Source organism: Diabrotica undecimpunctata, chromosome 1 (assembly GCF_040954645.1).
Source record: "Diabrotica undecimpunctata isolate CICGRU chromosome 1, icDiaUnde3, whole genome shotgun sequence".
Lineage (NCBI taxonomy): Eukaryota > Metazoa > Arthropoda > Insecta > Coleoptera > Chrysomelidae > Diabrotica > Diabrotica undecimpunctata.
Genome location: NC_092803.1, coordinates 45061471 through 45205649, shown reverse-complemented (window position 1 = coordinate 45205649; position 144179 = coordinate 45061471). Strand labels below are relative to the sequence as shown.

The 144179-nt window shown below is 34.0% G+C and overlaps 1 protein-coding gene across 1 annotated transcript; it reads left to right on the top strand.

Annotated features, from left to right (window-relative positions):
- The first annotated feature begins 54693 nt into the window (after positions 1 to 54693).
- On the top strand, positions 54694 to 113916 carry LOC140442527 (fat-like cadherin-related tumor suppressor homolog). Its single transcript, XM_072533596.1, has 2 exons — positions 54694 to 54937; positions 110440 to 113916. Exon 2 carries the CDS (start codon positions 110461 to 110463, stop codon positions 113914 to 113916), a length of 3456 nt encoding a protein of 1151 aa, XP_072389697.1. The 5' UTR covers positions 54694 to 54937; positions 110440 to 110460.
- Positions 113917 to 144179: the final 30263 nt, after the last annotated feature.

The window sequence follows — 144179 nt, the reverse complement described above, 5'->3', positions numbered from 1 at the left end:
ATATTCTGTAATTAATATACTGTGAATAACACGTATCATTCAGTTTTAAGTTATTTCTACGTGAAGAAGCCACAGTGTGAAACCACATTAAGCTACATGTTATGTATGTCATGAATATGGTGGAAACTTTTCAAATATATAATTTGAATTTATTTTATATAAAAATTATTGATCAATAAATTTTAAGAACATAATTTGAAATTGAATTATTTAATTAAAGATTTTAAAATTATACTAGACTGCAGATTTCTGTCAAATATACCAGGTTTTTTGTCCGTTTAGTGTAAAATTTGTCGTTTTAAGAACGCCTCGACAAGATATCTTTTATGCGATGCTTTTACTGTCCCTTTAAGAGGCCGATTAAAACAAATCAAAACAGCTAAGCAACAATTTGCGCCACACAACGGGATGGAGACAAAATAAAGGGTTGGAGAATTAGAAACTCCGGCAGTAATTTGAATAAATTCCATTCCTCTTGTCGGCTTTCCACGAAAACTTCTCAATATTCCATAATTCGAGTTTACCAAAATCTACGCACCATAATTAATCCCTAATGAGATTAATTAGTTCGGGGTTAGAGTTGAAATCGATGTAATTTGGGAGTAAGTGGGTAACTCAGGGGATCGCCTCAGGGCGAATTATCCACCATACGAATATCGTAAGCTTTTCGATTAAGTGGTTCGGTGTGTTGCTACAACAAATTTGTTACTTAATTTGAAGATATTTTTGTTTGGGGCTTACTCCTCTCATTACCTCTAGTGATCTTAATTCATAACCTATTTTCACAAGAAGCATTCAGCCAGGGGCGTCCATTATTGGAGGTAAATAAATTTAGACAAATCTTTGTAATATTCACCTAAGATTTCTCAAAAAAGTTTATTTCACGAAAAGTAAAGTATTACTATGGAATATCCGGTAAACCTGTGTAGTATATTAAATAAAGTCAATACTTTGTTAACAAATTGTAACTATTATAATTGTTATTATCGAGCCTAGTGCCACCGTTAAACAATACATAATAACTGTCGTAGGTCAGTCAGAATGACATTACTGAATTATTTATTTTATTATCCTATCTGGAGATGGACTAGTTCTGCACTCGCCAGATCGTAGCAGCAATATTAGTCTAGTTTTTGTAAACATAGGTTAGTTTGTGTTATTTGTATCTCAAAATCTTTTTCCTGTTTGAGAATTCAAATAATTATGTTAAGTCGTGAGAAGTATATGGTGACACTGTCACAACAATGTAAGTATTAGTGATATTAGTATAATTTTAATAGTTCCTGTTTGTACAATTAAATAGTCTAATTTCATTAACTTATGTTTTAGGTTATGTAGGTTACTTTTATAGTTACATTTTAGCAAATAGTAATTGTTGTTATTGGCCTTTACCTTAGGATTTTATTATAAATAATGTAGAGGAGAAGCCTATTATATGCTCTAGAGTAAGGAATTATAAAATTGATGACTGCACTAATGATGTTGACGATAAGGATGAAGAAACGTCGACAAGTAGTAGTAGACAACAATCACGCAGGTCTATGTCTTATTTCTATTATCTTTGTACTTCTGAAAAGAAGGAAAGAGTTTGTAAAATGTTTTTCCTGAATGCATTGTGTTTGTCACATCAAATGGTAAAAACTGCATTTTTCAAAAGAGATAAAATACTGAATATAGTTGGCGAAGATCAAAGAGGAAAAAAGTCTGTGCTACAAAATTATCTGACAAAATAAAACAGTCAGTGATGGATCATATCAATATGTTTCCGAGGGTAGAAAGCCATTATTGCCGAGAAGATACACAGAGGCAATATTTAGATTCAAATCTAAATATTACAAAAATGTATGATTTAAATAAAGAAGATTGTATGAATAAAAATATTTAACAATTAGCGAAGTTGTCAATGTCTTTATTCAACACAAATTTTAACCTTCAATTCATCAAACAAAAAAAAGGGTTTGTGTGACCTATGCGAAATATATAAAAACAACAATGAAGAAGATAGAAATGAAAGATTTAATTGAAGACCATTTAAAAAACGACATGCTTGTAACAAAAGAAAAATCAAAGAAGAGATGTGAAAATGATGATACCTATTTTGCAGAAGTTTTTGATATACAACAAGTACTTCAAACGCCCCATCTAGATGTATCTCAGTTGTATTATCGTAGAAAGCTTTCTGTTTGCAATCTGAGTATTTATGATCTTCATAAAAAAAGGTTATTGCTACATGCGGGATGGGACAAAAGGACCGAGACGATCCAATGAAGTAGCTTCCTGTGTTAAAAAATTAATAGAAGAAAAGGCTCTGAAAGGAAAACAAAAAATGTGGTTTTTTTCTGACGACTGTGGGGGAAAAATCTCAACAGAAATGCTGTCGTAATGTGATTTGGTTGCTAAACATAACATTAAAATTTCCCACTTTTTCTTGGAAAAGGAACATACTCAAAACGAAAGACGCTATATAGTATACATAGTAATGTTGAGAGGGCTTCAAAAAATGGTGCTATATACGTGCCAAGTCACACGTATATAATAAATAAAATAATAATAAAAAAATATATAAAAAAAATAAGAAAAAATAAATAAAAAAAATAAAATAATAATTAAAAAACAATACGGACCTATATTAAAAAAAATAATAATATTATTAAAAAAAAATACAGTTACATTATAAGGATAATCATTAATATTATATTGAGTATTATGTACAATAATATGTGTTGTTCATTAAATATAAGATAATATAAGATACTCATTATGTGAAAATTAATACTTACCTGAAGCATTTTCCTAATACCTTTACACATTTGTTCTGGCTAATTGACTTAGTTCCAGTGCCATAAAACAAAACACACACACACACACACACACACACACACACACACACACACACACACACACACACACACACACACACACACACACACACACACACACACACACACACACACACACACACACACACACACACACACACACACACACACACACACACACACACACACACACACACACACACACACACACACACACACACACACACACACACACACACACACACACACACACACACACACACACACACACACACACACACACACACACACACACACACACACACACACACACACACACACACACACACACACACACACACACACACACACACACACACACACACACACACACACACACACACACACACACACACACACACACACACACACACACACACACACACACACACACACACACACACACACACACACACACACACACACACACACACACACACACACACACACACACACACACACACACACACACACACACACACACACACACACACACACACACACACACACACACACACACACACACACACACACACACACACACACACACACACACACACACACACACACACACACACACACACACACACACACACACACACACACACACACACACACACACACACACACACACACACACACACACACACACACACACACACACACACACACACACACACACACACACACACACACACACACACACACACACACACACACACACACACACACACACACACACACACACACACACACACACACACACACACACACACACACACACACACACACACACACACACACACACACACACACACACACACACACACACACACACACACACACACACACACACACACACACACACACACACACACACACACACACACACACACACACACACACACACACACACACACACACACACACACACACACACACACACACACACACACACACACACACACACACACACACACACACACACACACACACACACACACACACACACACACACACACACACACACACACACACACACACACACACACACACACACACACACACACACACACACACACACACACACACACACACTATGAAAATGATTGGTCACTCCGACCGTGTACCATGACTTCTATTTCAATTTAAGGGAACTTAATTTAAGAAATCACTGTTTTTATAATATATTTTGTAATCAGTGACATGTTAATAAAATATTTGTATTTTTATGAACAGTAGTAATTTATTTAATCATTTCTTCATTTGGCTTTACTTAAATAGCAACTGCGTTTTTTTGTAAAAATGAAGAATATTGTTAGTGTAGAACTAGCATAAGTCCAGATAAGCTACTTCTGCACTAATAATTCTGATGCAGCACTAGTCTATGTCCACCTATTTTTTTATTAAACTAATCAAACAAAAAAAAACTAGTTTTATAGTAATGCAAAAGTTTCCAAATGAATTGAAAAGTATACACAAAGTAAACATTGGAAAATAAAAACCAAACTTCTGAAAAACTTCAAATTGCTCGCCTGAAAGGTTGTGATTTGGGACATAGACTAGTTCTGTTCTAAAGCAGCGTATACACCACATCATACATTAAGTTTACTTGGTTTACATGCATGAAGTATATTATTTTAAAAATTTAATGAGTGACCGTAAATGGCAATTTATTGGAACCCCTGACGCATGCGATGGGCAAAATGATTAGTAATATAATAAATATTTTTAATTGTTAATAAATATAAGAACAAAATTGAATAAAATTGCATAACTTTTGTTATCCCACCCATATGGGTAGCTGCGCTACATAATATTACGACCACCATCACTTTTATAGGAGACCGTACATTCGTAGCAATGTCTGTAATATATTAAAATATGTTTATTATGTAAAATTAGCAAGCATTTCGTTAAAAGACAAGTCGTTTGCTCTTTTGTTGAATTTTTGCAAAAACTGTTGATATACATGTAACACTTTTGCATAATTTTAACTATGTACTAACGATCAACAACACACTACTGAATGAAAAAATACTATAAATAGTTTTATTGAACTCTTCTCGAGTGATGGGACATAATAAATATTTTTCAATTTCATCATGCTCATTAGGGTTCGTTAATTACGAAAGATAACAAAAATAAAAACATTATTTATGGGAGATTTTAACAATGTTATTGTCGACAGAGTCGGCATTGCGAGTAGATATATCAAGATGTCTTCTTCCTTTTTTGTCGTTATATACATTATTGAGAAAATTCTGGGACCATTTGGTCAGAAATCATCATGCATTCTGTAGCCTTAATTTTATTTTTGATGTTACTATGCCCTGATCTAACCGGTACGCTGCTCAGATTTTCTCGAAGTCTTTAATATCCCATTCTCGCCTCCCCTTTTAACTATGTTAAAAGGAGGGAGGTCAAGTATGGCTCCCATTTGTGTGATCCTCATAGCTCCTATGATTGCAAGGCAAGCAAGTCTTTGCACCTTGCGAAGTCTCCTCTCTCTTAGTTACTAGCCCTATGTGTTGATTCCAAATAAGCTTCGAGTTTAATATTATCCCAAGATACTTTATGTCACTTAGATTTAGATGTGTACCATTTAGGTATAGAGAACCCAACGTCTCTAAATTTCCCTATCTGGTAAATTTCATGATTTTCTAGTAGTCAGAGCCTGTTGCATTATATCTCTGACTATGCCATTAAATAAGTCCTGGGCATGATTCCTGTCGTTATTGAGTCCAGCTATTAGTCCATCTAAGACCCCCCCCCCCCGCCGCGGACAGACTTTGGTCACTTGTGCTGACACTATACCTTTCAGTATCGTTGCGTATATTGCATGGTTCCTCAGCATGCAGTCTATCCATCTGCAGCTTGTTTTCTCTATTTTTAGACTAATAGCTCTTATGATTGCTTTGTAGGAAATATTGTCGAATACTTCCTCTATATCAAGAAATGCATTCAACATAGCCCCTTGGTTTTCCAGTATGAACTCCACCATTTGTACGAGATATCGGGTGTCTAGCACTGGCCGAGTTCTAGTAGCTGCTTACGAGCGAATGGATGAAACGAATACTTCTAGGGCGCTGGTGCCTGCCTTTCGTAACGCGATAAATAAGATGTAATGAGAGGTATTGAGCCGTCGTTTGAAGTGTCAAGTTTGCAGCAACGAACGTAGGGCGCGATCCGTCTTACGTCGTTACGTAATGCACAGTAACATAGCCGTCGTTTAAGGTGTCGGTAGTCGGTATGGGGGCTACTAGAAGTGATACGAGTCCATTCGTCGCACTTGTTACCGGGCTGAGCTCTTAGTATCCGAGACGAGCTAACGTGGGACCACTCTACTTTTATTCTACAGGACCTCTGTGGAAGTCCGTCGGCTCATATATGTCTAGCCCCAAGCTGCTTGATGGACATGCCCGCATTTGAGATCAGTGGCAGATGAGTAGTCTCGTCAGCGATTACCTGACAAACGTACGAGATCGGGACGTTATACCTATCTGCGTTTACTTGTTTGTTTTCAAAGTGAAACGGGCAAGTGTTTGTGTTTGTGTAGTACCACAGGACTAAAAAGAAGAAAACTAGAGTATTTGGGTCACATAACCAGAGGAGAAAAATATGAGCTGCTGAGAATTATTATGCAAGGAAGGATCCAAGGAAGAAGAAGCATAGGAAGAAGACGCATCTCCTGGCTGAGGAACCTTAGAGAATGGTTTAACTGTAGTTCACTACAACTTTTCAGAGCAGCAGCCAACAAAGTGACCATAGCCGTTATGATATCCAACCTCCGATAGGAGATGGAACTTTAAGAAGAAGAAGACAGGACTATGGGGAGGGTGGTGCCACACGCTATGGCTAGGGTGCCACTCTCATATGGAGACGGATTCGCAGGGACACTGGTTCTGTCAGAAAAGGATAGACTTCCTTCTGAACGTTGGCCACAGTATGCGCCTTGCTCTACCCTAATTGGGACTTTCTGAGTCGTCAGCATTCAGGGTTCTCCAGGATTTATCCCTACGTGGGGGGGCTAATCTTCGTCAAAATCCATTCACGTTAACACGGATTCCTTAATACCGTATAGGGTCTGGATTTTCTTGGGTTTTCCAGGTTTCGAAACCCAACAGAAATAAAAACCAATATATAAAACGATCCGACTGGATACAAACGTAACACAAACGTTATTAAAAGCAATAGAAATTAGAGTACTTTGAATAACAAACAAAATATTAAGGAGAAGACGAAATAAATATATTTTTTTTGTTAGTAGCGTTCTTATGAAAATTTCTTCTTAAAAATATCCATATACCTACGCAATTATATTGAAAATTCGGCTTGAAGGTATCAAAAGAATAGCTGAGAAGAGGAACATAACGTGTATTATTATTAATATGCAATTGCTTAGTAGATAAATACCTCCACCAACAATACAATACTAACGTCAGTATATCAGGTACTGACTTCCACAAATTTCCGGCCTTCCTGTCCCCAAATCCGGCTCTGCATAATCGCCAACTCATTGCATATTATGCAGGTATTAGTACGTACATAATCCCACCTGTAGCGTCTCATTCGGGAAGACGTAATTGCACTGACGACTGATTTGAGGATACTTATTTTATTGCTGTCTAGGCAATTTAGTTGTTACTACAGTAGACTAACGAGATATATTCAAGGAAAACTTGAAAGGAATTAAACGAATAATCAAGAGAATGTCTGTCAAGATTGATATTGCTCTAAATTCAAGGTACAAGAAATAATTAGACTAAACTGTCTGTTTCGTTAGTTTTCTCTTTTATTAAATCTCTTTTGAAATCATCGATAAATACGACATTATAAAATGAACGTCCTTTATTGGGCATTTCGGCTTTAAGACGTTTTGATACAATTTTGTTACTAAATAAATTGTTTAAGGGAGGGGGTAAAATTTTTCGAAAGATAGCTCGGTCCTAGAAGACAGGCATATCCGCCTTCCAGCGTCGGTTATGCAGGTTTTCCGTTGCGTAGATATCATGATACCCGAAATCCTACTGTCTATCAGAGACTTACCTCCTACAGGTTAGAGTAGTTGATTGACGGGTGGAGCGGAAGGTATTTTCTTTATGAGAGGTCTCCAACTCGAAGGTAACCGTATGACGTTATCTTTTTATTGAGACAATTTGGCCTTTTTTGTCCCAATAAAAGAGATGACGGCATACGGTTACCTTCGACTTGGAGACCTTTCATAAAGAAAATACCTTCCGCTCCACTCGCCAATCAAAATCCTACTATGAGAAATGTTCGCGCCAAGCCATGCGCCATCCCCCGCACCAATCCACACGCTGGCCCCCACGCCAGCCTCCAGTCAAGCCACATCACCATCGGTGGTATAAATGACCCGGCCTCTATTCCCAGCACCAGTAATTCTTTGATCAGTGTAGTAGTGTCTGGAAGCTCGGAAGACTGAGACCTCGGAAGCCCTGAAGAAAACATCGAAGAGTGAAGCATGTTTAAAATTTCTTTAAATTATTCCCCTTAGAAAATTACTTTCACGCCACCTATGTCTGTATATTTTGCTAGGAACCTTAAAAATAACCCAAAAGCCACGAGCGATTTGTCATACCTTTTTTAAAAACGAAGTAGTTCGCCAAATGTTCCCTGCTTTTTTATCTTTCATTTGTTAAATAGAAACCCTTACTCTTAACAAAGAAATTAGTTTCTACTGTCGAGTACCCGGCTTACCTTCTAAGAAAAACGGAGATGTTCGTTTTCGATGAAATAATCTTTCCTGTCGAGACAAAGTGGTTAGGTTACAAATACGACCACACTAGCCTTGTCATTAAAGTATCACTACCGCGTGGCACTCTTATCTATCTTCACATGGCTAATACTCCCACTCTTTTTTTATCCTTAGCTTTTCTAAGATCAGAATTCGCGCTCATTTCCGAGTTGGTTCCTGCGGCAAGCGGTTTGTCTTCATTAAACGGCGGTAAGTGTATTTTCAATTCACCATTATACATATATCTTCATACAGTGCTTCCTATAATAACTATTTTCTCTTTTGTCAAACAGACGTCTTCCAATTCGAGGACACGAAGTCACTTCTGCCCACATCAATTTGAGAGATTTCAGATTGAAGCCGCCGTGGTTCGTTACCATACCTGAATCATCCACGCCTCTTGAGCGGTCCAAATGTACCTGTTGCGGGGGCAACGCGTCAAGTGCCTTTATTATTGAGACCGTTCTATGAAAGACGTCATTACCTATGCCTACTTGTTGCCGACTAAGTACAATACAGATTATTCAATTCAGAAAATAAGTTACTTCTATTATATGATTTCAACGAAATAAATATATTTTAAACAGTTTATTTGTGTTTTATTTAAATATTACACTAATTTTAATGCTTACAAGTTTCCTAAAAATTTTCTTAAATAATTCCGATAATAAAAAAAAGTAAGCAAGGCAATAACATGACATGGTCTTAAGCGGTCACCCATCCAAAACTTGAGCCCGGTCGACACTGCTTGACTCCTGTTTTCGAGCTGGTGTAAATAAGTGTGGTATTGCCTTAAAATTCATATTAAAATGAATTATTTTGGCAGATTATATCTGCAAATAATATTAAGATTGCCTTTTAATCGTTTTTCATCATATTTTAATTTCTATTATCCTATTTCCGAAGAAGACAAATTCAAAGACACAAAAATTATAAAATATATTTTTTTCACACTTTATTTGCACTGATACATACGTAACTTCAAAGATTTAGCAACTAACTTTATACTGCCGCGCCGGTGAGCGCATAGGTACTTCATACTGCCATTTTTATAAAAATTCACTCTCAACATTTTGCCCAATTGCACCTAAAGAAGTATAACTTCAAAAACATGAACTAACATTTAATTCTACACAAAAAAGGTACCTAATCTTCTTTCACATAAAAAAGTACACCGTTTTCGAAATAAACGTATTTTGTTAATGATGCATGTCTCTATTTAATTTTTTTGCAAAACAAGTATGCTTTTGAACTTAATGGCAACGCCAAGACGTAACTACGAATTTATTTATTATTAGTTGTCAAAGTGCAGTGCAAGTCATTATTTGTCAAAGTGCTATTAAGTTTTTTATAAACCACTTAAGATAAAGGTAAAATGCCACATCATAGTGAATTTTCTAATGTAAAAATGTGCGATATGATCTGTTTTTATGCCCAGGAAATGTTTTGTTCTCGTAAATATACTCAACGCTATCATTGATTATAAACCCCACCCTAGATAGCTCACCTCGTGGTAACCGAAAGACGTATCAACAACTAGATGGCGCCATTCGAAAACCGTATCGAGATTTCTCATTCTCTCTCAAAAAAAGGATTTTAAATAAAATGGCCTCTGTAACGCATAAGTGTGTTTACGCGAGTTACAGTACAATGACCGCTACCATCCAGTAAGTTCCACCACGTGGATTCCAACACGAGGCTACCGCTTGAACATTCTGGACTAAATTGCGACGTATTGAACAGCAAGATCAGCAATTAATAAATTATAAAAACACCATGTAAAAATCAATATTTTTCAGTCTGATTTAAATTATTATTGTTGTTACTAAAATCTTTGTAAGTCGAAATAAAAGTTTTAATTGTGAAGTTCAGTTTTTAAAAAAGTGTTTTTCCCAAGAACATTCATAATTGGCGCAGAGTCAGTACGGAAGTGGAAGAGTCTTTATAGATCCTCGTCACTTTTAAGTGTTTGTCCACTGTTCCAAGAACCAGCCCCAGGGAAACCGTCTGCAGAGTTCACCCGAGGGAATTAGAGAATTAGAATTTGGAAGAAGCCTTCAGGAGCAAAGGAATGCACATCGGCATCGTCTTTATCCTGTAAGCGATTTTATTATTACTTAGAATTAAGAAGATTAGATTTTGAAAGAATTTTTAATAAATCAGACTCCTCTGAGTCCTTAGATTGAATCAGAGCTAAATTAGAAGATAAATAAAACAAAGATTTGAATAGATTAACATAAAGATTAAAGTAATTTAAAAATATCTCCTCTAAGTCCTTAGATTGACTTTAGAGTTAGATTTAGACAAAATTGAATAGCTTAATAAATACTATATATTAATAAACATACAGATTAATAGATAGAAAATAAGTAGATTAAGATTGATATATTTATATATTGATTATTGAAAATTACTATACCGATTTGACTATTGACTATATATTATATTGAAAATTTTTAAAATATGGCAGTTCCACAATTTGACGTTAAAAATTTATGCATTCTTCCAAATTTTGACGGAAATCCAAATGAATTACATGAATTTATTAAAGTTTCTACAATACTTCTAAACCATTATTATGACAGACTTAATGCAGCTAATATACAAAACAAATTTTTGCTTCATGGTATTATCAGTAAATTAACAGGTAGAGCCAAGGAAGTTATATCTGTATATGGATGCGAAAGTTGGGACGAAATAAAAAACGCATTAATTCAAAATTTTGGAGACCAGAGAGACGAAAATTCGCTTACAAGGGATCTAGTAAATTTAAGACAAGGCTCAACAGAATCTATTATGCATTTTTACGAAAAAATCATGGGACTTTTAAGCTGTATTAATAACTACCTAGAATTACATACGATAAATGCCGATATTAAAAGGAGCAAACAAGAATTTTTCCGTCAACAAGCTCTTACAACATTCCTAGCAGGCCTACGAGAACCAATGGGCTCTGTTATCAGAGCAATGAGACCAGGAAGTTTAGCCACGGCAATACAGTACGTACAGGAAGAAAATAATGTTCGATATCTTCAAAAAAATCAAATAAGTCAACCTTCAACATCAGGAAGAAGTGAAAATTATCAAGAACGCCGACCTCAGAGACAGCAGATGCCTGTACAAATCCAGAAACCATTGTACCAACAGACAAATTTTGTACCTCCACGATGGCAGCAACCAATGAGACAATTCTATCCGCAGAATCAGTTTCAGCAACCACATCGGCAACAAAACTTCGATCAATTTAGACAAAATTCAAACCCTCCAGCATTCAGGACCCAGAACCAGTCAAATGTATGGGCACCCAAACCCGGACAGTCAAAGCAGTCTAGACCAACACCTATGAGTGGAATATCAGAAACCACAACCAGAGGCCGTCAAAATTTTACACCAAATTACCGGGCGCAGCCAAAATTCACCGTAGAAGAACTTTACAATATACAATGCCACGGAGATGAGCAAGAAGAGAATGCCAACTACAATGATTACTACGAACCTGAATACGACAATTTTCTACAAGATACATACGAAAATCAACCAACCGAATACGAAGAAAACGTAAATTTTCGAGAGGACCCACCAGAAGCAATCGGAACGTAATTGAACTTCATTCATTTCCCGACAAGAAGGAGCTACCCTACATCGAAATCTCTAAGCCTTCTTTACGACTTTTAATCGATACAGGATCCACAAAGTCATTTCTTAACCCAGAAATAGCTTCTTCATATTTTCCAAGTTACATAAAACACGAACCCTTTGTCGTCACATCAATTTTTCAAAACTATTCCCAAAAATATTGTGCCGAAATTCCTTCATTTTCAGAATTTAATTCTGACAGCAAAATGAAATTCTATCTCTTTAAGTTTCACAAAACTTTCGATGGTCTTATTGACCTCGACAATCTAAAACTCTTCGAAGCCCAATTAAACTTCCCTAAATCGCTTCTAGTTACAAAAGATTCTACAATCCCCATTAAATACTACGAAACAAATAAAACACAATTTTATTCCATTCATTTGGAAGCAAATTCTATTAGCCAAGTGAAAATTCCTGTCAAAGAAGAAAAAGGAACCATCATTATTCCTACCCAAAAAGTACAAGGCGTCGTAATACGAGAAGCCCTTACTAACGCCGAGAACCACCTCGCCTGGACCGAAATTGCCAACTTCACGTCAGAACCCATTCATTTTTCTCTTATGGAACCACTCGAAAGCAATAAAATAGACATTCAAGATTTCCATATATATTCCATGGAAACAACCTCCGGACTAGACTACAGACAAGATATCGACGACTTAATTAAAACCGAACATCTTAACGAAGAAGAAGAGGAACAAGTTCGCCACCTATGTCGAAAATTCTCCGATATATTTCACCAACCAGACACTCCTCTCAGCTTTACTAACGAAGTTAAACACCACATCAGAACCAAGGATGAAGAGCCTGTATATACGAAATCATACCGGTATCCGTATGTGCACAAGGAAGAAGTAAAGAAACAAATCTCTTCAATGTTAGAGCAAGGGATCATTCGACCAAGTCAATCGCCATGGTCCTCGCCTATTTGGGTCGTGGCAAAGAAACCAGATTCATCCGGTAAAATAAAGTGGAGAATAGTAGTAGATTATAGAAAGGTCAACGAGAAGACAATTGACGACCGATACAGAATTCCTCACATTAGCGATATTTTGGACAAATTGGGAAGATGTCAATATTTTACGACCCTCGACTTAGCAAGCGGATTTCACCAAATCGAGATGGCTGAAGAAGACATTCCCAAAACAGCATTTAATGTGGAAAATGGACACTATGAATATTTAAGAATGCCATTTGGACTTAAGAACGCTCCGTCCACGTTTCAACGTATGATGGACAACGTATTGAAGGGACTTCAAGGAGAAATATGCCTCGTCTATATGGACGACGTAATAGTATATTCAACATCACTACAGGAACACATAGTAAATCTCACAAAAGTATTTCAACGACTAAGAGAAGCCCGACTAAAAATCCAAGTCGACAAATGCGAATTCTTAAAAAAACAAGTTAATTTTCTAGGACACGTAGTCACACAAGAAGGCATAAAACCGAATCCAGCGAAAATTGAAGCTATAGAAAAATACCCAATACCGAAAACAGCAAAAGAAATAAGAGGATTTCTTGGACTACTGGGATATTACAGAAAGTTTATTCGAGACTTCGCAAAAATCACGAAACCTCTAACAAGATGCCTGAAAAAAGATGCAAAAATCGAACATACACCCGAATTCGTAGAATGCTTTGAAACATGCAGGAAATTATTAATGAACGAGCCGTTATTGCAATATCCAGATTTTTCCAAACCGTTTAACCTCACAACAGATGCCAGTAACTTCGCTATCGGTGCAGTACTTTCCCAAGGACCAGTTGGCAGTGATAAACCAATTGCCTTTGCTTCCAGGACACTAAATGAAACCGAAACCAAGTACTCCACAATAGAAAAGGAAATGTTAGCAATGGTGTGGGCAACTAAGTATTTTCGACCTTACCTATTTGGAAGAAAATTTAAAATACTTTCAGACCACCGTCCTTTGCAATATCTATTCTCCCTAAAGGAACCCAACTCCAAACTAGTACGTTGGAGATTAAAATTAGAAGAATTTGACTACGAAGTAATTTACAAAAAAGGCAAAGCTAATACAAATGCGGACGCACTCTCTCGAATCGAAATACACACAAAGGAAACTAAGGACATCGATTCACAAATTAAGGAAGTCTTTGATGATTTAGTAGACATGGAAGACGATGGATGGTCAACGACTAATAATCCAGATGCAGATCGAATAATCGACGAGATTGTAGAAGAAAAAGCAACAGAATTAATTCCAGAAAACATCCCAGAAGATACTGTTGAAAACGAAGATCAAAACATGGACGAAGACGGAAATGAAACAATACATACAGCAGTAGAAAACCCAATTCTTGGTATACCTATTTCGGAAAAACCACTCAACTTCTACAATAACCAAATTATAGTCAAAATCGTCAACTACAATCCACGACCTCCAGCAATTATACAAACCTTTCCGAATAAAAGACGTTATCATATCCAGCTGTCGAAAGATCAGTTAAAAGCTGATACCATAAAAATTTTTAAGGAACACCTCAACCCGAAAAAGAAATATGCAATTTTATTTGAAGCAGAAGAAGAAATTTTTGCAGAAATTTGCGAAATTATCAGGAAAACTTTTAAAAACAACGCATATGACTTAGTAAAGTGCAATCTTTTATTAGAAGATGTTAACCTAGAAGAACAACAAAAAGAGATTATAAAAAACTATCATGAAGGAAAAACGAACCATAGAGGAATAGCTGAAACAGAAAGTCAAATAAGGAAACGATATTACTGGCCTAATATGAAGAAGGACATAGAAGATATCATAAACTTTTGCGATATATGTCAAGAAAATAAATACGACAGACTTCCTCCCAAACCAAAATTTATGGTTACACCAACTCCCACTAAACCACTGGAAATAGTTCACATTGATTTATTCCAGGCTGATGGACAGAAGTTTCTAACCATAATAGACGCATTTTCGAAGTATGGGCAAGCCTACCCAATAAATGGAGGAAATGCAATCAATGTACTCAACGCCCTATTGATTTTTATAACACATCATGGACTCCCAACAATGATAGTAGCCGATAATGGTACGGAATTTAAAAATGGAGTGATACAAGAATTTGTAGACTCTCATAAAATCTCAATCCACTATACAACACCAGAGAATCCGCAATCCAACGGGATGATTGAGAGATTTCATTCTACGTTAATCGAACATCTTCGAATCCTAAGGAACACCAAAGCAAAGCTCTCGATTAAAGAACAAATGCTATACGCTATAATTGGGTACAATAATTCCATACATTCAGCAACGAAGTTAAGACCCATCGACATATTAAACGGACATATCGACGCAAAAGATCCCTTTGACGTTGACATACAGAAAGTAATACTGAACAATTATATCCAAAATCATAGAGAGATAACAAAGGAATTATACAAGGAAGTAAACCAGCAAATACAAGAGAATAAAAATAAAGTCATTGAAAATAGAAATAAATCGAGACAAGACCCTATTACGTATAAACCAAGTACAAAAATCTACACACGGAAAACAGTTACCAGAAATAAATTACTTCCGCGATATTCCGCAAAACATATAAAAAGAAATAACGAAGTGACTGTAAAAACATCAAAAACTACAGTTCACAAGAAAAACATAAAACACCAACCTAAATCAAAAACTAATTCTGAACCTTCCCCACAGGATCACCCTGGCGACGGGAGAGGAAGTGAAGATCAAGGACCTGAAAGACAACCCAGGAATAATTCCCCTCAACCTGGGACAAGCAAAGATTCATACTAGTACACACGATTTTATACACCTTTTCAAACTACTACCAATAAAGGAAGAATTAGACAGAATTGAAACCCAGTACGTTGCAGTGACCACAGCAATTCAAAATGGACTTAGCCATCCGTATTTTAGCAGTTTACAAAATTTCGACCAAGCTCTTAGATATCAATTAAAATCAGCTCAAGAAAAATTCTCAACAATTTACCCCTATAGCAGAACAGAAAGAGGGTTAATTAATGGAATAGGAAGCATTATCAAAGCAATTTCTGGAAATCTAGATCAAGATGACGCAGAAAAATACAACAATGCTATAGAAACCTTACAGACGAATCAGGAAAATCTTATAAATCATCTTAATCGTCACATTAGCTTGAACAAGAAGATTATAAAAGAGTTCAACGAAACTATCACATTACTAACACATAACCAAGAAATAATAGCAGAAGAAGTAAATAATATCAGCACGAATCTCAATACATTCATTTTTGACTTCAATCATTATTTGCAAGCAAGGAATGTTCTGGACCAATTAAATTTGACCCTTCAAATTATACTTCAGTTACTTAATGACTTAGAAGAAGCCATTACCTTTTCTCGTGTAAACACTCTCCATAACAGTGTGATCAAGAAAGACGAAATAAAATGGATCATCAATAAAATGCTGGAACACCACAAGGCAGACCAACTTGTGTACATCGAAGAAGAGGACATCCTAAAGTACTACGACATCATCAAAGTAGATGCCTATTATTCAAACCGTACTATTATATTTATCCTTCATTTTCCTGTCCTACACCCTGATTCCTTTACTTATTATCATTTATTTCCTATACCTACCGCAAATTCTACTACAATCATTCCTCCGGAACCATATCTCCTCATAAACGAAAAATCCTTTCAATATTTGGAAGAACCATGTGCCCGAATCGACACAAGATATCTTTGCCAAGAGGAAACAATACTAGAAGCAACGAAAACTGATGATTGTATCAAACAAATCCTGCAGTTGAGCACCCAAGAAGCTTCTTGCCAATACACCCCCGTCCAAACTCGAGATGTCATCATTCAAAGATTATCAGACGCCCACTATATAGGAATATTCCCCGAATCAACCAAAATTACAACTCGATGTTCTACAACAAAAATTTTGGGCCTAAAAGGAACTTATCTCATCAATCTTCCGCCAAGATGCGAATTCAAAACCCCAATCCAGAGTTACATAAATTCAAGGACAACCATCCCAGAGCAACCGCTAATGCTTCCCAAAATAAGGACCATAGATATTCAAACAGCGATTAAATTCAAACCATTAAGGATAGATCACATCCCCTTAGACAAACTGCATGAACTCTCTAAGGAAGAGGAACATCTAGAGACAATTAACCCGAAATTATGGAACCATAGCCATAACCATTTTTGGATGACTCCTTTATATATCTTTATTACAATAATCTGCCTCTATATATGTTACAGGTATAAAACAAACAACAAAAAACCCAACTCTAGCGACGAAACTCCAGAAGAGGCCAACTCAACAGTTCTGTTCGTCCCTCACAAAACTTCTTCAGGGGATGGAGTAGTTACAGTACAATGACCGCTACCATCCAGTAAGTTCCACCACGTGGATTCCAACACGAGGCTACCGCTTGAACATTCTGGACTAAATTGCGACGTATTGAACAGCAAGATCAGCAATTAATAAATTATAAAAACACCATGTAAAAATCAATATTTTTCAGTCTGATTTAAATTATTATTGTTGTTACTAAAATCTTTGTAAGTCGAAATAAAAGTTTTAATTGTGAAGTTCAGTTTTTAAAAAAGTGTTTTTCCCAAGAACATTCATAATTCGCGGGATGTTTTGAAAGAAACGATGGAACAATTAATAATATGTATATCTTTCTTTAAATTTCCCCTGAAAGACCTAGAGCGCACAAAAATTTGGCAAAGAAATTGCGGGAATATTGATATTTTATTGATGGATATCAGTGACCTGAAACAGAGGGTAATTTGCCAGCATCATTTTGCAGTGGAACATATTTATCAAAGTGGCCAAAGAAAATTATTAAGGAAAATTGCAGTTCCTCTAAAATTTATACAGTTAGCAACTGATTTAGGTGAGTACTCAACTTTGGAAATATTTTTATGTTTGCCTAATGCGCTTTGTCAATGAGAATAATACTGTTAAAATATAATATTTTATATAAAATCAGTTGATATTGAGTGATTTATATATTTTTTATACAATTAAATCAAAAGAGATTTTTTTTAATATGAATGCGTTGTTAGTATCATCATCATCATCATCATCACTGGCTCGACAACCCTTTTTGGGTCCTGGCCTGTTCCAGGATTCTTCTCCATTCTGATCTGTTTCGTGCTTTTTTCTCCAGTTTTTTATTTTTAAGGTTGTTATATCATTTTCTATTTGTTCTAAGTATCTCAGCTTCGGTCTTCCTCTTGTTCTTTTTCCTACTGGCATCTGTTTGAATATTTTGTTTGGTATTTCGCCTTCTTCCATTCTTTCTACATGTCCTATCCAATGCAGCCGTCATATTTCCTTATCTCTACACATCGTTGTTCTCGGTTTGAAGTCCTTTCTGCTTTTGTTTAGTCTCTGATAAAATTTTCTTGTCTATGTGGATTTACTTAGTTCTTGAAGTTCTTTGTTCATATATTCTCTCTTTTTTCTTCGGTGAGTTTTCTTTTTTTCTTTGCGTAGTCGTTGATATTCTTCCTCTGCTTGTCGGGTTTTGTGCCCCTGTTGCATCAGTAAATATGCTCTGTTTTTTTTGTCTGTTATGATCTGACATTTTTCGCCAAACCAGTCATTCGTTCTTGTTCTTCTTTCTCTACCTTCTCTGCCTTCTGCGTTGTTAGTATCACTCCAGAAATAATGGAGATGCTTGTTTTGCTTTAATTAAAATTACACATACATTTCAATGATTACCTATTTTAGGTGATACCCCACCAGTATGCTCTACATACGTTTATTGCGGTACGAAACGTAAAAGATCTACAAGTGGCGATTGTATGGTTAGGTCAACTCCATCGCCTAAGAGATCAAGTAGTATTAAGTAACTATATCACTCTCTTAAGTTTTTCAGCCAGGAAATTCTTCTTCTACCTATGGATCTTTTACCCTTAATTTTACCTTGTATTATGAGCCTAATATCTCATATTTCGCACCTTCGGTAATGTGACCTAAATATTCCAGCTTTCTTGTGTTGATGTTCTTTATCACCTAGCAATCCATTTGTTACATTGTAACCTTCTTAACACTTTTGCATTTGTAACTCGTTAGATCCGTTAGATCTCGTTAAATCGTGAATAGACTAAATCTGGAAATAAATTCTGTATATTAGCTTGAAATATTTAAATTTGCATCAATACTCGAAATTAATTTGTTTGAAAAGTTACAAAAAAGTAATTTACGTGTGATGTAATTTATCACTGCTAATTGTATTATGTATTTTATATTTTGTTATTTTTTTTGTAGTGTATTGATAAATAAATAATTTTTAGAAAACCTCTACTGTTTTCATTAATCAATTTTTAGCGTTTTTTCTGAAGTAAAATCGGAATTCAATAATATAGATTACAAGCACGTTAAAATTATTTGTGAAAATGCTGAATGCCATCCTTATATTGTCATCTATTGCACTAGACAATGGCCGGAGCAGGTAACTCAAATTTATTTTCCAATCTTGGCAAAGATTTGAATTAATGTCGCCACCATACAGTCTGGTAGTACTTAGACGTGAGGGGCAAAGAGGTGTAAGTGGGCGGAGTTTAACACTGAATTCGTTTTCACCTTAGAGTGAGGTATCTATGTGTGGTTTATAATCAATGACGCTATTTTGAACTTTATCCCAATAGAAGGTAACCAAACCATAAAACTATTAAATCATTGTTCGACAGATTAGGCGAAACAGGGTCATTTCATCCCAAAAACAAAAATGCTGAAAGACCGAGAGTAATTGATGCGGACATGGAGGATGAAATTGTTGTGCGTGTTGCAGAAGATCCTGAAATCCTGAAACCAGTAGAAGGCTTGTTTATGTGGCCACTGGTGTAAGCAAATCTACGGTGTCAAAAATAATACGGACAGAAAATCTGTATCCGTATCGTTTTACTTCCAGTACAGAATCTTTTAAAGGCTCCGATTTAGTCGCTTTATGATAGAGCGTCACTTACACAATACAATGTTTTATAATAAAATTTTATTTACCGATGAAGCCACATTTATTAGAAGAGGTGTGTTTAACTGGCTCAATAGCCATACCTATGCGACAGAAAATCCTCATGCATTTCAAGAACATCATTTTCAACATGAGTTTTCCATAAATATCTGGTGTGGCATATTTGGGGATTGTATGGTAGGACCATTCGAATTACCAACTAGAATTGACGGAGTAGCGTAGCTAAATTTTTTGAGAGAAGATTTACCAAGTCTTTTAGAAGACATACCTCTAAATTTGAGACGTAACTCTTGGTACATGCATGATGGTGCACCACCACATTATAGCCTAGAAGTTAGAAATTATCTAGATGAAATTTATCCTCAAAGGTGGATCGGTAGAGGTAGTGTATACCCACGGCAATCACGCAGTCCCAAACTAAATCCCCTAGACTTTCACGTGTGCGGCTACCTTAAGTCACTTGTTTATAAAAAAAATAAATAACCTTCAAGAGTTATGGCAAAATATTATAGAAAGAGTTAACGTAATTAGTGCCCAAAGAAACTCATTATTGAAAATAAGACAAAACTTACACAAAAGATTTAGATTAGTTTATCTAATGGTGAACATTTTGAACACTTATTGTAATTTTTTTTCGTTTCGTTTTGAATTATTCACTTTGTCAATTGTTTTATATTCACTTCATTGTTTAATTTAATTTAATTTCTGATTTTTTTTTAAGTTTGTTACTGTGTAAAAGGTTGAATAAAAATAATTGTTTCAATCATATTGTTTGTTGTTGTAAAACTTTTCATTTTATGCACGTCTCTAAAAAATACGTTTATTTCGAAAACGGTGTATTTTTTTGATTTGAAACTAGAATACCTTTTTTGTGTAGAATTGAATGTTATTTGATGTTTTTTTTCCTAGGATGTTTATATAAGGCGGACAAAAAAATTATGGCCACATTAATGAACCAATGTTATAGTAGGTGCCCCCACCTAGTGTCAATGGTAAAACTAATATCATTTTCATGCATACTAAATAATAGCAAGATATCTCTAAAAATAATATAAAAAATATTAATGAAACATCCTGTAGAACGAAAACTAGCAACATTTTGTCTAAGCAATTTGAGCTCAAACGCTTTAAATTGATGTCAGCTATCACCCATTAGCTAACGTCCAATTAATTATGGGACACCCTGTATATCTGTTATTTTTTTCAATTTTGACTATTTTTAATTTATTGTTTAGTTGACTGAATTTTCGAATTGACAATAAACGAAATAAATGAAAATTCCAACTTCAAATAGTTCACATCTACACTTTTTCCTGGCAATCTATTTCTAAATTAATATTCTCCAAGTAAAAAGAAACCGGGGTGGATTCTAATAAATTTATGGAAATCTGGCTTTATTGGTTGTCGACATCAGACAAAAAATGAATAGAAGACGGCTTCCGACTAGAAAAATAAATCGATTTTTTATTATTTCCGGTAAGATGGTTCCAGAATGCTGACAACCATTTTCAGACTAGTTTAAGGATAAAAAACCGATAACTGAGAGTATTTAACTACTTGACAACTAAAATCATTAAAATCAGGGAGGTCTCAACATAAAGTGCCTTATTACTTGTCCATTTTTGTAGATTTTTAAGTTTTGTATGTTGAAAATTGCTGAACGTGTAAGACTATTAATAATATAATATTAATTAATAGTCTTACATTTTCGCCAATACAATAACGCTAAATATTTTATTTGGCAATAATACAAGAGGAAAGGAATTAAGGATCAGAATATACGAAGTAATAATAAAAATTTACGAAAGAGAGAATATTCTAAAGAAAGGCGATGCAATACAATATGCGTCTACTGCTAGATATAGGTCTCCCACAGCTCTTTCCATCTGCCTCTGTCTTGTACGGCTTGCATCCAGTTATAGCTAACACGTCATCTAGTTGGTGGGCGTTCTCTGCTCCGTATTGCTTCTTGTCTTGGTCTCCACTCGACAATACGTTTTGTATATCGATTGTCTGATAATCTGGCGACGTGTTCTGCCCAATTCCATTTTAGCGATGCGATTTTTTCGATGGCATCTGTTGTTTTTGTTCTACGACGTATTTCTTCGTTATGGATTCGGTCCCTCAGAGAGACATCAAACATCTGACGCTCCATAGCTCTCTGAGTCAGGCGAATCTTATCCACTACCTTTTTTTGTGAGTGTTAAGGTTCCCGCTCCATAAGTAAGCACAGGTAACACACATTGGCCAAAGATTTTCCTTTTGAGGCATATGGATAGATCCGATTTAAATACATAGTGTAGCGTGTTTCAATAAAACCAGCGGTTCGAATTTATATTCTTCTTCTTCTTCTTGATGTGCCTATCCGTTACGAATGTTGGCGATCATCATGGCAATCTTTAACTTATCTGCAGCAGCGCGGAAAAGCTGCACAGATGTTGTATTGAACCAGATTCTGAGGTTCTTTAACCAAGATGTTCTTCTTCTTCCTGGACCTCGTTTTCCAAATATTTTTCCTTGCAGGATGGATTGAAGGAGAGCATATCTGGATTCATTTCGCATAATATGTCCAAAGACCTGTAACTTTCGAGATTTGATGGTGGTCAGTACCTCTCGGTTCTTATTTATTCTTCTGAGGACCTCCTCATTTGTGGAGAAGACGTAGCATCGCAGCAGCCAGGCCCCCTTCCGATTGAAGGTGGATCTAGCTTTACCGATGCGTGCTTTAATCTCCTGGTTTATATAAATATAAATTATATATTTATATAAATATATTATATAATATATATAATAATAATTTATATAAATATGTTTATTTGGGTAGTCCCACCTCTAATTCGTTGTTTGACAAATGGATTTCTACAACGCTCGATAAATCGCGAAGGTTCTCGATGCCATTTCGAGATGCAACCGTTACATAGGCCATGCCGAAAGCATGTTCGTAACACTGCTCCCCTCTTAGATCTGAGCATCCCGATCAGCAACTCTATATGAAGGCCCAGGATGGCGGAATCTACAGGCCTCTCCAGCTCTGCATGACCCCCTCAAGAAGAAATAACAGTCTACTGACTTTGTAGAACACGATCTTTAAATTCGTCTCTTAATCTTAATCTCTTAATTCGGCGTACTTCCTACGCCGGTTTCTCGGAAGATCACTTCAAGCATGCTTCTGACAATCTTCCAATCCAGATTATCTAGTGCATGACCTATCTTGGGTAAGGCCAAATCCTTGATGTCATAATTGCACACGATTTCCTTCAAATTAGTTAGAGCACGCCATATATCCTCGTAGCTTGCCCTGTCTGTATACGAATTCCTGGTCACCATATACAGCAAAGATCGAGGGCCATCTTCTAATCTCAGTACTCTTCCAACTTTAGGCTGCTGATTTTTTAACTCGTCTAAACGATCGAACTTCTTATAAAATACAGGTGAGATTCCTGTAGTCATCTCAAGATCTTGGGCAACACAGTGGGCCAGATAGACGTTATGCTGAACACTAAAAAGATCCTGCTGAACTTCTGTGGTCACACCGAATCTAGCACTCTTTCTCTCTGCGTAATTTGACATTCATTAAAGCTTGGTCGCCGGTCATCTTAGATCACATGTTGAAGGGTTCGGGCTTCTTCTGTTTCATTTGAGCCAGCATAAGGTGCAAGACGATTTATGTGAACTACTTTTGGTTTACCTTTCAGCAACTTCTTAATTCGGTATATTACGTTATTTATTCTCTTTTTAATTTCATACGGACCCTCCCATTGTCTTTGCAGTTTAGGAGACAAGCCACGACGACGTTGTGGATTATAAAGCCAAACAAGATCACCTACTTCATAGCTTTCACTCTTGCATCGAGAATCATATTGATCTTTCATTCTGTCACTGGCTATCTGGATGTGTTGTCGGGCAAGTTCATGAATGTTGTTCATTCTTAACTTCAGGCGGTCGACATAATCTTCGCTTGCAACATGTTCTTCGGAAGGTCTGCAGCCAAATTCTAGGTCGCAGGGTAAACGAACTTCACGACCTAACATCAGGCATGTTGGACTCTGGCCTGTAGTTTCATTCACGGCCGAGCGGTAGGCCATTAGGAATAAATGAATGTGCTGATCCCAATCTCTTTGATGTTCTGATACAACTTTGGACAGGTGTTTACCCATTGTTCGGTTCATTCTCTCGACCATTCCATCTGATTGAGGATGCAGGGGTGTCGTTTTGGTCTTATTGACACCAATCAATTTACAAACGTTTTGGAAAAGGGTTGACTCGAAGTTTCGCCCTTGGTCGGAGTGGATCTCCAAAGGAACACCAAATCGGCTAAAGAATTCTTTACCAAGTACCTCTGCAACGGTAGCAGCTTCTTGATTTGATATCGCATAGGCCTCAGTCCATTTCGTAAAATAATCTATGGCTACCAGGATATATTGATTTCCATCATTTGTCTCTGGAAGTGGACCTGCAATGTCGATTGCTACTCTTTCCATAGGACTACCAACATTGTACTGTCTCATGGGTGCCCTCTTTTTACCAGCTGGACCATTACTGGTTGCACGCAGTTCACATTTCCGGCACCATCTTCTTACATCATCTTTACAGTTCACCCAATAGAACCGTTCTCGAACCTTTTGCAGAGTCTTCGTGATACAAAAGTGTCCACCTGATGCACCGTCATGCAACTGACGCAATACTTCTGACACTTTACTTTTAGGTACAATCAACTGAAGCTTAGTTTCTGTACCATCATCGTTCTCAAAGGTTCTATACAGAAGATCATCTTTCAGCACTAGACAATTCCATTGGCTCCAGTAACACTTGACTTCTGAACTACATGCACTAATGTCTTGCCAAGAAGGTCTTAGAAGGTATATGCCCCGACAAACCACATGACAAGTGAAACATTCTATAGTGAATTATCCAACACCTTCTCAAAAAGAATTTAACTTTGATAATGGGTGATCTAATTGCCAAAATTGGTAGGGATTAAACTGGAGAGCTCATAGTAAAGTTGGGCATTGCGAGAGAAATAAGCGAGGAGATCGATTGGCTGAATTTGTAGCAGAAGAGTTTGTGATTACTAATACATACTTCAAACTACCACACAGAAGAATATACACCTGGGAATGTCCTCGGGATACCCCATAATACATAGTTAGAAATCAAATAGATTACATTATGATTAATAAAAGATTCCGAAACTCCATAACATCAGTAAATTGTGATTCGTTAAGGAAGGCACTCTGCCGAAACAACTGTAATGATAATAAATTATAATAAATCTTGTGGAAGTGTGGAAAACAAAAGTTTTCAGTGTTTTATTGTTAGATAAAATAAACTTCCATCAAGTAATGGTCGAATTCATCATAATATGTTTAACAAAGAAAGATAAGAAAACGTTTTAAGGACTTTGGAGAGGAAGATAATAAGAAAGATGACAGGTCCTATAAATTGAGGTAATGCTAAGTTCAGAAAACTGATTAACCATGAAATTAGAGTTTCAAAAAAACGAGAAAGAGAACACTTTAATAAAAACACATTAACCATCCTGCAAATTCGGTTTAAAACTTCACATAAAATAGGACAAGCTGCAAAAAGTTTGTATTAGCTTCAAAAAAACAACACCAGCATTTAAACCAATCGAATAAGACCGCAATACTAGTTACAGTTGCACAAATTTAATCCATACATTTTACAATGCCAATATGGACTTGCCCGTTAAAAGTTTCGTGCTGTCGGAAGTAAAAAAAATTGATTGCTAAAAATATAAATAAAAAAGCATTAATTTCGATCTGATAGTTGGCAACGTATTGCAAGAATATAGTATAAATCTATAAAACCATATTTATGTTTTCAACAAACTCATAAGATCGGGCTATTATCTTTTTCAGATGAAGAGTTTTGTTCGTCATTTAGGACACAATTAGGACCAACTGAACAAGAATATTTTTTTACCACTTTTACACCCCTATTTATATCTACCGGAGGGACCTTTTCCCCAGAAATCATTTATTAAAATTATGCTTCTTTTATACTGTGAAGTTTTTGTAGCTTTAAATTATATTTCCATAAATTGTACGATATTTATTATTGAGAGAAAATCTTATTAATTTTCATTCTTCATTAATTCTAAGTAATGTAATTTTTGCCTTAGATCCTTTGGTAATCCATTGCCTTTTGTTTTTATTTTTTAAAGGAAAGCTTTATTAAATTTTGACGTTATGATATTGTTGAATTGTTGAAGTCGATCAACTTTGTCATTTTATTAAACCAATTATTTTGTGTATAAAGCAAATTAAATTTTTGAGAATTAGATTCATTAGAGATTTAAATATGTATTTACCAAAGAAAACTAAATTATAATCTGAATCCAGGCAACTTGTCAATCTAGGGCAGTGTTTTTCAATTTTTGGAATTCGCGACCCCTTTACAGGTTGGAATATGCTGGCGACCCACTTGTATCATAGAAAGCAAAGAAATAATTTAAGTAAAAGACTACATACGTTAGGTAATGATTTTTTTTTCTATTTTGGTGCATTTATCTGTTATAGACCAGGGAAATATGCAAAAAAATTACCCTATTTATGACACTGAACCGGCCATGCAAACGACAGTTGTTTTGAGTAGTATAAACCTTAAAAGTAAAGCTTTTGAAACTAATTTGAGAAAAGAAGAAACTTATACGTCATATAAAAACCTTAAAAATGGCGTTTTCTGAACGTTCCTATCCTTATTTGTTGCTTAGAAAGTTACAAATGGTAATAACTTTTTTTAAAATAAACTTATAACCTTTATATTACACACAATGGGGTATATTCTGTAACACTTCCGTTAAATTCTAGGCATTAATTAATTAATTCTTAATTTTTTTTATGGTCTACAACTTCTCTTGGGTTTATTGGAGATATCAAAACTTTATTGGTTTACTGGATATTTTATTGGGTTTGTTGGACACATCAAAACTTAATTGGAGTTGGTGAATTTATTGGTTTATTGGACACCAAAACTTAGGACATACAGCCATGTGTGACTGCAGCTCTCTCTCCAGATTCCACAACTTCTAATTGGAGGATCCAACAGCTAGAACACACAAGCCGCCCATCGAAGCAATAAGTAACACTTATAACTGTTAAGCTTTGGCAGGGTTAATTATTGTTTTTTTTTATTGATTTAAATAAATATGATTGGTTAAAATTTGTCTTATTTGCTATCAAATGAGAACTCAGGTTCAATCCCTAGTTTAAGACAAGACGAACTCACCCTTGAGATACTGAGCTAGGCAAGGTATAGACGATAAGCTCCCATGGTTGATTGAGGTATTATTTTTACAATAGTATTTCAATTCTCTTTGGTAGTCTTATCGTTACACATTGGCGTCGGCTAAAAATATTTTTATATTCTGTAACTTATGCATTCGTTAAAATCATAACCTAAACCTAAAACTCCCGCTAAAACAGAATATTTTGGAGGATGTCAAAACAAAACTCAAAACTCCTCTTATTTTTAGCAATCCGATAAATATCATTTGATTAGGTTTATATGATTGATGTTTCCGACTGTGCACAGTTTCTAGTATTTATGCGCTTTGAGGCAGATGAAAGTATCACGAAAGAAATCTTATTTTACAAAGCACTTCCTGCAAACACCACTGGCCAGCGTGTGTACTGTTTTTAGAAAGCACTTGCGACTACAATATTAATTTGAAAAAATGTATCCATATTTGTAGCGATAGCGCTAAAGCTATGACTGGCAAAAATAGCGGACTCATAGCAAAATTAAAATCGATAATGCCAAACATATCATGGACACACTTTTTTCTTAATCGACAGGCTCTAGCTGCTAAGGTAGTACCTGTTCTGATTTAAATGACGTGCTCAAGAAGGTAATGAAAATTGTGAATTCTATCAAAGGTAAAGCTTTGCAAGCCCGGGTATTCAGAATCGTTTGTAAAGACATGGGCTCGCTTCATCAAAATCTTCTTTATCACACAGAGGTCAGGTAGCTATCCAAAAGAAAGGTATTGACAAGAGTTCTGGAACTGAGAGCTGAATTGTCAATGTTCTTACAAGATGCAAAATCTGAATATGCTTATCGTCTTTCTGACCCTATTTGGTTCTTGAAATTAGCATTTTGGCAGATATTTTTAGTCACCTTAACAATTTGAACAAGAACCTTCAAGGAAGATGAGTAAATATTTTAACAGCTAAAGATAAAGTAAAAGCATTTTATGCAAAACTTCGTTTGTGATCAACCTCTCTACAAAACAAAATGTTTGAGTATTTTCCATGTGTTAAGAAGATTTTTAAAGATAATGCAGCAGACCAAAGTTTTGCAGTATCAGCTCACATGTCTTGCATGATATACATATAGCTTATTATATGTAGATTATATAGATAATTTACGAGAGCAACTTTTGGCATACTGTCCAGAGTTGCATTCTGAAGCGGACAATAGATCTGGCTGATGTCACCATAAAAATGAAAGAATGTCTTCTAGATTTAGCTGCTGATGGCTTGCTTAAAATAGAATTTTATTTGCAAAGTGTTGATGTATTTTGTCTCTTGCCGCCATTGCTTCATCAATATCGTTGCGCCAACTTCTCCGTGGTCGTCCTCTCTTTCTTCTTTCAGGAGGGATCCATTCCAGTACTCTTCTAGGCCATCTGTACTCTGGCATTCTTTTAACATGTCCGAACCAGATTAATTGTTTTCTTTCTATGTCTTCACTGATATTTCGCTCCATTTTCATTTCGTTTCTTATTTGTTCGTTTCTAACTCTCTCCAGTTTCGATCTACCGTAGTTTCGTCTCAGATTCGGCAAGAGACTTAGAAGAGGCAACTGCATATGACAGAAAAAGTTGGAAATTGGGGGCGGAGAAGCGGCGACAGCCGTAATCATTCGGTTATTATATATAGATGTATTTTGGATGAAAAGAAAACACAAATATCCGGAGCTAGGAAGGGAAGCTCTTAAATTATTAGTGCAATTCGCCACTTCATACTTGTGTGAACTGATTTTCTTCAATGGTTGACATTTAAACTAAAAAGAGAAATAGACTGCAATTAGAAATAACGTTTCAAAAATAGCACCACAATTTGATAAACTTTTGAAAAATAATCTATAAATATAAATAAATCTAAAACATCTAGGTGTTTTTACCACCTAGATGTTTTAAAAACACCGCTCTATGGGGTATTTTATATGCATTGCTAAATTATATGATTTTAAACGGTTAACCATAGTTTTTACGTATTTATCTAACGTTTTTAAATGATCTATACCGTTCAATTAAAGTAAGTGTCCCCGACATTGAACATTTGTACGACAAAAATAGGAAATTAGTGAATAATTTGAGAGAAGTAAGGATTTACCAATATTTAATTATGTTCAATAAACATTATTATTTCTGGGTCACCAATAAAATATAGGAGCTCTATTGCTTCCATGTTTATAAGTAAAACAGAATTCATATTTTCAATGAGATCGATAGCTGCGACAGTTTTTCTATATTAATTACTGATATGTAAAAAAATGAAATTTTACTTCGATTTTGACTATCTGAAGTAACAAACTTATCTCCAGCTGAATAATTGTCATTATAAACATTTTCCTTTATACTAACAAATTGGATTATTTTTAAAATTATTACAGGGAACAACCATTTTGTTGTCTTAAATTTATGACTTGTTTTCAACTAACTTTTGGCATCTGAATCCAAAAATGACCGCAAATTTTGTCTATCACGTCAAAGGACCACGCAACTATCCTTATGGAAAACCGACCCCGCTTAAATTAAACGAAAGTTCGGTCACTGTAAACGAAACAATATATTGATTTATAAAAGAACAGAGACATATTTTCTTGATGCATATTTACACGCTGAATATGAATTAGTGGTCAAAAGTGGATGCATCGTATTTTAGTCTTCAGAAAACCGCCGAAAATTATTCGAAAAACTGAAGAAGAGCGATAGAAAATGTGCTGCTAGAGTGATACAAGAATTATCATATTTAACAAATGCTGCACACTTATTTAATACCAGCATAGCTGCAGTTCCGCCTTATCTTTAGAAAACTATTGCATGCAGAATAAATACCTGACCTAAGCAAATCATCAGCATTTGATATTCAAATAAACGCTGAATCATCATTAAAAAAATGAAAAACGAAATGAAACAAATGAAAAAAAAAATTTGCTGCATCGACAATACCTAAAATATCACGTTATCACAGAATTTTAGTAAGTTTTTTTTCAAAAAAAATTATCATATTGCCTGTTATGGCAGGAAAGTTCTCTGTCCGACCAGTTAAGGTCACAATATGCTACATTTTAATCGTTTATGGTAAATTCGGGTTTAAGTTATCTTCAATTATCTGTATGTTAATATTCTGCGATTTAGGTTAGATGCATCATAAATCGTGTTAAGACCAATCAGGATACTTAACATTGGGTTGATGTCTTGCAAAGCCTAAAAACCACAACACGCTGGTTATATGAATACAAGTACCCACAGTTCTCGCACCAGATCGCACCAGGTACAGTAGTATCCGCTAATCTAGTCTTCTGCAGGCTCATATTCATCAACAATGTAGGAAATAAATATTTGATTTTTTAGTTTGTCGAAAATATTCACAACTCTTGTGAATCCGGATTTCTCTATATTCTCATCAATTTGAAACTCTTCGTCATTGACTTTAATTGTTTTATCTTGTATGTAAGACAGTGCAAGTTTAATCTGATATATCCCAATCGTAAGGTATTTTAGGTATTCTAAATCGAATTGTAAGAAAGTTGGCAAAATCATCATTATGAAGCCTTCTCCATTGACCACTTCTTTTAATTAGATTGTCAGTCTCAACTCTAGCTTGTACCACATTAGGATTTAATAATCTTTTTAATAATTGTTGAGCAGCTTCGGCTGTAGCACCTTCTATGTGGATCGGTGGGTGATACTTATTTAATCATGATTCAGCGTTTTTTTTTTTGAAAATTAAATGGTGCTGTTGCCTTGTTGACGTCAGGTATGTATTCTGCATGCGTGAAAGTGTAAGATGTGCATATAAAAAAACTTACCAAGTATACTGTTCACAAAAGCATTTACTGCAAGTTAAATTGTGTTAATACAAATAGTTAAGTAACTAACGATAATTACATATTAAAACAAAAATTTTCGCATGTAGCTTTTTCTGAAGTATTGAATCTGAGGACAACAATCTGATACTCCAACAATTATCATAGTCAGTCATCATATGTACATCCCATCTACCTTAATATCGTGCCTCCATGGCCTACAAATCTTGGTGAATTCGCTCACCCTGCTCATCACTGACTCACCAAGATTTTCCGGGAAATCATCAAGGTGGCTATGTAAAAAATGCAGTTTGATCGTCATGTTGCAACCTAGTAGTTAAAGCTCTCTAGAGTTGCTCGACAATTTCAGTGTAATTCTTCATTCTTCGTAATTCTCCATTTCCCATTCAGCGTATTTCCACAAAAACCTTTAACAATGTTTTTAAAATGCTATTCAAGCATTGTTTTCAATTTCTGACATTGTTCCAATGAAATATATATTTTCAAGAAGCTGCCAAATTTGTAGACCATCAAAAAAGAAATAGAATGTTCTTTCCGTCAATAAGTGGTGGATGTACAATGTTTGGATCGCAAAGTTTCAGGTCAGATCTTGGCAGCCAATTCGAATGTCTCACATGTACAAAACGCGCGATACTTTATATCCAAATTGCTTCTTCCAAAGAGGAAGAAGACCATTTTAAGGTCTACACATATGATCCATTGGTGCACAAGATATTGCAAAAAATTAATAACTCCCTTTATGTCTTTAAATGTTTCACTCAAACGAACTGAATGGCCTTTTAGGACTGAACCAAATAAATTTCCATCGCGGAGAAGAATACACTTTAAGCTCCGCTTTGTGTTATTTTAGAGACAATCGCCACGGCAATATACAAATCCACTACCAATTCGAAAGTATTGTACAATCGCACTTTCTCTTGATCGAAAATAGGATACGTTAGCTCCCTTTTCAAGCAAGTTTTTCTCGCGCAATCTTGATGCTAAGACCTCTGAAGCTTTTTTGGATACTCCTAAACCTCGTACTAAATCATTCAACTTTTGCTGATCACATCACTCTTACGAACGGAATCATTTTCAAAATTTTCATGGTTGGAGCCACTTTGATCTTCACCAACCTTGTATTCCCGTATTTCTAAAGAGGGTTGTTAATTGAAAACTGGCACTGGGATTTTGATTGAATGAGGTAATGGGCGTATAGGTGATTGTAAACTAGGATACTGTCTTTTACATTTGTTTTTCTTGATGTATCCTGAAGTTTTCACTGCACAAAAGTAATAATCATTTGAATAATTTCAAAGTCATAGGTACACCAAATTAAAAAGTCGGTCACGTGTTCCCTTGGACCACATGAGTAAACTCTCAATATACTGCTTACATACTCTATGACTGTTTAAGCATTTACGACGTGGACTCGCAGAGGCAATAGGGAAAAGTTTCAATGTATAAACACTATTTCTATAAGAAAAACATAGATGAGACCAGGAAGTCTGGAGAGAAATCAAACAGACCATGTACTGATTAAAAAGTCACGCAAACAATCGATAAATAACGTTAGATCTCACAGAGAGTCCAACATCGATTCGGACCATATATTAGTGATTACAAAATGTAAAATAAAACCAACGAAGAATGAATGGCGAAAAGCACAGAGAAAATGGAACGTAGATAAATTGAAAGAGAAAGAAATAAGAAGAAGATTTGTACAAGATGTAAGACGCAGTTCAAAGAACAACAAATGGAGGAACAGTGGAAAAAAAATAAAACAAGGAATAAACGATGCAGCAGAGAAAGTGGTTGGCAAGATGCAAAATAAAAGAAGAAATAATTGGTTTGACGATGACTGCAAATTGGCAGTAGAAGAAAAGAATAAAACAAGATTGAAATGGTAAAGCACACGCGAAGAAGAGGAATGAGAAAAATACAAAGATCAAAGGCAAAAGACAATTATTTAAATCGAAAAAAAAAATCAAAAAGTAGGAGAAATTATAAACGAGATAGAAACAGAAAATAAAAGACACAACTGAAAACCATTGTACCAATACTTAAAACTAGGTAACCGAAAACAGACAGCCAATATAGCTATAGAAGCAGAAAAATGGCAGAAATAATTTGAAGAAATATATCAAGAAACGCATAGAGAAGCAGAAATAGAAACAATAACGAACACGGAACAAGATGGAAGAAGACGAAGGAGTGATCTATACTGCAGTGAAAGAGAAAATATGCAAACTTAAAAACGGGAAAACAGCGGAAAAAGACGGAATATGTGCAGAACTTATAAAATATGGTGGAGAGGCACTATACAGAAAGATTTATGAGCTAATGCGGAATATATGGAGCAAAGAAATAATGCCCGAAGAATGGAAGATGGGAATTATAGTAACAATCCCAAAACAAAGAGACCATAGAATATGCAAAAACTACCGAGTAATTAATTTACTGAATGTAACATACAAAGTAATGACTGGTATAATTAGAGACAGACTAACAATGTATACAGAACAAAATATAGGATATTACCAGTATGGTTTTAGAAAAGAAAGATTCACGATAGAAGCTATACATACGCTAAAACAAGTGATAGAGAAAACATACGAGTAACGGAGAAACACATATACTTTTCCTAGACTTTAAACAGGTGTTTGATAAACAAAACAGTTGTTTTGTTTATTACAAAAAACAGAAATATGCTGCAGAAACATTTACATTAACACCAAGAAAAGAAGAGCAATTGAAAGGTTTTGAGAGAAAGATTATCAAAAATATACTGGGACCAAAGAGGGAAAACAAAGAGGATGCAGTACAATAGATTAATCACAAAATACAACAATGGATGGGTCTAGAGAACATAGTTAGAGCAATCAAAGCACAAAGAATTAGGTATGGACAAATAACGAGAAGATAGAAAAGCAATCTGTTAAGAGTTATAACGGAATGGATACCACCAAGTAAAAGAACCAGAGGCAGGCCTAAACTGAGATGGAGACAACAAGTGGAAGAAGACGTAGAAGAAGACATAAGGAGTATGGAAATCAAATATATAGATAGGACAATCAAACAGACAGAAGAATGGAGAAAAGCAGTGGAAGCAGCGAAGTCACATCAGAAACTGTAAAACCAAACCCAGGATGGGATGATCCCCCACACAAAAAGGATCTTTAAGTAAAACGGCCTTAGCTTTTTGGGGAGCGTACAGCTTGTGTATATATACACACACACACTAATCCATCTTTTATGTTAAGGGGAAGCTTAAGTACTATTTCCCACTAACGACCCTGCCTGGCTTCCTTCTGCCAGTCGTTCTCAAACATAAATAATATTTGCAACAACATACTTGGATTAAATTAAAATAAAATAGAAATTAAGAAATGCCTTTTATTTATGCCACACAAGCAGTTTGTTTTTAATTCCGTATGTGCTAGCGATACAAACCATTTGTTTATAGATTTAAATAAAATCGAATAAAATAAAACTAAAATATAAAGAGACATTTTATTTATGTATTATTCCGTTCAAAAGTTAAAGGAAGAAGGACTTTTAAAAATCGCACTGTATATGTTGGCAGTAACAAAACGTAGAAATATCCGAAAAAAAAACTAATAAATAAGTTTAAAATAAAAGAAGTCATTGTATTTAATTTCGTGTGTAAGTAATCGTAATTGTACACCACAGATTTAGTTTCTGCTTCACTATCATCATCATCATTATTATCGTCACTGTCAGCACTATCTCCGTTATTTATATTTATAATAGTTTTTCCATTTCTCTGGCGTAATGAACTGGTACACCGAGCAGTCACCTTCGCAGCCTCAAAGAACATGATCGTAGGAAGCATATGTTTTCTACACAAAAAAAATACATATGGGGACTTGGACCTTGCCTGATAGATTAACGAACAACCAAATTGATCATATGATCATAGATGCTAGACACTTCTTCAACCTTATGGATGTCCGCACCTATCGAGGCGCCAATATTGATTCAGATCATTTTCTAGTTAGCACAAGAATTCGGGCTAGAATCTCAAGTGCGAAGAAGGAGAGAAGTACCAAAACAAGGCGCCTGAATATTGAACTCCTCAAAAACCCGCAAACGGTAGAAAGGTTTCAAAACTATATCGAAACTAAATACATAACTAAAGAGAATCTAATAATTAGTGAACAATGGGAAATGTGTAAAAATTACATTAAAGACGCAGCAAATAACATTCTAGGGCCGCAAAGACCACCACCACGCAATGAGTGGTTCGATGCTGAGTGCGAGGACATTACAAGAAGAAAGAATAATGCATATAAACTGGTGCAGCCAAGAACTCGAGAAAAAGAACAAAAATATAAAGATCTCAGAAGAGAAGAGAAGTACATCCATCAGAGAAAAAAACGAACTTATGAAAATAGAATATTGGAAGAACTTGAGGCATTAAAAAAGGAAAATCAAACAAGAAAATTCTACAAAAATCTAAATAAAGCAAGAAAAGAATTTAAACCAAGGATCGGACTATGTAAGGATAAGGAGGGGCATATACTCAATACAAAAGAAGAAGTATTGAAAAGGTGGGAGGAACACTATAAAGAACTACTTACTATCGAAGTAGAAGATCCAAATCAATCACCCCCAGGAGCAAACAACAATACACCATTGGAGTCTCCATCAATTCAGGAAGTACGGGATGCAATAAAACACCTAAAAAATAATAGATCTCCAGGAAGTGATGGTATACCCGCGGAACTTATTAAATGTGGAGGTGCTACTCTGACTAATCATGTATATATATATATATATATATATATATATATATATATATATATATATATTTTATATATATATATAAAATCATACTGAGAGCCTGGAATGAGGAACAAATCCCAGAAGAGTGGTTTATTGGGATCGTTTGCCCGCTACACAAAAAGGGCATACAAAATATTTTCGGGTATTTTATATGGTCGCCTGAATGAATATTCAGAGGAGCTTCTTGGAGAATATCAAAGTGGTTTTAGGCCTGGTCGATCAACAACAGACCAGATCTTTGTGCTACGGCAAATACTGGAAAAAACCAATGAATTCAATATCGACACATACCATCTTTTCGTAGATTTTAAATCGGCCTATGATAGTGTCCTAAGAAATAAATTGTTTGAAGCCATGGATGAATTCCACATCCCCGATAAACTGATAAGATTGGTTAAGGCTACAATGCGTAAAGTTGTTTGCAAAGTCGAAATACAGGGCGAACAATCACAGGCATTTGAAACGCATGTTGGGCTGCGACAGGGAGATGCGCTGGCGTGACTCCTTTTCAACATAGCTTTGGAAAAGGCGGTCAGGGATGCCCAAATAGACAGCAGAGGAAACATTTTTAATAAATCATCCCAAATTTTGGCATATGCAGATGATGTTGATGTAGTTGCCCGCACAACACGCAAGCTAGAAGAAATGTATACCACCTTGTCAAACGCCTCAAAAAATATGGGCCTGCAAGTAAATAAAGATAAAACTAAGATAATGGCGTCAACACCCAACAATAGAGCCAGAAACATCGGCCACCAATTCACGGTTGATAATTACACCTTTGAAGTGGTGGACAAATTCACATACTTATGCTCCCTGATTACCAAGGAGAACGTCATGACGGAAGAAATCAAGCAAAGAATAATCCTAGCAAAAAATGCTATTTTGGACTGAGTAGATATATGAGAAGCAGAAACTTAAGCCAAAAAACAAAAATAACCATATACAAAACCCTTACACAACCAGTGTTGACATATGGGTCGGAGACATGGACCATTTCCAAGGCAGATGAAAATCTCCTGCTCATATTTGAACGAAGGATCCTGAGAAGAATATTTTTAGTGGCATCTGTGAAAATGATTAAGTTATTTTCGAACCAATCTTCGAAGGTCAGTCCATCTATTTCGTCGTGGTAGTCCTGAGTCTTTGCCAAAAACGTGAGCTCTGCTCCATCAACAAATCCACTGGTAGATCTTGCATGCAATAAAACGAACCGTGCACCACGAGCTGTTGGAGCTTTTAATCCTGTTATCAGGCCACGAATAAAAGCATCGCGATGAGATGTAATTGTTTTATCAACTCATTCTTTTTTCACACTGTGCCCGATATTTATTCATAATTCATCCAAATACACTATATTGTATCCTTCTGCACGGTATTTACGAATTGCGCGTAAATAGCTATGACGCCACGAGATGATTTTAAAAGTTTTTAAATAATTTAAGAAAATTAAGGAAAGACAAGCGTACGAGAGAATATTTAAACATTAAAAAACAGACACTTGAAGAATTGTGCAACGACTTTGAAGATCAAAACACAGAAATTGACGAAAAGGGTTCGAAAGATGATAAATATTTTACATCTAACTTTTACGAACAAGTACAAAAAATATATGAAGAAACGAAAAAGACTTTGGAGGAATTTATTAAAAATTCATACAAGTCTTCGAAGAAAATTAGAGAAGTAGAAATTAGAATCTGAAGTGTTCTGTGTTATAAATAGTTTCCCAAAATCATGTTGTTTTCAAACAAGTGAATTCTCAGAACTTGACAATAATAAATCAGGCAATTTGAGTGCGAGAAAAAAATATTTAAATATTTTATGTGTGTATTTTAAATGGATATTATTTATTAAATATAATACAGTTTGGTTTGAAAGTGGTTCATATTTGTGGCCTGATAACCCCGTTTTGCTCTTTTTAGCAAATACTTTTCATTATTTTTTGTCGGCCAGTGTATAATATGCAATCATATACAACACACATAACGAAATTAAACTGTTGTGTTTCTAAAATAAGCGTTTAAATTAAATTTCTCTTCATACTTCATATTCAACAAAAGCTACGACAATAATATTGTGTGGGCAACTGCAAGCGATTGGTAATTATTGCAAATTTCAATAGTTCCGTTAAATTGAATTAAGTTTAGACCACAACAAAACGTTTCTTTGAAGTTAATTGTGAAATAGTGACCATAATATTAATACCAAGCAACATAATATGAAATATTTGGGGAACATATTCAAGAATTCATCGAAGGAAATATCATAAAAATAATGAATTATAGGAAAGAAAGATTTAAACACATTTGATTACGTTACAATATAAAACTTCATTTCAACCTACACTCAGTTTACAATATCAGACTTTAACGTTATTTACAGCATAATGCTTAGTGTATGACAACACTTAATGTAGCCTCATTATATATCCAAAAAGATACTCCCATTTGGCATTTATCATTATACCTAAGTATGTAAATGGTTTTGTTCTTTCAATGATTTCGTTAATAATATATTCTCTTCTGGGGCACAATTTATTTGCTTATGAGCATATATTTGGTCTTTTTTGCCCTGATGCATAGTCTTACTAATTTCTGTTATATTGTGCATTAGGGTTTGAAGACTTTCGTAATTATCATAAAATATCAAGTATCATACTCATACCTGACATTATTTAATTCTTCTCGTTTATATATATGTACATTAATACATCTACATCATTTTATTTATTTATTTATTATACGGGAAAACCGCGTAGACCAAATCACCATTATTTTAATGTTAAATTGGAAAATAAGCAGCCTTAATAAAAAACTTAAAGAAAATGCTTCTCTTAAGCCTCGTTGAAGTTATGTTAAAAATATCAATATTTAAATTATTTACTAAGACTAAATATCTATCAAAATTTTTGTTAATACCATAAAAGTTTCTATGAAACGGAACATAAAATGTTAACTGGCGACGAAACCGTAGGATAGTGCATTAATGTAAATACAGTACGTTAAGTTTTAAATTAGATATACCCTATAAATGGCAACACTGCGCGCCGTCAACTTTCCACGAACCTGCTTCGTTGATCCGTCGCCAATAATTTGTCATTATTATCGAGTTAGAATCCAGAATCATCATTATACAGTGGTTGTGTAAAGTGGTTGTTTAAAGCGTTAACAGCGTAAATCTTTGATTTATTTTTGTAAACAACATGTCTGTTTATACGCCCGCAGAAAAAGTTCAAACAATAAAATGATTTTATAGTGGTAATTCGAGACAACAGTGTGTAGATTTATTCTCTGTGTTTTTTCAGGAGAGACCAATCCCTTGCGTACAGTCAATTGATAATATTGTTAAAAATTTTGAGAGTTTCTTAATATTGTTCTGAAGCTATTTTCTTGTGGCATTTTAAAGTAATTACTATTTAAATGGGAATAAGCCACAGTACGTTTATTGACGTTTCAATTTCCACTTGGAAATTGAAACGTCAATAAACGTACTTTAACCTTTAATTGTTATCCCCAAAACAAATTATTTAAATATAAAGAAGAAACTAGATTGTAATGTTTCCAAGTATGATACTTAAGTGTATTAAAAAATTATATCTCTTGATTGGAACTGAAAGTATTTTAAGTAAAAATTGAAATTTTTTTTGTATCAATAAAGAATAATTTGTCAAATGATTGATTAAAAAATACTTTTCTTTTCCATTCTTTGATTTGTCATAAGTATGTACAATAATATATCAGTCTTTTCATTTACTAGTATAATTGTTTAGGTTTTGTTAACAATATGTGTTAAACTTATGTACAGATGATTTTGTATGCACACCAATCAAATTTAACCGTTCATAAATACATAACAAAAACATTCAGCACATATTTAAGAAATATATTCTTTCAACGTTCACTCATATACTTAACGAAATAAAATGTAGTGTTTGTAAATTATGCACGCCTATGCATTTTGGGATTCGGAGATTAAAATTCTGGGAAGTTACTATACCTTATATTTTAGATACACTATAGATTACATTGCAAATACTAGAAAAAAGAAACAAAATTGTAAGAATAACATGACGAAAACAAAAGCCCCAATTATTTGTTTCACACGGAAAACTATCTCAGATTTCCCTTCGCAGAGGAATTCGATCGCACAAAAAAGAAATCTTACGAAAAACGAATTTGAAACCATCAAAACCGAGTTGTTAGAAAGTTATCTCTCTCCGATTATAAGATTTGTTTTAGGAGGGTTTCGGCTACCCTCTTTACTGGTTTCTGTATTTAGTTTACCTGGTTATTTACTAAACGTTCTTGCGAGGGTTGGTTTACTTTCCGCTTGTTGTCGATGGGATCGATGTCAAAACTGACCGAAATCGGAGATATAGCTTCGGAAAAATGGTAATATTTGAGTAGGTATATCGTATTTTGGGAACCGTATTAAATTTGTATGAAAGGAGAACAGAACGGAGATATAATTGAACAAAAGACAATAAAATATCATGATTAAATTATATTTATAATTGGACAAGCTAGGCTGAGAGTTGAGAAATAATAATTATACCTTAACAATAGCAGTAAATACAGAGTATTTTTAGGTTAGTTATATTTAAACATTTCGTTAATATAAAATATGAGATTGCGTTGACAAAAAAAATTAAAAAAAACCAGGAATCGGGGAGTGCCGTCAGAAGTGAATACTTCTTATAACGTGTTATTACTGTATGTAGCTTATTGAAATTTTATGCCTGCTTATTACTGAATTGTTAATATTTTTTATAATAACACTACACATTTAAGTTCTTTAAAATTTAATATTGTTCTGAAGCTATTTTCTTGTGGCATCTTAAAGTAATTTCTTTTCCATTCCACTCTTGCAATTTTTCTTCTATGCTACTAAGAATTTGGCAATATTCATTCATACATCAAACAACTAAGATACGAATCTACCAGACGATAATCCGAACGATAGTGAGCTATGATTGTTAAACTTGGGTATTGACTCAAAGATCTGTAAACCGCATATGGACATCTTTGAAAGAAAGGTCCTGAGACGAATATTAGGCCCTATAAACGAGAACCATTTTTACCTAACACCTAACACTAATAAAAAATTAGAAGTAGGCATAACTGAGCTCACGTCACGTATACAACTAACTACTTTGAAATTTGAATCGTATCTTTGAAATCAAAATAACCTGTCTTTAACTCCTCAAAAATCTAGTGTTACCATCTTTACAAAACATAATCTACCCAATATTGATAACATAAATGTAAATTGTACCTTATATCCAGTATCAAATAAGGTAACTTATCTTGCAATTATTCTTGACAAGAAGCTTAGCTGGAAACCATTTATACAAAGTATAGAATCAAAATGTCTAAAAGGCATACATTTTTTTAAATTCATAAGGAGAACCTGGTGGGGAGCAGATCCACAATCGTGTTTAACTTTTTACAAAGCCTTTATTAGGTCCATCTTGGCTTACGGATGTACATTATATGGATCAGCCAGTCCTTACATTCTAAAACGACTGGAAATAATTCAAAATATTTCCCTAAGACTCTGTTTGGGTGCAATGTGTTCAACGCAATTATTTTTACGGAGAGAATGGCTAGCAGAAAAATTTATTATTAAGTCTTTTTTTATTAACCGTACTCTGTTAACTAACATGTACTGGTTAAAAAAACCTTCTCCATTATAATATATGGCTTTTAGAAATACAAGTAGTTATAATAGTGATTTAAAAAGAACTATTTCAGTCGAAAAATCTGAATTCTTTGACATGTTAAAACCACTAGAAATTAATATTCCTGTATACAATGAAAATTTGTTAATAAGTAAAAATATATTAAGCGCCTGCATATCAAATCTGTCAGATTTTCAACACTTACATAAAATCGGTGTAGTCAACTAGTCAACACCGAACTTTGTGAAACTTGCAATGTGGTTTGCGACTTAGATCACATTTTTTATGCTTTTAGTAAATTTGAAATACAAAGACAGGAACTTATTAATAGTTTATTATTGCAAAAATTATACCCCCCTTTTAATCTACTTTATTTTATATCATTAAATATGTACAAGGTATATAAAATTATTCTTAAGTTTATTAAAATGTGTAACTTAAAACTTTAGTGTACTTAGGTGTTAAGCTCGTTACCTCTGCTAAATCGCCAAATATTTTACCTTTTTACCTATACTTTCCGTGGTCTACACTTTCTGTCTGTGAGTCACCTTGAATGACCCCTAGGTGCGAAAAGTAATCTTAGTTCCTCTCCCATCGTAGTTCTTCTTTTAATTTCCAGAATTGTAGTGTATTTAGTTTAGTTAGAATAGGTTAATTTAAGTGAATGTTATTACACATTTGCTGCTGGCTGGATGGGCACTTAGCTCGATTGCCAAGAAAAAAAAATACCTTTACCTCAGTATGTCCGCCTACAGAGTCTTCATTGGGCAGGCCATGTGTTTAGGATGGAAGAAAATAGGCTTCCAAAAAAGTGCTAAATGCAAGAATGCATAGGAAGAGGCCTATTGCAAGACCGAGAAAATGCCGTGGATGAGGACGCAAGAAATTTCTTGGCAGTCGATCGTGGAGGAGAATGGCTACCTACGTAACGAGTGGAGAGTTTTGCTGAGGGAGGCTAGGGGTCGAATTAGACTATAGAGCCATAAGATGGATGGATTAAATGAGTCGTCCAACCATTTCTTATTCTTTTAACCATTCTTCATTTCCTTATCTAATCTTGGAGTTGATTTCTTTTTGTATTTCTTTGTATCCAAAAACATATAGTCAAATAACAAGAAACAATCACACCTACCTTCTATGCTCGTTCAGCAAACTTGTTAGCATTGATTTATATGTGGTTCAAGAGAAAAGAAGATTGTTAAAGAAATCAAAAATACTATGTTGTTACACACAAGCTATATTTATTATTAGCCGAAACGTATATTTAAATGGACATATTAATTCACATCTTACAGACGGAAATCTCAATTAGAAATTAATACTTTCTTACATCTTTATAAAAAGTTTAATACAAATTTCACTCGATGGCCTGGTAAAAATATTTAAAAATTTTCTTAATATTGAATGTTATTAAAAAAAAATGAATAATTAAAATTTTCCTTGGTCATTTTCATATTATGATATGTATGTAGAAAATTTCTCTTTTATTACTCTCATACTACATACAAATTTGGTGTATCACCAACGAAATGCCCCTCTTGTAGTGGTGCTTTATAAACTTGACCATAGCTCTGAGGATGGCTTTATAAGTCGAAAGCGCTCAGCTAGGAATTAAAAAAAAAATACACACTTCAAAAATACTTTTCTATTATTTCATAATTTGCAGAATACATAAATTTGTAATTTTAGAATGTTATGGACAAAGACAAAAATGAAGTACTTTGTTTAGTAGTACTTTATTATATAATACAGAGAAACTCAAAGTAGTGCATCCGAAGGTTTTCGCAAAAATTTTAGTGAATAAACCGATTACATTTCTGAGGTTAAAACGAAAAGTTCGCTTAGAGTTAATTGATTAATACTAAATATGTATAAATATGTGTCAAATATGGTCAATATTGAAGACTAATTACTATTTAAATGGGAATAAGCCACAATTAAAGGTTAAAATACGTTTATTGACGTTTCAATATCCACTTCGGAAATCGTTCTCAAAATACAAACATTAGTAAATTAAACAAATTTTGTTTTTTGTTACTTAGTGAAAAATTCTTCTAATAATTTAATTTTATCTGACTCATCTATATTGACAATTCAGACATACATTATACATTTTAAAGTAGACGACTTTAAAATGATATTGCCAATATTGTTGAGTTGCGTTCCTGGGACGACTTTACTTATAAGATAGTTCATTCGATTACATGAAATCAACTTTAACTTGAGAATATCCGTCAGAAAAGATCATAACATGTAATTCGTTTTTAAAAAGACAAATACATGCCATGATGACAGTAAAATTCTCCTGTTAGTGATTCCATAGTAAATTATGAGGGAAAAACCAGAAAAAAAACCTCATAATACTATCCCGACATGGTAAGTATTTGATCGTGCATTTAGTTTACCTTCAATAAATCCAAAAAATAATTAATATAATAATTCAATAATATTAAAAAGGGAATTATTAAATCCTTATACGATAGAGCCAAAATTACTTGTTCTAACGAAAATTCGTTCTTGGAGGAAAAACATTTGTTAACATCTGTTTTATTAAAAAATGATTATCCTTTATCGTTTATAAATAAGGAATTTTCAGCAATCGATCGAATAGAACAAAACAACTTAGAACGAGATCCTACAGCATATGCAAGGAATAATACGAGGAAAATAACAATACCATACATAAAAGGATTATCGGAAAAGCTTAAAAGGATAGGAAATAAATTCAACATTTCAACAACATTCAAAACAACAAACACGTTGAGATCTATTTTGTCCAAAACCAAACCTAACAATGAACAAGAAAGGACAAAGAATTGCATTTATAAAATACCTTGTGAATGCGATCAGTTTTATTTAGGTGAAACATCAAGACCATTAAATGTTAGAATAAGTGAACATCAATCCTATATTAAAAATAGAGAATTTGATAGATCTCAAATATCTCTAATTATGCTAAATGAGACCAATTGTGTCGCGAATTCCTCGGCAGAATGTAGTAGGATCTGGTTACCCATATTGAAAGAGGAAGTTATTAAAAGGAAAATACCAGTATTGGTAAGTCAGTAACATATAGAGAATACATCATTTATTTTTTTTTTTTTTTTTAATAACAAACATATAAAATCGGAATTTGGTGTTTATTGAAGGTAAACTAAATGCACGATCAAATACTTACCATGTCGGGATAGTATTATGAGGTTTTTTCCTGGTTTTTCCCTCATAATTTACTATGGAATCACTAACAGGAGAATTTTACTGTCATCATGGCATGTACTTGTCTTTTTAAAGACGAATTACATGTTATGATCTTTTCTGACGGATATTCTCAAGTTAAAGTTGATTTCATGTAATCGAATGAACTATCTTATAAGTAAAGTCGTCCCAGGAACGCAACTCAACAATATTGGCAATATCATTTTAAAGTCGTCTACTTTATAATGTATAATGTATGTCTGAATTGTCAATATAGATGAGTCAGATAAAATTAAATTATTAGAAGAATTTTTCACTAAGTAACAAAAAACAAAATTTGTTTCATTTACTAATGTTTGTATTTTGAGAACGATTTCCGAAGTGGAGATTGAAACGTCAATAAACGTATTTTAACCTTTATTTGTGGCTTATTCCCGTTTAAATAGTAATTAATTTAAAATGCCACAAGAAAATAGCTTCAGAACAATAATTGAAGACTAAGTTTAAAAAAAGGGTAATCACTGGATGCCTCCCTGCATATCATAATACTTAAATTGTCAGTTCTATTACTTATTTTTTTTCTAACTAAATATTTTGGTTGAGATTTTATAGATAGATTGTAATTAAAGTAGGATAAATAAAAAAAATATGAAACTTGGAAAAAAACTTAAGGGTATTTATAAAATTATTGTATTTATTACTTGATATCTTTATTACAAATTTTATAACCCTAATATATCATATTTCAAAAAAAAGAAACAAATCATTCTTTTCACAAAAAAAAATATTCTAGTGATACCTATACTACAAAAATTGTTTAAAAGTTTGCCAATTTAAGTCTAAACACACAGTATCTCTTTTCTATAACAAACAAAACAACACTTTTTGATATATTTCACACATTTCATTCAGAACCTAGAAAAACTTTTCAAAAAGGATCATAGAAAATATTACATATGTTTAAATATGTAGTTGGAGATGGGACTTGGTGTTTTTATTGCTTCATCAAAATCTTGTTGATATATGATTGACTGTTAAAGTTAAAACAAAAGCTTACTTAAAAAAAAGCCTTGGCTACCAAACTGAGAGTCACACAGAGAAGAATGGAGCGATCTATGTTATAGGAATAACACTGCGGGACAAACTAAAAAACGAAGAGGTCAGTAGAAGAACCAAGGTGACTGGTCATCGAAAGGATAGCCAAACTAAAATATAGATGGCAGGACACATACTTAGAATAACGGATGGGCGGAGGGCAAAGAGGTTATTGGAATGGAGACCAAGGGAAGATAACAGAAGCATCAGTCGACCACCTACACGATAGACTGATGATTTAAGGGGACAAAATAAAAACTGGATGAGAGTTACGCAAGTTAGACGAGGTTGGAAACAAGAGGAAGAGGCCTATGTTCAGAAGTGGACTTTTGAGGCTGGATGATGATTCTGATTGATATACGTATCTCATTGTGATATTGTCCATTATTAAGAGTGCCTTCAAAAAAATAGTTAAATTTTTTTTAACCAGCGCTCTCTGTTAATCTTAAAATCCTCTGAAAACCTGAACATAATGTGTCTATGTATTTTTAATTGGCACATTATTTAGTTAGTTATTATTCACACTGATTTGTAACTAGCTGTTTACATTATAAAAGTAATATTTGTTAATCATCGCTGTGTCGAATACCATTTTTACTTCTTCGTCTTAAAGTGCCTATCCGTTCCGGATGTTGGCGATCATCACGGCTATCTTTACTTTGTTTATTGCAGCGCGGAAGAGTTCAGTGGTGGTCGTGTTATACCACTTTCGTAAATTTTGAAGCCAGGAAATGCGTCTTCTTCCCGGTCCTCTCTTACCATTTACCTTCCCTTGGAGAATCAGCTGGAGAAGGCCGTAACGTTCTTGATTTCTCATTACATGTCCTAGATATTCAAACTTTTTAGTTTTGACTGTCATGAGAATTTCACATTCTTTCCCCATTCTACGCAGGACCTCCACATTAGTAACTCTGTCAACCCAGGATATACGTAAGATGCGCCTATAACACCACATTTCGAAAGCTTCGAGCCGATTTTTACTTAATCTTCTCAAAAATATTTGTTAAAATTATACCTCTAACCAAATCTTACATTGATTCCGTCAAACCATAATTTTTACGTCATTCAGCACGGTGACTAGGCTACTACAGCCGTATATTTATGTGATTTCATCACCTATCCCAATTAATTACGAAATATATGCAAAATCTACTTAAAAATGAATTTTTCCCTTTTTTATTTTCAATATTACATTATATATTCCGTTTTCTTTTGTTTATGTCATGGAAATGCTTCTTCGCAGAAACCATGCCTTTTTTTTATCAAAACTAAACTTCATCAACGGGAAGGCTTTTGATTTACGACCGAGATAATTAACAGAACTTTTTATAAAGTTAGAAAAATGGTGCCTTGTGTTGTTTTATACCACAAAACACTGTATCTGATAAATGAATGATAACCCTAATAAGAAGACTCGACAATAGCTTCGTTCTAGCCTCGACGCTGCAGTGAAAAACAACAAAAGGCTTTCCCGGATGATTTAATTAAACAATACGTACTTTCTTTGTAGGATTATTGATTATGGAATTTATACACGAAATTTTGACTAGAAGCTATACAGAGATTTCTTATTTCTCTTGTAATATTATATTAAAGCATAGCTTCCTATTGCATGAGTCACATAGAGATGTATAAAGCAGAAAAAACACACAAGCCTAACGATTGTATCTTTTGTAGAAAGTATTTCAATCGAATACATATTACCGAATATTTTAATAAGGTTTACATTAACTTCTTTTATTTTTGGGACCATAGCGGGAGTCACACAGGGAGATAAAAACAAACAAGCCCAACGTTGTATCTTTTTTATAGAGTAATGCAATCAAATAAATAATATCTAATATAGTATTTTTCATATAAAAATGCGTGCACGTTATTCAAGATTTACGACGTCAGAACCCCACAGCGTTGCCAAAACATCAGAATAGTTAATAAGTGAGGAATTTTTTAAATGTTAATTATTTGTCAAACTATTATATTAACAGTAAATACACTTAGTTTTAATATTACTGCAACACACTAAAATACATAAGAAAATATTTTAATACAAAATTATATATTCTAAATTTAAAACTTACCACTTTTAGAGCATTAATAATAAAAACGTCCCGCCATTATTTCTTGTTCAAATAATCTATGTTATATGAAAGCTTATTAGCTTTCTATAGACTATTAGCTGTTTTGGCATAGCACAATCACAATACACAACAATAATTAGTTTTTAAAGCTACTAATCTAAATTTAATATGTATTTATAAATACAATTTATTAATATATAATATATTATGATCAAATTGTGTAAGAAATCAAAACAAACAAAATTCTTACTCTAAAAAAGCGGCAACACTTTAAACAATTTTACCACACGCTGAACTGTCAAAAAATTTGAAGTAATCCCATATCAGTTGCCTACAATTGTCTAATATATTTAATTAAAATTATTATTTTGTAGAATAAAGAGTTATTTCATTAAATAAAATATTTCCAGTATCAATAAAATAAAAAATTTCATAAAATTTATATTAGTAATATGTAATAACAAATGTTATTGATTATTTAATCAATATAATTCTAAAATTCCCAATATAATGATGATTACATTTTTCTGATTATTATACCATGTTAACGCCTATGACAGATCGAGCAGTTCCGTATGGGTTTCGTATTATTAGGAATATATTAGGAATTAGGAATTTCCTGTGTTAGGAAAATTTGAACTCTAAGGTTAACGTTCTGGAAATTTTAAATATAAGTGACGTCACTTTATATAAATTGTGACGTGCACGCATTTTTATATGGAAAATACTATAGGTAGATAATCAAATAGTGTAACACGACTTATATTAATTAACTTTTATAGCAATGGATAAATACATTTTTTGAAGTTTATTATTTGTTTTATGATTTTATTGTATTGGCGATATAATTTTGAGTCCTTTATAAATCTCTGGTTAAGTTTTATTGGCGCCCATCTTCGTAGTTTAGATGTATTGTTACGAGAAACGAGAGTCATACCGGTTCCCCGCTTATACCTGCTATTGGAAGTTTCGAGGTGAGGATCGAATAAAACCGTTGGCGTCCGAAGGTTAAAGAAGCCGGCGGAACTTTCTAGATAAACAATCAGGTATAAAATGGACGATTTGAGATTAAAAAGGACAGTCAAAAAGGAGTGCCGATTAATAAATTGTTTCTGCGGCTATTTAAATTGTAACCGGTGTGAATCTTTTAAATAAATTATATAAGTGTAAATAAATTAATATTTAAGTGTTTTCTATGTAGATTAAACAAATAAATGTATATAAATAAAGACTTTAGAACATTTCATAATAAATAAACTCAGTTCAGTGGTGTCAGAAGTGGGATAGATTTTAAATAAATTGTGAAAATTACTACGATTTATGAGCTCACAGTTACGAATTTACGAAGACATCTCGAGGACAGGGAATTAGCTTCTATCGGAAAAAAGGCTGATTTAGTCCAACGACTAAAGAACACTTTATAGGAAGAGGGTTTGGACCCGGAAACTTATATATTTGAAGACAAACATGCTGCTGTCATCTCGTCGATTTCGAAACTAGAGAACAAAGTTTCTGGCGATATTTCGAAAGTTTCTGGCGATATTTTGAAAGTTTCCGGCGACATCGCATCATTAGAGAACAAAGTTTCCGGCGACATCGCTTCTTTAGAAAACAAAGTTTCTAACGAGATGTCTTCTCTGGAAAGCAAAGTTTCTGCTAACATCTCTAAAGTCACTTCTGAGATGTCTGCTCTCGACGATAGAATGTCTTCGTTAAAAGACCAAGTTGCTGCAGATATGTTGGCCTTCGAAGAAAAGATATGAAAAGGAAGATGAAGGAAAGAGGGACAGCAGAGAGAGAAAACAATCCAATTACAGTAGAGGCAAAAGAAGAAGAGACGAAATGTAAGTTGGAAACACGGGCGAAATTTGAAGGAAGTGGAGGTTCTGTTTATGTGAAAGTCCCAACTTTCGATGGAAAATCGTCATGGAACAACTACATGAAACAGTTCGAATCAGCTGCAAGAGCAAATGGATGGTCTGAAAAAGAAAAGGCTGTAAACCTGACCATCGCTCTTCGGGGAGATGTCTTAGATGTGTTTCAGACCATAGCCGTAGAGGAGATGGATGATTTCGAACAACTAAAGAAGAGGTTAAATATGCGATATGGCCACGAACATTTGGAGCATGTATATCAGTCGCAGCTTAAAAATCGAAGACAGAAGAAAGATGAGGCTCTTCAAGAATATGAGGTAATAATAATAATAATAATAAATGTCTTTATTAACAACAGATTAAATTTTCTTTACAATGAAATATAATATCAGTAGGGCGAGATTCAGTTTGTGTACCACTGTGCAACAGCGACACACAACTGCTCTTCCACCTAACCCCCCGAAAATAGGATAGATAGACTATATCTAAATAATGAAATTGTATTTACAATAAAACATAAAAATATTAAGTACATATTAAATTTATAAATTATAAACTATTTACTTTTTTTAATTCTTAAATTTTTAAATTACTGTTTTTTAAACAACTGCTCATAAATTAATCTCTTGAACTTAACTCTAGACAGATTTTTAATATCGTAGGACAAACTGTTAATATTGCAAGCAATTGAATAGGTAGATTATATTGAATGAAGGTAGATATTGCCAGATTAGTACGATATGCTTATCCAACAGCTCCGAAGATCTGATGGAAAAATTGGCCGTTCAAACGTTTATTGATGGTCTTCGTGATCATGAAATGCAGAGAACACTGCGATTAGCTCGTCACAAGACGCTGGTTGATGTCTTATCCGCCGCCCTCGAATACGAGTCAGCTACGCAGGCCTCTGGCGGGTACAGTAAAGTTAGGACTGTAAAAGAGGAAGGTGATGAAGATAAACTTGACCAGCTCGTTAATATGATGAAAAGTATTACATACAAAAAAACCAAGACCATAAAATCAAGAAACTCACCATCAGGAAAACTAGAACGGGTCGGTCTTTTCCAAAGACCCTCTTATACTAATAGCTTCTTTGAAATGTCGTGAAGATAGTGTATATGTAGATGGAGAAATAAATGGTAAAAGGGATACGTTGTGGGTGGATGCCGGAGCGACCAGAACCATTATACGCCCGACAGTTATAAACAGCCGTAAGAAACTGTTACCAACGAGGTTACGACTTCGGACCGATACAGGTGAAAATGCCAACATTCATGGAGAAATCCAGGTACAATTAGGAATTGGAGCAGAAAAGTTCGTCCATACTGTTATAGTTGCTGACATCGAAGAAGATGATATATTAGGAATGGACGTAATGAATATGCATGGATTCCAATTGGATTTTAAGAATAAGGTAATCAAAGTTGGTAACGAGGAGGTATTTCTTCATCCACACGATGACAACACTGTGCAAGCAGCCGTTAAAGAAGATACAGTCGTGCCTGCGAGAAGTGAAACGATCATAGTAGCGCGGTTACTGGGAATTGTGGACGAAGGGACACCTGTTATGATGGAGCCTTGGAACCATGACGACGAGGTGGGCCGAGGAATCATAATTGGAAAGGAGTTGGTGACTTCGGCGAAAGAAATACCTGTGAGACTTATCAATGTCAATGACTACCCAGTGACCATAAAGAAAGAGACAAAAGTAGGAACTTATGTACCTGTGACAATTGTGACATCCATAATCCGTCAGACGACAACATCCGATAATTCCAACGACAAATTCGACCAAATGGTTGCAGTTGCTGGACAGTCTCTAAATCAGATGGAGAAAAGGAAATTAAGGGAGTTTCTTCGGCGGTGTCGTGATATTTTCGTACCGAAAGGAGGAAAGACGGGAAGAACTACCGTTGTTAAGCATAAAATTGATACTGGTAATGCTAAGTCAATTCGTCAAACAGCTCGACGATTACTACAGGCGAAAAGAGAGGAAGTTGAAACGATTGTTCAGGAAATGAAGAAAGGCGGGATGATAGAACCTTTTACGGGCCCATGGGTCTCTTCGGTGGTTCTGGTTAAGAAGAAAGATGGAACGATGAGGTTCAAAAAGTCCATTTTGATTTTATATAGCATAAGTCAGTTTAAAATATCCATAAACAAATTGATATACCGTTGCGTTTCGGTATATATAGACTTGACAAACATCTAAACCTTAACGATCAAAACAAATTGTTTATTTTTTACCCATAAGCTGAATCTTCTTTTAATGGAAAAAATAAATATGGTGCTACAACATTACAGTAAAAAGTTAACCCAAAGTTTACCATGAGAAGTTAATTATTTATAACAATTTTTCAACAAATAAAAACTTTTATTTTTGTTTGAACTATTTATTCTTTTTTTATATATTAAGCAAGTTCCCGTGGTATACTTTGGGTAAACTTTTTACTGTAATATTGCAGAATCATATTCTTCCGATTAAAATAATATTAACGTTGTGGATAAGAAATAAACAACGTGTTTCAAACGTTAAAGCTTGGACGTTCGTAAGTCGTATGCCTATATATTCCGAACGCTACGGCATATCAATTTGTTTATGTATATTTTAAACTGACTTTTGCAATATAAAATCAAAATGAAATTGAGCATTTTTAAACGAATTTACTTAAGCTTTTATCCTGTATTTTTTGTTTTTTTTACATCTGATGTTCAACCTATTAAAAAATAGCCTCGAAAAATGCTAAAATTGGCGTTTTTCGGATATTTTAGTAGTTTATTTGCAATTTACGTTTAAAGTGAGCGTTTTACATAAAAAATATTAAGAATAACTTTTGTCTCGAAATAACTCTCAAATTACTAAAAAATAAGTGAAAAAAGCAATTTTTTTATAATTTGTTTAAAAATTGTTGTACATAAATAGGTTGCCATGAAAAATTTTCTGTAAACTTTTCAGCATAGTATATTGCCATCATAATAATATCGATCAAAATAAGTTTCAGCATGTGGGTATGAAATCGACGTTTTTCGAGAAAAGCCACCCGCCTGTATGTTTAGCAAGAAATAAAACCTAGTTTATTTGGGATTATTTATTTCCAAAGCATTACATAAACCAATAATATTTTTAGAAATAATTGAATAGGATAATTTGTTATTTTCATAAAATCTGTTGTAAATAAAATACTTACACAGTTTATTAAAGAAGTATATATTAATCATAAATATTTATTTTTTACAATAAAAATTACCTCAAATATTCATAAAAAAATAAAAACTGAAAAAAAATTGTTTAAACAAATTAGATGGTTTATTTAACAATTTAATTATTTAAATAATTCATATTCGTAATTTACGCAAAAAGTACATACAAATTTAAAAAAAAAAAACGTCGAAATAGATAGACAAGAAACAGAGATATAGTTAACAGCTCCTACCCTCTCCGTCGCTCTCATTAGTTTCAAAGAGGACCGATTTTGAGGACTACATTTTTGAAACTTTGTGAAAGATTTCATTAACATAGAATCTTTATCAAATTTTTCACATTAAAACTTTAAAGCATGTTCTTTCAGATGACCCTAATAGGATCTCTTAATTGCTATAAACAAAGCTGCTATCAATTTAAAAAAAGGCACTAACTTCGTCCCAAAGTGTTCAAGGTCAACTTTTTTTCTTTTAAATTTGTAAAAAAATTCAGGTTTTCTAAATATAAAAAATCAGTTTCTTGGAGGCAGTGGTTAAAAAGTTATTCTAATTGTTTATAACCAAAAAATCGACATGTTTTGGCCAAATTATTTTGTAATATTTAAAATTATTTTTCCTTATGTTTTTTAAATAATATTAATAGATTAAATCTTCTTCTTTCAGAAGCTACCCGTATAATTAATATAACTATATAATTTTCTGACTTACATTGTTACAAAAAAATTAAATTTGGGATAAACAAATAAATAACTTTTAAACTATTTGACCGATTGACTTTTAATGATATTTTAAAGTCAACAAGCTCCAACATTGTGTATAATATAAAGGTTATAAGTTAATTTTGAAAAAAGTTATTAACATTTATAAATAACCGAAATTTGTGACATATTTTGCAACTTTCCAAGCAACAAATAAGGATAGGAACATTTAGAAAACGCCATTTTGAAGGTTTTTTTAGACTTATTTGTTTCAAATGCTTTACTTTTTGCCGATAGTCGAAAAAAGCGAAAATTTACCGTTTTTTGACCTTAATTTGTTAATAATTAAATAAGTCCAAAAAATCAACTACAGGAAACATATAGGTGTTTGTAACAGAGGTCCATACTATTCAAAACAACTGTCGTTTGCCTGGCTGGTTAAGTGTCACAAACAGGGTACGTTTTTTTGCTTATTTCCCTGGTCTAATACTTTCTAGGTGCCCTATATTATTCTCGTATACCAAAGTCCATTAACTAAAAATTAATGTTTATTAACTTGTTTTTTTCTCTCGCTTTAAAATAAATGATAACAAGATTCCGACACAACGTACCCTACCAGCAAATCTGAAACACTACACCACTCAGATAACGGTATCTTGCCCTTTTCTCCCCATGAGTACGCCCGTGGCCGGTGCTGTGACTAACCTAACTCACGGCAAGCAAGACCTGGAGTGGAGGAAGGCAAGCAGTAAACACAGCGAGTGAGTGAACCAGTAACCAGTGTGGCGTCAAGCATGGGACGGTTCGTGTCGGTTTCTCGTGCTCAGTTCGTCTATGCTTCTTCGTTTCCCCATAGTTTGTAAATAAAAATTTACATGAAAAAACTCGCGCGGTGTATATGACTTTTTTAGTACGTGTGTGAGGTTTTCTCGTGGTTTTGTAGTGTATGTTATGTGACTAGTGTTGTTGTAAGTGGAAAATAATCCAACCAATGGCCTGGAGTACCTGTCACAGCTTGTTTTTGAGTGAGTTTGACTTGTAAACTTCTTTATTTTATTAGTAAAAATTTTATCCTCGTGGAAAGCATTTGTGCATTTTTCTATTAACTGCACTTTACATTTTTAAGCTCAAAAATCCGTTTAAATTAATACAAAAACATTTGTTCCAAACAAAACATAAATTAGTTAATTCAATTAAACTCAAAGCTAAAACAAACTCATGGTTGTTATTATTATCATGATGTCTAACCAAAATATAAACCAAGAAAAGTTGATTAAAGAGTCATCTGTTCCACCTGCTTTCTATAGTTTAGAGAAGATGCATGTGTGTGGAATTTGCCTATATAACCTCACTATTGCTTTCCTTCACGTTCTTCGGCAGATGACGCGGCAAAGAAATGCATTTGGGTCGAGTACCTTACAAAATTTATGTCTGCCTTAGGTACCTATTCACGTATATAAAATAGTATAACTTCATATCAGAGTTAGATGAGGTCAGTGACCGGTTTCTTTTCTGATGGATCTCTAGGTGAAATGATTGACATAATGGTAGATGGATGCAATTTCGTAGTTATGGTAATGAGGCGGTGCAAGAGTTGGAATAATAGAGGAAGAGATCACGATAAAAAAACGCTAGATTGGGTAATCGGAGAGATGGATTACAGGCAGAAATTTGAATAACTGCATTCTTAACGATACACAATGAATGTGTTCGAGGATCTTGCAGTGTCAGTGATTTTTGGTCCATTAAGTAACTGTTGTTTTGGTTGCGGTTGGATTTTAAGGATAGGTACCTATGTTTAAATTAAGATTGTGTCTATATTGGATATTTTGAAAAAAATATGTTTTGTGTCGGGTTTAGTACGTTTTTTATAGTATTTATTTTCTTTATCAGTTTGTTCAATGAAAATTTATCACTTTTTTCAATTTTGTTTTTCTCGTTTTATCTGGTGTTTCTCCAGTCGCGTAAAAAACTCCGTCGGGCTCCCCGCAGAATTGGAAATGGGCCCCCCTTTAAAAAATTACTAAATGAGACTTGTGTAACAAAAACTTATAATATATGTGTTAGTGTATTCATGCACTGTTTATAACAACTTACATTTTTCATCTTTATTGGTATATAATAAAATAGAACAAAAATTAATAAATTATTACATAGTATTATTTTATGAGATGAACAACTTTCTTCGTGCTCTACTATCAGCGAATACCTATATCTACAATTTTATTAATATCTATCTGATGCGCAACTTCATTTTCAATACTTTAAGTGTACGCATGGCACACTTCTGGTATGCAAGCACTAGTGCAATGAAAATCTATAAGAATAATTTTGGCTGCATCGTAGAATTCGTCGATTCCAACTGTTTCCTTAATGATTTTCTAACAAATTGCAGTTGCTCCAATAACTCCTTACCTAAATCTGACGGGTACGCAGCAACTAATTTACTGGCTTCTGCCAAAAATTCTGGATCCGATTTGAAAAGATATCTACTTCTATGATCTAGGACTAAAATCGTCGTTCACTTTGTACATACTTATAAATCTAGCTTGAATTTATTGAATGACTCTAGATTTCCGAAAAACAAGCCTACTTCTATCCTCTACATCTTTCTTGAGTGTTTCAGATGCGTTGATCCTGTAATAATTCATCAAAATGCCAAACCTACCAAACCAAACCTTTTGATTTTAAACGTGCAGTGCAAGCCACGATTATAGTAATAAAAATCTTTGGATTCTTGTCAACACGACGTCTAAACCAAATTTAACTTAAAGATGCAGTAATAGTAAACAAACCAATACACGTTATCAACATTCTGAATATTACGAGGAGTACTCCCAAATCACGATTTAAAATGTATAAACGTACATAATATCCACCTCATAAACTATATAAATAGACATCGTATACGAAACTCAAGTATTTACAGCATACCATATCATTTAGTAGTCCTTGTACGCGGAAGAATTGCTATAACTTAGTTGGACTACTGTTGTTCTAGTGATAATATTTTAACCAGGGCGTGCGTCAGGGAATTATAGTGCTTGAATTTATTCATTTATATTTATAATAAATGTTATGATTTATATTTTATGATCAGAAGAATAACAAAGATAAAATTAAATTAATAAATGTTAGAATGAGGTTTTCCAACAACATAATATGCGAATTCGTTATTGTAATGCATTGAATTAATCAAATTAAATTAAATATGTAAAAATTGTTTTAAAATTAAATGTAATATCTAATGGCGGTTTCCCACCAAACGGACAAAATAAAAACAAAACACAAACTCGTGTCCAATAAAACAAAATAGCAACTTTTCACAAACTTTACTAAAGACTGGCGTGTTTTCAAACAGTTCGTTTTGTTTTTCGAGTCCCGAGTTTTTGAAACTCGAGTCTGTTTAGTGGAAACAGTCAGTTGTGTTTATTAATGGACTACCTCACCTCTGACGTCTGGGCGGGGCTTCGAAAATCTTTCTAAACATTTCTACACTAAATATAAGATGAGCTGCAGTAAGTATAAATAAACCGTCAACAGTATGAATGTTACGAGGGACACTCCCACATCATGATTTTAACGATGTATAAACCTATATTTAATTTAACGGAAGGATTTAAGTTAACTTAGTTGGGCCACTGCTACCTGGGTCTTTAATGTCTTACCTAGAGCGTGCTGGATTTACGTACTTGAATTTATTCATATAAATTTTCTGTTCACAGAAATAACAGAACTGAAAATAACTGAATAAACATGTTAGAATGAGGTTTTCCAACAACATAATAATGTGAATCCGTTATTGTAATGCACGGAATTAAAATACAATTACATTAAATTTGTAAAAATGTTTTAAAATTAAACGTAATATTTAAGGTTGAAACGGAGTTGCCACTCGTGAACTGAGCTCTTGATGGCACTCCATTCGTTGGTTTAAGGAAAACGAAATTTCAAAGCAAAAACCTATGCAAAGGTCAGAAAAATCTTGAATATCCGCTTTCTTCAACTCGGTTGTCGATATTTATTAAACGGGGAATATATAACGAATATATTAAGGCGAAAAAAACATGGCGACTACCAAAATGGCACTACATAGGATCTTGATTATATAGAACGTATAGTAACGTACGAGATATCATAGGGCACTATGAATGAAAATAAATTTACTATAGAAAAATTTTGATTTATTGACTTAAGGAATGCCTCTGGCTGAGTTCAAAATAAACAACTGATCGAATCCTAACATGCGACATAGCAAATGAAAAGGGACGATATAATGAATCTATTAAGATATGTAATTGATTTTCTATCTTAATATATTCGTTATATCCTTCCCTTTCATTTTCTATATCGCGTGATAGGATTTGATCAGTTGTTTATTTTGTACTCAGCCAGAAGCCTTCTTAGTCAATAAATCAAAATTTGGCATACGGTTTTGCTTTCGTATTAAATTATTAAAACAATATGTAAAATTACAGTTTTGTTTACTATGAATAACAAATATAAAATATGCAATGTTAGTATGGTTTTCAAGGAAATCCAATGCAGCAACTTAAAATATTTGTCATAAACGAAAATTTTATATTAAAAAAATTATACTAAAAAAACAAAAGTTAACGCTGGTGTAAATTGTGAGAATTGCGACGCCTATGTTAATTAGTCATTTTCTATTGATTTTACAGGTTGCTACTTGTTTTAGCAAGAATCTTTGAGCCTAAGGCTTTCAGTTGGTTGCGTGACACAATTAGTGAACGTTCCTTGAATCGTTGTACTTATTTTTTACTTTATTTCCTGCATTGGTTCTTAGTTTTTAAATACCTATTAGTATTAATATTTGTATTTTATTCTTGTTTTGATCTTTCAAGTAAGTATGGTGTTTTTATAGATTAATATTCATATAATTATTTTTAAATATCGGCAGGTTCAATTAAAAAAAAACAAATATGTCCAGCACCGATACAGCTGATGAAGTTGCCAAAATAAGTCTCAGTCCTCCAAGAAAACGAACAAAAAAATCCCATCTCGATATCAAAACCAAAATACAAAATTTTCGTTTATGAAAACATTTTAAGTTAAGGTATATCTGTATTCAAATTTACGAAATGTATGTAAAATGAGATTTCAATTTCTGGTAACATTTGTAATCTGGATCACGTGAGTTTTATTGTTTTTCAAATAAAAACTGAAAACATAATAATAAGTTACTACTTTTGATGCGAACTAACACACAATTTACTTTAAAAAATAAGTGTATTTGATGTTTCGATTTCGATCATCTAAGTGTCAAAACAACGTTGCAATTACTGCTTTATTATTTTTGTCAAACCATAAGTTTCTTTTTATTTTACAGTAGTGAAGCTAATTTTGAATTTCCTTGAAAATAATACTAACATTGCATATTTTATCTTCATTGTTCATAGTAAACAAATCTTTAATTGTACATACTGTTTTATTAATTTGATAAGAAATAGGAAATATGAAAGCAAAACCGCACGCCTATGGAGTCTTACGTAGCATAGCCTGGTTTTGTTTACTTTTACTGCACGTCGAATTTGAATGAGGTATAGTTGTGCCTAAGATTTGATAACAATTCTTTACAGCTACTAAAACTCTACTTATGGTCTGGGTTGTCATTTTTATTTTGAGTAGGATTAGTTATTATTGTTTTCTGACTAAGATCAACGGTGAAGATGCTTCACCAGCTTCACTAGGCTGCTCTTTTAATTCACCAGTTGTCACAAAAAATGAAGAAATTTTTGATAATTTTTGTTATTGTTCGGATTTTTGAGCACGTACATAGTTGTCGCTTTTCTGAATTATTTTTATGTTCATTCTTAGATCTCATTCTGTCTCCTTGAGATATATTACAATGAGAGCGTTATCTTACCGTTTATCTGTTGAGAGATTGTCCAATGATTACCTACACAAGAAAAGTCGTCAATAATTGATAAATTATTGCGTATCAAATTGATGCAACTATAACCGTAAAACAACACACATAACACAAAATGCAAACAATCTAAGGATATAAGAAACGTAAACAGAAAACACATTTCTAGATCTAGAAATATTGTTCTAAAATTCGCAAAATTGCAATTCTAAAACCTTTCAATAGTCACGTACTATAGTTGATAGTCGGCAGCATAAAAGGTCAGGATACCGGAAAGTTCCTGTTTATGGGAGGATCAGATATGAGATGACCCACTTGCCGAATATGCCTATTTAGAAATGTGCATTCTTAAGTTTAAACTTACAGATATGTCTTATATTTAGGGTTGTCCAAAATCGGTCTTGGTCTTGCAGTCTTGTTCTTGTTCTTGCGTTTTCTCAAGACCAACACCGCCTAATTTTAGCAAGACCAATACCAAGACTGCCCTGCAAGATTTTAGCAAGAACAAGACTAAGCACTAAGCCTGCGAGACTCTTGCGTCTTGGAGTTAGGACTGAGTGTCGTTTTAGGGAGTATAGTAGTTCGGGTATATGCTTAGTGCTTAGAGATTCTATGAGATGCAAACAAATATGTAACAAAAATTTGCAAAATTTGACTTACGCGCATTACGAACAATACCATAAACATACATAGCGAATCAAAATAGTTAAGTATAAAGTAAAAATAAAGTATTTTGTATATTTTTTCCCAGCAGACGACTTCTTCGCTCTGAAATTAATTGTCCAGATTTTGAGAATAGCCGCCCTCTAATCATAAAATAATCTTGCGTTGCGACGCCGACAGTAGTATAGCTGATAAAAAAGATAATAAGGTTAGCATACCTACTATTAAGGACACCAACTAAATAATTCAATTTTTGTCCTCATTAATAATTTAGTAGGAGGAATCTCTATCTCTATACCATCTTATCGGCCTAGACTAAACATCGTTTCTGCTGAGTGTGCGATGAGATCATTCGCTTAAACAAATTTTGCTGAACGAGCGCGGCTAATATTCAAAAGTACCGATACAAATTAAACCAGATAATGCCGGCTAAGTACCGAAAACCGGTGTAAACAAAGTACCGAAATATTTAAAGTAACGAAGTAACGAAATATAATTCTCGGTTTTATATTCGGTACTTAGGGTATTGGATAGTAACGATAATAAAGTAACGAGTCGTTACTTTTTCGACATCACTAAACTTCATTCCCAATTGAGCTTTCTCCTTCGAGTCTAATGTAATAATTGTTTTTTTTATCTAATCTTAAAATACAGTCAAGTTTATGCCATTAATTTGATTTTTTTGTGTTTTAACCATGTTTTAGCACATGTTAGCTTATTAAATGCAAACGTTTATTGAAACAGATTGATTCCCGTGGGACATGGTAAATAGCTCAGTTAGTTAGAGCATAGGCATGGATCGCTTAGATCGTGGATTCAAACCCCACCCGGTGCCAGTTTTTTAGACATTTATTAATTTGGTTGGTCTTTATTATGGCTACATTAATTCAAGCTTAAAATGTACCTACTCTGTTACATTGTTCTAAGATCTAAAGTAACGTTTAATAAATAACAATAGATCAATCGCTAACTGCGAGACTTGCAAGACCAAGACTGTCTAAGTCTTATCTTGTTCTTGCATTTGGGCAACACTAATTGTATTGTATGACGAAGAACTCCTAGGGTTACAAGAACGGGGCGCGTTTTTGCTAAATCGAGGAAGTTTTTTGAGATTTCCAGGCACTGCTTAAAAAATGTTGCGTATGAATGCGTAAAATAATATAACAATAAGTACCACATTTTTATATATGTGTTTCTCGATATTGTTGGAAATGTCTACAGTCCAATACTAAGACTATAGTGTATTTTTATGTATGAGAGAGTAATAAAACAATAAATTATGTATGCAAATCCCTAAACTGTTGATACGGGTGACTCAATGAAAAACAGATATTTGTCAACAAGTTTACAGAAGTATATAGGAAAACAATTTTAAATTGAGTATGACCACCAGGTATAAAGGTTGGAGCAGAATAGAATACAATAGTTGTGAGGGTTACTAATCCCTAAATAAGGTTGCCAGTGTCGGAGTGATGGAGGTTAACAGGTACTAATGAATTTGCAAGAAATGTAAGATGTTTATTTTATTGGTTATATATAACCAATAAAAGTTTAATAAGTACCTACCTATTTGCAAAATAAAGTTTAATTCTTTAGATAAAATAAAACGTTTTATTTTATCTATTTGCAAAATAAAGTTTAATTCTTTGCCTATTTGCAAAATAAAGTTTAATTCTTTAGATAAAATAAAACGTTTTATTTTATCTGAAATGAGTGCATTCCACGAAGTAAGGGTTTCCACAATCAAACATTTAATTCTTTAATTCCAGGAATCTACGACAGTAATTGACTAGATAATTACCTTCTAAACTTATTCCACAGAAAATGTGATAGTGGGTTTTTCCATTTTGTATATAGGAAGGTCCAAGTGGCGTATTCAAAATTCTTAACAGTTCACTAAAAGTAGGTACTTCAGTTGCAAGGTGCAGTTTATTGTGTATACTAGTGTTATGGAAAATTTGGAAGTGCCGTGTAAACGCCGAAAAATTGGTCCTCTAACAGTTAATGAAAAAACATTAATATTTAATTGTTTTAAATCATTTACAGACAAACGTTTATGTGAAAGTGTTGATGAGACCGTTGAGTTAGTTAGCAGTACACTTGGTGTTGGGAAATCTACGATTTACAGAGTTATTAAAGAAGAGAAATGTGGTAGTTTTCAAATGCCACGTAATGCTCCAGGGAAACCAAAATTTCAAATAGAATATCATTTTAAAGAAGGACTTCGACGGAAAGTGCATGAATTCTTCTTTAGACAAGAATTTCCAACATTGGATAAAGTTCTTGTCTCAGTTCGAGATGATAAGGATTACCCAGAAATGAGTCGAAGTACGTTATGGAAACTTTTAAAAGAAATAGGCTTCCGCTGGAAAAAGAATCCCAGAAAGTCTGTTTTATTAGAAAGAAGCGATATTGTCATATGGAGAAGACATTTTCTAAGAACCATAAAGGAAATGAGAAACCAAAAAAGAAAAATATTTTATCTTGATGAAACATGGATCAACGAGGGTCATACACCAAATAAATTTTGGCAGGATGAAACTGTTACAAGTCAAAGGCACGCTTTTGTAAATATCTTATCTACTGGTTTAAACCCACCATCAGGAAAGGGACGTAGGCTGATAATAGTACACATTGGCAGTTCAGACGGTTTTGTTGAAGGTGGTTTATTAACTTTTGAATCAACTCGTACCGGTGACTACCATGAAGACATGAACGCTGATGTCTTTCAAGAATGGTTCGAACAAATGATAGATCTTTTTCCTAACAACTGTGTAATAGTAATGGATAATGCAAGTTATCACTCCAGACTTATAGAAGGACTGCCCACAACCAAGTGGCTAAAAAAAGACTTGCAGAATTGGCTGAGTTCAAAAAATATTACGTACCATCCCGGATCTATAAGAAAGGAACTTTATTCGTTGTGTGCCCTTCATAAAGAAAAATTTAAAAAATACGAAATTGATGAAATTGCCAAAAATCGTGGAATGACAGTACTTAGATCCCCACCATATCATTGTGAATTAAACCCGATTGAACTGGTATGGGCACAGATAAAGAGTGAAGTTTCAAGAAAAAATACCACTTTTAAAATTCATGATGTTAAACAGTTGTTTTTGGAGGCCGTAAATAATGTAAAACCTGAAAACTGGGAAAAGGCAGTAAATCACACTATTAAAGAAGAGGAAAAAATGTGGAAGCTGGACAATATTACTGATAAAATGATCGAGCCAGTTATTATAAATCTTGGTTCTGAAAGTTCATCTTCTGAATCTGATTTGGATTTGTAACAAGTAGCTGTAAGTTTTATATTAATATTTTTATTCATCTATTTAACATACCTTAGACGGTTTTAAACTCTTTTTCTCTTTTGTAATTTTTAAAAATTAAAAAAAATGTGAATTTTTTAAAACCCTTTTAATGTAAGCCAGTCAGTTCTAATATAGTGTGTGATAAAAGAGGTCACTTTTGTTTACATACACATAACACTTTATAACACTGAAATAATTCATTTATTTTTTACAATTATTCAAAGTAATTCTTTAATTAATCTTGAGCACGCTCATGGAGTGGTCGGAGCTACCAGTTAAAATTATGCTAATTACTCTCTCGTTCATAAAAATAAACTATAGTAAGAGTCTCTTCAAAAAAAACGCTGAAACTATAACACAATATTTTACTTATTGTGTTGAAAAATTTGGCTATAAATTATAAAATTAAACACTTTGTATCAAATTGTCGACTTTATTCGACACTTGATAAGTACTTCTTGTTATTTAACTGCTTTTAGCCAACTTCGTAAACGATTCTCATAATGAGGTTAGTTCCCAATTGTGTTTGTTAAAAAAGGAAAGATTTGCCATAGTATTTCCGAAATACTACATATATCTTTAACATTTACCTATATAAGTATACTACCATATACAAAATATACCGTAATTATTTTTTCAAACTCATTATACATGATAGGCCAATCTATATTTTGTTTGCAAATTATTGATAGTAACTATGAAACACAATTTTTATCACACCGCTGAAAATGTTCACTGAATACTCCACTGTATTTATATGATTGTGTAATCACCCAAATTTTTGATTTCTCGAAGTTTCTTTTTTGTTTCTGTTATGACGGCTATGTATATCTTACGATTTTGTATTTCGTCATTTATTTCTTGTTTTTTTTTTATCCTAAATAAACTACCACAATTCCAATTAGCTATATCTTGAATCTATCCGTTATTTCAGATCGTTTATCCTTGACTTGTTTGTTACTTAGTTACTTAATTCTTGACACATATTTATAGATGTATTTTCTTTTTGCATGTTCCACACTGTATATTTTATATTATTTAAAAAATCAATTTCTTATTAAATGATTTTTTTTTGAAACTACTTCCGGATTGGAAGTCGAAACGCCAAAAGCAAAAAATGTGTAATTTGAATTACTTTAAGTAAATCATTGTAGCCTATTCCTAAAATATAAACTGTTCAGAATTTATAAATATTTAATAAGTAAAACATGAAGCACTATACAAATAAGACCTTCCAATCAACAATTATAATAAAAACATTCATTACTAATCTCTCAACCGTAGCTAAAATTAATTCAATTGATTTTTTCCACCTTTCTAGGCGGACAAGTGTGCGAAACGATTATTCATCTATCTTGAGAACAGAACAGAGGACAAACAAAAAATGATTTATTGCTCTCAGGAAGCTATGGCAATTTATTATGTTGATTAACATTAATTCTACAGTTATTACATTCTTCAAGAAGTTTTATGAATTGTTTCCTACATTGCCTCACAGACTTCTTAAGTAAGTAGCAAATTGAAAATTATCTTAAATGAATCCTAGTCCAGCAGGGGAGAATAAATAATGACAAACGATGAGCACATCTGTTACAGCTTTTACGTAAATTTTCAAACTTAAGTGCATATTTTTCGTGTTTGCTGCAATAATATGAATGTAAAGTGCTCTACTAAATTAGCGGAAGTCTTTTTAGCATAACAACAGATTTTACTAGCAAATTATATTTTTTTCGCAATCGAGATGGGGTAATAAATTAAAATTTTAAGGAAATTTACAGTACGGGCGGCTCAAATAACAAATGAGGAAATCTAAAAATAGCTAGCCTCTATTAACAATAACCGATTCTTACTTTAATCCCTTTTAAGGTTCTGACGGGCGTGCTTTTAAGAAAATTGGTGAAACAAGGGTTTTCGTATGAATTATTAATTTTTTTTTTGTAAAAATTTTAAACCCCAAAAATCTTAAGGCAAATTAATAATATACGGTAATTCAAATCAATAGTTATTAGATTAATTTACAATTTCAGTTTACTTATAATAAACTAAACGTAAAAAAAGTCTTAAAAGTATAAACATGCTTAACCTGCCTAATATTCACAGGTTTATGTTTATTGTTTTTATTACAAATCATTATTTTATTTTTACAGTTTCTAATCTAATTTCTATATTTTTTATCTATTATAATTTAAATTTATTAAATTGTTACACAACTCCCTTTTTTCTTTTACCTAAGCAGTAACTAATTTTTTATACAAATTAAAAATTTTTGATATTTTTATAATTTATTGATTTTATATTCTTGGAGCAAAATATTTAATTGGCCGTTGCGTGGTTGTTTTTAAAATGTGAAGACATTCAACATTCAATTTCTTCTTGTTTTATAATTTGACACTTTTAAGTAGCTGCAGTACAATTGCCGAACATCAAGAATCTGAGTTTCATGAAAAAGTTGGTCTGAGGGATATGTTTTTCGTTTTCCATGTATTAGTTTAAGAAACCATTTCTGAGTATTTTGAAGGGTCACCAGATGGCAATCAGCTACTCCACCCCATCCTAAAATCCCATATACAAGATGAGATTGTAGTAGAGATTGTAACGATATATTTTTGGCCTACCACATGGGGTATTGTTATAAGAGGTAGAAGATTAGGGATAGAAATTACTGGGGGAGGAGATAGGGCAAGAAAAATTATCGTTACTTGTGCGAACGGCACTTAGGGTTTGTTAGGAGAGCTGGGGTCGTGGGTAAGTAAATGACAAAGGGGTCGGATTGGGGCAACTACAAAAATATGAAACAAAAGGTCATGAATCCCTTGGGACAAACAAAACAAAAAGGAACAGGAAACACCTCTAGTAATTTTAAAAAGGGCGCCACTTCGAGGTGCCTAATTATAACCATTACAACAGCTAGTTGTAACTATCGAAATAATTATTAGAAATGCAAAACATATCTTTTTCAAATGAAACTTAAAAAAGGGTTAGTTAAAAAAAATAAACAAAATGTTAAGAAAAAAATTTAACATTTATTGTGTCTTACCACAAACAGTTACAAAATAGACAAACAAATTTACTACATGAATAGTTATCAAGTACAAAAATATAAAGAAAAACTTACATGTGTCCTATCTGTTTACAATCTCTGTTGCTACAAAACTTACAAAATTGCATAGAGGTTAACCTTCTTTAACAACAAAACAAATGAATATCAAAAATAATAAAACGAGCTGTCATAAGTTAACATTAATTTAAAAAAAAACTGAACAAATAAATTGACAGCTAAAGTCAAAACCTAAAATTTACAACTTTAAATATTACAATTTTTTAAATTTTAATAAAGCAAATTATTATTATTAAAAAAATGTCTGTCTTTACTTTAAAATTTAAAAGTTACCTGGATTTCACTTGATCACACATTAAATTTATGAGGTTGGAAACTGGAGTTGAACTCTGGACACGAACACACGAACAAAAGGACTGCATCTCACACTGCGAATTGGACCGACCATTTGAGGCAGAAGCCGGCACTCAACACAAAACATTACTCTGCCTCTTAAAAAACAGGAACAGCTATAATTAGACGGCATACACATTAATTTGCTACGATTAACTGCTACTAAAATTGTTTTCCATAACGTAAGACGAAGATTTCCCTGAAAAGGGATAAAAAAAGAAAACTACAAATTCGACGTGAATTTGGACATAACGCTGGACCTGGAGCCTATCACTCTTGACTTGACCGCAGCTCCAGCGAGAGTGTGAGAGTGATGAAATTATCTTTTAAATTCATTCGCTTAACTTAGCATAAACAAAACATATAAACTGGAATATTTATTTGAAACGCAAAATCGGGCGGTTTGAACAAAAAAATATCGAGGAACATAAGCAGCTGCAAAATAAATTAACAACTCTAAGATGGTTTATATTAACTCGAGCCGACCTAAGAAGAAATTGAAAATACCTTTTGAGAGTAAGATAGAAACTGAGAAACATTAAAAATATTCTTCGATTTTTCAAACATATATGGGAATTTCAATTTATCACATATACGAGGGGATTCCAATATAATACATATACGAGAGGATTTCAAAATACAAATCAAAGTACAAATCAAAAGTACAAATCAAAATTCAATTCAAAATACAAATTTCCTTCAAGGAAAATGCAAATGCTACAAGATAGGTAAAGCATTTTAAGCTGTTCAACATCCAAAAACTCTTTTAAATAGCGGAATTTTTTTCTTATATTTTTTATTTGTAAATCCCATTCAACGTGCCTGTCAATTAAAACTCCTAAAAATATTTTATGTAATCTGCTTTAAATATTTGTTGTTTTTTATTTATTTTTAATGAATTAAAAGTTGGCAGAGAATTTTTATATATTGCAAAAGGTATAAGTATATTTAGTTTTTTCATAATTTAATGTGAGTTTGTTTATTTGCAATAATTTTTTTTAAATTTTGAAGTCTTATAAAAAATTGCAGTGTCATCAACAAAACTAATTATGTTTCCAACAGTTTTTAGTTTGAGCATGTCATTAACATACGAGTGTAAAAAGTAGAGGGTCTAAAACGGTCCCTTGCGGTACGCCATAATTAATTACTTCAGGATCACTTTTGACACCATCAATTTCTACAAATTGTTTTCTGTCAGTTAAGTAACTTTTTACTAATGTCAAAACCCGTCCTATCAGACCATACTTCTCAAGTTTTTTCAACAAGATCTCGTGAGATATCGTGTCAAATGATCTCTCGCAGACGAGAGATCGACGAATATGCATAAACTACGTTTATTAGACTCAAAAGCTTCTGATATTTGTGATGTTAGTTTACAAATAGCATCTTGTGTCGATTTTATTTCTCTAAAACCGTATTGGCAATCCGACGTTATACTAAACCTATCCAAAAAACTTAGTAATCTATTTTTTTTTTAAGTTTTTTCAAATATTTTGGAAAAAACAGATAACAAAGATACTGGTCTGTAGTTAATCACGTCTTCTTTATTTCCTGTTTTAAACAGAGGTTTTTTTTTTTTTTTTTTTTTTTTTTTTTTTTTTTTTTTTTTTTTTTTTTTTTTTTTTTTTTTTTTTTTTTTATTTAAAATTAACGTGTCTCGACAGCTTATGGTCATTGACACGGGTACAGTAGTTTACAACATTATACATATTTTATATAGGTATAGGTACAAGAATTTAATATGAACATTTTTTTTTATAGAAAGGTTAGCACAATAAAGCTTATCACTATGCACTGTTTATATTAGCTGAAATAAACTTGTTTCTTTTAAAAATCTAAGAACACTGTCAAAACGGTTTGGAACACTGAGAATGTCTTTTAGATTTCCTTTTAGGCTGTGCTTGTTTCTGGAAGAGTCATACTGGCAGCAGTCCACTATCACGTGTTTGATGGAAAGGACGTTATTACAGTAGTGGCATACTGGAGGGTTTTCTGATGCCATAAGGTATCCATGTGTGAGACGTGTATGCCCTATTCGTAGTCGGTGAATAACTGATTTTTCTTTCCTGTTCATAGAGGAGATATTGACGCGAGATAAGTTGGGCTGAACTTCATGCAGCTTAGTTTTTGTTTTACTCCACAGGTCCGCCCATGAGCTGAGGATTTTTTGTTTTACCAATATTTTAAGATCCGTATGGATTTGAACCTCTTGGAAGGCTATGTCAGAAGAACATGCTGCTTTAGCGGCTTGGTCTGCTTTTTCGTTTCCCAATATACCAACATGAGATGGAGTCCAGATCATTACGACTTTTATGTTAGCAGAATATAGTTGGTTACAGATAGTGTGGATTTCCTGGACTAGTGGGTTTTTCGAGAAAATGCATCTTATTGAATAAATCGAGGAAAGAGAATCAGTGCAAATGGCGATTTTTATGCTTTCATTTGAAGTAGGACGGATGGAAGTCTTTAATGCTTGGAGTATTCCATATAATTCTGCGGTATAGATACTACAACTTTTAGGCAATCGCACAGAGCTTATTGTCGTCGTCAGTGTGGACACAGCAGAGCCACAACAGTCTTCATTCTTGGATGCATCGGTGTATAAAATTTCATCAAATTGTGTTAAGTTAAGGATGTTTTGGAAGGATTTTCTAAGGATTAAGTTTGGGGTTTCTGTTTTGTCGAATCTGCATAGATCAGTATTGAATATTGGGAGATTGTGCATCCATGGAGCTGTCTTGGGGGTATAAATAGAAGTAGTATTGGAGAGGTTGATGGAATCTAATAAAGGAGATAATATTTGTGGTAATGTGAGAGACTGATTGGAAGCGTTTACTGGGGGAGGTTCTATGGGATTGATTAGATTTATTACCGGGTTACTTGGGTTTGCTGATATTCTTACAAAGTATGAAAGTAGAAGCTGCTGCCTTCTTAGATGGAGTGGTGGCTCTGAAGATTCAACGCACAAACTTTCGGCGGGGCTTGATTTGAAAACACCGAGGCATAGTCGTAGGGATGTATTTTGAATCGTGTTTAGAGACTTTAGTAGGGAGCTACTAGATGTCATATAAAGAATACTGCCATAATCTAGCTTAGAGCGAATTAACGCTCTATATATTTTAAGAAGAGATTCTTCGTCAGCTCCCCAAGAAAAGCTAGCAAGAGACTTAAGTAAATTGATTCTTTGGGTACAGTTTCCTTTAAGTTTCTGAATATGCTGTCTCCAGATAAGCTTTTTATCAAAGGTGATACCAAGAAGTGTCAAATAATTAACTGTTTGTAAACGAAGTCCGTTTAGAGTTATAGAGGGTGGATTAGGTCTATGCTTTTTGGTAAAGTGAATTACTTTGGATTTAGGAGCTGAAAACACAAATCCAGCACGCGTAGACCAGGTGCCTATTTTGTTTATTGTGTTTTGTAGCAAAGTGCTGGTGGTAGCTGTGACTCTGCCTCGGCAGTATAATATAATATCATCAGCATATATCGAGTACCTGACTGGTGGTTCTATATATGAGGAAAAGTTATTCATGCTAAGTAAAAATAAGGTAGTGCTTAAGACTGAGCCCTGAGGCAAACCGTTGTCCAAAGCGTGTGGTTTTGATATTTTTCCATTTGTTAATACTCTAAAATATCGACTTGTTAAAAAATTTTTTAAAAATAAATAAATGTTACCAGTTAAATTATATTCCGTTAATTTTCTTAGAATTAAAGGTCTTTGTACAGTGTCGAAGGCACTTTGGATATCTAAAGTTACTGCTATGACTTCGCTTCTATTCGAAAATGCATTAACAATGTCAGTATGTAGTGTGACCAGGTTATCCATTGTACTTCGATTTGATCTGAAACCTGTTTGGAATGGGTCAAGGATATTATTTCTTTCTAGATACCATAGTAAGCGTTTATTGACCATCTTTTCTAACAGTTTACATAGTGAACAAGTGAGAGAAATTGGTCTATATGATTTCAGAAGATTTGGAGATGAGTCATTCTTTTTAATAGGAATTGTAATCGCTTGTCGCCATAACGTTGGGAACTGGTTTTGAGACCAGATCTTATTATACAACTCTAACAGTTTGAGATGTGTGTCTGGATGGAGATTTTTTAAGAATATTGATGGGATATCGTCAGGACCGGCTGCTGAGTTTTTCAATGAAGATATGGCTTCGTTTAATTCTAGGAGATTAAAAGGAAGATTCATAGAGCTGGTGTTAGAAAATATTTTGGGGCTGGAAATGTTGGTATCTGAGTTATTGGAAAGATTCGGAATATTTGACTTATCTGAAAAGTGAGAGGCAAAGATATCTGCAATATGTTGATCATCGGTAACTTTATGATCCTGCAGGGAGATGGCGGCTATTTTGCTGGATGTATTATGACCTTTCATACGTCTTATCTTTGACCACATTTGCGCGGGAGAAGTATCTTTTGTGATTGAACTAACGTATTGATTCCATGAGGATTTCTTACTTTCTTTTAAAATACGCCTAGAATTGGCCCTAAGTTTTTTAAAATTTATTAAATCCGTGGTGGTACGGGTCTTCCGGAATTTATTTAATGCTTTTTTGCATTGTTTGACAGCTATTTTGCACGACTCATTCCACCACGGAACAGGTTTCTTGGAAGGATCAATCGCGCATTTACCAATACATTCCTCAGCAGATTCAGTTAAACAATTATTTAATAGTTTTACATCTGTATCTATATCATTGTTAAAAAGTAATTCATCGGTTTTTCCCTTAACAATGATTCTGAAAAGATCCCAGTTTGCTTGAGTGATTTTCCATTTTGTTATAATTCTCGAGGGCATTTTTGACTGGTCAGAGATAAGAATAGGAAAATGATTACTATCATAGAGACTGTTTAATGTGTACCATGAAAGTAAAGGAAATATTCCGGGATTACAGAAAGATAAATCTATGGAAGAGAAACTACCTGATTGGATGTGAAAGTATGTACTACTTCCTGAATTAAGTAAGTTTATATTTACGTTATTTAGGAAATTTTCGACTGTTTTACCTCTTCCAAATGTGTTTTCGGATCCCCACATAGTATTATGTGCATTAAAGTCACCTACTAAGATAAAAGGTGTAGGAAGCTGAGAAGTTAAATCTTCAAGATCGGAACTTATTAAACAGTAGTTTGGAGGGATGTATATGCAACAAATTGTAATTTTGTAGGGACACCAAGCTGTAACGGCTATAGCTTCGAGGTTTGTGTTTAGCGGAAATTCTTTATGGAAAATATCAGTGGAAACAAAAATTGATGCTCCGCCACTGGCACGAAGTTGGGTGGTTCGAATATAGTGGTAACCTGTAAAATTTTTAAGTTGTCCGGAATATTTATCAGTGAAGTTTGTTTCTTGTAGGCATAGAAAGTCAGGAGAAGACTCAGATATGAGCTGTTCAAGGCGTGGACGACGGGGATAAAATCCGTCACAATTCCATTGTATCAGTGTGAAGGTTGAAATTAATATGTAGAGTGTTTGGATGTTTGCGAGGTTTGTGAACTATCAGACAGGTATTCTTTATCACAAGCATCCTGGGAATTATCAAGACTGTTTATACTTTCAGAATCATCTGTTGCAGAATGTATTTTAGTTTTAATTTTTTTAATTAAGCGTGTAATTCTGATTTTTGTAGACCTATCTTTAAAATTAGGGTTTATTGATTGCAAAGTTAAAATGAGTGATTTAATATCTGTTGTGAATTTAAATGCTTCTGAGACAGGGTCACAGCTGCCGTAAGCGTTTTCGATAAAGGCAATTATATTATCAGGAGGAACTGCAAAAGCTTCTGGGTTTTGTTTATAGGCTTCGTGTATTGCTTGCTTGGAGTCAGTGGATAGACTGGGGTCGAGAGAAGAACTACGTTTTCGTTTCTTTTTTGTGTTGGAGGTGCTAGAAGAACTAGGAACTGTTTGTTTGGGAGGAAACATAGTTTGTTCTGTTGCAGGGTTTTCCCCAGATTGAAGGGTCTTATCGCTTATAGATGATACAGATGAGCGTGGCCTTTTCTGTGAAAGATGAGAACTTAAACATAGTTTATCTGACTTTTCAGATATTGTATCATTTTCGCAATTCTCTGGGGAAGAAGACAAATAAAATAGATTTGTTTGGAAGGGAGATGATTCAGAATGAGATGGAAATTGTGTATTCTGTTGCTGTGACGTTGATTCGGTGGGGGGATTTGGGAGGACATGGGAAACAGTAGGATTTTCAGATGATAAGTTGTCAGATGAAGTATTGGGACAATTAGAAGCAACATGTCCCGATTGTTTGCATAAGAAACATTCCATTTTATCCGTAGACAGAAAAATTCTATTATCATTGCCTTCAAAAGGAATTAACAAGGAGGTGTGAAGCTCAAAATTATCAGAGGGAGGAAAAATATATACTTGACGGCGGAAGCTAAGTATGTGGGAGTATTCATCACCTGGAATGCCCGCTTTAAGAAAGGACACGGGGGAGGCTATTTGGAAACCAAGACTTTTCACTGCATTTTCGGCAAGTTCATGGGGAATGTAAGGAGAGATGTTCGAAATTAATATTCTTTTTGTTGGGGAGACAAGTTTACGAATACTTAAAGTAAGGCGTCCGATTTGAACGGTTGGATGGGATTTCAGAAGTTGATCAACGAGATTTGAGTTCACTAGATATATGCAGATCCTATTGTTAGATATTCTGGATGCAAAGGAAATATTTTTTGGTCCGATGATGTCACCAATGGCTTTAACGTAGTCTAGAAGTTTAAGGTTTTCTTCTGCGTGAAGAACTATCGCCTGTTCTTTTTTTGGAAAAGATGGTTTCGGTGTAGATTTTGCAGCGGTTACGTATGAAAGAGGTGTAGTTGCTGGAATGTTGTTTGTAGATGTTTGAAGGGCCATTGTTAAGGTAGAAACTGTAGGAGTATTGTTTATATTTGTACTGTCCATGTAAATACAGACAGTAACCTCGTTTTATTTCTCTTCTTTAACTAATTTTGCTATCCAAATTTGTATTAAAATCCATTGAATTGGATGGCCAGCAAGAACCAGCAGACTGGTAAAACCAGTCTCTGGTATGCACTTTGTATAAATTAAATATAATTTATATGATTTAATAATATAACAAAAGCAATACGTACAAAACTTGTCCAGAAATCACTTTTCGAAATTACACTATTAAATCTAAATTAAACACTAATTACTACCGATAAGGCAAACTGGATTTTAATTGTACTTGGCACACGTCTTACTCGTTCGAGTACTAGAACAGGAATAAACAGAGGTTTGATTTTGCCTATTTTCAGACATTCTAGAAAGATGCATTAATGAGAAAAGTTAAAGGAGTAATAATTTCTTCCTTACCTTGTTTGATGGTTTCTGTCTTGATACCATCTCAGACAGGAGATTTTTTGTGTTTTAAAGATTGTATTGCATTTGCCACTTCTTTTTGGTTAACGAGATACAAGTACATGCTGCTTTCTGTTCTATCTATTTCCTCAATCTGGTCATTACAAATGGGTATTTTTTGTGCATACCTTTGTCCTAATGTACTGCAATGTATATTAAATTCATTTGCAATTTCTTTTCTATCAGTAATTGTTTCTCCTGTTTTGGTTTTAACCGATTCAATTTTTGTATTTCCTTTTATTTTTCCACACAATGAATTAATTACAAGAAGAGGTCTTATTTTTTTCAATTCGTTGTTTTGTATGAATTTATTTTTGCAGTTTTAACTAAAAGTCTTAATTTATTTTTATAATTTGTATATCGTTGTTTTTTTAAGTTATCTGAGGGATCTTTAATTAGCTGATCATACAATGTATGTTTTTCATGTACAGACTTTAAATCCCTCTGTCATCCAATCTTTTTTAAAAGTGGTTTTTAGATCATTTCTTTTTAAAATAATTATATTTTTGTTTATTAAATTTAAAATTTGGTCGATGAAAAGTTTTACCGGTTCATTTTTGTTTTATTGTAAATATTCAACCACATTTCTTGCATCAAATTGTTTTTTAGATTTTTGTTGATGTACTTCTTTATTGTTATTTAGTTTTCTTTGGTTTTGGTTAGACTAGGGATGGAAGCTGCGATTGGATAATGATCTGAAGTAGTATTATTTTCAAATATAAATGAAGTTATGTTAGTGTAATCAGCAGGTGTTTTTATAAAAAAATGGTCTATACAAGTTTGACTTCTTGGTCTAATTGATTTATTTATATAAGACAAGAAATTTTGTGAAGCTAGAATATTTTGGTATTCTGCAGTGTGATCTAGACCCTCAAACAAATTAATATTGATATCACAAACTATATATAAAAAGACATTTGTTTTTTTACTTATGAGTATTGATGCAAATCCTGATTAAAACTATTTATCTTTACTGTCTATTATTTATAGATAGCGCTCAAACAGATTTTTGTTTTATTATAATTTAAAATGACTTCAAGTAACTTGATGTTCCCCAATGGTGCAACAGATTATTCATATTTTATAGAGGATTTAATGTAAATAATAACTCCATCATTTTTGTTTAAATTACCATCTCCGTAAGAACTAATATATCAAAGTTGACATTTAGAGTTGACAAAAATAAACAAAGATTATCAAAATTATTACCTATACTGCTAACATTACAATGAATTATTTTTAAGTCATTTTTTATCGTCACTGAGTAATCCTTATTAAAACTATCACTACTTACACATTTTGTGTCCACTTTTTCTTTTTCGTAGTCTGTAACATAGATATCCATTTTTTTTAACTAGCACACACTAATTCAATTGATTTACACATAATTGATTTATCACACACTTATTTAATATTTTGTATGCAAAAAGTATTTGTAGTATGTTACAATGTAAAAACTCTTTGAAGGGAGTTACAAGGTTCACTAATGATTTTTTTGTAAAAAGATTTGAAAAGATCTTAAAATTACAAACATTTTTTGATAAAATTACTTAATAAACTATAAAACTGTGATTTAATTGTAAAAATGCGTATGTATTTGCATCAATACTTCATAAGTAAAAACCAATGTCTTTTCATATATTAGTTGGTGATATCAATATTAATTTGTTTGAGGATCTAGATCACACTGAAGAATACCAAAGAATTTGAAAAAAATTTTTGAAGTTATACTTCTATACGCGCGCTCCACGTTGGAAATTTGTACGGGAGTGAATCGGTGAAATCATTACATATGTCAGATAATGAGTAAGAGAGAGACAGAAGATATATTTTCTCTCTCTTCCTCTCTCGAGAAACCTTAGCTAGTCTGCCGAAAGACTATTTCTTTTTTGTATACTTTGTTCAAGGTGCTCTTATGACAGACCTTTTTTATACCCATTTCTTGCTTATTTTTTCATACTTATTACACTGAAGTTTTTCTTTTGTCTAAAAATATACTGAGACACAGGATGAAATTGACAATTTATTGTGTGAAGATCCCGCCGCTGTAGACAGCGAGGATAGCACCATTGTAGAAGATGTAGCTTTGAAAGCCATAGCATTGATAGAAAATAAGATCGAGTCACTGCACGTTAAAGTAGGTAGTGCATGTTCCAATAATTCTCCCAGAAGACAGGTAAAATTGGCCGAAATAAATATTCCTAATTTCTCCGGTAAGTTATCTAAATAGGACCTCAAAAGTTATGTAAAAGGCGATCCGGCTTATTGAAAATTTGCAGGTGACAACTTTCAGATTGCTCTAGATACGCTCACGCATCGATATGCGAATAAAAACATTTTAATTCGTTCATTATTAAGTTCTCTATTCGATATAAAAAGTGTGCCAAACAATGCACACTCCACTTATAACTGTTTACGAGATTTTAATGTTTCATTAACAAATTCAATTCGAGCTTTGGAAAATCAGTGATGACAATAAGTTGAATGAACTTCCAAATTTACATGAGTTTCTTAGCCATATCGATATAAGAACAACTCGTTTAGAAAATTTAAATGGTCAGGCACGGGAAGGTAGAGAAAAGTTAGGCATTGGAAAACCGGTAAAATCAGTGTTTCATGCTAGCTTCAGCCTAATATAATGGAATTTGTCAGTCCCAAGGGCGACATAGTGCTATAAAATGTTTCTGTTGATTTAGTGATACTCATCCACTATTCTTGGATAACTCTAACTTTATCCTTGGATAATTCTAACTAAAATCTGTGAGTTGTAGATTCTAGACCTCAAAATAAGATGATTCTACCCAACATGCCTTATACAAATATTGCTAGTTTCCGAGAAACTAGATACCGAGTGTTTATAGGATAAATATGAATTTTAATTTTTACATTTGTATATTTTTTAAATTTCTATTTAAAAATTGGCAAGTTTACGTTTTATTATTTTCTATCACATTCACGACATCTTCTATTTTATTTTGCAATTCTAAAAGAGACTTAATTCTTTTTTTAAACTAATGCCTCCCTTTGCGACCAAATATAAAAATCCAAAGGATTGAAATCAGGTCTTCTTGGTGGCGAAGCAAACTTACTTCCACGACCAATCCATCGATGTGAAAACTGCTGGTTTAAGTATTGACGAACATATTCACAATTATACCCAAATCGAAGGCAACCCAACTACAAACTGTTTCGAAATCTTTACAACCGCCTAGGTGAGACGGGGTCTTGAAGTCCTAAAAGTCGACACGCAGCTACAAAAGCTATTACTGTCTATGAAGAAGATGAAATTTGAATTCGTATTGCAGAGAATCCACGACTACACGCCGAATGAATAAGTCTGGCAATTGGAAAAATAATCATTTGTGAGGTTTTGAAAATCCTCATACTAAGAGAGAAATCCATTTTTAACACGACTTTAACGTTAACATTTGGTGTAATATGTGACTAATTAATAGGTCCTTTTGAACTGTCAACCAATTTAAATGAACCTCTGTATATACATTATTTTCAAATTTATTGTGTTTATACGAAAATCTTGTACAAATAAACGATTACAGTGAGGAAAAGTGCCAAACAAGAGCTGAGTAGTCAAAGAAGATTCAACCAGAAATAAGTCCCTTAAAAAGGAAATCAAATACATTTGATAATCTTCCAAATGAAGATGATTATCATGAATTCATTGATCTCGAAAATTTTAACAATGAAAAGCTCGCCAGTTCTGTTATTAAATCAAAAGAAGATGACTTTATAGTACCTTTAAAATAAAAAAAGGGCAAAAAGAAACAAACTGTCATCGACACAGAAACGGAAGACGAAGAAATAACAAACGAAAAGAAGGGAAACAGGCCAGCAAAAGGCAAATGCCAAATGAAAGCAATGAGGAAGAAGAAAACTTTAAGGCAATTATGGACGAAAAATTAAAATCAAAAGAAGAGAAAATTCTCAATCTAAAAGAGACCATAAATACGCTAAATGAGAAAGTCCGCGAATTGCAAAACTCGATAATGAACTCCAGCAATATCATAAAACAAATGGACAAAAGATTTAACGAGTTAAAAGCACCAACTAAGGAACCAGAAAAGAAGTCTACGGGAGCAATCCCAAAGGCTAAGAAAAAAGAAGAAGAAATAGGAAAAAAAATCCCAAATACCAATAACAACAATCACAAAGGAAAAAACAACGCATAAGCTCTCAAAAAACCGCAAAACTAATAAAAGAAGATTTTCCCTCCTTGCCAGCTAAGAAAAACCAAAATACACAATAAAATACATAAAAAGAAGAAAATAATGCATATTCCCTTCCGATTAAGGCAAGGGAAGATACCATGGATATTTGTGAAAACGCAAGTAGCCAAACAGAAAAACAAAACGCCACCAAAAAAAATTTATAAACCACTAGTAATCTAGTTACAAAGTGTTAACGAAACAGGTGAAATTCATCAAATTGTTGAAAAAGAAAAGCGGTATACAGTAAATAAAATCTCAAGAAACGACAGAGAGACACTTATACCAACAAGAAATCCAGAGGAATGAGAGGAAAAATGACCCACATATTAGAAGAATAATTATAACAAAACAACAAAAATAAATGGATTGCATTCCCGTTAGAGGAAGACATCAAACCAAAACTAAGAGGACTCCTCTCAAATACAGCGGCTAAAGACATTAAAGAAAACTTAGAGAAAGAGAATATGACATTAAATATTTTGAGGTGTAGAATATACCACTCAGAGATTGTACATTCGTAATGAATCACCCTGTAATATAATAATATATACTCTGATTTTCCGGATTTGACTCAGAGTTCAGTAATTTTGGTTTTAATAAAAAACCATTTGAAAAAAGGTCGCACTTGCCATTGTTTAGTCAGGTAGCAACGCTTCAGCAATGGTTCAACGTAGCAATGCTGGTACTTGAGTTTACTTCAACTATTTTAAAAAATAAAAACAAAGTAGGAGGTATTTTAGTTCAATTGCTCAAGAATTTATTAAATTATGATTCAGAAAATAATTGGAGGAAGGCTGGACTTTTCCGTAACATTTTCATTTCAACTGCTTTTATTTTTCTTAAACGCTCTTTACAGGCCACACTTCAACGTCGTACACCAACGCAGGCCTCACCACACTCATGTATTTCTTTCTTTTCAGCCCTTCCCCAATTTTTCGATCACAGAGTGCCCGCTCATTGACTTCCAGCTAAACGAACCTGCCTGTATCCTGTGGGCAATTTCTCGATCTAGTGTCCAATTTTCCGTTATATAGGAGACAAGGTATTTAAATTCTTCTACTCGTCCAAGTTTTTCCCAAACAATTGGATGTCCCAAACCATTCCTGTTAGGCGAATTCCTTGGGGAGAAACTAGGACGACTAGAAGAATTTAACTGCAGTTAGTAACTGCACCGATGTTTTGAATTTGTAGGTCGGCTGTAGTATATACTGATGGCATAATGACTTTTTAAGTAATGTTCTCAATAAGCTTAACACATCTGCACACATATTTCAAGGCTGCTTCATAAACTGCTCCGTTCTAAGTAAATGTTTAAAAACAAGCGCAAACAATCCGAATCCTTGCCATTTAGAATTTATTGTTATTGCTCAACCACCAAACTGAATTTTAACTGTTTCAGTATAAATTTTTATATTACTTAATATAAGTTTTATAAAGAAAGCGCTATGGAAATTTATAGGTATTTTACATCTTATTCACTGTGTCTATTGACTTTTGTAATTATCACATTCTTCACCAGATGTTAGATTTACCTTCTTTATCTTATATTTTAAAGATTAACATAAATATATGTGTTCTTCCTCTTGGAACTCATTCAAATTTAACTCACATTTGGATCTCGGCGACCTTGCAAACGAAATGCCGACGTTCAAGGTCATTTATACGATTTAAAACTATTCCGAGAAATGTTTTTGTCCTGGTATAAGTTGTAAAGCTTTTACCTAGTTTTATGACGAATTTTGTAGGTACCTTAGGTTGTTTACCCGTAATTCACTTTATCTTTATTCGTTTATCTCTTTATTTACATAAATTTTTATATTGTGTCATAGATTCGAATAGAAACAAAACTGTTAATTTTAAAATAATTTTTGAAGCTTTCTATCACTACCAAGAATATTTCACCTTGGGATATTGTGTTGATCTGATATAATGCTGTTATTATTCCCAGATCTCTACTTATTTATATTCTTTAGATATTTCAATTTTCCTATTAATGTTCGCTGTAAATCAAACCGAATTCTCAAAAGTAAATTAAAAAAAATGTCGACGTTGATTCGAAATTTCTTGTGACACAATGTTATATCGCCGCGATCGATCACAACGAATGAAATAGGTAAGTAAACCCTTTAAAATTACGTTCACATGTCCAACTGAAATTTATAATTCCGTCAATTCGAGTCGATGTTCTTGGTGAACGGAAGCAAAATGGGGATGCAAACGTAGCCCCATAAATATGGCTTCTCTTGTTAAATCTGACAGTTCATTTATTTCAAATTTTCGGCTGGTGCAAATTTACTTTGCGATATGGATTTTACTATGCGACTCTAGGACATAAGTGTATATAACTAGAGGTGGGTACAGAACAGAACTACAGAATCAGCAATAAACTCGAAATTTTACTATATCTTTTTATTACTTAAGATGTAACTATGCCTTTAATACATTTTTCTTTTTCTTGTTCTAAATAATGATGTAGTCGACTTTTTGTAGTACCGTTATCTTCAATTTTTTTAAGCCATGATGTTGTTCTTGTGTAGTAAGGACCACGTTTATCGTGGATCTTTCTCAATATGATGAGGTGCATAAGTTCATATTTTTTAGAGTGCCTCATAATGTGACAAGTATTTCAGCTTGCGTCTGTTTATTATAATTGACCATTTGTGTTGTTTGGTTCAGCCGTCTAAGAACCTCCTCATTTATTTATTCTACACCTCAAAGGCTTCCAAGCGTTTAAACATGGCCTGTATTAGAGTCCACGCTTCTACTCCATAAAGTAGTACTGAAAAAATATAATAAATAATGTGTCCATTCTACTCGAAGGTCAATTCTAATATCTTGGCTGCAAAGGACGTTTCTCATTTTTGCAAACGTTGCCCGTTCTATTCGGCTTTTAATTTCTACGGTTGGATCGTAGCTCACATTGCATGTCTGTAAAGTTAGTATATCCATTTTTTAAGGCCGAATTCAGACCAAGACTTTAATTTTGCTAATTTATTACGGAAAGAAAATTTTATTGCTGTAGGCTATAAACCCGTGTCTAGCCCGTGTCCTATAAACTTCACGGTAAAGCTAGCATAGCCTTAGCTATATCTCGGCAAGGAAAATGGGTACGGGGCCCATCTTGGCACATATTTTATTGCTAATTAATTGCTATTGATTGGTATATTAACCAATTCCCAAAAACTACCCTATTATCTCCTAACTCAAAACACATCCCTGGAAACACCGAGATATCGGCCAAAAACTTTGAAACCAATAAAGTGAACCTTCTTCTTCTTCCTCTCGTAGCACTACAACCCGGGGGGGTTTTGGCTGACTGCACAACTTGCTTCCATCTTGAACGGTCGTCCATAATAGTTGGGTCAGTGGGCAGCCCCATTGTTCTTAGATCTGACCATATATTGTCTCTCCATCGCATTCGTGGACGTCCTAAGGATCTTCTTCCTGTGGGGGCTTCCTCCCATATTAATTTGGCAAGGCGGTTATTAAGGAGTCTATGGACATGGCCAGCCCATCTAAGACGTTGGGATTTAATCTCTTGGACTATATCGCTCGCTCTATACATCTGCTTGACCTCAGCATTTGTTCTCATTCGGTATTGGTTGCTATTAATGTCGTGATAAGACCCAAAGATTCTTCTGAGGATTTTTCTCTCAAAAAAGTGAACTGCTAGGAATTAATTGTTAATTTATTGCTGAAGTTTTATATCAAGAAACACTTTATTGCTGCAACTGTTTCCGAGAAATAATGGTTATGCTGACTTTATGGTATAACTGGAATGGCCATAACTATATATCAACAATGAAAAATAGCTACAGAGCCCATCTTGACGCCATATTTTTTATTATCTTATTTTTTTGTTTTATTTTGCTGAGGAAATGCTAAAACATTGCGTACAAGTGAAGCGTAAACAAGCTGAGCGCTAGCATACCATCATACCATAGATAATATTTCAGTAAGTATGGTATTTCAGCTAAATACAAACAGCTGAGTTTCGCGCTACTGTGATTGCAGCCTAATATAAAATCCAAGTTTTGACAAGACATGCGTTGAATACTGTCATGAGGAACTTATTGGTGGGAGAAATGGATAAAAATATTAAACAAAATGCAACATGCTGATTTATTCACGAATTTTTTAAAATCTATACTCCCGTATTTTGTACGGGGTATTTGTAAAGTCCAGACATGATCGTTGTGGCGAGTTGTAGTTGATTCATCAATCAGCCAATCGCGTCCACTGCTGGACATAGGCCTCCCTCAGTTCTTTCCAGTGTTCTCTACACTGGGCCGCTCGTAGCCAGTTTCCCGCTACACGTTTTATATCATCGGTCAATCTAGTCGGTGGTCGTCCACGGCTTCTTTTATAGTTTCTGGGCCTCCATTCCATTCATCCTTGACTCGACACTGATATGCCTACAAAAATTTCATTAACCCTGCACTAGTGGCGCTCCATATCGGAACGCCAGTAGTGGCGCCAAGTCTGACAGACCCACAATTCAATAATTTATTAATTAGACGATCAGAACAATACTGGTGTATTATCTAGCTTTACTTCTTTATGAATATAATTTAAACAATAAAATATAATTTGAGCCCAATAAATAATATAATAAGTTAGCAATAAATTATAGTGTTCGGCTGAATTTGGCCTTATAAAGTGGATATGCTAACTTTACGGACATAGAAACTTGTATGTAATAAAGAATACAAGAAGGCTGACAAATGATTGAACCGAATGAAAGGACATGGAGTCTAATTTCCATTCTCGAAAGAATGATAAAGAAATGAAAGAAGGATAACTAGGAAAAGGAAAAAGATATATTGTAGAAAATATATCTACCAAATTCGGTTGTAGATCAATAACTTGGCGCAAATGTTGCATAAACTTTCTGAAGTATTGGAAAAACATTTTTCATAGATACTTTCATACATAGATACTTTATATATTATAGTTCTATGTTGTGGATGTAAACTTAATTTACAATAGAAAATATTATTTTGTAGAACTACCTAGAGAATGGATATTTTAAACGTAAAAGTAAATACTCCTATTGAGATTTTTTTCAATGTTACTCTAAAAATATTTTTAAAATTCTTTTTAAGATGATCGATGTAGCTGTTCCTGCAACTCTATCGTTCTTAATATTTGCGCCATCTCTATGCTGCAGGGGAGGTGGAACCTTTAGAACGATTTATTAAATTAATCTATAGCTTTTGCAGAGCAATACATTAGAATTATTTTTGCATTAGTACGATATACTGCACCGGGCTAATTGAACTAATTAGTAGCGAATTTGTTACCAAACAATTAGAGAGAATACTATATTTCTACACATTTATCTCCTAAATACATTTATTTATGAACATAACTCACAGAAATGGGGGAAAGCTACTTTATAACGGCAGTTTCTCTATAGGGAACAAATACATTTGAATATAACACAACTTTGGATTAATCGTTTAATATTCAACATATTTTCTTGATATAGATAGTTAAAAGTTCCTCTTCTCAGTAAAAACTGTGTTTTTCGCACAACCTATTTTTTTTCTAATTCGCTAAAAATTTTTATTCGATAGTATAACTCCTCAAGAATATCCAGTTAAAATTTTAGAGTGATCGAGGCAAAATTGATGGAGTTATAAACATTTAGAAGTGAGTGAGTTGAGTGAGTGAGGTGATTTATTGAGGTGAGTGAGTGAAGTGAGTGAGCTTGATAAGTGAGTGGCATGAGTGAGTAAGCTAAGTGAGCACTCAGCTCTCAATTTCTATATAGATAGTGTCAAGTTTTCATAATTATTATGCACACTCGGATAATACTCGGATTATTAGAGCGAATAAAATGGCTGCAGATGCAACAAAAAAGGCAGAATTCATTGAAAGCAGGAGCAAAGATGCTCAAGATATTTTAGCAATAAGCACGTCGCTATATGGGCCTATAATGGACGGTACTGTGAGAGTATCGAAAAAAAAAGGCAAGCTTCTTCTTATGGCATGCTACAGGTCTTCTAATTTTGCTGAAGGACGTGTCAATCCATTTAGGTTTCGACCTACCTTATCCCACAGCTGTTCGATGGCTGAGAAATCAGCTGATCTTGATGGCCACTCCAAAATCTGTATACCAGATTCTTGTATGAATATGAGATCTTGCGTTATCCTGTTGAAAGATCGCATTTTGCAGAGGTTTGTAGGTTGGGATGTAAAACCGGTTACATTACTTCACCGATATATCGTCGAGCTTTCAGAGTGCCGTTAATAAGAACTAGAGGCTTCCTAAGCATATAGCACCCCAAACCTAAATACTTTGTTGTCTTGCTATATGACGTTCAACAGCTAAGTCTATATTTCGTCTCTCACCTCGAAAACTTCTTATTCTTACTAAGTAAGAAGTAAGCTCTCAGTTCTATTTTAAGTAATCTTTAATTAACTGTTTTTCTTGGGACTACCTTTCCTGTAGCTGCAACTAAATCATCTCTTGATGTACACTTTCCCGTCTATTTCTGAGAGCAAGAAGTCTAAGATGACGCAAATCACGGCCTTGCAATATAATATTCTAGGACCTCCAGACTCTCCACGATGCTGATAAATCTCATCATTGGACCGCCTCCTCCATACTCTTAACACCGTTGACGGATTAGCTTCAACTCGTCGTGAAATTTATTTATTAAATTAATTTATTTAAAATTCAATCAATGTCAGAATTCAGTTGTAATTAGCATTAAATTTTGCGAAAGATAGATATTAACAAAGATTTTCTCTTATCCTGCCCGTTAAACTAATGACTGCAACCTCAAAATAAAACTTTTGTTTTCATAACGTGTCAGTCAATATTACTATCCAGCTGCTTTAGTCTAAACGCACCCAATTCAATTTTTATTTGTAAAAACGAAATTCCAAAGCAAAAAATCTAAACACACAATCAGCGAAAATTGCAGCTGCTAAATAGACAAGACGAAAAGCTCGCGTTCGTTCGTAAAAATATTCTCATCAGATTTTTTTGCATATTCACTTTCATGAGAATCAATTTTTTCGGCACGGACAATTTTTTTTTAATTATTTGGATTATTTGAAAAAAATAGGTCTCTTGTAGTTTTTCTGTAAACTCGATCATTTTCGAGTTATAAGTAATTTGAACTGAGAAAAACGCAAAATTACGATTTTCCAGACTTAAAAACACAAGTAAAAACATTATTTTTGAATTCACACAGGTGCTAAATTCAAGTTCAAACCTTGTATTTTGGGTCTATTTCATTTGAAAACATTGCTTTTTAATCGTTAATGAAGCGCTGATGACAGGCTGGGCTCTCGGGCTGTGGCGTGTATAAGAGAGAAAAATAAGATCTAGGACACAACTTTTTGCTGGTTTAAATTCTTACTGTACAAATGAGCGCCCCCTGCTATACTCAAAAAACAATAGTTTAGGAGTTATTTATGCACCAAGGATGTTATTAAGATGCTTACGCCCGGAGAGCAACATAATCCAGCCAGAGGGCCTCTGGCCTGAGGGATGTATGTTACTCGATGGGCGTAATCATCAGGTAACACCAGTGGTACATAGAAAATATGCATATATAAGTATTGTTGAAAACAGTTGAATGATCTTTGTGGCGACTACTTTTGAGGTAAGCGTCAAGTTGTGCATACCTGAATGTAATATAAAGTTTCATGGAAAAATTTTCAAGTAAACAGTTTAGTAACATAAGTCTCTGACTCATTCCCTTACTCACCACCGGCGACGTGCACCATTTGTACTGAAAAAAAAATAATACGTTAATTTTACTAAACTATTTGTGTGTATTATACGCAATGTAATGAAACCACAAATATATATTTAAACGTAAAAAGGCAAGCATATTTTTTACTATTATATGCTGTATCAGAACTCTCATTTATAAAATACTAAAAACATAGACAAACTGATTACAAGGCTTTTGCTTTTGTCTGTTTCTTTTTCTACGTACAACGTAAGTAGAGAGCCAGACGTTGGAACTGGCTAAGTATGAAGACTTAGATTAAATTAAATAATCCTTGAAAACAATTTCTTATAGTTCAGGAAATGAAGCTCGAAAAAAGTTAAAACCTCGCAATTTTTTCGTCCTGCATGGATTGAGTTGAAATTTTAACAGAAGGTAGGTGATAGCCCACGGATCAAAATCTATATCGAACCGAAGTGCGCTGAAGGGTTTTAGGGGTGAAAACTACCCCTAATTGTCAAAAATTATAAAATAACATATTAAACCTGAATATGGGTAAGATTTGGTTTGAATTAGTTAAATAATGATTATTTTATACTTTTGAATAGAGTTCCATCATATTTCAACCCTTAAAAAGCAACCCTTGTTAGAGATTAATGTAAAAAAATTACTTATTCTAAAAAAATGATTTCGCCTTGGATCGATTTGGATAAAAATTTGGATTTAAGTTCAACTCACCCTCAGCTTTATAGTTTATGTCATAAGATGAGTGAAATTTGGTTTGGATTAGTTAGATAGTGATTTTTTTATACTTTAAAATACAATTTCATAAATTTTCAACCCTTAAAAATCAATTGTTATGAGTGCTATAGGTAAAAACAATTTTTTGCCAAAATTTTGCAACTTTTCAACTTTTGAAAATCACCCTTTAAAACATTGCAGTTTTTATAAACTAATCTAATAGATATAAATTGAAAAAAGTAGAATTAAATACAAAAAAATTTATCAACATAAAAAGGTACCATATATCCTTATACATTTACATAAATAGTTGAAAATATTTACATTTATAGGTAAAACAATTATAATATTAATTTTATTCGTCATCAATTACATCTTCATCGTGATCTATGTCATCCTCATCTTCTTCAATTATTGGTGGACTATTATTGCACCCTTCACCTGAGCACCCAGAACAAGTAGAGTTACAGTATAAACCAACTTTTCTGCACCCACATGAAACGCCGCATCCTTTTTTGCATTGGCAAAAAATAATTTTCAAAAATTCATCGGGTGCAGGTTGTTTGTTCATGCGTACGGGTAATAACAAACCATCTTTGGAATACCATCCCCAATCTGTTGCTCTGATATTTTCATTGCCAAGCCACTGTTGAATTTGGTAATAGCATCTTTTTGAATGCTCATCTAAGGCATCAACAGTGGGCAGAAGGGATGATAGCTTAACCGCACAGTTTTTCGTTGTAGCTTTGATGAACTGTTCGTACCGCATCTGCTCGAGAAAAGCTTCCAAATCTTTTAATTTTTTTTTAACTTGGTAAGCTGCGTGTCTATAACAGTTCCGTAAAACATTATTGCACAGTATCTGCCAGCATCTAAAACATCTTCAAGCTTAGCAGTACTACTGTAAAAAATTTCGGCATGTTCCCTCATGTCCGGTCTTTTTTGAAGAATATCAAAAAAAATTTTTTACCTTTATCGTAAAAAGCAGATACAGTATCACAGCCAGTAAAAGCATGGGAAAAAGCTATTAATTTTGAACTATCTGGGTACCCTATTTCAAAAAATTAATTGGTTTTTTTAACGTATTTCCTTCATTTTTAACGATAGAGTGTTTCTTCAAAAACGATTTTGTAGAGGTTTTTAAGAGCTACAAGGATCTGTAAATTAAATCTTTTTGGAACCCTTGGTTTTTAAATGGGGTGAGTTTAAAGGGCTCGAAAAAGATGGTGCTTGATCGTAAATCGATGCTTTAAACGGCTATATCTCGCCAAATATTCATTGTACAACAAATCCAAATAAAGAAAAATTTTAGTCTTTAAAAAGGCTACAATTTAGTACATTTTTATTTTTTTCATATATTCATTATTTTCGGGGATATTTAAAAAAAGAAGGGTAAAAAATGTGAAATTGTAAATCGTTTCCCGCTTTAAGTTGTACTTTTTCTAAAACTAAGCATTTTAAATGGGTCAAACTTCTTGGACGTATTAACAATACATGTACAAAGAGAATTGCAAAAGGGTGAAGATTGATTTTAATTATGGCGGTAGTTAGGGGGTTGTTTTCATCGATTTTTTCGTAAAAAAATGAGGTATTGACCTTATTTTCATCATAACTCACTCAATTTTTGAGCTAGAGCCTTTTTATTCTGATAGGTCTATTTATGCTCTTTAAAAAAGGTTCTATGCATTTTCTTCCAAAAATGTATCATTTTCCCGATATTTGAGTTTGAATCTTTCAAATTTGGCATTTGAAGAAAACCGCTGAACATTGATAGGCCGTATTTCGGTTCCTATTATATCACAAAAACATTTTAAAAAATGAATTGTATTTGTCTTTTTAAAAGCTACAAATTTGTTCTCTACAATTTTTTTGATAAAATGCACCATTTTCGAGTTATTCGCGAAAAATCGATTAGAAACGTCGATTTTTTCGTCTAAAAGTTGTTCTTTCAATCGCGAATAACTTGAAAAATATCAGTTTTACAAAAAAAAATGTATAGAACATTTTTTGTTTAGAATAACTTTTTTAATCGAAATCTGTGGTTAAAACGTAAAAAAAAATTTCACTTAGGAAACATGCGGATGTTTATTTAAGACAACAAGGTAACAAAAAACAAGAAAATGCATATCACTTGATGTTCCGAAGCAGAACTTGGCATGTTCCGCTGAGAACATCAGCAAATGTTTCATCAATCTAGTGTTTCTGCGAAATATGTCAAGTTGAGTACATTCTAGGAACATTTAAAAATACTTCTATATGAATTTCGCATGGTTTTTAACGACATTGTGACATTAACATCTACTTAATACATAAAAGAACATGGCTATTTGGTTTAAAACCAATGGATGAGAAAATCATTCTACAGCTAATGGATGATAAGCGATAATAAAAAAATTACAGAAAAAAAAGTAGAAAATAAAAAAGGGAAAATAAACTGCTTGGTAAAATACTTACCAACTCGCTTGAAGAATTTTATTGTTGGAGAAACTTGGGACCAGCTACACATTTACAGAACTTCGTAGGCAGATGGTGGAAGAACTATGTTCACCAGTGCAGTGCACGAAGTATCACTGTCTTTCTCGATAAATTTCATGCACGTACAATATTTATATGTATATATTATATATTTATAATGTTATATTTATTAAAAACAATGAAATCGATAATTTATAGTTATTTTATAACAAAAATGTATAAAATAAAAACACAAATAAGAAATTTTTTTTTTTTGAATTTATTGAATATCGGATGTTCTAAAATCGATGATTTAAACCTATAAAAATGATAAAAATTAACGGCACAAATCGTTGTTTAACACGACTAAAATGAACCACGCCCGGCTATGGTCAAAAATATACTGACACATTTGGTGATTTCATTCGATATGCCTTATACATAAGTAATGTATCATCGTCGTCAATTTTTTTAGTTTATAAGGATATATCATTGAAAGTTTAATATTGTTTATATTTATCCCTATTTAAGTAATCTTTTGTTATTCTAGTGTTTTCGCATGTTTCCCAGATTCTAATTGTTTTTATAGATATTGAAAATCTGCGAAGATTAACCGAACAGGACTATTAACACTTAAAAATCACATAGTCTAAAAAATAGTCTTGGCGTTTATCCATATCTTTCTCTCCGAATATTTTCTCTGTCATTTCAAAATTTAGAAAGTCATTCCTAGTCTTAATGAGTAATACACAACCATTCAGTCAGTACGCAAGAACAAAAACCTACCAAAATAGTGAAGAGCCGCGAAGTGGGCAGATACACCGGGCGGTATCTTTTTTGGGTTGGGAAAATCGTATATAATCCTAGTTTTTTTGCTTTAATCGCTTTGAAATATTAGGAATAAGAATTTAACTATGTGTACAGTTCAAAAGGTGGGCTAAATTTTTTATTAAACAATTTATAAAAAATGAGGAAAATTCAATGTTTTTCCTCATTTTTGTTACTAAGTATATCTCGGCAGCTATACATTTTAGAAAAAAATTGTAACGACAAAAAAGTTTTACAATTGAATTTCCTATAAGACAAAATTGATTGCAATTTGAAAAAATAATATTAATTATTGCAAAATTAGCAAAAACAATTTAAAAAGCGTCAAAAAGCAATGTTTTGTTGGATCATTTTTTTCAGGTATTTAGGAGCCACATACAACTTTCAAAATTTACCCAGAAAATCTTTAAGATATAAAAAAACACTATACAAACTTTCAGAACAATCGATTAAGTAGTCTTTGCAAAATAATTTGGAATCTAAATTTTTGAAAAAAACATTTTTTTTTCTAAACTTACGTGGAAAGTTCAGCAAAAGACTAGTATTTTATGGGCCACTGGTTGGTCTGTAAGCACAGTGCGGTCCCAGTATAGCTTGTAGTTGTCATTTTCAAGCATTCTATCAGGGACGTATTGATAATAAGGAAGATGGTCGGTTTGGAGAAGTCCCAGTTTGTCAGATAGTTCTTGGTGGATAATCTTTCCTACTGAGTCATGGCGTTCTTTATAATCAGTACCGACAAATGCCTGGCAGCCACCGGTAAGATGTTGGATGGTTTCTTGGGCTTGGCATCCATATCGGCATTTGTCATTTTGGACTTGAGGATCTTTAACAATATATTTCAGGTAATTTTTAGTTGGAATAACCTGTTCCTGAATGGCAAGTAGGAAACCCTCAGTCTCGGGAAACATCTTTCCTGATGTCAACCGATAGTTCGACGCTGTATTGTCGACATATTCTTGGCTGATCTCATTGAGATGTCGCCCATGCAGAGGTTTACTCATCAAGATGCGCATTTTTTCTTGCTGAGTCAGGTGGTTTATGCGCATTTCTTGTTCCCTCAGCTTAAGCGGCGTCGTATCATCTACTGCGCAAATTGCTCGATGTAAAGTAGATGTCTCAGCCTGTACCTGAAAATAAGTTCTTAAATTAGCAATTTGTTTATCCAATTGCTGACCTATATCCATAAGTCCTCTTCCCTCTTGATACCGCGGTAATGTTGTTCTCTCTACTGCACTGCGTGGATGATGTTTTTGCGCTTTTGTGAGAAGTGTTCTTACTTTCCGCTGAAGACCCTCTATATCCGTTTTTGACCACTTTATAATACCAAATGAGTAGCTCAGCGCGGAAAAGGCGTACGTATTAAATGCCTTAAACAAATTTTTACTATTAAGATATGACCGATTTAGTTGTCTTACTCTTCGCACGAACTCCGAAGTAAGTTCAGTTTTCATTTGTTTATGGTCAATTTTCCGCGCTTGTTTTACTCCGAGATATTTGTACATATCATTTTCACCCATTGCCTCGATGTTTTGGCCATCTTGCATATCGAAACCTCCGGGCTGAACCTTTCCTCTGACTATATTTAGTATACGCCACTTGTCTAGTCCAAAGTTCATACTGATATCATTTGAGAAATTTTCTACAGTTTTTAGCATCTCATCCAGGTGGTTTCGAGTGGAAGCCATTAATTATTATTATTATTATTATTATTATTATTATTATTACAACATAGCTTCAGAACAATAATAAGGTACTTTTAATTAATAATTAATAATTATATAAATTATTTATACAAATAAACGTTCAGAACTATATTCATATATACACAATATATATTATATAAAAAGAAATAAATCATTCTTTTAAATAATAAAATTGCATTCAAACTTTACATAATAGGTACTATAAAAATTGTTGAAAATGTCCATTTCTAATCTAAATACTTAATAACTGTTCTCTGCAACAAATAAACCAAATGTTGTGCAAAATTTCTCGTTGAGAGTCATTGATCTTCACACTTTTCTATTACTTATGTGATTTCTGATTTTTTCCAGATTGTGAATTGGTGTTGAATAAACCAAACTTCTTATATAGGGTTATACAAAAATATTGCATATTTAGTACTGTATCTTTCAAAATGTCTGTTTATACGTAATTTTGACGTATAATAATATTATATAGACCCAGCAGTCGGATTTGCTTGCTATATAATGGTGTGTCATAGGGACCTTTCGCTTGGATGTTGAAGGTATGTTTACTACAACAATGGCATGCTTGTTTATTTTATAATGAGTTTATTTTTCGTCAAAAGGAAATCTATAAAAAATAACTACTTAGAAAAATTATATTTAAATGATTAAAAAAATTGAATTTAACTTTTTAAGAAGTATTAACTATAATATATAATTTATTTATTAACTATATAAATATAATTTATTTATTAAATAAACTAAACGCCTTCGCTGACCACCAACACATAAACTAATATTAAACAATATACATTTCAACAATGACATTCCTGAAAAGTGATGTTTCTCTCTTTTCACTTCCGCGACCACAAACAAGACATGTAAATGGCATTTTACTAAAATATAAAGTAGACCCTTAAAAATTTAAAACAATATTTGCTTTTCACATAAATATGATTCCAAACACAACTAATAGCGTATATAGGTATAAGCAAAACGATCTTTTGATTTTCGTAAAAAATCGTGAACGATTCGTGCAAGTTCGTATCAAAACAATAAACAACAACAGAGGGTATCATATCATGTTTGTGACACTATATACACCATTGACTGGGTCTATATGTATATTATACGTTATTGTCTGTTAACAAAATTAATAATGTTAAATAATAAATGTCATTCAGCGAAAATTGGCTTTTAACTCCGTTACTCAAATTCACAGCCGTCTCATTTCATTTCAATTTTTTTTCCGTAGCTGTATATAAAAATTTTACACTAACCACTTTGTTACGTAACAATGTCAAAGTTATCTATTTTATACACAATAACTCAATAAATCCGAATATATATAGTTGTCACGGTATTGTGCAATAAATTAAAGTTTTGAAAATATTTTTGTTTATAAAATATGTTATTTTACCATGTATATTTCCGTCCGATGTGCAGACCTATCGAAAAATTTTCGTTCAAAGATTTCACTGTATTTATTCGTCCATAAAAAGATTATTTCAGTAAACAAACTAGTCATACTCCATAAAACCTAACGTCGTAATCAATTTAAACGGATTCAAACACCGAACGTGATAAATTGGTGACAATAGCAATTAAACATCTTAACTAGAAAAATTATGTCAGCACTCTATTTAGAACTTGAAAATATCAAACAGCTTTAGTGAGACATTGACGCAGACATACGAGGTATTCCGGAGCTGACTTTCATTTTGTACACGAATTTTCTTTCTCGAACTCGTGTTTTTTCCTTTATCTTATTTGTCAATGACACAGTAACTGGAGTATTAATCAGAACGTGACTTTCTTCCATTCTATTTATATCCGTTAATGTCATTATAAGTTTATTATTGCGCAGAAAACGAAAAAAGATGGCTGGGGATTTATTTGGTGACGATAGCATGTCCGTTGATTTTTGGTCGGTTAAACAATGAAGGGAGTTCAATTTAGATTTTACTTTCAGCTTGAGAATAAAATAATTGTGAATTTCAAGGTTTATTTTTAAAGCACAGTTGTCACATGGTGACATTTTTATTATACATACTAGTGATCTTGCCCGTCGCATGCGACAGAAGATCCAATCAATTGCCATCTACAGTCACTCATTAAATAAAAAAAACGGCGCGTGGCACTTGTGGAGTGCCGACAGAAGTGAATACTTTTTATAGCGCCTTATTATTATGTGGATAAATGAAATTTTACGTCTGCTTATTATGAATTGTTAATATTTTTTATAATAGCCCACCACATTTAAATTCTTTAAAATTTAAACAATCTTCATCTTTTTCTTTAAAAATGTTGTGCAATGATTTTAGTAATTTTCAATTTTCAAAAATTTGTTAAAGATAATATAGAATTTATTTATCATTTACATTTTCATTATTATCTTGCATTTATATTTAATAACTTGATTCTGTTTATCATTACATTTAATTTAATTTTATTTACATAACATTTAATTTTGGTTGAAGTCATCTTATGAAATCGATTTAGGTACAAAAACCAGCTATGTACTTTCTTGCATGTAATCCAAATCAATATAAACTACCATAAAGCTTTAAATTATTCTGTGAAATAAATCTTACCTTAAAATTACAGCAACCAAGATTTTTGCCAATGTTGCGAAAAATATAATCGTATTATTATTTATATATTTATAGTCCATTTCCATCATATTGATAGCACATTATGTATGCAAATCCCTAAACTGTTGATACGGGTGACTCAATAAAAAATAGATATTTGTCAACAAGTTTACAGAAGTATATAGGAAAACAATTTTAAATTGAGTATGACCACCAGATATAAAGGTTGAAGCAGAATAGAATACAATAGTTTTGAGGGTTACTAATCCCTAAATAAAGTTGCCAGTGTCGGAGTGATGGAGATTAACAGGTACTAATGAATTTGCAAGAAATGTAAGATGTTTATTTTATTGGTTATATATAAAATAATTTGTGGCCGTAACAGGGGCCAATTTGTAAAAAAATGAATATTATTTTAATCAAATTTCATTTCAGATTCACTGCTTTCTTCAGAATCTAAGGAATCTTCAACTCCAATGTTAATTATTACCGGTTCCAGCATTGCATCAGTCATATTATCCAAATTCCACATTTTATTTTCTTCCTTGTGAGCATAATATAACAGCATTTTTCCAATTTTCTTGAGTTACTTTTGATAAGGAATGTTCTAATAATTGTTGTTAGTCTTCTAATTTAAAAGTTTTGTTGTTGCGTCCGACTTCATCCTTTACTTGAGACCATATATTTTCTATCGGATTCAGATCATAGTGGTATGGGGGTAAACGTAAAATAATTGCATCACGGTTTAATGCCATTTCATCAATTATATATTTTTTATAATCTGCTTTATGTTGCCTTACAATAGGTAATAATTATTTTTCTGTCGAATTCTCCTTGTACTCAATTGCGTGTTTATCCAACCATTCGATTATCTCTCCTTTTTTCTGCTAGTCTTGAATGGTAACTAGCATTATCCATGACTATGACAGAATTTTTTGGAATTAAATCCAACATTTGCTCAAAATATTCTTCAAAAACGTCAGCAGTCATTTCCTCGTGGCAATCTTTGGTTGATTTTGAGGCAAAACTTAATAACCCACCATTGACAAAACCGTATTCGTTTCCAATATGGGTTATTATGAGTCTGCGTCCTTTTCCAACGGGAATATTGTTTATTCCAGTAGATACACCTTCGATGAATGCCTGACGGGAACTTTTCACATTTGTATCAACCCATAGATATGGTACAGTATGACCTTCATTTAGCCAAGTCTCGTCCAAATAAAAAATTGTTTTCCCTTCTTCTCGGTACTTTTTAATAGTTCTTAGATAATCTCGTCTCCAACATACAATGTAATCTTTTTCAATTAAAACGGATTTTCTTCTTTCTTTTGCCAACGAAATCCCATCTCTCTCAATAGTCCCCATAATTTCTTGTTGCTTACGATTGGTAACTCTTCGTTTTCTCTAATTAATGTTTGGATTTTGTCCAATGTTGGAAATTCTTTGTTAAAAAAAAAATGAGTGGTCTTATCATGTTTTTATGTATTTCTTCAATTTCCAAGGGTTTACTCCCTCCACTCTTCTTGGGAGATGAAACAGTTCCTCCTTTTCTTTCTTTTAGGAATCTATAAATGGTTGCTTCTCCAACCCCTGTCATATTTGAACACATGTTAACGATTTCACGAACATTACTTAAAGGGCGTTGATGTACAAGTGCATCGTGTACATTTAATATTATATTTTTCTCTTTTAGACTGAAGGCACCTTTAAAACTACACTTAACCGGGATAAAACCTGTTATCGATGTCATTTTTAAATGCAAATAATAAAATATCGACACCAAAAACGTAGGTAGGTAAGACATAAACAATGTACATCTACAAACTAAATGGAAGATGCAAACAATTTCTAATTTATATTATTGGCATAAGCTGTAACGTGGCATAAAAACTACTTAAACTATCATTAGTGAAGCCTTATCAGTAATTCCAGGTAATCGTTCAAAGAAGGTATTCTTTTTGTGTCAGGCGATAACTTGTATAGAAAACAATAATCACCTTTAAATTACTGTTTACATTAATTTATTTCGTGAAACATTGAATTCTCTCGTTAATCACCCGTGTATAATTAACAATAATCGTGTGGCATATATACCGACGTTTTTTACGCACAAAAAAGGTATAGTGAGATTAGTGGACACTTATTTTACAGAAGATTTTTTAAAAGATAATGAATTGTTGACGGCATCTTAAAATATTAATTTTTTTTATTTATTTCAAAATCAGTATAGGGTGACGCCTATGGTTTTTTGACCTGTTGAGGATTTGCATACATAATGTGCTATCAATATGATGGAAAAGGACTATAATCAATATGTATTAATATATGTAATTAATATTATTAGTATTAAATTAAACGTATCGTTTCAAGAACAAAATATGATTGAAATGTCAGATTGGTAGTTCAGATTTCTTTCCTAGGTTGCGTAGTTACCCTACCGGACAAACAGTGTGACTTGTCGTCCTAGCCTTTTATATAGATAGATAATTGCATGTAGTTTGTTTCAATTATATTCCGGCAAATTTTAACAATATAGAACTACTATGCAGCTCTATTAAACGGTTTCAACGCCGATTTAAGGACAAAACGCTCTGGGTTGCATTCTATAGATAGACCAAATGACACCAACTGGGATACGAATTCATCGATTCACCATCGTATTTACCAGATTTAGTCCCGTGTGACTATTAACTGTTCCAAAAGTTTTACACTCAAAATTACTCTTCGGAAGAGACAAAACGTTGTAACATGTTATTAAGTGTATCGAGTGAAAAAGAGACTAAATTGAAAAATATCAAATGGGAAATATAACAAAAATCGTAGTGATTTATGTCTACAATAGTTTCTGCTGTAATTATCATTTTAAATTATTATTCACATACTTGTTTTGACTTTTATTATTTATTACTTTGGCACAACAGTAATTAATATTTGCTTCAGAGAGTTTTCTGAACTATATATTGTGCAGTTGCAGGGCAAAGAAGTTTGCCGATTTACTTTTAAACAGCGCAGCGATTAAATTTACATTCACAAATTTATTTAAACAAAAATTGACATGGAGTTTAGGTTTTTGCCGGCGGTATTTTGTAATGATACATTGTTTTCAAGGTTTATATGTCGTAGGTCTGGAATTATTTCTTCTTGTCGTTTTTTGACTAAACTGACTAAAGAAATAAAAATGAAAATATTAGCTTTAGCGTTATGTGGTTAAGGCTCTTTTACACTGTAAAGTTAAATTAAAATATCTCTAATATACATAGTTTTTTATATATACTAGTGTAACGATCAAAAGAATCTATAATTGTTTATATTTTCACTTAATTCAGGTTGTACATTGTTTCTTTGAGCAGTATTCCTACCAATGCTAACCTTGTCGATCAACTCCCACATTTTATCGGAGCTTGGGACTGGCTGTGATAATGGCAGAGCTACTCAATCCAATTGTCCCAGGTAGTGTTCATTAAAAATTAATGGTAAAACACTATGGGATAGAGCTAGAAGTACAGATATATGGCGAAGATGCAAGATGGAGAACATCAAAGAGATCTGTATATCTTATTTAGTCTTAAAGGAATGCTCTGGTCATTGAAATTGTTAAAACCGCATCCCATTCTGTTCTTGACCACAGAACGAAACACATGTGTTGTTTTTCTCGAAGATGTCCGTCAGGTGAGTCGTTATAATTTTTCTATAGGCCATGTTCTACCGATTTTAGTACCTATGGGCATTAACAACTTCTTTCAGTTCTTTACAGAAGGAAAAAATAGTAATATTTCATTTCAAATATTGGACTGCTGTTTGTCTTCAGTATTATTGCTCTTGCAATTTTACATTTTGTCTGTCTTAGAATGGAGGTGAGCAGTGAAATCGAGTCGTTCTTCCTTCTGACGGACTTATGACCGTCTTTAGGACGTCTAACTAGGACTTATAGATGACTAAGGTGTATTGTGGATGATTAAAATCCCTTACTAAATTATGGATTAACATATTTGAAAATACGTAACTACAACATCTTATTTCGTTTACATGCTTCTTTGTAACGGTCTGAGACAGAAGAACGATATATGGAAATAAGTAGGATGTTGCAAGTTACAGAAGCTACAATTTACAAACTTGTAAAAGAAAACATTTGGAAACGTTTTTTTTATATAAAACTATAAATAGTCGATGTTATTTTCTGAACTACCAGACCACATTTACATAAAGAAATTCTCTTTTTGGCAAAAACAATCTCTGTTTACGGCAATATGGAATAGGGATATTTTTTTCGGATATTGGTAGATAGAATTTCTAAAGATTTCGTACCAGTCACGTACAAAAGTTATTTTACAATCATGTCTTACTTCAAACATATAATTAGATCTGTAGCTTACTTCCTGTACAAACTTTAAAACCAGTACCAATATATTTCATATCGATTCGTAGCTTGGTCTGGCAATAGAGACAGGAACATCTCTAATAAAACCTATCTAAAATGGAAACAAGAAATAGAACAAGATCACATTTACCGAAATTGTGTTTTGCAAACTTTTAAAAGACAATTTTTGTAAGCCAACATTTGGTGTAGTCGGGAAGTTGGGAATTACGGCACTTGGAAACTTTCCACGTGGATACATTAAGGGACAAATGAAATATTCTTTGGACCGCTTTAAGTTAGATTAATATGATGAATGTGGGTTAGACTTGAAAGTACTTGTTTTGATTAGGGAATAATGGTTTGCGAAACGAAGTGGCTTCCAGTGGCTTTTGCAAAAATATGTGAATGTCAAGCTACTTATTATTCCAGTTTTTATATAATGAGGATAATTGAGAGCTTATATATATATATATATATATATATATATATATATATATATATATATATATATATATATATATATATATATTGATGTTCCTTTTGATGATTAGTAACACAACTAAGTTTCTGAAATTAAAGATTTATTAAAACGTGTTCTATTTATATTATGAACATTTTTTTGGTTCAATTGGCAACATTGCAACATTTTTGCCATACACTAAGTATGATGGTGCAAAAACAGTGACAGTATGTTCTGTTTCATTGTATGTGCGCACTTATTCTTGTGCTATTGTTGTCCTTTCAGTTTTTGGTTCCTTTTCGTTAACTTTACATCTGATTTTATTAATTAGGGTCTAATTTAATCTTTCGTTCAAGTCGTTAGAAAATGGTAAATTTGCACTAGTGAAGATTATTGGTATAAATTTTTCATCTAAAAAGTTTGCAAATTTTTTTGAATTTATTCCTGGGTATTGGTATGTTAGAATCATAACAATCTGATTTCTCTCTGATATTATTTTCACAAGTTTAATAAAATAATTTGCAGTTTGCGTTTTTGATCTTAAGATATATGCATATCGTGTTAAGTAATCTACTATAAGATGTAAATATTTTTGGTAGATCGAGAACCTCCAAAGCCTCCGATTGTGTTTATGGAAATAATTTCGAAAGGTTTTGTGGTTGGGCCCAAATATGATATAAATTCAAATTTGCCTAGTCCTCTTGATTTGTTTCTAGTACATACTGCACAGTATGTACCATAGGAACCTGGTCTCAAACTATCTGTCCGAGAGAAGGATCCTGGTTGAGAGGGGTGTGTAGGGGAAGTTAAATATTATGTGAATTTCACGTTGTGTAATAATATAAAAACAAATCACTTAAACTAAACTGTATTGAAGAAAAAAAGCACATGTAAAATATTTTGTATGTAAGATAAATTTAAAAATGGCGTCCTTATCGTAACGTTGATGTGATGAGACTGTGAGTGGTCGACCGTCTTCTGTCGGCAACTGCCTGGAGCCCCTTTCGAGGGGTGTAAAATGAAGGTCGGGTATAACTTGACTGAAAGTGTATTATACGGGGTTGCTCGAAAGTTTTAACAGGGTGTGATTGTGGATGTTACGGCTGGGGTGCTACAAGGGTCCATCCTTGGCCCAATGCTATGGAGCCTGGCATATGATGAAGTCTTCCGCCTTGAATACGGTGAGGGATCAGCCCCTTCGCATTCGCAGATGATAGTAGCACGGGACACGGAAGAATTTCTGTACAGAGCACGAAGTGCATGTGACCTTGCAAAAGATTAGATGGGTCAGCGTGGCCTGAAACTCGCTGAGGAGAAGACCGAAGCCGTGATCCTCAAGGGATCACAGAAATGCGAGCATGTTATATTCGAGTGCGGTGGTACGGAGATCACTCCAAAAAGTGCGTTAAGTACTTGGGAGTCTCCACACCAATGGGAGTTGGGGCGAGCATCTGTGGGTGGTGACGCGCACAGCCACGCAGAAAGCGGCTACTCTGGGGATAATGCCCAACATAGGCGGGCCCAAATCTGAAAAAAGAAGGTCTTTGCACGGGGTGGTGCAATCTATAGTTCTCTACGCGGTCCCAGTCTGGAGTGAGGAGGTATATATGTAGTCCTAGCGGAGTATTTGGTACGACCCGTCAGAACAAGTCTGTTACACGTAGCAAATGCCTTCAGGACTGTGTCTGCTGCAGCATTGTGGGTCATCACCGGCTACATGCTCTTTCACATCTTGTTTATTTCATCGTACTCGTGATAATGGTGTGACTGTGAGTGTAAAACGTGATGAGAGAGCCATTTTTATATACGGATGTGGCAAGCCGAATGGTAGGAGATTGTGGATGTGGCACAGTGGTTCAAGTCACTCATACCGGACGTTAAGACGTGGCTCGAATGTGGACACCGCCGTTTATATTATTTCCTGTCGCAGGTCCTCACGGGTCACAGTTGTTTCCGCTTATACCTCTTCAGGTTTAAGAAAGCGGCTACAAACAAATGCCCTTAATGCGGTTTGGTCGACACTGTGTCACATACACTGTTGGAATGTGTAAGATGGAGTGTGGTCAGATCAGAATTGTAGAGAAGGAATGATGTTCAGTTCGATTCTGTGAGTGATATGATTGCAAGGATGTGTGAGGATGAAGACACGTGGGCAAGAACCCATTCGTTCGTTAGATATACGTTCTAGTCCAAGGAGACTGAAGAAAGACTGTTATAGTCGGGACGTGAGGCGGATGTCCTCCGAATATATGCCGCCACCAGGGCGAATCTCCGACTCCACTCACGGATCACAAGTGCAGTTGAGAGGGCAGAGCCTTTTATTAAGTAGGTTGTCACCCCGGCGAGGATTGCGGTTGAACGTGTCACTTGGGGTGGGCTCGACAGCCATCTCAGCAGCGGTGAGGGAATCCCACATACCAGACAAAAGACCTGGTTGGCAAAGATTTCTCACCAACCTCTTAAAATAAGAAAAAAAAACTATATGTTCGATTAGATTGAGGTCGGGCCTGGAAACTGGCTAGTTCATACGGACAATCGCGATATCGTCCATAAAAAATAAAATTAGGTCATGTACTTAAATGGCTGAAAACGTACCACACGCTCATCTAAAATTGTTGCTATATACCTTGCACCTGCCATAGAACCACCATCCACAAGAATTAACTGAGTACGAACATCGAAATTTAAACCAGCCCAAACCATAACTGAGCACTTTCGATAGGTACTTCTGTCGGCAATATTGCATTGGAAAAATCGTTCTCCTTGTTTTCTCCAGATTCTTTTGCGACCTTCTGGTGATTTCAAGCAAAACCTGGACTTATCCGAGAACAAAACAGTACCAGTACTCCAATCGGCGTAATTCCAATTTTCGTGTTCCCTTGCAAAAGCAAGTCGAACTCTGCGGTGTTCCTTGGATTGCTGTATACATAGGGCTGTTCACCTACTTACATCTACATTTCGTACTTTGTTCAGGTAATCAGCCAGCTCAACTGAAGAACTCGCGATAAATGGAAAATATGTCGTGGATCGAATTTTTTGCTCAATTTTTGTGTAATATACTTGTTCGCAACCATCTTTTGCATGCTTGGTAAGTGAGATTCTTTTTAAATCTTAATATGTCTTTTGATAAAATGTTTTTTAGTCAACAATATTTCTTAAAAGAGGCATGGATGTCCTGCCGAAACGTAAAAAAAAAAAGTGAATAAAAATGTCATAGCTTCGAAACGTCAAGATACTTATTTTAAAGTAAAATTGTGGCTCATTCCCAGTTAAAATAGTAAATTCTCTTAGTTCACTTGGTTCTCTTGGTTCTCTTGGTTCACTCTCTAAGTGTTTCTCAATTATCAATAATTGTAGATGGTCTAATTCTTCGTGGCTTAAGAATTTAATACTATTACTGCGTTGTGCACAGTTCATTTGATAGTTTTTGTACCTCGAATTTTTATCAATTCCACTAATTCCGATTAAGCGTTTCTATAGCTCTTTATATAATCAACTTTGTACACTATTGGTGACAAGATGCATCCCCATCTGACTACGTTCGCAATTGATATATTGTATGTCTCTCTCTACCGTATTGTCATTTACTATTTCAGTCAACATCACTTGCATGACATATTTGATGAAACTGCCAACACACTGTGAACTAAGACTGCAAAACATGTTACATACATAAACATACTACACCCTCGATGCAAATCAAGCGATACATTCAGGTACACCCATCACTTCATATTCCATATAACATTTTTTTAGTAGACGCTTACATAACCGGTGCCGATAAAAGCAGCTGCAAATCTGTACACCTACTTTCCGTGTTATTTACATGATTTCTAATGATAATCTATCGTTAATTGTGTGTTTAAAGTTAGTTTCATTTCCATTTTTGAAAATTCATTACAAAAAGATCAGTCCGTAAATCTTGCTCGGGTTTAGAGATGGCTAATCGAAAATGGGAAAATAGTTGGTAATAATTTTCGATAAAAGTTTTTAGTTTTTGATAAAAGTTATTGATATTTGATTTTATTCAACAAAATATTTAGTTCTTTTAAATATGTCATAATTATGTGAAGATTAGACGCTATTACTAGAAAAATAATACTTAGAAATAGGAACATCGGTTATTTCCTAGCCAACGAGGCAATCGCTCTAGAAATAAATCACTTTAAAATACTACCTAAAACTTACATAGATAGTGTACGTGAGATTGATCATAAAGTAGAATCCAACTGTAAAAAAATTAAAATATACAAAATTACCTAAGACCATCTGAAAACACAATTTTTCACAAAATACATCTATTTAAATGCTGATTGGGAGATAAAAGGACAAAATTTACTAAAAGTAATTCCGATAACAGCAATAAAATTAAACAAACACTTGTTTAATATTCTATTCGTGTGGAATTATCACAGTAACCCAAGCTGCCAGGATCGGATTAACAAAATACCTGAAATTTATGTAATTTTTCTACCTCGGACTGATCGTTAATGACTATCTGTATAATACGACACAATAATTATATACAGTGTGTAAAAGCCAAATGGCATAAATTCATTATTTAGGTTACTGTACATATTTATAAAAAATCCCGAAACACGTCAAATTTAAATTATAACTTGACATTCTTTAACGTGAAAATGCAACCCCTACCTTCAACCCCCTTAGAATGACAGGTACAACCCCCAATTTTTAAAATAGGAAGTATAGGCTTTTGATATATCGTTTGAAAGGTTTTTTCATTCTCCATTCAAAAATGTTGTCGCTTTCAAGTTTATTAATATTAATTAAGATAAAATAAATTAAAATCATGTGGTTACCGAAATTCGCTTCAATACAATCAAAAACTAAAATATAATGCAAAACGTAATAAAATGTAGAACACGAAAAAGAACTATGAATGTTAATGAAGTAGATGTTCAAAATGTTCACCGCGAACGTCTTGGCAACATCCTAATCTCAAATAAAACGTCTTCTAACATTATTTAACATAATAGGCGTGATCGACCTAATCGCAAGCGTTATTCGTTCTTTTAAGTCATTTAAATCAGAAGGTTTAGTTTTGTACACATGGCTCTTCACATATCTCCATAAAAAGAAATCTAATAATGTAAGATCAGGTGATCGCGCTGGCCATTCAATCGATCCTCGCCTCCCTATCCATCGATTGGGAAATATTGTATCGAGGTACTGCCGGACATTAAGTTGGTAATGTGGTGGTGCTCCATCCTGCTGAAATCATATCGTATTCGCTGGAACTTGAGGATTTCCTGGATCAGGATATAAATTTGCCAACGTTGGAATGACATCATTTTGAAGTAGTGCCAAATAATTGTTGCCATTCAAGTTGCCCTCAATGAAAAAGGGACCAATGATATTGTTTCCTACAATCCCTGCCCAATCATTAACCTTTTGAGGGTATTGAGTGTGTACTTCTCTCATCCAGTGAATCGTCTTCCATGATCTCCTGAGTAGGTATCATCTTATAGGGATGCAATTTATTTTCTTTTAATATGTTTACTATCGATGTATGGCTAGCATTGAATGTAGTGGATGCCTGTCTACTCGATGTATGTGGATTTTCCTGAAACTCAAGCAACACATCTAATTTGAGTTCACTCAGTGCATTGGCAGCTGCTTTTTTTATCTGCCTTACATGACCAAACTCGCGAAACTGCTTCTCTATTTTACTTATTGTTCCTTGGGATATAGGCGGTAAATTAGGAAATTTCTCATGAAATAGGTGAGTTACTTCCTGTTGTGTTCGGGTGTTATGTCCGTAACCTATCATTTGTAAAACTGTTATTTTATGCATTTCCGTTAATCTAACCATTTTTCAGAATTGAATTGAACGAACTTTTTACTTAAATTAAAATACTGACAACTTAAATAAAACAATTTACTAATGCGTGTTAAAATAACGTTGCCACGGAAACTTCGAAAGTTTTTTAATGGTTACCATCTAAAAACCACATTGCTATGGTTTTTGTTCACTTTCTCATTATTAAGACCTAAACGGGAAATAAGTTTTGAGTATATTTTAGCGAATTTCGGTAACCACATGATTTTAATTTATTTTATCTTAATTAATCTTAATAAACTTGAAAGCGACAACATTTTTGAATGGAGAATGAAAAGACCTTTCAAACGATATATCACAAGCCTATACTTTCTATTTTAAAAATTGGGGGTTGTACTTGTCATTCTAAGGGGGTTGAAGGTAGGGGTTGCATTTTCACGTTAAAGAATGTCAAGTTATAATTTAAATTACAGTTCAGTACAGTAAGGTACAGTAACCTAAATAATGAATTTATTCCATTTGACTTTTACACACTGTATACATAAAATACGCAAGAAGATTGAATAAGACTGTACTTACAGTACAAAAAAATTAGCATTAAATCTGAGATATTTCTCATTAATTAATACTAATCTCAATCCATACCTAAATCCTCCACATCCCCTGAATCATCTCCTATATTAACAAAGATATTGAACCACCGGTTCAATATCTTCCTGTAAATTTTCCATCGCAAACATTTTTTTCTTCTACTTTCTTGACGTTGTTCTCATAATTATGCCACTGCTTTAGATACGCGTTGGTAAGCTTGTTTTATCAACCGTTTTACGATGTTTTCTTTAAAATCGACGTTGTTTGAATCCACATATCTTTTCACTTGACTCCACACCATCTCAACCGCGTTCAGCTCGCAAGGCGGCAGTCTCAAAATCTTAACGCCATATTTTTCAGCAATTGTTTCAATTTTGTTCTTGTCGTACTCGTCTCTAAATGCGGCCACAGTATCCAGTAATTCACTTTTTAGGTAATCTTCCTCGAAGAAATGTTCTCTTCGATTAAAAATAAAAATTCGTTTTCTTCGTCTTTCGGTAAGTTTGGAATTAACTCCTTCTCAAACCATTCTTTATATAGATCCACTTCCATTTCGTCGTGGTAATCAGCGATTCCAAGAAAGTTAATTCGGCCATGCCACAAAACCAGTTTCGCATCCAGCATGAAGAACAAACCGAGGACCTCTTTGGGTTGGAGCTTTCAGTCCAGTAGAGAGCCCTTTTATGAAGGCATCACGTGGATTCTTGATCGTTGTGGCCCTCCAGTCCTTCTTGACTGAAGCACCGACATTACTCCAAGACTCATCGGTATAAACAAGGTTTACATTATCCTTCTTCCTCAATGTTTTTATTTGTCTGAGGTACTTTTGTCTCCAGGATATATTTTTTTCCCATCGTTATCGAATCTAGACCTCTTTTACCACATTCAAAACCCATGTCATTTAGTAGCCTACGAAATGTGGTTTTTGAAAAAGCTGGTAGGTCCTCTTCATCCTTCACACTGTTCATTATGCTGTCGACGGTTTATGGTATGTTTTCCAAAAAAATATGGACAAATTTCCTTATTCGAGTCGTAAGTATTCTCACGTGAATTGGGACTAGAAACTGTTTTTTTTTCCTTTTTTTTTACCGGTTTCAGTTCGCCTTGCTTGGCCTTATCGCAGATGTCATACATTTTGCGAACACTCACACCGAACATTTTCGAAACTTTTTCCACAGTAATGGTGACAGCTTTCACCATTTTTTAAGTTCAGATGATAGTTCAATACATTTAACACCACACGTGTTACTTGCACACTAAGAGTCATAACCTGTTTGAAATTCACGACAGATACTGTCAACGGTTCCATGATGTAGGTACTTTCATCCGCTTGCGAAAATGAAATAGAACTTCGCTTTCATAGTTTTTGCCAACAAATTTTTGGTCTAACGGCCAGTACCTAAATCAACAAAGAGACATGTTTGCTTATATATATGCTTAAAATGATCTTTATTTTCCAAAGAATATGTTTACAGTGGAAGCTATTGAAAATTAATAAATATAGATAAGCTATCGACAATGAGTTTTTGATATATTTTACTTTTTTTATAGTATTTTTCTTTCATGTTATTATTTAGTTCGACAATGTAACTCTCTTATTTATACATCGATGATTGAATCATCGTTTTAGTTGAAACAATAATGATAGTCTTTTATACAACTGTAGGCAATTGTTGTCTGTGTTTATATTCCAGTGCTATGATTCTTAAATCCGGTCATGATGCGCCGCTCGAGGCAAACCGGCAACGTGGTCGGCCGTTCTCCCGTAAGAAATACATTGCCCATCTTACCTGCTCTGCATTCTAACTGTGGTTTCTACTATAGTAGCTAATATCTTGTATGCTTTCCTTTCTTTCTCGTCAATTCTAGTTTGTATACCAAAGGAAATATCCAAAGAACCACGCCCACATCTCTTTCAATTCTGAGCAACGCGGCCTCGTTTATTTTGTGTACTTCAAACTATCCAACCTTTGTTTGTTATAATATCAAGATTAACAAAAAGGAATAGCGGTATTTCTCGCAAGTTAGATCGTTCAGATGAAGATATTATTTGTCGCAAAGTGCAGATGAAGAACAATAATTGTACTGACACTATATATTTAGTTGACAGAATCCACGTAGACAACACTAAAATTTAAATTACGAGAATTATTTGTAAACAAACATGCTGTCATCATAATACTGTCGAACTGGAAATTCATAAGTTCTGTGTGTGAATCAATCACGACCTGTCTTCTGTGTTTGATATATTCTATTGTACAGAGACAAGGAGTCTAAGGGTGACCGCACACAGAAAGAGCAAAACTGTTTTAGTCAAAAACGTTTTTGACTAAACGAGTCTGATGCTGATGTTTCCATATAAATGAAATGAGCTGACGCACACTGATTAGTCGTGTGTAAAGCATGTTTAAGCTCATTTAGTTTCAGTCAGTCTGTTTGATGTTGATTACCGGATCGTCGTTTTGTGTCGAAACATTTCAATGTACGCAGGCGCAACGTGTTTTTGGAATTCCCTTCTTGAAACCGCTCGAGTAGTCAACAAGAAGCACATGTGGAAACAGCGATATTTTGCTTGTTTATATTCTGTGTATCATGGAAGTGGACGCAGAAAAATTAATTGTACTGATTGAGGCCAGATTCTTTTCTCATTTATAGGATGCACCCAAAATTGTCTTTTATTTTGCGTTTTTTTGTCCTGTAGAAGGAACCACTGCCAGAAAACTAGTGCAATTTCGTCGATATCTTTAATAAAACTGATTGCAGTATGGTTTGTGCAAACATTTTGTTTCTCTTGAAAACAAAATGTTTCATGTGGAAACAAAAACGTTTTCGTTTCAAACAAAAACGTTTTTGACTAAAACAGTTTTGCTCTTTCTGTGTGCCGCCACCCTTAGTTTATGGTTTTAGGTTTTATAATCTGTTATGATCCGTTCCATTCTTTGTAAGTTGTAACCGATGAACCTCTACTTCGCAGTGTGATAATGTCGTAATACCGATAACATAAATACTATTAAAACGGTAGGATGTAGACATTTATTCATTTTTTATTCGACATTTATAAAATTTAGTGTTTTAAGGCAATATAATTCGACATGGATGCAAATCAAAAAGAGATATATTATCCGAAGAACCAAAATGCGTAATCGTTTCAGTAGAAATCCGGATTTTACCGTTTGGTTTATTGGATTCCGCGCTGTTGGTACTAAAAATAATATATTAGTTAATTACATTAGGGAAAGTGAGATTTGCTAGGTTTTATCATATAAATTTAACAGTTGGCTATTAAAGTACTTACTAATAAACTCTATCTTGTTTCTTTTGCTTTTAATAAGTATGGCGAATTCCTGTCTTAATTGCATTTATTGTAGTTATTCATCTTTCACTGTTTTTCACGTAAGAAAAACTACACAAATAATCTTCCTTACCACTTCTAAATTAACGTCAGTTATAGCCTTTTGTGGTTGTTTAAGATTTAACTTACAATAACCATATGCCATTAAGGCAACGAAAACACCGGTCAACAAAATATGAGTTTGGATTTTGTAATTCAATTACTTTTTCCTTTAATCTTGTTTTAATAGTTCCCAGCAGATCTTCTTTCACCTTAATGCTCTTATATTCACCTTCATTAAGTTCTTTATTGGATCGTTATCTATCGTCAGCGCATTGGACGTTTATATACAGCTTTTGTAAATAGTGTTTATTCTAGTGATTCCATACCATTACGAACTATATTTATGAGCAAATACATAATGCCTTATACCATGAATTTTCTTATTATGGTGCTCCGTATGAAAATTATTGTCAGTACAATTTTTATGACACAGCTGATAATACCCAAGTAGTTCAGTGTACCGCAGTAAAATTATGGTATTCCGATTTCCATCAGCACTCCTTGATTTTCATGGAATTAACCTCCATTTATCCTTTATTTCAAAATCTACCTTATGCCGAAGTGTATTTTTACCTTGGAGGTGGGATCCATCTCAACCGGAGGGTTAGAACCTTTATATTGAAAATAACCTCAAGAATCAATAGGAAAATATATTCTAAGCAAAAAAATGTTCTATAAAATTATCCGATTATACTTGGCAACTGAGGGAGGTTTATGTTCAGCAGTGAACGCTACAGACTGTCTGATAATGATATCGACCATCGACGGGCATTATAAGTTTGAAGTCTACTTTACCTTGGAAAATGAAACCCCAGTGTTCTATATTACAATATTTATTTCAAGCACAAATACTAATATTAAATTTTATACACCCCTGTTTTTGTTTATAAGACCGAAGATAAGTGTGGCCTTGTAAACTCACCTTGCTCTGTCAACATTTACTATTCTCGATTTTAGCACTCCTCTAATTTTTCGTCTTTTATGTTTCAGATTTGGTTGCAATGAGCTGAAATGATGAATCAGTGCGCCTTCGTGAGCTGTCTACTGGTTATCGCGCTTGTGTACTCGAACTTAAAATCAGTAGTGGCGGACGGCAATACAAATTTCCAGTTCACTAAACACCTGTACAATGTCAGCATCCCCGAGAACAGTATCGCCAAGACTTACGCCACCCAAACACCCGGATCGGATCTTATGGGAATCCGTCTCCCTCCAGACACGTTCTACGACATCCGATATAAGATAGTAGAGGGGGACAAAGACAAGTTCTTCAAAACGGAGCATAGAATAGTGGGTGACTTTTGTTTCCTGTTCATCAGAATTAAAACAGGGAACAACGACGTACTCAACAGAGAACGCAGAGACAAATATAATCTACAAGTACGAGCATCTGCTTTTCTCAAAGAAGGAAAGCAAAAAGTCCAGTTTACTACAGACACCACCGTTGCAGTTACAGTTACAGACACCAACGATCTTAATCCCCTGTTCTATCCTACAGAATACAACGCCACTGTTTTTGAAGACACCCCAGTTCATCAAAGTATCCTAAAAGTAGTTGCTGAAGATGCAGATCTCGGTAGAAATGGAGAAATCTACTACAGCTTCATTGAAGACACCGAAAAGTTTATGATTCATCCCATAACTGGTATAATATCCCTAACGAGACCATTGAGATATAACGAGGGATCCTATCACGAATTGACTGTATATGCACAAGATCGAGGTGCTTCTACTAAAAGCGGTTTTGGTATGGTTAGTAAAGCCAAAGTAAGAATAAGAGTGCAGAAAGTAAATTTCCATGCCCCAGAGATTAAAATAAGACGACATCCAGAGATTGTTGAAAATTCAAATGCTGATATTTACGCCATCGTTAATGTTGCCGACAAAGATAGTGGAATTCACGGAGAAATCGCCAGTTTGGAGATAGTTGATGGAGATCCAGATGGACATTTCAGAATACGACCGACGAAACAGCCAGGCGAATATAATATAGAAGTTTTAAAGTTACTTGATAGAGAAACTGCTCCAAATGGATACATTTTGCAATTAAGAGCTGTAGATAAAGGAATTCCTCCAAAAGAAAGCTACAAATCTGTTCATGTTATTCTTGCCGATTTTAACGACAATGCTCCAGTATTCAATAAAGAAATTTACGACATTAAAGTCCCAGAATCAGCCCCCGTAAACACACCTCTGATTAGACTGAAGGTAACCGACGCCGACGAAGGAAAGAATGCGCAAGTTTATCTAGAGATTGTAGGAGGTAACGAGGGCGGAGAATTCAGCATAAATTCTGAGACTGGAATGCTTTACACGGCAGTGCCTTTGGACGCAGAAAACAAACAATTTTATAGCCTCACCGTCTCTGCAATTGACCAAGGGAACGTAGCCACACGGAAACAGTCCTCAGCGAAAATAAAAATCTACGTGGAAGATACGAACGATAATGATCCAATATTCGAAAAAGCTGAGGCCGTAGTCTGGATAGATGAAAATATGCCAGCAGGTGCTTCGGTTACGACAGTGCATGCCAAAGATAAGGACAGAGGGGAGAATGCTTATATTTCTTATCTTATCGCTAATCTGAACAAAGTCCCGTTTGAAATCGACCATTTTTCTGGGATAATTAAAACTACGATGCTACTAGATTATGAGAGCATGCGAAGGGAATATGTGTTGCGCGTACGAGCGTCCGACTGGGGACTTCCTTATCGACGACAAACCGAGATGCAGCTTACCGTAAAAGTGAAAGATATTAATGACAATAGACCACAATTCGAACGAGTTGATTGCTTCGGTCACGTCCCTCGTAACATGCCTATCGGCTCAGAAATAATAACTCTTTCTGCTATCGATTTCGACGCCGAAACTCTGATAGAATACCGAATCGTTTCCGGCAACGAAGACGGATGCTTTTCCATCGACGCTACTTCGGGCACTATCAGCGTAAGCTGCGACCTCAACGATATCAAAGTAGGCGAAAGAGAGCTGAACGTTACGGCAACAGATAACACCCATTTCGCCGATATAGCCAGGGTCCGTTTCAAGTTCGTCAACGGTAAAAGAAAAGTGTCGGCAAGCGGGAAATCTTTCAGTGACGAGCTAGAACAATTCGACTGCAGGGACACCGGAGTGGCCCGAAAATTAACCGAGATTCTTGCGGATGCCGAGCATAATAACAAGCCTTCGACGCAGGAGGAATTCCCAATGATGCCGACTCGCTACGGCCTGAATGTGCACTCTCCCGAATTCTTAGATTTCCCCGTTCAAATTAAGGTGAACGAATCTGTTGCTCTTGGCACCACCTTAATTAAGTTACGCGCTCGAGACCGAGATTTGGGATACAACGGCAAACTACTTTTCGGGATATCCAGCGGAGATTTGCGATCGCAGTTCTGCATCGACATGGAAACTGGAGAACTAAAAGTAATCGGATACTTAGATAGAGAACGAGACAGTTTATACTTCTTAAATATTTCTGTGTACGATCTGGGAAAACCGCAAAAATCGTGGTCGAGGATGCTGCCTATAACCGTACTCGATGTTAATGACAATCCTCCCCGGTTCGAGAAAACTTTGGCAAGCTTTAGAGTTACCGAAAATGCCTTAAATGGAACAGCTATATTCAGAGCCAATGCTACAGATGCCGATGAAGGTGACAACGCTAAAATTACCTACTCTTTAGTTACAGACACCAAAGACTTTTCAATAGACCCAACTAACGGTGTCCTCACAGTTTCTAACGCTCTTGATAGAGAACGACAAGACTTATACGAACTAAAAATTAGAGCTACCGATGGTGGCGGTAAAGGGCCAGAGAATCCCCCTCTCTACTCCGAAGCTTTAGTGAGAATATCTATTGATGACATCAACGACAATCCTCCTAAATTTAGCTTACAAAATTATCTTGTTAAGATACGAGAAGATGTGCCAAAAGGAACAGTGGTGGCGGTTATATCGGCTTCAGATCCAGATCTCGGCAGTGAAGGAGAGATCGTTTATTCCTTGGAAGACAGTGATAACGAAAAGGCGTTTAAGATCGACAACTCCTCCGGTACGATACGTACTACCAAGCTTTTGGACTTCGAGGAACGTCAAGTGCATAGTTTGGTGGTCTACGCTAAAGATAAGGGCAATCCTTCGCTTTCGTCTGAAGCCAGTGTCACGATAAACGTGGTGGACGTGAACGAGAACATGCACGTGCCGCAGTTCGGAGACTTTGTGTTGTCGGGAAAAGTGATGGAAAATTTGCCAGTAGGCAGCTTTGTGATGCAAGTGAATGCTACCGATGCCGATCCCCCCGGTGGCGATAGCACCATTGAATACTCCATTAGAGGTGGCGATGGAATAGGGATTTTCTCAGTAGACAACAAAGGTGAGTCTAAATTTATTATTGCGAGTCAGGTCGTATCAAAGGAGTTTTATGTTGATAATAGATGTTCGGCAATTCTTTATAATATCTATTGAAAGAGCTTTTATTATGTTCCTACGTCTGGATATTAATATTCTCGAAATAAAGGTACCGTAAAAGCAATGTAGGAATTGAATTTTGAACTAATAAGCAAGTAGTATAATTTGCCATAGGCGTACATGTCTTCATTGAATTGTATACGAAAGGAAAATAATATTAATTATTGAAATATATAGTTATTCGGTTTATTCTTGTTCTTAACAGATTTTTCTTCTTCCTTAGCAATATTTCACAAATTTTATATTATGCGCTTTTAATATCCTGATTATTTTCACATTTTCTGATTCACATCCTGATTAATGGTTAATCAATGGTGTTTCCACGTATATTTTTAATACCTTTGTTCCTACTATTTTCCCATTATGTCTTTTTGAAATTATTGTATTTGTCCTTTCGTTGTTTTGAAAATAATGACTGAAGCATGCACAATTAAGGTAAGTGTACAAATAATGGACACCTTAAGTAAACAAACTCGTTTTTCTCGCCTCTAGGTAATGTCGAGGTCTTGATTTTTTAAGGAAAGCATGTGTAGATAAGGGAAGTGAAGTACATGAAGTATACTTTAAAGGAAAATTAAGAGGAGAGATGATTTTAGTTAGATCAATTATGTAGAGTGTGGAGGTTACTCTAGTATTATAAATAATAAAAAAAATGAGATTCTGATGTGTGGCTTGGCTTTAGATGCACCATGAAATTATCTGGGTATGTGAGTGTAAGTGGATGTATATGAGTGAGGGATTATACTTATTGTGTGGTTGTGAATAGTTTATAGAGGTTTATAGATATCTGATCTGAATCTACTTATGGTGTGTTGATGGGTGAAGAACATCGGGCATAAGGGTCAGAGGTGAAGTTAAAAAATACTGGAAAAAAGGTGGGGAGTGATAGATAAGTTAAATACATTTAGAAAGAGTGGCTAGGTGTGGACTGAGAAGGATGAATAAATGACAAAAGGAGAAAGATTAGTGGGAGTTTGGTGTAAGAGAAAATGTAAGAGGATATGGGCCATGAGAATAGTTGGCGATGGAAAGGTAGAACGTCTCGATGGAATGAGACAAGGCAATTAAAACAGTTTGGACTTCGCTGCTTTTCTTTGATGATTTCAAGGTCTTCATATAAGTCAAGTTTTAGAAAGTTTTTTTTTGCGAATATTGTGAATAAGAGATACGTCCTCTGGGATATTGAGAGTGTGGTTATCTTCTTTCAAATGTTGAGAGAAAGTGTAAGTGTTTATAGTTTTTGTTTTTGTCAAGTTCATTTTTAGGCCAACTTCACTGCTAGCTGCATTTAGGTCGCTTATAAGTCCTTCTAGTTCTACAGGATTATTAGCAATCAGAACGATGTCGTCTGCAAATCTTAGATGGCGGACGTATTCTCCATCAATGGATGGGTCTTTGTTCTGTCAGTTTATTTTGCTGAATATATTTTCTAGAGTTGCAGTGAAGAGCTTTGGTAATATGTACGGTACTTTTGCACGTCTGTATATAAAGTCTCTATGTACTGTTTGTCCATGCGTTGATTGGTCAAAGCATTGAGATACAGAATCGGAGGACTTCTCGAAATCTATGTAGGTAATGCTAGCGGTATTTCATATTCTTTAGCTCTACTCATTAATTCTCGAAGCGTATGGATATAATCGATGGTACTGAATCCATTTCTGAAGCCAGCTTGCTCTTGGCTGTGCAGCATCTAATGCATTTGTTAAGTAATCTGTTGTTGATAATATTGTGAATACCGTGTACTTATATGATTGGTAGTAGACTTATAGGTCTGTAGTTTGTGATATCCCCTTTGCCACCTTTCTTTTTTCTTAAAATATGTATGTATTTGCAATAGGCATGCTTTAGTAGTGTGCAAACTGAACCAGTTGTTCTTCCCTCTAATTTCTCTCACCGATTCCATACTTTCTCATGACTTGTTCCTTGTCGTTTTGCTTTCCCACTTTGGCATTAAAATCTCCAATTGAATACTTGAAGTTACTTTTATTGTTATTTAATGCTTCAATTATGTTACTGTAGAGTTCCTCTTTTTCTTCGTCAGTTTGAGTAATCGTTGGTGCGTATATTTGTATAATTTGGATATTATATCTTTTTGATAGTTGTAAGATTAAGCTAGCTACTCTATCCGAGATAGGTACTTGTTATTTCTACTACTCTTCGTTTCCGTTTCTTGTTGTTTAAGAATCCAATACCGCCTGTTCTGCCCATTGATGTTCCTCGGTAGTAGAATGTGTTTCTTGACGCTCATTCCAATAGCTCTTCATCTTTACGTCTTATTTAGCTGGTTCCTATGATGCCAAATTTTATATTTTCAGTTTCTATTTCCAGTTCTACAAGTCTGGATTGATTTGATAGCGAGCGGCAGTTATAAGTCGCTAAATAAAGCGTTGTTGTTTTATTTGGGTAGCGGTGTAGACTTCGCTTTAATTAACAAAAATTTGGAAATGCCATGAAATAACTACCGATACAAAAATGAGACTAGTAAGAAGTCTAGTTTTTCCAGTTTTTACTTATGCATCGGAATGCTGGACCCTTACTGAGAAAGACAAAAAGAACATAGATGTATTTGAGATGTACTGCTGGAGACGAATGCTGAGAATACCATGGGTGGCCCGAAGAACAAATGAATCCATACTGGACCAGCTAAACATAAAGAAAAGACTAACAACACAAATATCAGAACAAATAATAAGCTATTTTGGACATGTCCTTCGAAGAAATGGTCTTGAAAAACTTACCATCCAGGGAAAAGTAGAAGGCAAAAGAAGTAGAGGTAGATCTCCCACACGATACACGGACCATATTGTTGCTACCATTGGCGCTCCATTGTCAGAATGTGCTAGAATGGCAGAAGATAGAAAAACGTGGAGGAACATTGGGAAATTTAGCTAATAGCTTCATGATATCACGATACCTGCATCAGGTTAACGACTAAGAAGAAGAAGAAGTAGACTTCGCAGATTCTTAGCATCCTCTGCCCTCCTGGCTTGATTCCGAAAGTTACCCAGTTCAGGGCCATTTGAGCCTACGGAGAACGAGGGCCATGATTTAAATGTGTCTTTTATGTTAGGGGTTGTGAGGCGTACCTTACCACGCTGCCTCAGTGCGGGTTGGTAAGGGTTCGCTGGTGTGTTTCGATTATAAGGCGCCGAAATCAGCCGTACTCACTTTCACTCTCTTTCTTCTACTATATAACGTACACCCATAGTAAGCCATATATTGCCCGAGAATTACGCGACTTACGTCTTTGTGGACGTAGAAGGCAGGATTCGTTGGCAGAGCTGGCTGACTTTCTAGATCAGCTGTGACCCGCTAACCTCACTATCAGTTAGGCGCTTACCGAAGATTTTGATTGTTTGCTCTTACCCGCAAAAGAACAACCCTCCGATACATATACCTACATTTAATTCCCATATATACAGTAGACTCCCTCTATAACGAGAACTGAAATGACAGACTAATTACCTCGTTATAAGCCGATCTCGTTATATCAGACAATCATAATACTGTGCATACATATGAATCTGTAGTTTTCTAAACCATTAACTTCCTATAGTGAAGCCATTCGGAGCAATATAAGATGCTAATAAATATTGTTTGAATGGCGTTTTTGAAAAAAAGTTATTTACTTTTATTGTCAATGAAATATATTAAAACATAAAAGAGTTGTTTACTTTTATTATCAATGATATACGTTAAAACAAAAAAGCTGTACTTATATTTTTTTCCAACTACATAATGTATAAATCGTATTTTCAAGGATAGCATAAACTATTGCTTCTGCAATTTTAAGAATTCTGTTATTTTTAACTGCTTTAAATGGTCCAGTATCATTCTATCATATATTTTCTAAAGCTGTGAAACAGTTGTATTTATTCATTGTAAAGAAGTTTATTGCGGGCTGCAGTTAAGTTTATTGAGAGGCTGTTTGAAAAGGTATTTATTTATAGCCACGACCGGACTAAAAACGTAAAAAACACGTTTTTGGATCTTATTTTCTCTCGTTATAACCAAATTTGCCTCGCTATAGACAGTTATAGTTCAATAGAAATTTCACGGGACATCTAATGTATCTCGTTATAAGCGAAACCTCGTAATAACCGTGTTCGTTATAGAGGGAGTATACTATATATATATATATATATATATATATATATATATATATATATATATATATATATATAAATGCTTCAGTGATATCCACGCAGCAGCAGTAAAGGAAGAGGATAATAAGACAAGTGAGCACAACGGATTGATACACTCATCAAAGGGATGTTCAAATTCATTAATTCAAGTTGTTTTGTTTGTTATTGAGTTAATCTATACAGTTAGAAATGTAATATAGCCGAATAGTATATATAATATAATAGGAATATTTTGACCATATCCTGCACGCTGCTCCATATTCCAGTTTTCAAACAAAATAAACAAAAGCAAAACATATTCCGCTTCCTGTTATATATTACTCTCGAAATAAGCTTCGTGGTTTTTGTCGATGTAAATTACGCACTCATTAATAATATATATACATGGAAAATATCCATTATCAAATATTTTCATCAGATCATTTATTACCAGATAACAATATTGATTGAAACTATAAATGTAGAATATCAAATGCATATAACAAAAATAAATTTATTCGTCTAAATAAATTTATTCATCTTGTAAAACAAATTAGCATTTTTTAAACATCGGACCTTTGTTTAGTTTAGTATAGTAATGGTCACTAGAATTTCTTAGAAATAAAAAATTTCGTACATGGCCACGAGATCATCCAAACTTTCACTTGAAAGGTTAGCTATATGCACACTGCGCTACCGAGACACCTTGATAATAGTTGCCAGTCTATCAAACAAATTTGTCGCACCACCTAGTAAGGATATTTAATGTTTGGAGTGTGCTGAATGGAATTTTACCATGTTTCCTCTTACCGTAATTACTAGATCATCCACATAGGCCTGCACTTCTACTCCCTGTTCGTATAGGTGCGAGATCAAGGCATCGACCAGGAATGACCGCAGGAGGGTAGAAAACACTTCCCCCGTGGGCACCCCTTAGCTGTTTTGGCCAAAATCTCTTCTTCTTGCAAGTCTGTTAGAATCAACCTATTTTCCAGCATTGCTTTGATCCAGTTGCATACGGTAGAGGCTGCATCATAAATGCAGAATTGATAATGGAATAAAGAGAGTTCTACTAATTTTGCCAAATTAGTAGAATTATTAAATACGCCTTTTATAGCTAAAAAGGCGGTTAATGAAATATCTCCATTATTAATGGAATGACTGATTTTCTGAACTATTTCGTAGTGCCGTGTCTGTTTATTTTCCTTCTTGATGTGTACCCTCTGGATGATCGATTGAAGGTTACACAAAGAACGGTACTAGGCTCGGGCTTCAGTCTGGTAGAGGTATCTTGGTCGGGGTTCTTGTTACAGCTCAAATATCACGGATCAATTAAGGAAGTACTTACGACACAAAGACAAGAAGTTAGAAGAGAAGATAAGAGATAAGAGAAGAAAAGTTATTTGGGCACCACCCTATTTTTAGAGGAACAGGGAAACCTTAAGGCATAGAGAATACGATAATGAGAAAGATAAGATACAGTTAAGATACGCGAGAATAAAATAAACCGTGAGAGAAAAGGTATCTTGATCGTGCGGTACACACTCAATATTTCGACACAGATACACTAATTATACGATAAAACAAATAACATAAATCAGTAAAAATGCCTGAAAGAGATACACCATGCACAATAATATATATTCATATCATAACAATAAAAATAAAAAAGCAAAAGGTTCGTCAACAAAATTATATTGAGGTATATAAAAAAAAATACACTATAACAATCTTTACGGCACAGTTAGATGACACGAGATAAGTGATTGATTAATTTATAATCGAATAAAAACAAAAAATATTTTTTTTGGGAAAGTAATTCTGCATAACGTAGTATTCTCAAGAATAGAAGAAAGCAAGGGACATTATAATAGTCAATATTCGTCAAACAAATTATTATTATGCCTTGAGAACACTTAAACGTTTACCAAAAAATTTTTTTATTGAATGTGATCACCTCAAATCTATATATGAAATTTAACATAAATATACCCTACATTAATATAAAAGAAATGGTCCGTAATTTATACATATATTATATCGTAGGTTCAAACTCACAATAGTTCGTTCCGTTTAACCATAAACAGCAAGGTCACTAAACTAAACGTTATAAATCAAATTCTTACGGTTTAGGTATCAAAGTTGAGCTTTAGTCAATAAAATTTACTACTCACAATTAATATGCCACAGGTGGATACAGATAGTGGCGTTAGGCCTTCAATAAAGTCACTTGACACTTGGTCCTCGGCAACAGGTAGCTACAGCAACGAATTACGGTTTTCAATCCGTCTCGGGTTGATTTCGGCAGACGAGAAGATAAACAGCCAAACAGGAATAGCACAGGTAATAATCGGTAGTAGAGATGAATGATGAATAATGCACAATGAATAGTGAATATTAAATAATGGCTAATGGCTAATGGCTAATCGTTAATGGCTAATGGTTAATCGGCAAACAGAAGTGACCTCGTTCCTTCGAAGTGGAACACGTCTGTTGGACAAAAGAGAAAATATTTAATATAGGACTCACTGTGTAAAGATAAATAAGGGTGAATTGAAAATCCACTTACCGCCGATTGTCGAAGATAAGACCGCTTGCCACAGGAACCAACTTGGAAATGAATATCGGATTGTGAATTTAGAAGGGCTTAGACAAGCGAAGGTTGAAAATAGGGAAGGGATATTGGCTGAAGGATGCCACGCGAAATTGACATTAAATATCCGAGATATTGGGGTTCATTTTCGTAGCGTTTACCAATAGAAAGTAAAGTTTCTACGAAAAACAACTCTTCTGATTTTCTGAGAAGGTAGCTCGGAGATTTCACAATAGGTCCTTTTTCCTTTGTTATTAGGAAAGATTTTTATGTAGCAAAACAAGATAAAAAGAAGAAGAAACATTTGGCGAAGTTATTTCTTTGTTAAAAAAAGGCGTAACAAAACGAAGATATGCAGGCATGGGCGGCGTGAAAATAGTTTATTAAAGGGAATAATTTAAAGAAATTATGAACATGCTTCACAGCCCTTTCCACGATGTAAACTGGGTGTACTGAGTTTGCATCGGAACTGTGAAACAAGGAAGCATGGGAGAACTATCGTAAAGACAAGTTGAGAAAAACAAGGAAAGTTTACGTTACTACGATAACACATACGTACAATATGACCAAGTAACATTATAACATAACATAAACGATACACTAAATAGTATCTATCTAACACAATAGACAAAACATAAAAGTAATTCTACAAGTTTTACAAAAGTTATAAAGGTATATGCTTAATAATTATAATTTTTACAAAAGGTATGAAAGTACAAGCTTAATGAATTTATTTAACCTATATAATATTTTTATACAACTATGTTAATATATACACTTATGTGTCAAAAGGTATAAGAGGGTATCCGCTCGATATTGTTACAGCAAAATAGGACACGTAAGGCAAACAAGGCAATATGGAGATCGTTAAACAATGAGCGAGAGAGTGAGTTCGTCGCGAGATTGTTAACGTGAGGCACCTTGGTTTAAATAACACTGTATCAATAGATAGTCCGAGTATTTTGCTTAGATATCATCACTAGAAAGATAGACTTAACCTAGTTTCAGTGGTGTAAGAAGATAGCTAAAAATCCATATAACGGTACTTATTGAAATATAAGCGGTAATAATAGACGATTAATATGCCAACGTTTTTCGTAACCCGGCATAAAGGTAATAAGACTAATGTTAAGTTTTGGTTAGGTAGGTAGGGAGTTTGTAACTAACAAGGAGAATTGTAATGAGGATTTGCGTACTTAGTATCTCTTAATGATTATCAAAAGTCTATGCAGTATTAACAAGAGATTGAGATTTAATAGAGTTAAAAATTATATTTCAGTAATGTGGTTGCAAAAACCCGAGGTTTAGGAGCAGGGGGTACATATGGTACATAATTTTTCAGGTGCACATAGGGTATTTATTCTGGTATTGATGGGACTAACCTCTTAGGCACCAAAATTAACACTAAGAGAGTCATTTAATTGGCCTCATTCCGGTTGAAGAACGACTGAATTCTTACCACAGATGGTCAATAGAAACTAGGATCCAGATACTATTTTCGGCGAGTCAACTGGCGAACGTCCGCTAACATCAGTCCTAGCCTTCCTCAGTGCCTAGTATCTCTGGCAGATGCTGATCTCTATGACGAAAAGGGGTAGAGAAGATGTTATTTCTATGTTGGGTCTCACATCAAAAGTTAAACCAAGTAGGAAAGAGAGTACTACACGATTTGGGAATTCTAAACACGACAGAGATGTCACAGCCGGACAGTGTGTTTAGGGATTTAGGGGAAGTCTTGTTAGAAACACTGTATCAGTAAAGATAAGGTATAAGGCAATTGTACTTTTTAGAAGGTAAAGGCAAGAAAATCTTAGGTTTTCTTAAATAAGGTAGTCCTTAATTATTCCATTTGGAGTCAAGGTAGTTTTATTCAAGATACGATATGTTTCCAATTTTCTTTGGAAGGTAAGGTGTGTTTCTAACAGATAAGGTACCCTTCAATTTTCATTTGAAGGTAAGGTAAATCTTTTCCAATTTTTGTTGGAAGATAAGGTATATTTTCAACAGATAAGGTACCCTTCAATTTTCATTTGAAGGTAAGGTAAATTTTTCGTTGGAAGGTAAGGTATATTTCCAACAGGTAAGATATCCTTACATTTTTATTTGAAGATAAGGTAAAAAATTTTTAAATAAAGGTAACACGATAAGATTTCTTCGCTTGTAAGGACTACAGCACAGCCTATATAACGATTATTTTATCAACGCAATGAGGTAAGGTGTGTTATAAGATAGGACGAAAAATTTAAGGTAAATCGCATGACGTCGAAAGTAAAAATAAAGACATAGATAAGTAGAAATCAAAGCAATTAAGACTAACCATGAATTATAGGGGTCTCAACAAACATCAATTTACATGGACAGGTAAGATACATCGGTAGAAAGACATGAGAGGTGTTTTCACGAATCTTGTTACAACAATGTATGTATGAGTGTCAGATAAGAAATAGTAGGAAATAGTAAAATAACCGTTTTTACTACAGACGTATTATAACATATATAGATATGGGAGGTAAAAGTTCCTAGTCAATAAAGTTAGATGTGGGCGTTAGACGACAGTTACAAAAGGTATAATATATATATTTCTAGCATGGTAAATAGTTATTCTTGCTCATTTTCTGAGACTTCGGAATCAAAAGAGTCACTATAACACGGCTTTAAATCTTTTATATGCCAGCGTCCAGCATTAGTACCATCTTCGTTTTTTATTTGATACACCAGACGAGAGAATTTTTTAGATATTGTACCCTTGACATACTTGGGAGCAAGCTTAGACATGAAACGTTTTGGAGCACTACTAAGAACAATATTTTTGCGCCACACGGTATCACCAACAGAAAATTGAACATCTCGTTTGCGGAGATTATAGTATTTGGCATTTCTTTCATAGGCTTTAGATAGGTGGGTTTGGACTTCCTTGAAGACAGTTGACAATCCAGTTATTTCAGAGGCATATTCGTCTCTGTTACCGGGAGAGAATTCGATATTTTGGAGCTGGTCATAGGGACGATTATAATAATCTCCTAATAAGGGAACGTTGCGGGCAAAATTCAGAAAAGCTGGGGAGTGTTGAGTAACTTCATGGCGGGCGGTATTAATAGCTTGTTGAATTTTAAAAATTTCTCTATCCCATTCGGAATGTTCGGTAATATAGCTGCGAATAGCGGTACAAATGGTACGATTACTTCTTTCTACGAAGTTGCATTGGGGGGAATAAACGGCAGTGAACCAGATTTTTTGAACTCTGTATTCATGACAAAGATTCTTAAGAATTTTGCTATTAAAATTAGAGGCATTGTCGCATATGATGTGTTGGGGAACACCGAAAGTTAAGAAAACATTATTTTCTAGGAAGTTAGCGACATTCTGGGCGGTAGCTTTGCGTAGGGGTTGTATTAACGTATATTTAGAGAACCAGTCAGTCACGACGAGTAACCAAGAGAAACCTTTTTTACTGCGCGTGAGGGGACCGATAAAATCAATAGCAATTATTTGCCACGGGAACTCGGCTTTCTTCTGATTTCCCATTAAACCCATTTGAGGAACATTTGGAGCTTTCTGTGCTCCACAGACTTGGCAAGAACGAACGTATTTGAGGACGTCTCTCCTCATCTTCGGCCAGTAAAATCTCTCTTTGACCCGGGATAAAGTTTTAAAATAGCCTAAATGGCTACAAGTAGGAGGTTCATGACAGGATTTGAGAACGTCGTGTTTCTGGGGAGAAGGTACTAAAATTTTCCATTCTATTTCGTTAGATTTAAAAGGTAGACAGGTAGGTACATACTTATAAACATATTCATTTTCTACTTTCCATTGGGGGAAGTTATCTGGATTAGCGATAATTTTTGACCGTAAGTTATCATACCAGGGCTCGATTCTATTTAGATCAACATCGAGAGAAGCTAATTCGGGACTTACAGGAGTTTCGTCCAGAGGGACTTGTTCGTGCATTCTACTGAGTGCATCCGGTACTTTATGGCAGGATCCCTTTCGGTGAACAAGAGTAAAGTTATGTTGTTTGAGGCGCATGGCCCAACGACAAAGACGACCAGAGGGATTTTTGAGGGTAGTCAACCAGAGAAGGGAATAGTGGTCAGTGATGACGGTGAACTTGGTTCCTTCAACGTACGGACGAAATTTTTCAATGGCGAAAAGGACGGCAAGGCACTCACGTTCTGTGACAGAGAAATTTCGCTCGGCTTTAGTCAGAGATCGACTAGCGTAACATATAACTTGTTCGCTATCATCTAATTTTTGCGTCAAAACAGCTCCAACTCCAGTATCACTGGCGTCGGCTTGAACGACGAAGGGTTTCGAAAAATCTGGTTGAACCAGTACGGGGGCAGATACTAAGGCTTGCTTGATTAAGATAAAAGACTTTTCAGCTTCAGGATTCCAAGTAATGGTTTGTTTCTTTTCTTTTCCTTTACCCTTTAGGAGATCGTTTATTGGAGAGACAAGGGTAGAGAAATTTTTAATAAAACGGCGGTACCAAGAGCAAAGTCCAATGAAGCGTTTAATTTCGGTAGTGTTTGTAGGTCTGGGATAGGTTATCATAGCAGATATTTTTTCGGGGTCCGACCGAAGAGAATTATCACCAACGATATAACCGAGAAACTTAAGGGAAGTTTTGAAGAACTCGCATTTATCTACGTTAATGGTAAGATTTGCGTCCTTTAGCTTTTCTTTAACTTTAGAAAGAAGAGAGATATGTTCTTCAAAGGTAGGGGAACATACTATTATATCGTCAAGATAACAAAAAATAAAGGGTTCGAATTCAGGTCCGAAAATTGCATCTACTAGACGTTGTTGTGTTTGTGCTGAATTACACAAACCGAAAGGCATAACGGTAAATTGGAATAACCCTCGACCTACTACGGCGAAAGCAGTTTTTTCACGAGATGATTTTTCCAAGGGGATTTGCCAGAAAGCTTTCTTAAGATCAATAGACGAGATAAATTTTGCACCTCGTAAAAGAGAGAGGATCCTATCGATATTTGGAAGCGGGTAGGTGTCATGTTTAGTGACATCGTTTAAAGTACGACCATCAAAACAAAAACGAAATTCGTCATTTTTCTTCCTAACCAACAAAACGGGTGAACACCAAGAACTACAACTGGGTTCTATCACACCTAGCTGGAGCATTGAATCTAGTTCTTTATTTAAGATATTCGACATATATGGAGACATAGGGAAAGGACGTCGCTTGAATGGTTTTGAGTCGCCTGTATCTATTGTCATTTGAATTTTATTTGTGCGGCCTATACCTTCAGCGCTACTAACTTCGTTAAAGTTATTAATAATTTTGTTCGCTAAGGTACGGTCGGTTGGACTAAGAGATTCTAACGAACAAAGATGCGGGAAGATAGCTTCTGGATTGGCCATAGGAAAAGGATGATTTGGTTTGTCGGACTTAGTATTCCATTGGTTGGTATTAAAATCAATTGAGAGACAAAATTGTTCAGCAAAATTACTTCCAAGGATAAAAGAACACGGTAAAGAAGGCACTACAAGGCATTGAATTACTCTAAAGACATTATCGGCAAGAATAGGTAAATCTATGAGACCAGTTACTTTTTTATTGGAACCGTCTGCTAGAGAAACTGTCGAGTTAACGGATTTATTTATTGGAATTTTATTTTGATTAAGAAAAGCGAGACCTTGTTGTCCGGCACACGTAATGGAACAACCGGTATCCAATAGTACAGTAAAATCTTGATTGTAGATATTTACAGATATGTAGGGTCTTTTATCAGTCTTTTTGGAGATCACAAGGGGACAGACTTTATTATGAGAAGGAAGACGATAGAAGTTTCTAACTTCCGTAAGGTAATTTTTCCACTCATTTTCGGTCAAGCGGTAGGAGTTTCTATGCGAAAAGTCTCGGTTCTTATTCCATTGTTTTCGCTGACGGGAGTTAAAGGTACTTCGGTGAGATGTAGGAGAACGGTAATCTCGAGGTAAATTATTCTGAATTCTATTTGAAGAATAACTGGAGGATCGGGAGATATCGGACTTTTTGGGATGTCTGGGAATAGAATAGCCGATAGTATTTATTCCGTACGTTAGTTTTTTGGAGGATTACAATTTGTACATTGTGGGAAGGTAACTTGAGATTTTCCACATCGATAACAAAATATTTTCCTCGGACGACGACATTCACGGTGACTGTGTCCTTTGCCTTGGCAATTCCAACACGCAGTGGAAGAGTTTGGCTTAGAAGTTAAGGGAGGTACGTAATTCTTGCCCGAAGAACGGTTCGTGGGAAAGGTATTACTAGAAAAATTGTTTCTAGACTGAAAATGTCTCGGAGGGTTTCTCTGGGCATCCCTTTGGTTTTCTACGCTAGAAATAGAAGGAGAGTCACGTTTGAAAACTGAGGCAGCATTTATTTCGACGGTATTAATGAGAGAAGATAATTGGTCTACGGTATCCACCGTACTAGTGGCTATCATAGTAGAATATTCCGGTAGGAGATTTGAACGAATATAAGAGATTATGGTTTTTTCGGAGGGCTGTCTCGGTAATCTCTTTATTAAATTAAGTATGTCTGCTTGATACAGAACGAAAGGTTCATTTTTTCTTTGCTTACGGCTTTTGATCTGATCCCACAGTTCGTCTTCATAGCCATGCGGAAGGAATGTGAATTTAAGTAATTCGACCAGTTGTGGCCAAGAGGTAAGTTTAGATTTAACGCTGCTAAACCATTTAGCTGCGTTACCTGAGAAAAATTCCACGGCAGATCGGAAAAGTATCGCATCGGGAATATCACGCGATTCAGCAAGATTTTGAATTTTTTCCAAGACACTAAATAGATGCTTAGGATCACCGGAAAATTTAATATTCCAATCACCTACATTGACAGGAGTATTAACATGGACGATAGGGTTAATGGCTGGCATAGGAGCTTGTGAAGTTAAAGGTATATATGCAGGATTCGAGTCGGTAGTGATTATTTTATCATCTAGGTTTGCTTCTAACAGAAGGCAGGTAGAGATAGCTTCGTCTTTAAAATTCGATTCCACAGGTTTCTGTGGATCTGGGGTTAGACGTTGTAGTCTTAGGGAAAGATGCAATAAATGGGCCTTTGTTCTTTTGTAGACAGAATCACTAGGGTTTCCTTCAAATTCAGAAATAAGATTTTCGACTTCGGAAAAGATAGTTTCGATCTGGCTTGATTCATCTTCAAAGATAAGGGGATTTTCCGTTAGATCGATAATCGGAGTGGCTTTCTGAAGGGCTTTCTTAAGGATAGATTTTTTTTCGGAAAGAGTTCTATTTGACTTAATACCTCTGATTTTCAGTTCGTAATCGATCTGATTTACCTTGAGATAAGAGATAACAGAAGAATCCATTTTTAAACTCGTTTAGATAAAAAATAGTCGAGAGAAGAGAAGATACTTATATTTGAAGACTGCGTTGCGGTGCTATTTTTTACCATTTAGCTACCACATTGGACGATATTTTCTTGCTGTTAGCTACCACATTGGGCGCCATTCTTTTCTGTGTACCCTCTGGATGATCGATTGAAGGTTACACAAAGAACGGTACTAGGCTCGGGCTTCAGTCTGGTAGAGGTATCTTGGTCGGGGTTCTTGTTACAGCTCAAATATCACGGATCAATTAAGGAAGTACTTACGACACAAAGACAAGAAGTTAGAAGAGAAGATAAGAGATAAGAGAAGAAAAGTTATTTGGGCACCACCCTATTTTTAGAGGAACAGGGAAACCTTAAGGCATAGAGAATACGATAATGAGAAAGATAAGATACAGTTAAGATACGCGAGAATAAAATAAACCGTGAGAGAAAAGGTATCTTGATCGTGCGGTACACACTCAATATTTCGACACAGATACACTAATTATACGATAAAACAAATAACATAAATCAGTAAAAATGCCTGAAAGAGATACACCATGCACAATAATATATATTCATATCATAACAATAAAAATAAAAAAGCAAAAGGTTCGTCAACAAAATTATATTGAGGTATATAAAAAAAAATACACTATAACAATCTTTACGGCACAGTTAGATGACACGAGATAAGTGATTGATTAATTTATAATCGAATAAAAACAAAAAATATTTTTTTTTGGGAAAGTAATTCTGCATAACGTAGTATTCTCAAGAATAGAAGAAAGCAAGGGACATTATAATAGTCAATATTCGTCAAACAAATTATTATTATGCCTTGAGAACACTTAAACGTTTACCAAAAAATTTTTTTATTGAATGTGATCACCTCAAATCTATATATGAAATTTAACATAAATATACCCTACATTAATATAAAAGAAATGGTCCGTAATTTATACATATATTATATCGTAGGTTCAAACTCACAATAGTTCGTTCCGTTTAACCATAAACAGCAAGGTCACTAAACTAAACGTTATAAATCAAATTCTTACGGTTTAGGTATCAAAGTTGAGCTTTAGTCAATAAAATTTACTACTCACAATTAATATGCCACAGGTGGATACAGATAGTGGCGTTAGGCCTTCAATAAAGTCACTTGACACTTGGTCCTCGGCAACAGGTAGCTACAGCAACGAATTACGGTTTTCAATCCGTCTCGGGTTGATTTCGGCAGACGAGAAGATAAACAGCCAAACAGGAATAGCACAGGTAATAATCGGTAGTAGAGATGAATGATGAATAATGCACAATGAATAGTGAATATTAAATAATGGCTAATGGCTAATGGCTAATCGTTAATGGCTAATGGTTAATCGGCAAACAGAAGTGACCTCGTTCCTTCGAAGTGGAACACGTCTGTTGGACAAAAGAGAAAATATTTAATATAGGACTCACTGTGTAAAGATAAATAAGGGTGAATTGAAAATCCACTTACCGCCGATTGTCGAAGATAAGACCGCTTGCCACAGGAACCAACTTGGAAATGAATATCGGATTGTGAATTTAGAAGGGCTTAGACAAGCGAAGGTTGAAAATAGGGAAGGGATATTGGCTGAAGGATGCCACGCGAAATTGACATTAAATATCCGAGATATTGGGGTTCATTTTCGTAGCGTTTACCAATAGAAAGTAAAGTTTCTACGAAAAACAACTCTTCTGATTTTCTGAGAAGGTAGCTCGGAGATTTCACAATAGGTCCTTTTTCCTTTGTTATTAGGAAAGATTTTTATGTAGCAAAACAAGATAAAAAGAAGAAGAAACATTTGGCGAAGTTATTTCTTTGTTAAAAAAAGGCGTAACAAAACGAAGATATGCAGGCATGGGCGGCGTGAAAATAGTTTATTAAAGGGAATAATTTAAAGAAATTATGAACATGCTTCAGATGTGCATGCTGGCTGCCATTGAGAGCATGATCCCTCAATGGCCCCTCCTTAATATGTCTATGAAGATTTTTTTCTATTGCCTTACACAGAAATGGTGCATTGGCCTATATGATTTATGCCTATATGACCCTAGGTAGGGCCTTGCCTTGTTCTATTTTGTGTATGTCCACCAGCCTTATAATTGTCCAAGTCTTTGGTATATAACCTAAGCCTAGGCTAGCCATAAATATCTTTTTTAAGATGGACAATAAGATGTCCAATCCTTTTTGTAGTAGGGCAGGAAATATTCCATCTCCCCTGACGCTTTAAATGGAGAAAAGTAGTTTATGGCCTACTTTACATTCTCCGGTTTGATGTGTATTGCAGAGAATTCAGAGTCTTCTTTCTCTAGGACGTTTAGGTCGTTTTAGGTTTTGAGCCTGAGTCTGCTCATCAATTGTTGATTCTGGGGAGTGCTTCTGTAATAAGAGCTCTAGGATTTCCTCTTTCGATTCGGCAAGGGTGTTCTCCGGCCTTTTAAACAGGCCTGGGCCCTGTGCCAAATTTTTGAAAATAATCTTGTGGATTTTAGTGCTGGCAGATATATCTGAAATGCTCTGCCAGAACCTTCTCTAAGATTCCCTTTTCGCTCTTCTTATCTTTTTGTATCCAGTAAGAGTTTTCCTGTATATTTCACAGTTCCCGAATTCTTGCGCCTTATTCGATAGCCTCCTTACTTCTTTGCTTAGTTTTTACAGTTTTCTGCTCTACCAATTCATTTGTCTTTGAACTCCCAATCAAAACTCAAGTTTTGATTGGGAGTTCTCCTCCGGATATGATGTGAGTGATCCGAGCTCGACGGTTCTTTCGACACATGCCAGTTAACCCTTTTTTTTTACTAATTTGTTCAGTTCTTATAGTTACGTCAATAACGTCCTGAATTTTTTTATCGTTAAATGTAGGTTCATTACCTTCATTCGTTGGTTAGTGTTCGATTACTTTTCGAATTGCCAAAGAAGGGGATCTGTTGCCGCTCTATCATCTGGGAAGTATGAAGACTATATCCCGTCTGTCCGCTTCCTCTCATATACTGATTTGAACTGCAATCACATCTTCCATCCAGAAACTTGAAAGTAAGATGTAATTAATATCTTCCCTAAGTACTATATACGCTCTGAGTTTTATTCCATTTAACAATAAAGTACCTTAGTTAAGACGGATCCTAGGCCGCCAATTCGGCCTGGCTCAGTAGCCCAAGGCTCCTGGAATAGTGCTACATCTGTAGCTTCATTTGCGAAACTTCTGCCAATGGTATATGAAGCAGCCTTCGCACGTTGAAGATTCGCCTGTATGAATTTAATTATTGTTTCCTTTTGGAGAGTCCTTTCGCTTTCGCTGGTGTTGGCCTTGTGAGGAAGAGAATGTTTCCGCTTTGTCTTTGCCTTGTCCGCTTAAACTTGCCGTAGAGTGTGACTGTTCTCCCTTTGCTCTCGTTTTCTTCGGCCTTGATTGTTCAGGGAAAGAAGATTGTTTCTCCTGGCGTCCTTTGGTCTGATGATGATATGATCAAAGCCGAAGAAGGACCTGAAGTTTAATTTCCACAAAAGCTTCATAGATGGATCGTTTATTCAGAAAGTCCAGGCATTTCTTGAACCAGATTTCTGACAGTGGACTATTTTCCAGTTCTGCGTTCTCAATCCCCGATTCATCCTCTTCAGTCCGAGTCAAGCCAAGTTATTCTACATACCTATGTAGTTTTTACTTTAATAATTTAGTGTAAAAGTTTATGTAAAAATCTACTTTTTTTATTTGTGGAGCACTAATTTTTTTAAGGATCTAAGAGTTGTAGTACAATATAATTGTGTCAACATTGTAGTGTTGAGGGCCCTCACAGGTTATTATCAGCCGGACCAGTTGAATCGTAGTTTTTTAACGAGCCCACCTTGACCCCGATCACTCCTTCACCATCTCTTTCACGTTGAGGCCCCAGACATGGAACTGGTATAGCAGTTGATGAGTTTATAATAACACTAGTATCCTTATACTCATCATTTGACTTCTTTGCTGAGTTTCACGTTTTACATCAAACATTTTTATATCAAACTTGAAACTTTCTTTTGTGGACTTATGTACATATGTCGGTTGATTATAAAGAATTACTTTTACTTAAGAATTACTTTTAAAAATGCTATACCAGGCCAGCTCTTTACAGAAACAACTCTCTCTCTCTCTCTCTCTCTCTCTCTCTCTCTCTCTCTCTCTCTCTCTCTCGCTCTCTCTCTCTCTCTCTCTCTTTCTCTCTCTCTCTTTTTCAGAAATAACACTGAACAATAAGTTCTGCATGTAGTGCTCCATATTTTTTGCTTTTCAATTAGCAACAAATAGACTATAAATTTTTTTGCTCTAGAAAACCTATGAAACGTGAAATTTCAAAGTTATTCTATGTAAAATAATAATATTATAAGCTCATAAATTATAAAAATTGTGCATTGTTCAATTTTTACGACCGAAAGATACGACTATATATTCCCTTTGGCAATATTATTCCGTTCCAAAATTCGGTTTGTTCACGTCGAAAGACGAAATTGCATATAAACTATAATGAGCTCTGAGTAAATACCACAAAACCGGCAGTCTGATAGATATGAAGCATAAAGTAGACAGGAATCGTTATTTGGTTTCGTTTGAAACTTTTCTGGAGCTTCTCTTGATATACTGACAGCCAACTGAAATGTATATTTGTATCGACGAGTAGATGGAAAAATAGAAAGGTCAATTTGGGAAAAATCCTCTGTTAAATATATGTTTAACAATAAATGCGGCACTACAACTGAACGTGTCTATTAAAATATATGAACGAGTGAGAAAATTATTTTGAGGTGTAAAAAAATGCTACAATCGAACAATAACAGTGATAGGAAACCCTGACCATCATTAATTACCTATATTCATAAAGACAATCGCTGCAAACGTTGCAAAATATCTCTTGACACTTTTTCTAAAGAAGTACTGGAACACGAAAGTAGAAATCCGAAGATTTCTATTGACGAAACCAAAATTCCGATTTTTGCTTTAATCGGTGCCTTGTATAAATTTGGAAGGCAAAAAAGATAATGCTAAAGATGTAAGAGAGATATGGAGGATCTAAAAATTGCATTCCACAACATATCTTCTCATCTAAGCAAAAATCCTTGGCGAATTGGTTTCTTGTACTCATAAAGATTATATCGAAATAAAGAAAGATAGTTAAGATTTGATTTTACCTATAGTGCCTCTGTATATTCGCTTATACGTATTTCATCCTAAACGGACTGAATCCTTTATCAGAGCATAAGTGACCGTAAATCTCATGTGTGATTAGTATATTCAAAATATATTTGACCGATAAATTCTATTACTACCAAAAGATTCACCAAAAGATCACATTGGTGCCCAATACAGTTAAAATGTTCCAGCTATAATCATTATAGTTGTTATCATAATAATATACTCAACGCACTATGTATGTTACGGATACATACAGTTCCGTCCTTACAAATTAAAGGCTTTATATTTATTTATTTCATATGATATCCTGACGTACAGATTAAGAACGGTAAATAAATCAAATAATTTTCTTCACTTGATTACCCTGACTCGCAGAATATCATTTCTTACCATTTGCTAGAAACCTTTTCTCCGAATTAGGTTAGACACCTAACTTCTTTATCATTTGTTAGGATAAATCTACCTACTTCATTATTTCTGAAGTTCTTTCCATTCTTTTTTCACACATCGATACGATTTTTCTCCCAATGAGCTGCAACCCCTGGATAAAATCTAAAGCAGACAGGTCGGGATTTATCGATGGCGGCAGATAATAAATGTTGGAGGTGAATTGTAGAATATCGGTGTATTTTTTTATTCAAGAAGGAATTTTAGATGAGAAAGGACGTTTAAGTGTTGTAAAAAGGCAACTACAATTAACAAAAAAAAAAAAGACAAATAGATTTCTTTTTAATATATTATTATATACAGCCTGGGTCATAATCTATCGTCAGTATGGACCTTACGTGAGATGGAGTGAGAAACACCTATTTAAAAAGAGAGAGATATATTAGGTCCGCCCTTTATATCGTCGAAAATGCATTAGTGGAAATAATAAATTCAACAGAAGAGGGGAAGTTCAACGTTGCCAAACTTATTGGTTTTATTTGATCTGTTGTCTTTTTAGCATCTGAAAAATGTTCTAAGATAATCAAATTTGAGCGAATTTATTTAAATGGCAGCTTACTGTTTTTTATTGGGAATATGCCACAATTTTACTTGTATCATCAACATCATCATTCTGGCTTTACTCTGGCTTTACAACCCTGCGTGGGTCCTAGACTCCTCAAGAATTTCTCTTCAGTCGTCCCTATCCATCGCCTTTCTCCGCCAAGCACGTATTCCCATATTTCTCATGTCTTCATCGATGTTATCAACGAACCTTGTTCTGGGTCTTCCTCTTCTTTTCTGACCAATGGGTCTATCAAGGAGCGTTTTTCTAGCTGAGTCATTTTATAATATGTTTTACGATATCAGGTTCCTGATTTTACTTTACAATAAGTTTTTTTTAACATTTCGATTTGCACTTCGGAAATCGTTTTATATAAATAATATTTATTAATGTTTCGTATTTTAAGTACGATTTCCGAATTGGAAATCTCAAATCAAAATAAGTTTATTTTAAAGTCACAGTGTCTTATTCCCAATAAAAATAATAAACTGCATTATGACATCAGAATAAAAAAGCTCCATACAAAATTAATTTGGCAATGTCGCGTCGTCAAACTTACGACACTTTGATTTTAATACTGTCGTAACGAGCAGAACAGAACTAGTTTGGTATGTCATGCGTATTGCATGGGTTCGTGGGTTGGTCTTTCATAAAGCATAATAAATAAAGACAGTACTAGTAAAGCATTAGGAAGGAGTAGGTGTATTATATTAAATTTAAACTGGACGAAAAATTACGTCTTTTAATTAAAAATAAGATATTATTTGGTATTTTCCAAATAATATCTTTGAAACCATATTTTTGTTTAGATTTTTTGGAGGTAGGTAGTAGGTGTGGAAATAAAAATTGTTCTATAAAAATGAAATAAAATAAAAAATAATTCCAACACTGCTGTTTAAATTAAAAATAATTCCAAACAATTAGAAATTCTAAACCAAATAAAATTCTTATGTAAAAAAATATTCAAACAGACCACCAAATTGTAATGAACAGCAACCAAATCTATTATACAACGCATTTCTCATGGCGTTCATCTGCCGATATGTTTTGGCTAAGTTAGATTATCTTTTCCTTCACTTCCTCCAAGTTGGTGGCTAGCTCGAACTCAAGCCTCTAAAATTTCGTTTTCGATGGAAACGGATGGATTATGTTTCTTGTGAATTGTAAAGGAGGACTCATCTGTAAACAAAATATTTTTCAAAAAGTTATGATTTGCATGGCATCTCTCCATCATAATTTCACAAAATTGCATCCGTTTAAATTGATCATCAGGAAATATTTCTTGAGTTGTCTGCATTTTATAACAATGGTAGTTGTTTCTTTTCAAAATATTCATCACTGTTTTTGCATTCAAATCAACTTCATCGGCAATTTGTTTACTTGAACACGGCGTAGCTTCAGCCAATGCATAAACTTAAATTTCTCTAATTTCTCGTTCTTGAGAAACTTTCTTTTCGCGAGGTTAATCTGATGCGCAGCATTTTTTACATCTGTCATTAGTAAAGCCAAACTTTTCAAATTGATGAATAATGGCCAATACAGTTTTTTCTATAAGTATTGGCCTATTTTTAAAAGCCATAATAAATAAATTAATAGTTTCTTGTACTGAATTGCCCCCAAAGTACCATTTTATTATTTGTACCCATTCTTCAGTTGTATAAATAGTCGGCATATCAAATTTTTATCTTCGCACTTACGCGGTTACCTCCAAAAAGATATACATACACGGTTACACGGCAAGTAGTTTTACTATTCGCCTTAATAATTAAGACCACACAATTTTTAATTAAAAAAGGAGAATATTATAATGTTGATCGCATCCACAGATCGCATCCTTAGACAAGGACCTTTTTTAAGATCACATCAAATACCTTGGAATAGTTTAGAAAAGATTAAATTGAAACTAAAATGAAACTTTTATCTCCTAATTTTCGAGATGATAATAAATATTCTATTAACAGCATACAAAATTTTAACAATTAAGCTTGACTATTGTGCAACAATATATGGTTCTACATATCGAATTCTTTTAACAAGTTGGATGATGCTATTTTGTAACTTACTTTTACGTGGTCCCAAATTAAAAAAATAGAAAAAACGGTATGCTGTTGCTAATAATTACGAATAGTGATGTTTTATATGTAATTGCTATTTCAAATAATTAAGAAAAGGTAAAAAAAACTGACGTTTATTAGCGGTACTGATTTTCGGCATTCATATCCGTGTACCGTTGTCGTATACGCATAGCGTTCGGCCTGTCTCGTATGAGGAACGGACGAATGGCGATGTTGCCAAAATTATCTTGTTTTATTGGAAATTAGGTTACAATTTCGTCAAATAAAAATGCAAATCTGTAAATTTCTCATGGATTTAAGAAATTTTTTACCAGTATTTGTGTCAATTACTGCTTTATTTTTAACATCATCATCCAGTTTTGAATGGCAATATAACCCCGCCACTGATCGCCAATTTTTTGAATCAATTTAATGTTTTAATTCAAATATGTAATAAGGCAACCCTGCCGCTGTTTCTTACGTATAATCATGATCATGCTGCATCAATAATCATGAAAGAAACAGACATAATAATCAGAATTTTGAAGTTCCATAGGGCATAAATTCGACCTTTATACTTTTCCAGCCACACTTGGCTGTTGCCTATGACACCGAGGCAAATTGCCAATTAAGTCAACTTTCAATTTTTTGAGAAGACATAAGCTCAACTTTGGCGGTTATACACTCTGTTCAACAAAATTCTTAAATAAACTTTTTGAAAACGATTTCCAGAATGAGAAATCAATTCGAAGCCCAACCGATGGAGTTTTAACATTGTCATACCGCTCTTGTGAGCCGGAGCATTATCTTGGAGAAACAACACATTTCTCTTTTGCATTTCCGGCCGATTCTTACTGAGTTCCTACTTCAATTTGTCCAATAGTGCACAATAATATTGGCTATTAAGTATAGTCAATTAAAATTATGGCTTTGCAATCCCAAAATACAGAGTCTATAACCTTTCCGATCCCACTATTGGTCGCTACAGAGCCCTTTTGCAAGCTTCAATCCACTTTTTCTTTTTTAAGTTCCATCTTCTATCGAAGGTTGCAAATCATCATGGCTATGCGGACTCTGTTGACTGCCGCTCTAAAATGTTCTGCACTACTGCATTCAAACCATTCCCTCAAGTTCTTAAGCCACGAATTTTGCCTTGCATAATCATCTGCAATAATGAGTATCTTTGCCCTCTCATAACATGGCCTAAGTTTTCTTCTTTTAATAGTCAATATTTCAGATTCACTTCCTATTGTTCTAGTAACTTCTACGTTTGACATTCTTTGAGTCCATGATATTCGTAGGATTCTTCTGCAACATCAAAATTCAAAGGCGATCAACACTTATTTAGATGCACTTGTTTTAATGTCCATGCTTCCAAGCCATAAAGGAGACGTAAGTATTTACTACTCGCTCTTTACTATTTCTTGTGTCCTCTGCCAATTCACACACATTCATTTTACGATGAGCTATGGAATATCTTCACATTTTCCGGTGTAACTGCATCCGTTCAGTGCGTGGTTCATCCAATGTCGACATACTACCACTAAGAAATTATTCACAACCAAAATTTTACAGTATTGTCAGCGGTTCTTTTGTTTCCGTCGTCATTTTATTTCTCAAATATAATGTTTATTGCGAGATTAAAAATCGTTTTTCTTCATATACGTCATTTTTCCAAATTTCCATTTTTCATTTTTCCGGTATAACTGCATCCGTCCAGTGCGTGGTTCATCCAATGTCGACATACTACCACTAAGAAATTATTCACAACCAAAATTTTACAGTGTAGTCAGCATTTCTTTTGTTTCCGTCGTCATTTTATTTCTCAAATATAATGTTGAGAGATTAAAAATCGTTTTTCTTCATAAACGTCATTTTTCCAAACACGTCAACTTTATGCAGCTGTCAATAATATACTAATGGCTGTATCGCGCTAAAATTTGACACGCAAGTGTAAAAAAGGTTAGATTTTCGAGAATTCAAGTTTTTTTTAGATCGCAACGCCCTAATCGGCGAAGGAGATTGCTTACCATACCACGTGATATGTAAAACGAATTCACAGGGCCGCCAATTTTCCGGCGTTGCTAGTTAAATTATTTGCGTTACAGTTGCACATAAAAAGTTCAGCGAACACAGGATTCGCTGTTAGATAGAGCCCGACACAAGTTTCATTGTATAAGCAAATTATAATTAAAAGCCACATCATATTAATGAAAGTTGATTTTGTAGAGAAAAAATAAATTTAGAACAGTGGACAATATGGTTCTGTATCAGAGAAAAAAGAAGTGTCTGTTTTCTAGTAGATCCAACAGTGGATTTAACACATTTTTTGACACAGGTTTATGCTATTGGACTACATTGAACCTAAATTTTTCCAACGTTCTTCCTTCAACTCATATCCTCTAGCTACAGAATGCTCTTCCTATATTGTCTCATTAATAAACAAAAAGATCCATAACTATTCGTCTGAGCTAGTTTACTAAAAAGCCACTAGAAAATTATATTCATCGACCGAGTGAACCGTAAAAGATTCGAAGTTTAGTCGCCTGTAGGTGATTAAAATGCCATTTAGGACGCTTTAAGTGACATCACGAACAGAGGGGAACGTAATCGGGACGTACTCCATCTACCAATTGCTCTTAATTGATAGAATGAACCAGGAAAACTGATGCAAATTTCGGAGCCGAGCTAAAAAGATTCGTTCGTTTTAATTTTCTAACTTTAAGTTTGAAATGGGAGAGATGTTACTTGGAGATCAGTTATTTTGTAACTGATATTTAAAGTTCCCGTAAATAAACAGAAATGTTTGGTGAACGGTTCCTAAATATTTTATCAGGTTATGAAAGAAATATTAAGAAAGTGTGATTTGTAATTGGTATATAAATTATATAAAACTTTAAAAATAGCTGTTTAAAAAACAGGAATGAGAGACGCTTTATCTAGAACTATCCCATTATCCTATTTAATAACAGGTATAGTCAAGAATTAATACACGCTAGCTTTTTTCCTTTTATACGTTGTTTTTTGTTTATGACATTATTTTAACAAAAATGTCTGTAACTCATAGGCGGGTCCACAGCGGGTGCCGTGGAACCCACACTAACTTTCGAGGGGCGCACAAATTGGAATTGTTCACTTCTAAAAACAACTCACCTGTTAACGTTGTGAGCAATATAGTATTTTTCATATAAAAATGCGTGCACAACATTTAAGATTTACGACGTCAGAACCCCACAGCGTTGCCAAAACATCAGAATAGTTAGTAAGTTAGGAATTTTTAAAATGTCAACTATTTGTCAAACTATTATATAACAGTAAATGCACTTAGTTTTAAGACCACTGCAACACACTAAAATACATAAGAAATCATTTTAATACAAAATTATATATTCTAAATTTTAAAATTAACTCTTTTAGATCAATAATAGTAAAAATGTCGCGCCAATATTTCTTGTTCAAAATAATCTATCTTATATGAAAGCTTATCAGCTTTCTACAGACTATTTAGTTGTTTTGGCACAGCACAATCACAATACACAACAATAATTAGTTTTTAAAGCTATTAATCTAAATTTAATATATATTAATAAATACAATTTATTAATATATAATATATTATGATCAAATAGTGTAAGAAATCAAAACATAAACAAAATTCTTACTCTAAAAAAGCGACAACAATTTAAACAATTTTGCCACATGCTGAACTGTCAAAAAATTTGAAGTATTCCCGTATCAGTTGCGTACAATTGTCTAATATATTTAATTAAAATTATTATTTTGTGGAATATTAGACTTAAAGAGTTATTTCATAAAATTTATATTATTAATCATAATAAATATTTTTGGTTATTTAATCAATATAATTCTAAAATTCCCAATATAATAATGATTACATTTTTCTGATTATTATACCATGTTGACGCCTATGAAAGATCGAGCAGTTCCGTATGGGTTTCGTATTATTAGCTGTGTTAGGAAAATTTGAACTCATAAGGTTGACGTTCTGGAAATTTTAAATATGTGACGTCACTTTACATAAATTGTGACGTGCACGCATGTTTATATGAAAAATACGATATTAAATAAATGGGATATTTTTTGTACGAATAAGCAATAATCTAATATAAAACAACGTAACTCGTTTCAAAAATTTACTGTTCCAACAAATATATTTTGAATTTAAAAAATTATTTTAAAAAAATTTGAGCTGTTTTTCATATATGAAAATATCACTGTTGGAAATTAAAAAAAAAGTTTGGCGGGAGTTGGGTGCAAGTTTCAGCATTGGAACCCAGAGTAAAAGAACTTGCCACGCCTATGCTGAAATTTCTAAAATTTAATCCGTTATCTAGTTATCGTTAAGTAAACAAATTATCGACTGTCGTAATTCTTCTTCAATTTATACAAACGAAGCTGTACATAGTAGTACAGAAGCAAGAAGCGAATGGAAGAACATTTTAGTGGAAGCCAATAGCATAACTAAGTAATTGTAGTACAAAAAGATCAATGCGAATTAATACCCCGCGTCAAATGAAAAAATCAAACTCTCCCAGAATAACTCCATCGAAAAATCATGCTGATAATGTTGTTGAAACAGACAGCAGCAACACGACCTAGAGCAGCAACACGACAACAACGCGTCGTGTTCAGGAATTATCGCAAACCGGATTACCACAATCTGGACCTTCACGTTATAGACACCTGTTATTTTACCGAACAGTTCCCCAAATTACCTGTTATTCCCACCACTAGTCCAGGACTGCAGGCTACTATGGTTATTTTAGCTTTACGACGGTAGATTAGCATTTAATGATAAAAGTAATTAAACTAGTACACAGGGCGTGTGGAACTGTTTGCGAGAAGTAAATAGATTAACTTTTTTCACCGTTACATACGAAATGTATGTATGTGCTCCGAATAATCTACAAAAGTTTTGTAGATACATCGTTAAATCTGCAGAGCAAAAGGCAGACGGTGCATTTTGCGGTATTTGATATGCAACTAAAATGGTTTTTCAACTTATCCTCTTATTTGTACACGGAGATGGAAAATATACCTTCATCTCTTTCTGTAACTATTACAGTTCGTTGTAAATAATAATATTATTATGAAAAAGAGCCATAAGTGAGTCATAACTTAAAACAAATATTAACATTGTATCTTACAAATGTAAATGTTACAATTAATTACTATTTAAATGGGAATAAGCCACAATTAAAGGTTAAAATACGTTTATTGACGTTTCAATTTCCACTTCGGAAATCGTTCTATAAATACAAACATTAGTAAATTAAACAAATTTTGTTTTTTGTTACTTAGTGAAAAATTCTTCTAATAATTTAATTTTATCTGACTCATCTATATTGACAATTCAGACATACATTATATATTTTAAAGTAGACGACTTTAAAATGATATTGCCAATATTGTTGAGTTGCGTTCCTGGGACGACTTTACTTATAAGATAGTTCATTCGATTACATGAAATCAACTTTAACTTGAGAATATCCGTCAGAAAAGATCATAACATGTAATTCGTCTTTAAAAAGACAAATACATGCCATGATGACAGTAAAAATTCTCCTGTTAGTGTTTCCATAGTAAATTATGAGGGAAAAACCAGGAAAAAACCTCATAATACTATCCCGACATGGTAAGTATTTGATCGTGCATTTAGTTTATCTTCAATAAACACCAAATTCCGATTTTATATGTTTGTTATTTAAAAAACATAAATGATGTATTCTCTATATGTTACTGACTTACCAATACTGGTATTTTCCTTTTAATAACTTCGTCTTTCAATATGGGTAACCAGATCCTACTACATTCTGCCGAGGAATTCGCGACACAATTGGTCTCATTTAGCATAATTAGAGCCGCTTCTTTGATTTTTCTCTTTTTACCATCCGTTTCTTTTAGGACTATATTTGTATCATTCCATTGAACCCTATGTTCATAATTATTAACCCTATGTTACCCATATTGAAAGACGAAGTTATTAAAAGGAAAATACCAGTATTGGTAAGTCAGTAACATATAGAGAGTACATCATTTATGTTTTTTAAATAACAAACATATAAAATCGGAATTTGGTGTTTATTGAAGGTAAACTAAATGCACGATCAAATACTTACCATGTCGAGATAGTATTATGAGGTTTTTTCCTGGTTTTTCCCTCATAATTTACTATGGAATCACTAACAGGAGAATTTTTACTGTTATCATGGCATGTATTTGTCTTTTTAAAGACGAATTACATGTTATGATCTTTTCTGACGGATATTCTCAAGTTAAAGTTGATTTCATGTAATCGAATGAACTATCTTATAAGTAAAGTCGTCCCAGGAACGCAACTCAACAATATTGGCAATATCATTTTAAAGTCGTTTACTTTAAAATGTATAATGTATGTCTGAATTGTCAATATAGATGAGTCAGATAAAATTAAATTATTAGAAGAATTTTTCACTAAGTAACAAAAAACAAAATTTGTTTAATTTACTAATGTTTGTATTTTGAGAACGATTTCCGAAGTGGAAATTGAAACGTCAATAAACGTATTTTAACCTTTAATTGTGGCTTATTCCCATTTAAATAGTAATTAATTTAAAATGCCACAAGAAAATAGCTTCAGAACAATAATAAATGTTACAAAACATGTGACTTTTTAATTTCATAGATACCTTTAGCGGTACTTATCTATCTATGGTGCAAAAACTCTAACGCTGACAAAGTAGTTAATAAAAGATATGTAACAAAAAGGGGAATGTAGCATTCTATGATTTCTCAATAAAGAAATACGCCAAAGAATAAAAGCAATAGATGCCATACAAAATGTATGGCATGACTCGAAGTAGGAAATAGGGCTAGGCCACACGTTGCAATGTTTTCAGATGATCTAAGGATAAAGGCCTTATTAAAGACGACCACTAATCACAGGATCGAAATATGTTTAATCAACATAGCGTGTCTATAACCCCATTATTAAAGTTGATCCTTAAATTCTCCCTGAATATCTATTCCATTTCTGAAACTTTACTAGGAACGACTTTGCAACATGACTTATAAGAGATATTGTTCGATATTCTCTACCTTTCCTTTCTCTGTATCTTTGATAGATTAGCTTTTTGCTTCATCTTCGCTTACCTATTTGAAGTCTTGGTCTCTTGTTTTGTTGATTTTTGGTTCTTTGATAAATTCGAGTGTAATGGTATACTTTTGTAAGAGTACAACCTTTAAAGTCTCTACCAGTTTGTAACCGATATTCAATTCAAGCTATTTTGTTCTTAATATGGTAATATAAGGTTACCTGAAAAAATTGGTCGCAAATTAGGGTTTCCAGCTTTTAAAAATACTAAACTATTGCTTAAACGTTTCGGCTATTTGGCATTTTCAAGAAGCACTTTATTTTATAAACATTACATTATACAATTATTATATTTCATGTTTACACTCTTAAGAAGTTTAACATGGATTGAAAAATTGGTATCTGACATTGACAGATGACAGGTATCTTAAAACATGAGTGGTTCAGGGTCGAATCTTAAAATATCCGACATGGTGCATTTAAAAACAACTCAATTTATTAAATTATGATACATATTGGAACGATCTTTGATATCAGTCTTATTATTGATAGAATTTAGATCTTTTTTATGTGAATCATCTCCAATATGCATCTTTTGTTGTAAGTTTGTTCTTTTTCCAAAATCTGTACATTTTCAAAATCAAAGAAATGGCCATTTTCTAGAGAATGTTTGGTTAGAGCTGTTGTGTTTAATCTGTTGGTTTGTACGCAATGTTTGTGTGCAAACAGCTTTTCTATTCAGGTATTGGTGTGTTTGCCCAATATAATATGTTGTATTAGTCTTTACAATTTATTTTATAAATAACATTTGATTGATGATCTTTATTAACCTTGGATTCAAATTTTGAAAAAT

Excerpts from the sequence above, each read along its gene's own strand:
- LOC140442527 (XM_072533596.1), top strand. The coding sequence starts at position 110,461 with ATGATGAATCAGTGCGCCTTCGTGAGCTGTCTACTGGTTATCGCGCTT.